The 144179-nt window shown below is 33.3% G+C and overlaps 7 protein-coding genes and 4 long non-coding RNA genes across 11 annotated transcripts in view; 3 read left to right on the top strand and 8 right to left on the bottom strand.

Moving 5' to 3' along the window:
- The window catches only part of LOC105325597 (heterochromatin protein 1-binding protein 3), a 12021-nt gene extending 1877 nt beyond the window's left edge, over positions 1-10144 (top strand). The window contains exons 2-11 of the mRNA XM_011425228.4: positions 1-192; positions 476-599; positions 790-954; positions 1239-1370; positions 1711-1800; positions 1999-2290; positions 6625-6811; positions 7340-7440; positions 8139-8316; positions 8698-10144. The exon at positions 1-192 is cut by the window's left edge and continues 106 nt beyond it. Of these exons, the coding sequence (XP_011423530.3) occupies positions 1-192; positions 476-599; positions 790-954; positions 1239-1370; positions 1711-1800; positions 1999-2290; positions 6625-6811; positions 7340-7440; positions 8139-8316; positions 8698-8914 (1678 nt within the window). The 3' untranslated portion in view covers positions 8915-10144. The remainder of the gene's footprint in view (positions 193-475; positions 600-789; positions 955-1238; positions 1371-1710; positions 1801-1998; positions 2291-6624; positions 6812-7339; positions 7441-8138; positions 8317-8697) is intronic.
- A 5040-nt stretch (positions 10145-15184) lies between these two features.
- Positions 15185-26300, bottom strand: LOC105325595 (leucine-rich melanocyte differentiation-associated protein). The gene is made up of 7 exons (XM_034455318.2): positions 26142-26300; positions 24777-24877; positions 23243-23369; positions 22706-22845; positions 21004-21130; positions 15596-15683; positions 15185-15504 (listed from the first exon to the last, which is right to left on the bottom strand). Exons 1-7 carry the CDS (start codon positions 26217-26219, stop codon positions 15425-15427), a joined length of 741 nt encoding a protein of 246 aa, XP_034311209.1. The 5' UTR covers positions 26220-26300; the 3' UTR covers positions 15185-15424.
- Positions 26301-28565: 2265 nt separating this feature from the next.
- Positions 28566-37013, bottom strand: Testican-1 (proteoglycan Cow). The gene is made up of 9 exons (XM_066066849.1): positions 36690-37013; positions 33830-33890; positions 32677-32773; positions 31708-31930; positions 31182-31232; positions 30527-30569; positions 29980-30111; positions 29271-29672; positions 28566-28753 (listed from the first exon to the last, which is right to left on the bottom strand). The coding sequence occupies exons 1-9, from the start codon at positions 36771-36773 to the stop codon at positions 28704-28706; spliced, it is 1143 nt and encodes a 380-aa protein (XP_065922921.1). The 5' UTR covers positions 36774-37013; the 3' UTR covers positions 28566-28703.
- A 37-nt stretch (positions 37014-37050) lies between these two features.
- LOC105333144 (histone acetyltransferase KAT8) lies at positions 37051-44517 on the top strand. Its single transcript, XM_011435975.4, has 10 exons — positions 37051-37303; positions 38927-39004; positions 39244-39425; positions 40184-40237; positions 41688-41852; positions 42256-42345; positions 42466-42606; positions 42928-43021; positions 43689-43839; positions 44076-44517. The coding sequence occupies exons 1-10, from the start codon at positions 37108-37110 to the stop codon at positions 44290-44292; spliced, it is 1368 nt and encodes a 455-aa protein (XP_011434277.3). The 5' UTR covers positions 37051-37107; the 3' UTR covers positions 44293-44517.
- Positions 44518-44555: 38 nt separating this feature from the next.
- Positions 44556-47022, bottom strand: LOC105335631 (ankyrin repeat domain-containing protein 40). Its single transcript, XM_011439608.4, has 4 exons — positions 46856-47022; positions 46617-46765; positions 45874-46032; positions 44556-45081 (listed from the first exon to the last, which is right to left on the bottom strand). The coding sequence occupies exons 1-4, from the start codon at positions 46975-46977 to the stop codon at positions 44780-44782; spliced, it is 732 nt and encodes a 243-aa protein (XP_011437910.2). The 5' UTR covers positions 46978-47022; the 3' UTR covers positions 44556-44779.
- A 22335-nt stretch (positions 47023-69357) lies between these two features.
- LOC105325592 (uncharacterized) lies at positions 69358-71084 on the bottom strand. Its single transcript, XR_899738.4, has 4 exons — positions 70944-71084; positions 69977-70052; positions 69727-69764; positions 69358-69489 (listed from the first exon to the last, which is right to left on the bottom strand). It is a non-coding gene; the product is annotated as an uncharacterized lncRNA (long non-coding RNA).
- Positions 71085-75290: 4206 nt separating this feature from the next.
- LOC105325590 (uncharacterized) lies at positions 75291-77950 on the bottom strand. The gene is made up of 4 exons (XR_004598042.2): positions 77797-77950; positions 76823-76884; positions 75650-75708; positions 75291-75448 (listed from the first exon to the last, which is right to left on the bottom strand). It is a non-coding gene; the product is annotated as an uncharacterized lncRNA (long non-coding RNA).
- An 8119-nt stretch (positions 77951-86069) lies between these two features.
- On the top strand, positions 86070-86836 carry LOC136269811 (uncharacterized). Its single transcript, XR_010707338.1, has 2 exons — positions 86070-86560; positions 86707-86836. It is a non-coding gene; the product is annotated as an uncharacterized lncRNA (long non-coding RNA).
- A 6048-nt stretch (positions 86837-92884) lies between these two features.
- On the bottom strand, positions 92885-94801 carry LOC105325589 (uncharacterized). The gene is made up of 4 exons (XR_899735.4): positions 94646-94801; positions 94414-94467; positions 93175-93230; positions 92885-93023 (listed from the first exon to the last, which is right to left on the bottom strand). It is a non-coding gene; the product is annotated as an uncharacterized lncRNA (long non-coding RNA).
- A 17970-nt stretch (positions 94802-112771) lies between these two features.
- On the bottom strand, positions 112772-124107 carry LOC117688286 (uncharacterized). Its single transcript, XM_066066276.1, has 4 exons — positions 124000-124107; positions 114762-115196; positions 114412-114627; positions 112772-114236 (listed from the first exon to the last, which is right to left on the bottom strand). Exons 2-4 carry the CDS (start codon positions 114906-114908, stop codon positions 114048-114050), a joined length of 552 nt encoding a protein of 183 aa, XP_065922348.1. The 5' UTR covers positions 114909-115196; positions 124000-124107; the 3' UTR covers positions 112772-114047.
- Positions 124108-129075: 4968 nt separating this feature from the next.
- Positions 129076-132561, bottom strand: LOC105325588 (ras-related protein Rap-1b). The gene is made up of 2 exons (XM_066066601.1): positions 132319-132561; positions 129076-129831 (listed from the first exon to the last, which is right to left on the bottom strand). The coding sequence occupies exons 1-2, from the start codon at positions 132544-132546 to the stop codon at positions 129136-129138; spliced, it is 924 nt and encodes a 307-aa protein (XP_065922673.1). The 5' UTR covers positions 132547-132561; the 3' UTR covers positions 129076-129135.
- Between the last annotated feature and the right edge of the window lie 11618 nt (positions 132562-144179).

Raw genomic sequence — 144179 nt, 5'->3', positions numbered from 1 at the left:
AGAGAAGGAAGCTAAAGAAGCTGCTGCCCCCACACAGACAACAGTGACCACCAGTACACCAACCCCACCACCAAAGAAGAAGAAGGAAGCCCGCCTCCCTCAGACACCCCCTGCATATCTGAATGAAAATGACATTCTGTTTGAGAAGCGCAAAAGGACGATTCCAGTTGTGGAGCAGAAGTGCCAGGACTGGTAACTGCTGGATAACTTACAGTTTTATTACACAGATTTAGTCCTTACATGAGATCAATTTTCGAATGTAACTACGGTATTAAACATTGAATGTGTTATTTTGTCTTGAACTTGATACATTACTGGACTGATGAATCAAAGGAATATATATACACAATGTTTTAAGAGATTAACCACATTTGTTTATGTTTCATCTTATCTTAATTTCTTGTAAAATGTGAAAAAAAATAGTATTAAACGTGAATACCTAGTACATGTATATATATACATCTTAATTTTGCAGGATTATGGACAATTTTGAAAAAAAAGAAGATGTTTATGTAAATATAAACAAGATGTATGAATATTACACAGAATCCATTCTAGAGAACTCTGGAAATGTTGCGGATTTAAGTCTGTTCCACAGGGTAGGACTTATAGTATCCTTCTCACCTTGTATCTTAAAATGATTTTATTTTAATTAAATTATTATTATTAGAAGAATGTGTGAGACCTGCGATCATTTCTGTTTCTCATTATTTTATGTTAAATTGGTTTCCTATTTGTGTTATAGTTGCAACTCCAGGACTTAGTTAATTCATTTTTTCATTTTTCCAGATCATTCGTGATAAACTTGGGAAATTTTATGGAGTAAAGGAAATGTCTCCACTCAATGGATTAGTTAAAGAGTTGAAACCCAAAGAGAAGAAGGTCCAGGGAGAGACACTCAGTCTCAAGTTAAAGGACATACTGAATGAGGTCATCACTGGTGTTGGCAATCCCGTATCCTTTGACCTAACTATCAATAAAAAAAATCTAGCAATAGCGAAATCTAGCTCAACAACTGAAGAATAAACATGAAACTGTATTCAATATTCTTTATTTCTTTCCTCTTTGCAGTGTGAAATGTTTTTTCTGTTATATAGTAATAATATTATACAAAACACTTTTTGCGAAGGGAATACATATACTTTTTAATAAGCAGTGTAATGGCAGGTAACATATGTACTTATTAACTAATACATTAAATCCTAACCCTAATCTTATGTTTTCCTGAATGTAGAAAGAATAAAGGTGTCAGATTTTTCAACCTAAAACAGTTAGTTGGATCCAAATATCCAGCACTGCAGCTGGAAACCCATCCTAACAAGTTACTGAATGCCCTGGAGAGAGGAATCAGATTCGGAAACATCATTCTGGTAAGAACAGTTACTTGTGCGTGTAGTGACTTGAAATTAACTATTTCCTTGTGTTTGAAACTTTTGGAGTATACACATGTATAATTGTACATATTTACATAGGAAGGATTTATTAGATGATAAAATATATGACTCCAGGACTTGAGTTCACTGTATTATGAGTCTGTATGATGAAAAGATTATTAAATTAAAAAATGATTATTGTTGACGAAGAGTTACATGTGTATTTCATTATTTGTTCTGTTTATCTACCAGTACAATCAGAGTGTGTTGAAAACATTTGTCTATGGGGAGAATCACCTTTGTTTATCATGTGTGTTATTTGTTTGTTTCTTTATAGGTGAAAGGAACAGGGAGATGTGGATTTTATAGAGTTCCAGGAGAGAGCACAGCGGAAGAAGATAAACCAAAACCGAAAATAAAGAAAAATGTAAAGCAGAAATTTACTCCTAGTTTAAATATTTCTCAAATAATGTTTAGCTGATAACATTTAAAACAATGTTAAGAACATAATACCGGGTATACATGTATCATATATCTTCATGAAGAAGGACAAAAGTCATATGTTTAATAGCATGTATTCCCTGAAACATACAAAATTTTGAATGTGCGTTTATGTGCTTTTAAGAAAGGTGAAGTGGAAGAAGATGGAAAAGAAAATGAAAATGGTGAAGCATCAGAAAGTGCTAAGGTCATAGAAGAAAATATAGAAAAACCAAAAGGGAAGAGCAGGAAAAAGTCTGGAAAAACCAGTGAGAAGTCTGCTGATGATGAGGAAATGACCCCAGAGGGAGGAGACAAAGAAGAGCCCAAAAAGAGGGGGAGGAAAAGGAAGTCGGGGGAGATGGAGGAGAGTAAAGGAGAGGAACAGAATTCAGAGGAATCACAGGAAGGCAAAAAGAAAAGACAGAAAAAGAGTGGTAACAGGCTTAATCTATATTAGCAATAAGAATACGATCTCATTGCGAGTAACAAGTAGGTCTTTCGTGCGATTTATTTAAAAAGGATACAATAAAATATATCGATACAAATAAAGAATTAACACCCCCTCCCCACACACACAGTTTCAGATAATGAATAAAAATCTCTAATTACGTCAGAAATGGATGTGACTATGATTTTTTCAAAGATATATTGTTACAATCAACAACTATGCTTCTATAATGCAGTACAAAATCTTTATTGTTTTCAAGTTCTTTGTAATATACTTTACAAGCTGACCCTCTGAAAATCGTTAAATTGTTAATATCTCAAGACTGGAAGTAATGTCATTATTACAAAAAATTTGCAATAAGGTTCAGATCAATGTCTAACAGGTCTGAAAATTTTATGTAAATCGGTTAAGTAGTTCTTGAGAAATCGCATACACTAAATATGTAAGGAAAAAAATAAAGAAACTGAAAGAAAACGATTAGGTCTTCCATTGGAAACCTTTTAATCATATATTAATTCTTTATTTAAGTATGAACAAACTAAAACTAAAACTAAAACGAGGTGATGAGCAATTAGGGATGAACATGTATAGACTTTTCTGGAACAATGATGTTCATGTTTCCCCAAAAAGGCTATTTTCAGTTCGTGCTACTGTTACCTTATTATACCCCCGCAAACGAAGTTTAGGGGGGTATATTGGTTTCACCCTGTCCGTCTGTCCGTCTGTCTGTCCGTCCGTCTGTCCGTCTGTCCGTCTGTCCGTCTGTCTGTAGACGCAACTTTGTCCCCCCTATAGAATTTTTTATTACTGCATGGAACAGTTTGAAAATTTGTACATATGTTGAACACCATCTGAAGATGTGCACCTGCAATTTTTTTTAAGATCAGACAAGATTTAATGATTTTATGACAGTTTTCATTTTCCTTATTCTATATATTGTACACTAATGTTGAAAAGTAAGGGAGGTAATCCTTACAGATTTTATTAATTAATTAATAGAAAACACTCTAAAATATATTTATATAAATACATCCAGATGGAGTTTTTTGTCTTTATGTCTTAATTTATAAAAAAAAAATTATTTTTTATAAGTATTCTATCAACTGACAATGCAAAGTTTTTGTTTGTCAATGATAAATTCTTAGGAGCTAATGAGAACATCAAAGACAAGTGTGGCTGAATTCATTTGTCCCAAGGGAGCCATTATCTGAGCCATGGTTCAGATGGAGCATGTGTTTAGGGGAAATTGATAATCTGTAAAATGGGTGATGGTTTTGGGGCTATTTTAAAACTGTTTCATGTAAACCAAAAGGTCTATCATTATATGGAAATAAATAATATAATTATTAATAAAGAAGTTAAACTATTTTTAGAGGTTGTTTAAATTTATTTGTCAAGTAATTTGATGAAGTGACCCTATTGGGCATTAATTTAAATGAAATTCAAAATTACTGATATGATTGTAGTGTTTTGGCAATTTTAAAATTGTTTGTAATATTAAATTTTCTTTTTTACATATTTTTACATAGTATGGTAATTATGGTAATGTTTTGGGAGTTTATTAAATTTAACAAGCTCATCAAAGAAAATCATAGTCCTATGGGATCAATTTTCTGATATGGAGTTCAATTGTGCCATAGGAGAAAGTGAGGAAAATTTGAAACAACTAATTGCATCTGTCAAGACTCTTATTAGAAAGATATTGAAAGTTTTATCAACAGAAGAGCATTGCTTGGCTACCGTTATTTCTATTCACTGCAAAGGGAGGGGTTATTGTCATTTTGTTGGTTTTTCTTTAAATCAATTAAATTAAAAAAATATATCATCAAATACATACATTTGTAAATGTATTACTGTTATAGATATGTATTTACAGTGAAATTCTGACAATTTTGATTTTAATTTTTCTTTGTTAACTATTTTTTTTTTTTTTACAATTCTAGAATTTTTTTTTGGTATGTGTTCCAAACCTTAATTATTATTCAATTCAATTATTTGTCCCATTTGAAATTAGCCTAGCGGGGGTATTAGTCCCATTAGGACAGTTCTAGTTTTAAATAGACAAGAGTAAGGATATCATACATGAAAAATGCATCACATTTATAATACATGATTGTAATTCTTAACAGCAAAACAATCGGTGTCTTTATCGTATGTATAGCTTTAGAATTTGCTGAATGGCCTTTTTGCAAAATATTCCCCCAATTTAGATCCTCCTAGAAATTTGAAACTCCGGTATGATTTTTAAAGCCAAGTATTATTAGTTTAAAAAGCTCTTATGCACTTTTCTCCAGGAAGTTGAAGAAAAAACCTCTAATTGGTCATATCTCTTGAAGCTGTATCTTTAAAGCTTTGATCAGACCCAAAATTAGTAGTGTTTTGTTTCTCAGACACTGATGCAATAGGTCAAAGTCTACCACATTAATTACCGGTCACTGTAATTTTATTGCCAACTTGAAAAGGGAAATATTTTACTTGTTCCTTTTCACAAATTTTTAGCTCACCTGAGCTGAAAGCTCAAGTGAGCTTTTCTGATCACATTTTGCCTGTCATCCGTCTGTCTGTCCGTCCGTAAACTTTTCACATTTTCAACATCTTCTCAAGAACTACTGGGCCGATTTCAACAAAACTTGGCACAAATCATCCTTAGGCAAAGGGGGTTCAAAGTTGTGAAAATTAAGGGCCACACCCTTTTTCAAAGGGAGATAATTAGAAATTTTCAAAAATATTCTTCTCAAGAACCATTAAGCCAGGAAAGCTGAAACTTGTGTGGAAGCATCCTCAGGTAGTGTAGATTCAAAGTTGTAAAAATCATGGCCCCCGGGGGTAGGGTGGGGCCCCAATGGGGGGTCAAATTTTAACATAGGCAGATATAGAGTAAATATTTAAAAATCTTCTTCTCAGAAACTAATCAGCCAGATGATTCTTTATAATTGTGAAGACTTTGGGCCCAGGACAATTCTTCGGCCTCACAAGAAGGTTCAGAGTTTGATGTAGGTTTATATCCCAATAATCCCATATATAAACAATTGTTAAGGATCTTTTTGAGAACTGCAATACTCAACATGTGATAGTGCTGAAACGAATACCATAAATCAGTATTCGAATATCGTGAGTGCTATTCGTATTCGAATATTCGTAGACGTCATAGACAATGTATTAAGCATATATAATAGTTTGTATTACTAAGTGGGTGTATGTGTAGACTGCTTAAACATGTCAGTTCGAAGTTGACACTTAATGCATGAGTATCCATTGAATTGGGTGCACATTTAATTTTTAAGCAAATAATAATAAACTGATTTTTTAAAAATCTCCATCAACTACAATCAAAAGATTTATTACTTCTTTAATAATATACTGCAGTCCTGACTCTTGGATGATAGAGATACGTTACTTCGTAAGTCAGTCCAAATATTTCCGCCATGTTTGATATAGTATTAAACAGAAAACTGATAACGCTTATAACTCCGGAAATCTTCTGTTTATTTAAAAAAACAAAACAAATTATATCGAGGTATCTTTTAAAAAAAACTTTCGATGTACCTTTCGATATTAATTCTCCGTAGCTCACACTCGTTCAAACAGTTAAGCAACTTTTTTCATCAGCGTCTGACATGAATTGAAAAATCCAGAATGTTTGTCTTCGTTCGATGTAAACCCTGCTTTTACTTTCAAGGTAAACAAGCATGGCGGAAGAGTCTATTAGTGGGTTAAGTAATAGACTCAACCAAGTATGGCAGTCATAGATGGCTTTATATTTACTTTCGTTCCGAGTAAAATGAAATAACACGATGCTGCATAGTTTACAGTGCTTGATATGGGTGTTTAACATGTGATCGAATATTCGAATGCTAAATATACATTCGAATATTAGAAATTTACTATTCATTCGCGAATATTCGAACATTCGTTTCAGCACTAACATGTGATATGACTATAAAATCATCCTGTTAGAAAGGGGACTAATGATTATAAACATAAGAATATCCAGGGGGAAAAATGGATTTTATTTATACAGGATCTACATGTATTATTGTACATTTTCCAGATAGTTTGTATTATGACCTCATTAAGCTGATTTTATCATACCTATTGTTCCTCAGGTGAGCGATATGGCCCATGGGCCTCTTGTTAAATAGATACCCTCATGACTTGGTGATAAAGAAGAACATAAGCATTAAATTCTGCTGCATTAAATTTTGAAGTTGTTAGCCTGAGAAACTAATTTAATGTACATTGTATTATGGTCTTATGTTGTTGCTGTTTATGTTGGAATCTTTATTGAGTTTGTAACTTTGTCATTATCTTGATAAACAGGAAGACCTAAACGAAAGTTTGTGTTGAGCAAGTTTTCATCAGAGGCGGAAAAACATGGGAATCCATCCCGCATAGAGGATGTCTTCCCCATGGCTCTCACCTACATGAGTGATCCCAAAGAGGCGTCCATCAGAAAGATCAGCAAATACATGGAAAAATATTACCCAGAAGTGGACACAGATGCCACGTATGTGTAGAAATACATGTAAATTGTGTTGTTCATATTGAAATACACATGATTGTATTAATATACATGTATGAAGGAAGTAAGATATTAGGGAGTGAGGAATTTAAAGATTGCTTTAACAAAGTATAACTTGCCATAAGCATTTACACTCATATTAACTCTACTTAAGTTACATGTATGTAATTTGTACAATCTTGCTGAGTGGGGACATGTTGAAAGGATGTATTAAGAGAATCAGTTTCCATTTTAATTACCCGAAAATAGGAAGAGCTTTTTGAATCATTTGTACCATTGATGATTAGTTGGGTCGTAAAATCTTGGCAGAATCTCTTATTGGCAAGAACATAAGTTATTCATTGGAATGGTATGAAAAGTAGCACAGAAGTTTGAAGAAACAATTTGCTTTTGTGTTTTTTTTAAGTCACCATTGTAGATGATTCATATAAGATTTATCAGAATCCTTCATGAAGTCGAGTTAGTTAATTTTAATATATGAAAGATGTTTTGCAGTTTAATAATAATTTTCAGACTAAAGAAGGCGCTAGAGAAAGGTGAATCAGATGACATGTGGCAGGCTGTTGGCGGGCAGACATACCGCCTTTTACTGGAGGAGTTTAATCCAGGATACTGTAAGACTGGTGTTGTCATAGCTCAGCTTCAAACTCATGAGTCAGCTACTAACATACAACTCAACCACAAACTCACAATTCAAAAACAAACTCACAAGTAAGCTACCAACCCACAACTCAACCACAATCTCACAATTCAACAACAAACTCGGAGGTCAGCTTTAAACCAACAAGGCAACAACATTCTAACAATTCAGATACAAACTCACAAATTAGCAGGATTTTTATTATTAACAATCAGCTAAAAACTCACAACTTAACAAAATCTCAGATTTCAGCCACAAACTAAGTCTTGTAAAACCACAAAATCAGTTAAAAACCCACAACTCAACCACAAACACACATTTTAGCTTCAAACTCACAAGTCATCTACAACTTTGAAGTCAGCTACAAACTTACAACTCGGCCACAAACTTTAATTTTCATCTACAAACTTGTAAGTTGCCATCAACCCCAAGTCAAAAACAAACTAATCACCTACATACTTACAAGTCACTGATATTGTTATTTCCTCTAATGTATTAAGGAAGAATCTATAATCCTTCTGAAAAAATTTGCTGTTTTTCAGAATCTGATCTCTCAGTGGATTTGAAGTTTGACTTGATTGCTTGTTTAGATAAAACCATTTCATGCTAGAACTACTGAGTCCTAAAGGGAGTGGCTTGCAGATTTTTATCATGTTGGTTTTTTGTTTGCAGCCAGCGATATTGAAGACATGATAAGTCAAGCCATCATGGCGACCCATGAACCTAAAACAGCCTCAGGAAAGATGATTAAAAAGTATATTCTACAATACCATGAGAATTTTATGATAGATAAAAGGCCACATTTATTCAAAAAAGCCTTAGAGAAAGCGTGCTCCAAAAACATTATCAGGTCAGTACAGACACAGAGAGGTTAAATAATATATTTATGTCTGTTCTTTGATTTAAACATATTTTTATTGTATTAATTTACAATTGGGATTGGGCACAGGTTCTGAAACTTAGATCGCCTGGTTTAATGTGAAATTTATTTGTTCAGTTTGACAGGATATTTTATGTACTACACAAGTTAAAAGAAAATAACAGTCTGCTTTGAATAAGTGTAAGAAACTACCATGTCATTCTCTGAAGATCTTAGATTCAAAATGTTTGATTAAAAAAGTACATCATAATATTTAAAGTTTTGAAGGTTTAAAATAATTCTTTGTTTTAGTTATGAATGGAATATTGAATAAACTGCAATAAAGTCAGCAGTATCTACTTACATTTACAGGCAGGTGTCGGGGCTAGGAAGTGGCGGATCATTTCAACTCGTGAAACCCTTTGTGCCCTCCCCAGCCATTCTGGCAGGTGAGGTAGAGGATAAAGCTGATCGAGTGGACTTTGAGATTGTGAATGATGAGTACGATGAGATCTATGTTGTTCGCAAAACCAAATCTGGTCGAGGGGGTGGTATGAAGGAGCGGAAAGCCCCTGTCTCCAGAAAGTAGCCATTTTGGATCCTGATATTTTTACTTCTGTTAGCAACATACAACAGAGCTTTATACCGTACTGTAAAATTGTCTCTTTCTAGAGACAGGATGTGGGGAATCTTTATCAACAACAGATGTTGTTGACAGTTCAAACAATTTCATTGTTAAAGAAAACTTATTTTATTTGTTATGTTGCTTTTGTTGTGAATTTTATAAAAGGCCACAGGGTGGCTTGGACTTTAATAACTTTGTGAGTACATGCATTTTATGAGACATGTACTTATTTGTGTTGCATAAGAATTTTTCTTCGAAAGAAAGCCAAAAAAGTAAAAATTATAATGCTGAATAACTTCACTACGCTTCCATATCAATTATAATGAGTTGGAGAGTATTTTACCAGGTACATGCTTCAGGTGCAAGTATACTGGTTATGTGTTTGTTAAAAAAAACCTCATGGTATTTTAGATGATTTTTCCAAAACTTCCTATCCAACCCAAATTGTGCTTGAGTAGTAGTTGATGTTGAAAACCAGAGATAGAATAACTGATTTTTCACTGGAGCCAGTAAATTGTTTGTCATTGGTGCATTTGTTAAAAACTCCAATGACAGTTATCCCTATATAAGCTGTGGGTTTTGTTAATTAACATATTTCATTAGATTAATTGTACATATAGATATTTTGTTGTGAGAATATGTGGAACATATTGTTTTGATAAGTTTTACTTGAATGCTTTAAATCATCAGTTGTCTATGGTAACTGTGCAATATGATTTAGGGCTAAGTTTTGATTACTTTTTGCTTTGATATACATGTACATGTATGCATACCTTATTGAGCCTGGTACATGGGAAATCACCATGTGCAGATCTATACCTGTATTGTTCTTAATTCATTATTCTACATTTACAGAGAAACACTGTATATAAAAGGCAGCTTAAACATCAAGGATAAAAGTATTTTTACAATTTGTAGTTCTCATGTCTGCTCATGTACTTGTTGCTTTTCTATAATTCGTATGTAAACAGCTGCGGAACATTGTTCACAATATTGTCAGTGAATCAATGGATCTCTGACCTTGACACTGGTTACCATGAAATAATGCTATACATTTAATAATGCATCAGGTTTGTTGTTACATTACAGTGTTTGTGTGCTTATGAATGTTGTATTTCTTCATGTTAAGTTCATAACATTTGTTCATAGATATGCCTTGTAGAAAAAATACAGATATAAACATAGAAACCCTCAGTTGATTTTTGTTTTCTATGTATATTTTTTATAGCCTTATCATCTACATGTAAGTCTCTATTTGCTGGTATAGAGATGTACAGTGCCAAATTCCTTTTGATTTACATCTACATACTGTATACAGGGAAATATTTGCCCCATTTTATTTTTTGTCCCTTTTACCTAAGTTGTCAGCAGGCAAATTTTAAATTGGGGGAACTCTAGTGTCTCGAATATTATCTCTTAAACACAACTTTGTTTGGACAAATTAAGACTGGCGAAATCATTTGTGAGTGAAAATGGTTGAAAAAAAAGGTATATACAGAAGTCTTCATTAAAATGTATGTTATCTGTATGAAAACTTACAGTGCAGTAACACTTTTTGTGGTGATATCTACCTGTATTAAGTGTAACGGGATAGGAAAAAAATGACGGACCAAACCAGGATTCAAACCTGGGCCCCCTGAATCTCTAGACAGGTGCTCTACCAACTGAGCTATCTGGCGCCGGTATTCGAACTGGTCTGACTGTCACAATATTATTTATAATTTTTATACATGTATAAGGATATCACCTGAATGGACACGTACAATGCCATACTGCTTCTAAATGGCCATTGACAGGGATATACATGACTAATCTGTGTAAAAACATGCAATGCTACGTTCTTTCAAGAAACAGTTTGTATGTACCTGGTATTAAGTCATACAGTAGAATACTACTTCCATAACAAGTCTTACCAAGATAGACTGTATGTGATACTCTTCCAAGTCTATTTACACACACATATAAACTAAATGAAAACACAATACCTATGTCCTTCTGTGCTCTAGTCACATGTATGTAATCTGTATGAAAACATACTGTACCATGTTCTAAGTCACTATTTACTTGTGTTATATAACCTTTAATCAAACGGCTGGATGGTCTTGGCTATTTTTAAATTACATTTATCTCCCATTATACAATGACCTAAAGTATTTGGATTTTTCTTTGCCAACAATAGTTAATATCTATATAATTTCTTGTTTGTCAGACATTGTCCATTGAAAAAAGAAAGAGCGAGCGAGCGATTAAATAATAAAATTATTATTTCTTGTAGCCAAAATTTTTAGTTGGTACATAAATTTGTGCAGACAGTTATATTGTTTTCTAATTGTTTCTGATTTATAAATTAAAGCTATTTAAAATGTGAAAAAGGGCGGAAATAGAACAGAAAACAGTGCAGAATTTCCTGGATGCAGGAAATTGATAATAATATTATTAGGTCACCCGAGTCACTCATTTTACATTTTTATCTTCTTGAACTACAAGGCTAATTGTTACCATTTTTGGTGTGAAGCATCTCTAAGGTAAGAGGAATCTAAATTGTGAAATTCATGGCTCTACCTCCCCTGGTGGGCCACAGGTGGTGCAAAATATGCACCCCCCCCCCCCCCCCCAATTTTCAAAAATCTTCTTCTCTACACCCACACATGTGAGGAAAAAACTGAATGCATGGTTATGATGTCCATGAAGCCCTCTACCAAAATTGTGAAATTCATGGCCCCTGGGTCAGGGGTTCGGGTTATAGGGTGGGGCCACTTTGGCCATATAGTCAAAATGTATTAAATCTTAAAAAATCTTCTTCTTTACTCCCACACCTGTGGGGAAAAAACTGAATTTATGGTTATGATGTCCACAAACTCCTTGATCTTAATTGTGAAATTCATGGGCCCTGGGTCAGGGGTCAGGTCTTGGGGGGGGGGGATTTGGCCATATACTTAGTAGTGTTTATGCACATAATATTTAAAAATCTTCTTCTCTACAGACACAGAACACGGAATAAAACTAACTGCATATTAAGAAAAAATAATTCTGTCATCTTTAATAATATTTCTCATCACCTGCATGTAAGGCAAGGGTTATATGAACGATAGCTCTTGTGCTAAACTATAGTTTAAGAGTCCTTTCCAAAAGATTTCAGGCAGGGAGGAAACTCAGTTAAATGCATTTATGAGACTCCTCCACAATTTTGTGTATGGGCTATGGTACTCAGGTGACCGTTAAGGCTTATTGGCCTCTTGTTTGTATAGTTTTATATAAATACGAGCATGTGGTGTCCAATGAAGTAAGGAGTTTTATTGGTGTGGCCTTATGGCTAAAAATTATTCATATATTTAAAATTTTAAGACTGATCTAATAGGCAATTTAATGACCGATTTGATCAATCAGATGACATGGCCTATCATGTGATTGTCTAGATCAATAAGATGACATGGTCTATCATGTGATTGTCTATATCAATCAAAGATGACATGATCTATCATGTGACTGTATACTTCAATAAAAGATAACATGACCTATCATATGACTGTCTAGATCAATCAGATGACATGACCTATCATGTGACTGTCTAGATCTATCAAAGATGACATGACCTATCATGTGACTGTATACTTCAATCAGACGACATGGCCTATCGTGTGACTGTCTAGATCAATGATATAACATGATCTAAAATGTGACTGTCTAGATCAATGATATGACATGATTTAACATGTGACTGTCTAGATCAATCAAGGATGACATGGACTACCATGTGACTGTCTAGATCAATCAAGGATGACACGGCCTATCATGTGAGTGTCTAGATCAATCAGATGACATGGCCTATCATGTGACTGTCTAGATCAATCAAAGATGACATGACCTATCATGTGACTATATACTTCAATCTGATGACATGGCCTATCCTGTGACTGTCTAGATCAATGATATGACATGATCTAAAATGTGACTGTCTAGATCAATGATATGACATGATTTAACATGTGACTGTCTAAATCAATCAAATGACATGATCTAACATGTGACTGTCTAGATCAATCAAGGATGACATGGACTACCATGTGACTGTCTAGATCAATCAAGGATGACACGGCCTATCATGTGAGTGTCTAGATCAATCAGATGACATGGCCTATCATGTGACTGACTAGTTCAATCAGAGATGACATGGCCCATCACGAGACTGGCTCAATTAATCAAAGATGACAGTACCTATCGTGTAACTGTCTAGATCAATTAGAGATGACATGGCTTATCATGTGACTGTCTAGATCAATCTGATAACATTGCCTATAATGTGATCGTCTAGATCAATCAGAGATGACACGGCCTATCATGTGTCTGTCTAGATCAATCAGATGACATGATATAACATGTGACTGTCTAGATCAATCATGTGACTGTCTTATTTAATCAGATGACCTGTTTTAGAAATCCTTTAAAATAACAAAGAGAAACATACTCCATCTGAGTCTTTATTTCATTTGACATATAGACAACTTGTAACACATCAATACGAGGGTCAATCAAAAAATACGAAGACTTTTGTCATAGCTATGTTACTTAACGTCATATCATTACTAAATTTGGTAGACATAATTTAACAACAGTTTCAAACAATTTGCAAGAAAAAAAGTTAATAAATTCCTTTATTTCTAAGAATTATTTAGAATCTAATCCTGCAAAAATGAGGTCACGGCGCACGGTCAAAATTTGTGTTATGTCAACAATAAACCATATAATGTTGAAAGTAATATCTCTATTAATCTGGCTTAAAATCAAATAATATTGAAACCTTAAATTAAGTTTTGTCTTGGTATTCTATGTTCCAAATAAAGACGGGATATATTGTTTTGTCGAACAGATATTAGTAACTAATGACAGATAGTCCTCTTTAGAATTGACTAAAAACATCGACGTCGCCGGACGTCACGGTGCAACGAGAGGTACAAACAAAATGGATTTAATCCAGGAACAAGCCGACACAAGCTGTGAAAATGCTCAATGGTGCAAAAAATAAGTCAACAATTATTTGCAAGTTTGTGTTTAACTGTAAAAAAAATTTGTGGGAGTTGTGGTAATTGTATTTTGAATATAAAACAGTCCGAAAGAGAGTAGAATATCTGTAAATATTTGTTAAAAAAAAAGTAACGTCAACCGACGTTCAGGGTTATCGTTACAGTAAACCAAGAGATAGACGGTTAGAAAATGAAAACTTTGAAGAACTAACTTATTATTCTCGAACAAATGTGTGCAAATAAGATGTTAAGTGGTTCAGTGCAATTTTAGATTGTAAGAAGAGAGGCACAAGAGACTAAGCGTGATATAAAGATGGGGTTTATCTATAAACTGTGTGTGTTTAATATTGACGTCATGTTTTGAACGTTACCGTGCGCTGTGGTGACAAAACATGTTGTTTTTAAAAAGGGGTAACAAAAATACCGTTTCATCAAATAGACTTAAACTTCGCACATCAATAAGATAAGTGTTGGTGCACAGATTAATCTGATAGTGTTGACTTTAATGAAAAATATATGATAGACAGCCACATTGTCTTCGTATTTTTTGATTGACCCTCGTATATTTACATGTATTTTTTTTTAAATTTAATACTGAACAACCAGTTGTACAAATCATAAGTGCGGATCAACCACTACTCATTCTAGAATGTAAAACATCTGAGTGTTACACAGTAACTGTATTTACACAATTCTTTAGTTTACATAAAGTAGTTTACATGAAGTAGATTGCCTTCACTGTGGTGTTAACCAAGACAGAGAGTCCTACTCACTATTTATGTTTTATACGAGAAATTGTTAAACAATAGAAATTGAATGTACAGATATTGGTGCATTTGATAATCACATATACTGTTACTTAAAAGGCTCTCTATTCATTCATTATTTACACTCATAAAGACCAAATACATATGAATATTATTCTTACTTAGTGATCTTTAAATCTTTGTACAATTTATAGATACATGTACTACAAACATGTGGTAAGTTGAAGACCAAAAACTAAACAGGAGCCTTGGGAATTCTCCACCTTCCCATAAAAAAAACCAATACAGTAACTAAATTTGTAGTAGTAATCAAGTACATGTATAATCAAGAGTAACGGTATATGCAAATAATATGAACAATTTCATATTCAACACAAATTCCATTATGCATTGGGAAAATTTAGAATCTTTAAAAAAATTGTTTGTTTTTTTAATCATCTTACATATTCCTTGATGTATGAGTAATTGGATGGAACATATTTTGCCGTTTTCTGTGGTATTTACTGGTAAGTAAATGTAATGACAAATTATCAAGTCTTTCTTATTTCGTTCTTGTTTTGATTTTTCAAGATGCTCTCTGAATCACATTGGATGATGTGAAAATACCGTCAACCAAGGGTCTCCTGTCTGTGATTATTTTTAAAAATGTAATATTGGAATTGTCCTTGTCTTTGATAAAGGTCATTTCACAAGTCTTTGTTTCTGATGAATCTATTCCCTTCTGAGTGCTTTCCATAATAGATATATTTACTCTTGCCAAATGAGGCTATGGAAAATAAACAAAATATGGTGGTTAAACATGATGTACATGTGAGCATAAGAGAGAGAAAGAGAGAGAGAGAGAGAGAGAGACCCACCAACTGGTTTCTCCAGACTTTTGGTGGAATTTGGAAGAGGTGTGAATGCTGATGGTTCTGTATCGTTTCCTTCTTCTTTATGTTCTATCTGTAAAGATAATTGTTAATCTGTCATTAATTCCAGATGAAAATTAATACTTTATTAATAGAACTGCTTTTGAATCATTTGATTGCTGCCTGTAAATAAGGTAATTCAATAAACAGGAACAATCTACAGGTGAAACATACATTTACAAAATGTCCACTACATTCTAGAAGTGTACATATTAGCATTTATTTCTTTTAAAATAAGAAATCATAAGAGATCTTTGTGAAACACTTATGCCCCCCTCCCTTGGAAACATCCACAAAGAAAATGAACGTAAACTGCAAATATTTAGAATTTTTCTAAGTCCAAGGGGCATAACTCTGTCAAAAATTGCTCTATCATACCCAAAATCAAATTGACCTCGATATTATTAAGATAAACCTGAATACTAAATTTCATATCAATATGTGCACCCTCTGCGAAGAAAATGAGTAGAAACTGCAAATAACTGGAATTTTTCTACGTCCAAAAGCCATAACCCTGTTAAATTGCTCGATCATACCCAATATTGAGCTTGACCTAGATAATATTATGATAAACCTGGATACCAAATTTCATTTCAATATGTTCATCTCCTGTGAAGAAAATGAGTGGAAACTGCAAATAACTGGAATTTTTCAACGTCCAATGGCCATAACTCTGTCGAAAAAGGCTTGATCGTACCCAATATCGAACTTGACCTAGATATTATCATGATAAATCTGTTTACCAAATTTCATTTCAATATGTGCACCCTCTGCGAAGAAAATGAGTGAAAATTGCAAATAACTGGAATTTTTCTACATCCAAGAGCCATAACTCTGTCGAAAATAGCTTGATCGTACCCAATATGGAACTTGACCTAGATAATATCATGATAAACCTGTATACCATATTTCATTTCAATATGTTCATCCTCTGCGGAGAAAATAAGTGGAAACTGTTGGTGGACCGTCCGACAGACTGACAGACAGCAGCAAAGCAATATGCCCTCCCTTCTTCGAAGGGGGGCATAAAAATATGAGTTATCAGTCAGAACCTCTTACCTCTTTCTCCTTTACACCCGTTCTAAGTTATGACTTATAACATCCTCCTCCTTATCATCAGTTCTTAAACAGGATCCCTTACCTCTTCTATGAAATCAGATCTAAGACAGGATATATCTTACCTCTTCCTCCCTGACATCAGTTCTAAGATAGGACCTCTTACCTCTTCCTCCTTATCATTAGTTCTTAAATAGGACCTCTTTCCTCTTCCTCTTTTACATTGGTTCTAAAATAGGACCTCTTTTCTCATCCTTTTTACATGATGGTCATCACCTCCAAAATAGGACCTCTTTCCTCTTCCTCTTTAACATCACTTCCAAAATAGGACCTCTTTCCTCATCCTCTTTTACATCACTACTTGGATAGAACCTCTTTCCTCATCCTCTTTTACATAACTTTTAAGATAGGACCTCTCACCTTTTCTATTTTCACATCTGTTCTAAGACAGAACCTCTTGTCTCTTCCTCTTTCATATCAGTTCTAAGATAGGAACTCTTTTCTCATCTTCTTTTTACATCAGTTCTAAGGATGGACCTCTTTCCTCTTCCTCTTATACATCAGTTCTAAGATAGGAACTCTTTCCTCTTCCTCCCTCTTATACATCGGTTCTAAGACAGGATCTCTTACCTTTTCCTCTTATACATCAGTTCTAAAACAGGATCTCTTACCTCTTCCTCTTATACATCAGTTCTAAGATAGGAACTCTTTCCTCTTCCTCCCTCTTATACATTAGTTCTAAGACAGGATCTCTTACCTCTTCCTCTTATACATCAGTTCTAAGACAGGATCTCTAACCTCTTCCTCTTATACATCAGTTCTAAGACAGGATCTCTTACCTCTTCCTCTTATACATCAGTTGTAAGATAGGAACTCTTACCTCTTCCTCTTATACATCAGTTCTAAGACAGGATCTCTAACCTCTTCCTCTTATACATCAGTTCTAAGACATGATCTCTTACCTCTTCCTCTTATACATCAGTTCTAAGACAGGATCTCTTTCCTCTTATACATCAGTTTAAAAACAGGATCTCTTACCTCTTCCTCTTACACATAAGTTCTAAGACAGGATCTCTTACCTCTTCCTCTTATACATCAGTTCTAAAACAGGATCTCTTACCTCTTCCTCTTATACATCAGTTCAAAAACAAGATCTCTTACCTCTTCCTCTTATACATCAGTTCTAAGACAGGATCTCTTTCCTCTTACACATAAGTTCTAAGACAGGATCTCTTACCTCTTCCTCTTATACATCAGTTCTAAAACAGGATCTCTTACCTCTTCCTCTTATACATCAGTTCTAAGACATTATCTCTTACCTCTTCCTCTTATACATCAGTTCTAAGACAGGATCTCTTTCCTCTTATACATCAGTTCTAAGACATTATCTCTTACCTCTTCCTCTTATACATCAGTTCTAAGACATTATCTCTTACCTCATCCTCTTATACATCAGTTCTAAGACAGGATATCTTACCTCTCCCTCTTACACATCAGTTCTAAGAAAGGATTTCTTACCTCTTCCTCTTATACATCAGTTCAAAAACAGGATCTCTTACCTCTTCCTCTTATACATCAGTTCAAAAACAGGATCTCTTACCTCTTCCTCTTATACATCAGTTCTAAAACAGGATCTTTTACCTCTTCCTCCCTCTTATACATCAGTTCTAAGACAGGATCTCTTTCCTCTTACACATCAGTTCTAAGACAGGATTTCTTACCACTTCCTCTTATACATCAGTTCTAAGACAGGATCTCTTTCCTCTTATACATCAGTTCTAAGACAGGATTTCCTACCTCTTCCTCTTATACATCAGTTCTAAGACATGATTTCTTACCTCTTCCTCTTACACATCACTTCCAAAATAGGACCTCTTTCCTCATCCTCTTTTACATCACTACTTGGATAGAACCTCTTTCCTCATCCTCTTTTACATAACTTTTAAGATAGGACCTCTAACTTTTTTCTATTTTCACATCTGTTCTAAGACAGAACCTCTTGTCTCTTCCTCTTTCATATCAGTTCTAAGATAGGAACTCTTTTCTCATCTTCTTTTTACATCAGTTCTAAGGATGGACCTCTTTCCTCTTCCTCTTATACATCAGTTCTAAGATAGGAACTCTTTCCTCTTCCTCCCTCTTATACATCGGTTCTAAGACAGGATCTCTTACCTTTTCCTCTTATACATCAGTTCTAAAACAGGATCTCTTACCTCTTCCTCTTATACATCAGTTCTAAGATAGGAACTCTTTCCTCTTCCTCCCTCTTATACATTAGTTCTAAGACAGGATCTCTTACCTCTTCCTCTTATACATCAGTTCTAAGACAGGATCTCTAACCTCTTCCTCTTATACATCAGTTCTAAGACAGGATCTCTTACCTCTTCCTCTTATACATCAGTTGTAAGATAGGAACTCTTACCTCTTCCTCTTATACATCAGTTCTAAGACAGGATCTCTAACCTCTTCCTCTTATACATCAGTTCTAAGACATGATCTCTTACCTCTTCCTCTTATACATCAGTTCTAAGACAGGATCTCTTTCCTCTTACACATCAGTTCTAAGACAGGATTTCTTACCTCTTCCTCTTATACATCAGTTTAAAAACAGGATCTCTTACCTCTTCCTCTTATACATCAGTTCTAAAACAGGATCTCTTACCTCTTCCTCTTATACATCAGTTCAAAAACAAGATCTCTTACCTCTTCCTCTTATACATCAGTTCTAAGACAGGATCTCTTTCCTCTTACACATAAGTTCTAAGACAGGATCTCTTACCTCTTCCTCTTATACATCAGTTCTAAAACAGGATCTCTTACCTCTTCCTCTTATACATCAGTTCTAAGACATGATCTCTTACCTCTTCCTCTTATACATCAGTTCTAAGACAGGATCTCTTTCCTCTTATACATCAGTTCTAAGACATTATCTCTTACCTCTTCCTCTTATACATCAGTTCTAAGACATTATCTCTTACCTCATCCTCTTATACATCAGTTCTAAGACAGGATATCTTACCTCTCCCTCTTACACATCAGTTCTAAGAAAGGATTTCTTACCTCTTCCTCTTATACATCAGTTCAAAAACAGGATCTCTTACCTCTTCCTCTTATACATCAGTTCTAAAACAGGATCTTTTACCTCTTCCTCCCTCTTATACATCAGTTCTAAGACAGGATCTCTTTCCTCTTACACATCAGTTCTAAGACAGGATTTCTTACCACTTCCTCTTATACATCAGTTCTAAGACAGGATCTCTTTCCTCTTATACATCAGTTCTAAGACAGGATTTCTTACCTCTTCCTCTTATACATCAGTTCTAAGACAGGATTTCTTACCTCTTCCTCTTACACATCAGTTCTAAGACAGGATTTCTTACCTCTTCCTCTTATACATCAGTTCTAAAACAGGATCTCTTACCTCTTCCTCTTATACATCAGTTCTAAAACAGGATCTCTTACCTCTTCCTCTTATACATCAGTTCTAAGACAGGATTTCTTACCTCTTCCTCTTATACATCAGTTCTAAAACAGGGTCTCTTACCTCTTCCTCTTATACATCAGTTCTAAGACAGGATTTCTTACCTCTTCCTCTTATACATCAGTTCTAAAACAGGATCTCTTACCTCTTCCTCTTATACATCAGTTCTAAGACAGGATTTCTTACCACTTCCTCTTATACATCAGTTCTAAGACAGGATCTCTTTCCTCTTACACATCAGTTCTAAGACAGGATTTCTTACCTCTTCCTCTTATACATCAGTTCTAAAACAGGATCTCTTACCTCTTCCTCTTATACATCAGTTCTAAGACAGGATTTCTTACCTCTTCCTCTTATACATCAGTTCTAAAACAGGATCTCTTACCTCTTCCTCTTATACATCAGTTCTAAGACAGGATTTCTTACCTCTTCCTCTTACACATCAGTTCTAAGACAGGATTTCTTACCTCTTCCTCTTATATACATCAGTTCTAAAACAGGATCTCTTACCTCTTCCTCTTATACATCAGTTCTAAGACAGGATCTCTTTCCTCTTACACATCAGTTCTAAGACAGGATTTCTTACCTCTTCCAATTTGAAGAAATATCTTAACCATTCCTTTTTCACATCAGATCTAAGATAGGACCTTTAACCTCCTCTTTTTTTATCATTTTTAGATTTGACCTCAAACCTTTCATTTTTACATCATATCTTAAACAGGACCTATAACCTAGCTCTATCTCACTGATTTTAGTTATATGATAGGACCTTTTACCTCTTCCTGTTTTATATCAATTCTTAGACAGGACCTCTTACCTCTTCCTCCCTGACCTTGATGACCTGCATAAATGGTCCAACTCTTCTTGCCTCTGCTAGTTCCTCATCTTTTACACTTGTGGAATCCAGGAACTTTAGTCCAGGCAATTGGAACAAAACGTAATACCTGCCATAAACACACAAACAAGCTTTTACATTATAGCATTAAGATATTATATATTCACAGTTCACACTTCCAGAGTACAGTTTAAACAACACATGTATGAGCTGCAATATTTGTGAGAAAAGTTGTTGTGATTTATAACTTCAAAGATAGAAAAAAAATTGAGGTTTTATAAATGTTATATAAAGGACCATATGCTGTACATTTATTATTTCACATAAATGATATTTGGAGCAAATGTTTCTCTTCTGTTTTTAATAAAGTAAAAATTAAGTGCATGTTTGCTTTAATACCTACCAATATTTACCAATACTACTAAGTATAAGTCAAATAATATGAATAGTTACACACAAATATAGTACTTGAGTAGCCTTGCTCAATATCCTTCCAAAGACCTTATAAGAGATGGGAAAAAAGACTATTTAAAAAAAAAAATCTATTTTTAAAATTGCAGGAAATGATCCCTTTTACTGATGTCTTAGATGAACAATTAATTCATACTGAGCAGTGGTAATTATTATCCAGATTGTTGTAATAGCCAGTACATAGAGGTATAGTGTTTATATATCTTATCAAGATATGTAAGGGCAGATACATGTTAATTATGGTTTTATCAAATACATGTAATAATAGTCCTTTGTGTGGAAAAACCTATTTATGGGCTCTGATTCATGTAAAATTAAATCATAGTTATCTTGTACATAATTATGTAATATTTGATATTCCAAACATGTCATGAAATGCAATATGTTCATGCAGTTTCAGTCTTATTTAAGGTTAAATTCATGTGTAGAATTATAACAACCATGCATGTATACAGTGCTCAGCTCATATATTGCTTTATCAAATAATTACATTATTGTTTCTTTGTTAACTTTCAATGGCCAACTTCCTTTGTTTAAGTACAAAGCCAAGCTGTTTCCTCTCAATTTTACTAAAGAACTATCACCAATCAACAATTATACAGTACAATGAACTTACTCGTTTGAGCTAGCTTATATAAGTGTACATGTGGAAAATGTAGTAAAATGGTAGAAAAAATGGTAAACATGTGTAAGCAGCACCTTAGTTTTAGCATTCCTAAAACTAATAAAGACTAAAGACACTACATGTATCACTCGGGTAATAACAAATGCACTACCTGTATCTCAGGTAAGACCAAACACAATACCTGTATCTTGGGTAATAACAAACACACTACCTGTATCTTGGGTAATAACAAACACACTACCTGTTTCTCAGATATGAACAAACATGCTACCTGTATCTCAGGTAAGAACAAACACTACCTGTATCTCATGTAGGAACAAACACCCTATCTGTATCTCAGGTAAGAACAAACACGCTACCTGTATCTCATGTAAAAACAATCACACTTCCCGTAATTTAGATATGACTAACAGGTTACCTGTATCTCAGTTAAGAAAAAACATGCCACAAGTATCTCGGGTAAGAACAAATGCACCTTATGTATCTCAGGTAAGAACAAATGCAATACCTGTATCTTGGGTAAGAATATACACACTACCTATATCTTTTAAGATTAATTTATCTATATGTGTGGAAAGACCACTTTACCTATATCTCTGGTAATCCTCTTCGTCTTTATCCAGACTTGACAGCTGATTGGGACATGCTTCATTGCTTAGCATGCTTAAATATGTCAAACTTGGAAGATTTTTAGAGATGTTATTCAGAAGCTGATCAAGATTTGTTATCTGAGCAGTGTTTAAGGAAGAAGTATGAGAAATGTCAACATTACAAGGAGGATCAAGTTCAAAATCACATCACCCAGTGAAACTCAATTTTAAACATTGTGTACTTGTAAGTGCACATTTACAAGCAGTGTTCAAAATCACATCATCAAAGGATGCATTTTTGCAATACTTACTAACAAAATATTGATCAATGATGATGTCGAAATAAGAGAGAGAGAGAGAGAGAGAGAGAGAGAGAGAGAGAGAGTTGGCTTTGGCTTTATATGTTTGTACACATCTTAATCATTGTGTATAGTATTAATTAGAATTGTTATCCAAAAATCAAATGAAAGTCTATAAAGATCATAATTATAAAATTTTTAGCAATTTAGTTTGTTCAAATCAACAAAAAGGATACTCTATTTTTATTTAAAGTAACAGTGTGAAGGTTTTTGAGCATTGGAAACTTTATGTCATCATCTAGGGCATTGTTGTCTAGGACAAGTTCTTCTAGCTGTGAAAACTTCTCAAGTCCATCCAAAGATCTACAAAACAATGTATTTATAAACCATCAACATAATTAGTCCAACCTCCAGAAAATGGTCAGTTTTCTTTAATTAATGCTAACATTACAACAAAATATATAATATATAAAATGCATCATCTTCCATACAGTTAAGAAAAAAAATAGCTTGTACCTGTCATAAATGTTATTATCAAAGAGACATTTTGTGTTACGAAAATACTTTAAATAAATACAAGATTTAAATAAACATCGTGGACTTAGCCTATAGGACCTATATATTTAAACTAATCAAAGATGTACATGCGTTGAAGATCGAGAAAAAGCTGCACAAACAAGTTTTGCTCATTTTATCTTGAACAATCAATTCAACAAATTGAACTTGCAGTATATATTAACAGCATAGCATATTTATGCTGTAAACCAACTATTATTTGCTTGCAAGAAAAATTCATAAAAATTGTTGTCACAAAATTCCTTGCCACAAACATGATGCTTAATGTCCCTCTTTTCTGTTTAATAATACCAGTATCAACATAAGGCTTTGTCTTGAAAAATTAATTACCGTAGCTGCAGACAAGTTTAAAATTGATTAAACACAAAATAAAATCATCACAAAGAAAAGTTGGTTTACCAATATATTGCATACAGTAAGTCCCAAGGTACAAATTAAAGAAAAATTTAATGCTGCCATTTTTTAAAATTATATATCATCAGTTATATCTCTGTAAAATACTGTAAGTGTACATCATTCTATTTAGGCTGAGCGTTATTGGCATAAATAACATTTCTACTAAATTTATTACAACACTAATGTCATTCACCATTACTAATGACATAAGAATAGTGCTAATTTAGCACTTTTCTTAGGTTATACATTGTATTTAAAAGTGAATAAAACGTTCTTAATTATCATAAACAACATTTTAAATTGGCAGAAATTGGCTTTCTTACAAATTACTGTAGATTCCTAATTAAACGCGAGGAATTAATTTCCACGTAAAATTGTAAGAAGTAACCTTCGCGGATTTTAAAGTCTCGCTTTTATTTTTCAGACAGTTTTTAACTATAGGAAATTAATATAACAAAAAATTGGTGAACGCGATTTTATATTCTCACGATTTAATACAAAACAGCGGAATTAAGTACTTGCGTAAGAGGATTTAACAGTAACTGTTTGGAATGTTATACATGTATTCAATTTGTAATCTTTTTTTTTTTAGAAAGTCAATTTCTGCCAAATATTATTTAATTACACTAAAAATAGAATACGAATAGCAATTACATTTTAAATTTCAATCAGATTTTGTCATAATGTTGAATCTGAGAAAAAACTACATGTACATGTATACCGGTATTCTTAATTTGTGACAACTTATTTACCTGAGGACTGATGAAGAGAATTCTTATTGTATTCAATTGTACTTACCTTAAACAATTAAAACTCAGATCTAATCTTTTTGTTTTCTCAGCAAATTCATTGACAGCTTCCACAGGGATTTTCGTAAGATCCTGTCCAGCCAGTGAAAGCTGTTCATACAAAGACCAAAATGTAAATTCAAGTTGGCTGCATGTATTCTATACTTAGTATTTGAACATAATTTAGAGGCATATTACAGATGTAAAACATTTTTGAATTGCAACAAGCAAAAGAATTTTTATAACTCATAAACATATATATAAACTAATTCCATGTTCAAAGATTGAGATTAAAAAGAAGAGTGCATAGCATTCAGTACAGCTCGTTTGTAATTTGTATGTCAAATTATGGTAAATATGTACAGTGTGTACAGGATGTATATACTAATATCAATATACTGTAGCTGTCATAAGTTTCTGCTTCCACCAGTTTTTGTGTAATATCTTGATAACCATAACTACCTTTGCACCCAAACTACAAACATTCATAAATTAGAATGAAAAAAGACCAGGTTATCTGTTTTGAAACGCCCCCTCTACCGCTTCAGGTTTAATTACACAGTCCAAAATAAAAAGTCTAGTGGGATTTTGTATTGCAAAAGACATGAAAGTATCCAAGATGATAACAATGAAAAATTGTGTGATGTGTCTAGAATACTTGAAGAAATGAAGAAAAGATGTAAAAATTTCCCATTTAGAATCTCCGTATGATGTGTGTTTTTGTTCCTGTAAAATTCTCCTGGTAAAAACAGATGATACATCAACAAAGAAATCTTGAATTTTTTCACTTTTATCAATCTGAATTGTACTCCAATGACAGGTATTTGTTTATCTTAATTAAAAATCATCAAAAAGTGATGAAAACAATAACTTGGGACATACTATAGTATATACGACCTGGTGTGTCAAAGTTCTAATAAATGACATTTAGTGAATTAATATACTAGTAAATTAAGCTGTGATTTTATTTATTCTCTTTTGAGAAGTGGACAGGCATAGCCTACATCCACATGGATGTAGACTATGCCTGTCCATGGATGAAGACTATGCCTGTCCAATTCTCAAAAGAGAATAACATTACATGTATTGTTAAAACTATGGCATAAAGCAAAATAACATTAGAACTGTTAAAAGATGTTGTAAAATGTGAATTACAGTGAACCAGGCTGATGAGAATGATGTCTGCTATGACGCTAGCCTTTCTAGAATTATCGAAATCATACATCTTTACAGTCTGTAGATTCTAAAGACAAAATGTGTGAAAATGGGTCTACTATTCAGACTATGATTGCATCTTGCATCAAACAACTGGTTTCAGTACACACGATCAAAAATCAAATTAGTCCAACACAGAAGCAAAATAAACAAATCTTACCATTCCATCGTCAAAAACAGGCCTAGGGACATCATCTTCTTCGATTTCTTGATTCTCTTCGTGTTGATCGTCAGCCATATTTACATCACGTGATATTGCACTCAAAACACTTGTCACGTGAGTGAGTCGAAACTGAAACTAGAAACGTGCTTAGATTGACAGTTCTGATAAGTTATATTTTAACGTAATTTTCTTTACACTCTCTTGTTTCAGCAAAGCCTTGCCTATATGAGAATTAATATTTTCTGAAGATACCTTTAATCAGCTGTTAATTTGAGTTTTGAACATATTTTGAACTATATGGGGTTCAACATTTTCAAGGACGTGTGGTATAACTTTTATTAACTTACCAAAATTTCAGTCTTTCACTTTTAAGCCAACTGGCATTGTTATTATAATGGATGACTTTAATCTCCTTTATTTTGGTTGTAAGATATTGCCAATAAGAACTTAAACCGGGGGATGAGTGACATGCATGAATAAGTGTATAAAGCAATTAGCTATGACTTAAAATAGGGCCTTGGGGAAAAATCACACTCCTTTGCATTGTCATAAAACATGCCTTTATGTTTATACAACTTTACATAACTTGCACAACCTAAAATAACACGCCATCGCTGCAACACAACTTTATAACATACTGTCACACGATCCGATTAAAATCAGCTGTTCTGATACGCTACCGCTCTCGAGTATCAAAACAGATTGGCTATCACACTACTACAAAACGCTAACCCAACTACCAACAGTACTTCACAAAACTTACCATGAAGGTCTCGCACAACTCACCACCATCCAACAAAGCTTCACGAAAATGCCACAAAGAATAGCATGTTTGAGACGTGTAATGTTTTCAAGAACAACTAGTTAGGTGAAGTTGTGCTAATGCTAAGGCACATAGTTTGAAGTTGTGTTGGCTGGATTGCATGTGGGAGATGGCGAGTTTCATGAAGCTTTGTTAGCACAACAGCTCTTGATGTGTAGCAAGATAATCCAATGGCATGTTGTGTGAAGTTGTTACAGGTATTCTGAAGGCATAGTGTGTGAGGACATGACTTTATGGTGGTTTTTCACAAACTAAATACTGTGGAATCATTAAAATTTGTGGTGGCTCAATTTTCGTGGTATTCGTTGGTAACCCTTCCCCAAGAATTTACATCCTCGATGAAAACAAATTTTGAAAGAGTAAGTTACCTTACTGACACTAAAAACTGACACATCCACGAAATTACATCCCCATGAATAAACAAAAATCCCCCAATCCACGAAAAATGGACATCCACGAATTTAAATGAATCCACAGTATTTCAAGATAACTAAGGAACATTTCTACAAATAGTATGTATAAATTATTTATAATAGTCACTGTATGTGGGCCAAGCACAACAAAAATTCCATAAGCTAAGAAAAGATGCTCAACTTCTTCCGATACAATATGGTGCAAAAGGCAGAAATTATTAAACCATATGCAAGACAATTCATTCCATTGGAACTTGTACAGCATTAATTTGAAACAAGTATGTACAGGGTACAGACAGGTTGATGCCATCCTTTTAATATCATAAGTGTTCAGTTTAGATACTAAGCATAGAAGACCAACTAAAACACAGCCTGGAATGCTATATTTAATCAATAGAAGGCAAACAGTTTTAAATACAAGCAAACTTTGAGCAAAAGTGAAACACTGTTTTTTTCGTTGTTTTGTTTGTGTTTAAATCAAAATAAAGTTTTACTTTAAAAAAGGTCACATAAAAGATGGTTTTATAATGTACAAATATTTGACAAGAATGTCATTTCTTGAATGTTCAGCTTCCACATTCAGTTTGATGAAAGATTCATACAAATAATGCTCTTATCAACATTGTTACTGTCTTGAGATAAATTACTATCTCATGAGATAAAAAAGTATCAATGTTCAGATTTTTAAAAAAAGTTCACAAAAATTGTATATGGGAGTATAAATCTAAAACAATAAAAATTTCACAACCAATCAAGAATGTCCAACACATAAACAACCATTGGTGGAGTGTATACACAAAAGACTGACACATACATGTACATAGAATCTTGCATATGTAAATGAAAAGTAGTAATAACTACAGGTGTACATCTATTGACTTAACACTATTAAAGGCAAGTACAAGCTGGGTCAAATGTGACATATCAAATGCTAAGAGACGTTACAAAGGCAATACGGTGGGCCAAGTTCAAAAGAGCAGCAAAATGGCTCTCAAAAAGTTTTCTTATAATGCTTTCCAAACCTAGATATATAGATAGATATACGGTAGTTTCTGGTAATATCAAATACAAATAAAATCAAAACATCATAATAAATGTTTGTACATATATATAGATACAAAGGAGATAAAATTGGAATCAATATAATAAAAATACATTTGTATATATTTCTTTGATCATAAAATCTTTGAACGCCATTCAAATATTGTTGCATAGAAATTCTTTTCAACTACTTTTAAGCCAAAAATAGAACAGCATTGTTTTAAATAATATACTAATATATTGTAGACAATTTCAGCAATGAATTGTTTAGGAGCGGCAGAATCAGTTCATCTTCATTGTAGTCTTGGCACGTCCAAGGGCATCAAACTTCCCTATAAATAAAATAGGTCATAGACATAAATGTACATCAACCATGTAGATAATACTGTAATTGAAAATAGAAAAATTTACATTAAGTAAAACAAAAATGTACACTTAGATATAAATGCTGTTCAGTTGAAAGAATAGCTGTACTCTTGTAGTTAATCATCAAGTGTATTTAAATGTTAAAAGGTTATTTATATTTTCTACAATTGATCGCATTAACATTCTTAACTTTGTTTCAGTGATGTTAATCATGAATTTAAAATTGAATTGCGAACAATTTCATCACATTTTATCATTGATCAACATGTCATAATGGTATAGGTATGATGCTCATATTGAAATATACTGGTATATCTTTCTTATCATAGATTATTATTATTATACTGTTCAATCACTAACATAATATCAGTATCGGTACATTTACAAACAGCTGATCACCGGTCCAGCCCTGACCTACCACAGTTAGGCTATCAGTATCAGTACATTTACAAACAGCTGATCACCGGTCCAGCCCTGACCTACCACAGTTAGGCTCCCCCTTCTTCATGGACATCCGTGTCCCTCTGATCTCGTTTCCATTGAAGTCCGCACACCAGCAGAATCCTGTGCTAGAATTACACTGCATCCTCTTGAAGTAGCCTTCCACAGTGCACCTTGGCATTGTGGCGCCCAGGAGTTTCCCTTCCCTGGCCTCTTTCTGGGCGAGGTCACACGGGGCCTCAGCCTGGAAGCAGCAGCACCACTCCTGTTTACTGAGATGTGAGTCGGCGTCCGTGTCACATGAGTTGAGGAATGGCCTCATACAAGCTTCCTTCTGGTTGTTCTCCATCACTGCCATCTCGTGTTTGTCCAGGTGATGGTCTTGGTTCTTGTCCAGCTGATGGAACTGCCACATCACTGACTTGACACAGTGACACTTTCCATCTACAAATTCAAGAAGAGCACTTGTTATCAAAACATGTTCTTTTCAATGCAGAGGAAACAAAATATTACAAATTTAAATGTGTCTCTCATTTTGACTAATAATGATAATTTCCTTGAGAAAGGTATGCTGATCATTTTAGCCACATCAGTTTATTACAGCCAAAACAACATTAGAGGTTTTACAATTTATGCCACTTTAATTCAATTATTTGATGATTTATCATTCAAACAAACATTTGGAAATGACAGTTAATTCCCCAAACAACAAGGTACATCAACTCCTCACTTTACTGAGTTTTGTACCCACCTTTTTGAGGTTCGCTCACACTTCTCTTTGAGATATGGCCGTGGACCTTCTCCTCATGGTGCTTCTCATGAAGTGTTACAAACCAGCCCTGGAGGCGAACAGCCATCTTTTCTAGGTCCTTCTTGTCACAAACTAAATAAATCAACAACATTCGTAATCCACTTACAATCTTTACAATAAAAATATACAGAAAAAACCCATGAAGAAGCCATCACATGTACAATGTACATATATGATTAAATGCAGGTTTTATCACTTAAATTAATGAAATTAATGTTTTACCTACAGAGTGTATGCTTTATGATATAAATCTTAGTGAAATAATTTTCAAAATGCCATTAATTTGCACCGTTTTGATACAACATCAAGAACATATAGATGTGACTGCATGTGAGATATATTTAAACATTATTAATCATATGTCCTACAAAATAGATACATGTAATTATGTTAAGGCAATCAAAAGTGGGCCAGCCAGAATAGAATATTATAAGATATTAATGTCAAAGTGTTGAGGGATGGACAAAATAATTGGAATCCATTTTACCTGATTCAGAGGCTGGTTTAGGAGCCATGTGTTTCATTAATTCCTGAAACGATAAAATCCATTGCTAATTATGTTATACATATACCTTCAGATACAATTTATGTAAATGCAATCTTTCACAAAATTTAAATGTATCTAAATACATCAACTAAACATGAATGTAATTTACATACTTCTAATGCATTAATAAATTAATGCATTTTCACAATACAATCTTTAGAGCCCCACCCTATTGCCAGAACCCCTGACCCAAGTGCCATGAACATCACAATGTTGGTAGATAGCTCAATGCTTATTACAATCATGCCATCAGATGACTGTTTGATGTCAAGGAGGAAAGAGTAAATTTTTGTTAAGATTGCATTAATTTTTATGGTTTGATGGTCTTGGCCCCACCTCTCAGGCCCTTGGAGGGCAGGAGCAATGAATTTCAAATTTTTACTCCCCTTCACCCAAAGATGCTATATGCAAAAGTTGAAATTGGTTCAGTGGTTCCAGAGAAGAGGCTTAAAACGTTCAAAAGTTTACGACTGACGAACGATGACGGACAAAAACAAATAGCAATAGGTCACCTGAGTGACTCAGGTAACCTTAAAAGCTTTATCAAATACAAGCAAGATCACTAACTCCTATAACTCTAAAGTACCCCACCCACCTTGGCATCCTCCATCTTTTCTAACAGGATCCTGTCTTTGGAGACCTTTTCCTGTTAAAAAAAATAAAAGTCATTTCTCATCTGAAACTTCTAATACCTAAATAAAATCTACTATACATTCATCAGATAAATCATACATGTATGCAGCTTCCAGATATTCAGTGCAATAAGCTTTCCTTAATTCAAAATGGAAATGCCATTACTAGGAGCAATTAATTCTAAAAACATACAAGTCAGGAACCATTGGAAATAAAAAGCATTTTAGTTTTCTTCCTAAATTTTTTATTTTTAATCTTTAAAAGCCATATATAGAAGTTAGTTCAAATTTTCTTTTGTTTAAAAAATCATCAAAAACTCCCTACTTTTGGAAAATCAATTGTCTTTTAGTCAAATTTTTACAGATACTGTTTATGTCTTTTACCATTACTGACTCGTCACTTTTTTACAGTCCAAATTAAATTCAATATATTACCTTTACAAATCAAAATGGCACTATAATTAAAACATAAAATATACATCAACATACTGGATTCCTTCGTTTGTGAACCATGCCATGCTTGTTCTTCAAAATATTTATTTTATCTTGATATTTTGAGAACTCCAGTGCTTTCTTTTCATAATAATCCAGTCCATGCTTTTGGTGCTTGCTAAGCCTCTCCTGGAAATGATGTCTCTTATTGAATCTGGCATGTTTGCCATGCTGGAAGTTTCTTCTACCTAAGCGGCGGCTCTTGCGCAATAGTCTTCGACTGCAATAGCAAAAGTATTGACAAATAAATAAATCAGTTTTACTACCTACAAATAAATCTGCATCATTAAGTACATGTAAACCCTAGAATCTTAAACTATTTTATGACAATTGTGAAAGGTTGTGGTTTTTTTTTTTAAGTTTCCAATCCAATATCAAGTGAAGTCAACCACGCCATTATACATGTACCATCAGCAAGCCTGCTAGGTAAACAATGTTCTAAATGCCATAATAATAGAAGTGCATTCTGAAGTTGTATGTGGTTCATGAATAAACTTCATTTTCTTCTCACTTTGTTTAGTTAAGAAGGAAGATAATATCAGCATGTTATTTCTTTTACATTAACGTGACTTAAACTGGGTTAACGTCAGGTAGGGTTTCTAGTAAAATGTAGCCCCAGGTGAGAGACGAGAGACGAGCTTCTAACTGACACAGATCAAGTTACACCACATTCAGGAGAGAGAGACATGATTACATGGAACCTTCTCAGTTAGCTTTAACATCTGTACATCAAGTCCATTCCTTGTAAGGTGCTACCCTATCTAGTTACATCTTATCCAATAATGTTACAGAATGACACACATTAATTCAAAATTATACACCATGTACAACAAACTTAATGACATTAGATATATTGGCCAGGAAATACAGGAATAAAGTGATTCTAATGCATACAGTGTACCTCTTATTGATGTACCTGTTCAGGTGTACTTGTACCTCACACCGTGACAGGGGACCAAGACTCACCTGTCTCTTACTATGTGTCTAGCCAAACACACTGATTTATCAGTTCCTTTTTCTTTCACACAAACTTCATTTTTCTTACATTCTTCCAAACATGTTCCTGTAAATTGGGGAAAATCTATTAACATCATCTGAATTTGTTTTAAAAACTACTATTAAAGGCATTTACTGGAACATTTATTACAAATGGTTTTTATGCTATAATAGATACTCAGTTAGCATTGCCTTTACAGCCAGTGTAAAAAATGCAAGGTGGTTAATGGAAAACATCTTTGATAAGTTATGTATCCCTCTCAATTTTCAATTGATAAATAACCAGGCCACATTTGTATAGATTTGGCAGGTGTTGTGTTTTTTTTAGTATTTTTTCAATTTGTTGAGTCTCTGGGTTACTTCTCCACAAAATCATATGAGAAATACACATTTTGAAAACATGGACACAAACCAGATGACTTTAGAGACCAATAAATGTTTTTAACAGATATGAGTTTAATGCATCTCAAATGCTTATAGGTGTTGTTGTATGGTTTCCAATTTTGAAATTGTTTAAAACATTTTTAGATCTAAATAAGCAAATTTCATTTTTCGTTGCAATGAAATATTTTGTTTTTAACAGACAAAATATTAATACTTTAAGGACAAAATATTAATACTTTAAGGATTTGCATCAATTGACATTGATATGGTTCAATAAAACTTGACAGTTTCCATGTGTGTGAACACACTAATCCTCGAGTAGTGTAAAGGATGGGCTTCTTAATTTAAGCAGCAAAAATATTAATTTTCCCAACAGTAAAATACTACTACTAGACTGCTCCAACAAACCCAATCATTATTAACTTGTCAATTAAATCATACATTCATTATGAATTGGACCTCGTCATTTCAATCATTAAAAAATAATAATTTTGTTTACAGTGTATGTATGATTAATATTTACTTATTTGTTATCTTAAGAAAATTGTTATTTTGAAATTTGTGTTCAATAACAGTTATTCAATATGAATTAGCTTTCCAGTCAAAAAACAATTGAGTAACTAAATATCCCATTATCTTTAACATCATTGAATAGGATTCTGGTAATTTCTGAATAAGAAATCTTTACACCTTTGATGATATACATACTATTATAGTGTATAAAAATTGTGACACTCACCTCTTGTAAACCATTTGAATTTCAGGGATTTATCTGTATGGAACTCTTTTTTCCACATTTTCTGTTTTAAAAAAGATTATTAATTAGATGTTAAACTTTGCCATCACCAGAATTAAATTTTACTAAACTGTCTTTCATGGGAATCTAGTAGGCATAGTTGGTAATCCATACTGCATGTTCTGAACATATTGCATATTGTAATGTATGTAAAATAAGTGAACAAACTACAGAGGTTCAAACACAAGTTTTGACAACTTACAAAGTTCTCATCATAGATATACATACTGTATGCAGGAAAATACCCCCATTTAATTTTCGCTCCTTTCGCACTTGCTGTCAGTAGGAATTTAAGACTAGACGAATTTCAAATTTTTAATTATATATCTCTCTTTAAACACAATGTTTGGAGGAATTCAAGACAAGGAAAAAATGTTTGCAAGTGAAAAAGAATGAAAATAACCATAGTAGAAAATTGATAACTCTTCTTTAATTGATAACTCTTCTTTCATTTGATATTACTATAAATAAATGAAGTTATTAAAACATATATAGGAGAGTATTTAAAGTTAAAAAGGAGGTAATTAAAAAATGAATAACAACTATTATCAATAAAGATATTTACAGTAATGAGTATAATGGGAACTTTACTTGAATAAACATATATTGTTCATTGTATTTAACAAAATTTTAACAAATTTTAGGCAAACAAGGTATAGGACGAGAAATAACTATGGTTCAGACCAAATACCCCAAAACTGAATCAAAAATACATATATTTTAGCAGTATCAATATGGTATGCATAATCACAGCAGAAATAAACTAAAGTGAGAGGGGTCTCAGTACTGTGATCAGATGTAGAACAAAACTATTTCACAGGATTTGTACTGTACATTTTTAATATAAATAATTAATTTTTATAAAATTTCCTATTAACTCATAATTAAAAGGTCCTTTAGAGTAATGTGCGAGTACCCATTATTGCCGATTGTTATGAAAACAAGATTTCCGTTAACTATTCGTTGTTTTTAGCTACAAACCAAAATAAATACATTTATTACACAATTAGACACTATAAGAGTTGGGAACGAAGAAAATTTACTTCAAACATCTTGGAACTCACCGTAACAAAGGTAAGCCTATGAAAACGTATCTCATTTGTATCCATGCGATGACATATGCCACTGAATAATATTTACCTCTGTGTTATGATATTTGACCAAAATAAGCAAGATGCCATTTCTACTACACAATATTTAACAGAGAAAACCGAGCGTCTGCTTGCTTGTAAGACGCCATTTTGTCTGCAACCTGAGGCGGATCAAAGATTTATCCCCACGCACCTGCGGTGTAACTTAGAGGCATTGCTATTTAAATTCACACACATTATTTCTTTTACTGGACTCATTTAAATTTATTCTAAAAAAGCTTTTAATAAATAAACAATGCATTTCTTTAATTTTTAATCATTTGTCCCGAGACATGTGAAGCAAAACAAATGTTCCTCCTATTGTGTGCATGTGGTAGCTGCAGGACTGTAGCTCCCGGTCTGAAAAAAAATCGGATGGACAACCTGGGAGCTACAGTGCCTACCATAGGAAAAATCTGCAATTTACGGCGTACAACAAAGTGCGCTAGTTTTGGACTTATGAACCTTATTTTCACATAAATTCTGTAAAAATAATTGGTACCATTAAATTCCTCGGTCAATTTGCTATTGATATCCTCACTTAACTTGCCTCAGACTTTCTCTTAAACATGATAACCGACCTCGGAAAATGAAGTATGTTAATTTACGTCGAGATCGAGAGTCGCCATTTCTAAATGTAAACAAACTTGCACCACTTTTAATTACAGGGCTTATGATGGTGTTTAAAAGAATATCAGAGGCAAGTAAAGTGACGATATCTGTAGTAAAATATCCGAGGAATTTTTTGGAATCAAATATTTGTACAGAATGTGATCGTAAATGAGATTAATCAGTCCAAAACTAGCGCATTTATTTGTGCACAGTAAATTGCAGTTTTTTACTATGGGAGGCACTGTAGCTCCCAGGTCGTCCATCTGAATTTTTTCAGACCAGGAGCTACAGTCCTGCAGCTATACATGTGGCTGCAGGGATTTCGAAAAACAATATTGCTTATTATATGGTTGAATTGCGTTTATGATATAATTTTTTATGTTATATTCTTACATTTTATTTATTTTTTGCTAGATTGTTTTAAAATTTTGACCTTTTTACCGATTAATTACTGAAAAATGACGATAAGATATGAGCGGAAATAATGGGTACTCAAATTCCTGCAAATCGAAGATCAAGGACGGGGTTTATTTTCAGCCAGAAGTAAGTCTATATTGATGAAAATAAAATAAAAATAATCACTCAAATTAAATAAATGAACAGTGCAGAGATCTGCATTGAAATTTTTACATGACAGCTTACGTGATGAGAGTAATATAGAAAAACTTGTGTATTCTTCGGCAATAATGGGTACTTGCACGTTACTCGTACAGCATCCAAAATTACAAATACAGCTTTTTAACAATTTTGAGCAAAAGATACATATATCCACATTCTAAAATTACACTGCTGAAGACTGTTATAATACAGTTTGTTATTGTTTAAAGAATGGTTCAAAGCTATATAATTGTACAATTATAAATAGTTTGAGCTGGACATGTTAAGCCTAGCAAAATAGGCTCAGTAATAACGAATGCCTTGTTGGTTTGAAATCTGGGGATCATATATGAAACAATGCCTATTAACATAACACTTTCACAACACAGCTGCAACAAACATTACTTATCAAAGTTTTACATACTTTATTATGTGCGGTGGTTTTTAAAGAAAGATAATTTCACCTTTTTGAAATCTTTTCCATGAAGATTAGCCTCTAAGACTGCAACCCAGATAACCAACAAGCACAGCACAACTTTCCCGTCCATGTTGACGTTCCTATACCAATGTTGGGATTGGTCACCGAAAACTTTACCAACTTTGTGTGACGTCACATGAGGTCATGGTAGTGAAAATATACGTTTTAAAACCTTTTTAAACCATCATAATGAAATTTACTACACTAATTTCATTTAAAAGGATCAAAATATTGAAACCTGATAATAAAATATTGTTATTATATAATAAAAAAGATTTTATTCATTTAACAATTCGGAATAGGCTTAATTCAGTTTTGATTTTTATATTTGTGTTGTCGTCGGACAAGCGTTTGTGTATGGGTGAAAATGAGGTTGAATTGTTAAGCACTTCAAGATAAAGAAAATGGCAGAAGTTGCTAAAAATTCAATGGAAAATACAGAAAATGAATCAAAATACGCCAACCAAAGTGACAAAGGAGGAGATGGCAATACATTATCTGACAACCAGAAAGAAAAAGACAAGAAGGATTCAAAATCCTCCGGCTCTATGCCCGTGATCGGAGAGCATTACCTTGTGAGACGTCCAGACGGAACATGGCGTAAGTCAACAGACGCTATCGGATTTTTGGAGTTTCACTTCGTGTAACCAAGTCTAATTTGCTAATGAAATGTCTTAGATTGATATATGTACTACTATGATACTATTTATTATGTGTCCGGTGCTACTCTTTGGGCAGGTGCAGTAAAAATATATAGCATAGCATTTTCATTGAAAACCATTATACCATACAACATTTCAAAAGCTAGAGAATTTGCCATTATGGTAATTGGCATCAGACAGGGACATATATACTAAGTACACAATGTATATACGTCCCTGCATCAGAGTACAGACTGTACTCTGATGCAGGGACTTACTTTTTCAATTTATTGGAAACAGCTCTATATTTCCCGAGCACGTCATAATCTTTTTCCATTTTGAGGGGCTTCATCGTCTTTAAATATGAACTGTACTGTACAGTTCATATTTAAAGACGAGAAAGCTCTAGTGCTAAAAAAAACAAGGCTCTTAAAATAAAGAGTAATTTATAGAAATAAACATAAATAAATAAACATAGAAAACAAACTATACCTTCTGGTATGTGACCAGTTCTTGCCAGTGCATTGTTACGTCATTTTCCATAATAATTTTATGTGTTGATAAAATGATGTAACAATGCACTGGTAAGAAATGTTACTTGATGAGAACTGGTCGCACGCCAGTATAGTCTGTCTCTTATTTTGATTTTTAACTAAAAATGTAAAACACAGACACCATAGTATCTGGGAAGTAGAATTTCAATCAATATGTTAATATTTTCTTGTGTCTTTGTCTGTAAAAAAAACCAACAACCTTGAATTGATTTTGTAGTGTATAGTCCAATACATTTCATCAATGATGATCTAAAATCAGAGGATTCCCTTGTTTTTTATGATATATTATATCTCATTGTTTTGTTGACACAATTTTAATAAAAAAATGAAGAAGAGTATAAAAGAGTTCTATGATTTTTCAGTTAAATACTTGGAAGATACCATGTCCAAAGCCATTTTTGATAGAGGACAATTAAAATAGCTTAATAAGAATTATGTGATGCTATCAGTTTTATATCTCACCTGAGACTGAAGGCTCAAGTAATCATTTCTGAGGTTGTCTTTGGCATTGTTTTCGTACACTTTTCATCTTCATCTCCAAAACTACTGGGCAATTTCAACAAAATTTCGCACAAATCATCCCTAGGGAAAGGGCTTTCAAGTTAATCCAGGTCCCTTTTAAAGGGGAGGTAATTAAGAATTGTGTAGATATTTTGTATTTGATACTATAAAGATGGTCAAATCTTTTCTGATTAGTGATGGCTTTTGTTACTCAGATGAGCAATGTGGCCCCAGGGCCTCTTGTTTTTATATAGAAGACCTGGTATGTAAAGCCTCAGTTTGGAATTTCCCCAAGTTTAGATTTATAAACATTTAATGCTGTGCTCACTATTACCAATTATTTGGTCTATAGTCAAAACAAATTTCTTGTTTGTTTTGGAAGAGATTCAAAATTCATCATTTTGAATGTTAATGATACTTTGATTTTGCACTTAAAGTGAATGTCAAATAACTCTAAATTCTTTGGAGTTTGAATTTCTGCTCTTGGTATGATATTTTAAAAATTAAGTTTGATATTCTGTTCTCAGATGCAGCAGAGATCATACAGAGCAGAGGTAGCGATCATGGTAGTGGAAAGCACGAGTACTATGTACACTACGAGGGATGTAAGTATGAGAGACTGTTAACAAAATCATAAATATTCACTTATTTCACTATTGTGCATGCAGTTGATTATACCGGTAGTCTTTTTATGAAATTCAATCTGCATTTGCTAATTTTCATGTAAGCAATGTTACATTGATTCTAAAGTTTAAAATCCTTTCATCCTGCAGAATCATTTTTTGATATATAAACTTGCACATAGCCTTGCAGTAATGGATTAAAAGAATTATTCTGTTGACAGTTAACCGCCGTTTGGATGAGTGGGTGGAGATTGAAAGGTTGGATTTGAGCAACAAGTTGGAGGACCCTCACTGCAAAATCAAAGACATGTCAATCATGATGACAGACTTGAGTGATGGAACAGATCGCAAAATCACACGCAATCAAAAACGTAAACATGATGAGATTAACCATGTACAGAAGGTTTGTAGTTGTACAGTTATTTTTAAAGATGCATCATACCTTTATCAAATTGGATTTACTGAATCCTTTAAAATCTGTATATTGGTCAGAATTGATTGATAAAATACACACATATGTGTATTTTTATTGACCCTGAGGTCTTTTCTTTTTTGTTGTGATATTAAACAGATATATGTTAAAGGGGCATGGTCACAATTTTTGGTAAAAAATTATTTTTCTGATTTCAATGTTTACAATGCTTCAGTAAGGCGTTTGTAAGAGGCAACCAAAAGAGTTTCAGTCGTCATGTTATAAGTGAGATAAAGAGCTCACAATTCTTTGTCATGTAAACGAAGCTTTGTTGAAGTGAAAATTTAAGTTTTAGACCCAAAATGAATGTGATAAATGCTAGGAATTATTTGTTTATGCTTAAAACGAATTAGGACAGAGAGATATCAGTTTGAAAAATAACTTTTACTGGTATATCTAACCAATGTACTGTAAACAAAAACAGGGCGCTAGTCTTAATTACACGACAAAGAATTGTGAGCTCTGTATCTTGCTTATAATTGTATGACTGACACTCATATTTCGATTCATCATTAGATATGTATTTCTAAAGCATTATAAACATTAAAAATAGAAAAATGAACTTTCACAAAAATCCTGACCAAACTTTTCATTTTTTGTGGGTCCTTTCTTGAGGAATGGGAATTACCCTACTCCTGTTTCTTAAAGCAGTGTGCTAACTTTAAAGAAAACACATTTCTTTCTTACAGACTTATGCAGAAATGGATCCAACAACAGCTGCCCTGGAAAAAGAGCATGAAGCGGTATTATTCATTTTCTTCTCAATCAATCAAATCAGTAATGATTGTAATTCTTTTATTAGCTCACCTGAGCCAAAGGCTCAAGTGAGCTTTTCTGATCACAATTTGTCCGTTGTCTGTCGTCGTTGTAAACTTTTCACATTTTCATCTTCTTCTCAAGAACCACTGGGCAGATTTCAACCAAATTTGGCACAAAGCACCACTAGGTGAAGGGGATTCAAGTTTGTTCAAATGAAGGGCCGCGCCCTTTTTTAAGGGGAGATAATTGAGAATTATTGAAATTTTTTTGGTATTTTTCAAAAATCTTCTTCTCAAAAACTATTAGGCCAGAAAAGCTTAAACTTGTGTGGAGGCATCATCAGGTAGTGTAGATTCAAGTTTGTTCAAATCATGGTCCCTGGGGGTAGGGTGGGGCCACAATTGGGGGATCAAGTTTTACATAGGAATATATAGAGAAAATCTTTAAAAATCTTATTCTCAAAAACTATTAGGCCAGGAAAGCTCAACTTTGAGTGGAGGCATCATCAGGTAGTGTAGATTCAAGTTTGTTCAAATCATGGTCCCCGGGGGTAGGGTGGGGCCACAATTGGGGGATCAAGTTTTACATAGGAATATATAGAGAAAATCTTTAAAAAAATTATTCTCAAAAACTATTAGGCCAGGAAAGCTCAACTTTGAGTGGAGGCATCATCAGGTAGTGTAGATTCAAGTTTGTTTAAATCATGGTCCCTGGGGGTAGGGTGGGGCCACAATTGGGGGATCAAGTTTTACATAGGAATATATAGAGAAAATCTTTATAAATTTTCTTCTCAAAAACTATTAAACCAGAAAAACTCAAATTAAAATGGAAGCATCCTCAGGAAGTGTTGATTCAAGTTTGTTCAAATCATGGTTCCCGGGGGTAGGGTGAGGCCACAATTGGGGGATCAAGTTTTACAATCTTTAAAAATATTCTGGGAAAGTTTTCGGTCCAAAACTCAGTACTTAGTGTGAAAGCACAGGTTATGAGATTAAAGGTAGATTTAAGTTTGATGACACCATGATTCCCTAGAGAATAGTGGGGCCACGAAATGGGGAGGGGGGGGGGGTTTATAGGAATAGAGAAAAATCTTCTTACAGGTACAACAACAAAAGGGGCTTGGTATTTACCAAAAAATAAGAGGTGGATAGCAAGATCTACTGTACTCAGTTGTCAAGATATTTTGATACTGTAATGCTAATTTGATCAGAATTAAGGCAATTGTTGCTCAGGTGAGCGATGTGGCCCCTGGGCCTCTTGTTTCAAAAATATTTCATTCAATATGCATGGATATTGAATGGGATTAGACAGCAGGCACAGCCTATTTTAGCCTTCTCCTTACATGAAGGTCAAAATGAATATTAAATTATGATTGTAAACATGCACCTGATAATTTACATTTTCAAGATTTTGTGCACCAAATAACCTTTCCAGATCACAAAAGTCAAGTACATTGATAAGATACAGATCGGGAGGTATGAGATTGATGCCTGGTATTTCTCCCCCTACCCAGAGGATTATGGTAAACAGTCCAAACTGTGGATCTGTGAATTTTGTCTGAAATACATGAGATTGGAACGCTCTTACCGCTATCATCAGGTATGTCTGTATTCAATATGGCCTACTGGATTTTATATTACCTAATCTGATATATATGTAGCATTTAGTGACATGTTCTTTACCTTTCTGGCTTAAACTTTACATTCTAAATGTATTTTTACCCCATTTTGGAAACATTATTCCGTTTTGCCGCAATTTTCCACAAAGAGCTTATATTTATTATAAAACTCTATATGGTTGGCAATATGATTTACTTAACACATCTTTCTTTACCTTTGCACTTGTAATTCATTAGAAGCAATTATACACATGTATACCAGCCATTTTTCACACTTTCTCATTTAAAAAAAGGTTATCTTTTTACTACTTAATGAAAAAATGACATCGAGAAATTATTGGATGAGATCTGTAATTAGCATTGGTCATTTTTAACCTCGTACAGAGCCAGTGCATTTATCGCCACCCACCTGGAAAAGAAATCTACAGGAAAGGAACTATTTCTTTGTTTGAGGTTGATGGAAAAGATGCCAAGGTGATGAGCAACAACTGCTAATTATCGTTTCTTGATTTCTTATTATGTAGCTACATAAATTCAACTTAAACAATTATTAAGCAAAATCATTGACTGAAGTTCTGTATTTTATTGATTCAGATCTACTGTCAGAATCTGTGTTTACTGGCAAAGTTGTTTTTGGATCACAAGACTCTATACTTTGATGTGGAACCCTTCATGTTTTATATACTAACAGAAGTAGACAGGCAGGGCTGCCATCTTGTGGGCTACTTCTCCAAGGTAACATTGGGAAACAGTATAAACTACTTAATGTACTGCAGAAATAGTGATAGTTATTTCTTCTGAAGCTTATAGGAGAGATATTAGTTTGATGTAGCTCTGACATTTACAGGAATTCTGACAAACTGTAAGGTTAAAGGGGGTGAAAAGAGATAATCCAAAACAATTGGGGGTGAAAAGAGATAATTCTAAACAATTAGCTTGTGTAAAATTGAGTATGTAAGATAGAATAATAATATTGTGAACAAAAAATTGTTCCATTAATAAAGTAAATTTTAAAATAATGCACATAATTTTAAAGAAATGTTATTCTTGTTTTAGGAGAAAGAATCTCCAGATGGAAATAACGTTGCCTGTATTATGACACTGCCACCATTCCAAAGGAAAGGATATGGAAAGTTTTTAATTGCTTTCAGTAAGTAAAAATTGTAGTTGAAATAAAAAAAGAACAAGTGAAAAGCTGTCAATGTGACAGCAAACCGGGTTTTCTTTTATGTAAACTGTATCCATAATCCATGTCAACCCTTATCCAGTGAAATGGAGTACCCTACATGTATATGCAACATTTTGCCAAAAAATGACTAAGTTCAAAAGCTAGTATTTTTTTCATAAATTATCGGAAATCAAAATCCTAGCAATATGCACACCTCTGATATATGTACAATTGATCTGCAAAAGAACAACTTCCTATCTTGAGAACTGTAGGAGGAGTTATCCGTACAATGAGGGTACCCTATATGCAATATATTGCCAAAAAATGACTAAGTTTAAAAGCTGGTATTTTTTCGATAAATTATCGGAAATCAAAATCCTAGCAATATGCACACCTCTGATATATGTACAATTGATCTGCAAAAGAACAACTTCCTATCTTGAGAACTGTAGGAGGAGTTATCCGTACAATGAGCAGCCGCCCGCCCGCCCGCCATCCACCCACCCGCCCGCCATTTTCACCATTTTAATAACCGGATTTTTCTGTTGGAAAACCCGGTTAAAAATATAACAAATTCTGGGTGTTGTTTTTTTTTTTTTAAATTTAAAAACAAACTGAAATTAAAGATAAACCATTTTTGTTGTTCTAGGTTATGAGTTGTCCAAACTGGAGGGCACTGTAGGCTCACCAGAGAAACCTCTATCAGATTTGGGCAAGCTCAGCTACAGGAGTTACTGGTCCTGGGTTCTATTAGAAATCCTCCGAGATTTTAGAGGAACATTATCCATCAGAGATCTGAGGTTTGTCATTGATGAAAAGTGAATTAAAATTTTGCATGTAAATGCATCTTTCTTTTGATTAGCAAGACTTGCTGGGGATAAATGTTTTATAGTACATGTAATATATATTGAAATGAACAAAAAATATGTGGCAGTTAGTTTTGAAAGAGTTGGTTATCTTTACTATGTCTGATGTTTTTGTTCTAATTTTTTTTTGTATGTTCGTTGACTTTTTTAATTGTGATCAAATTTAACAGTGAGATGACCAGCATTACCCAGAACGACATAATCAGTACTCTACAATCTCTCAACATGATCAAGTATTGGAAGGGCCAGCACGTCATCTGTGTCACGCCGAAGCTTGTAGAAGAACATATAAAGAGTGCACAGTACAAACGTCCAGTATTGACTGTCGACTCTTCCTGCCTTCGCTGGGAACCACCGCGCAAGAGCCAGAAACTCCTCAAGAAGTGACAAAGGAAATAACATCAAAAAAGACATTCTTTGGAAGATTAAGTTCTGGTTTCCTTTCAACCATTGATATCTAATGCCAGTGATATTGATCCAAGGCAGTGCATTACTACAGAAATGGCTCATTGAGAAGAAGAAAAAATTCAGTTGACAATTATATACATGTAACTTGTTTTAAGATTTTGTGCAATACTTTTTTGTCATATTAGTAAATGAAAAAACCCATACAAGTTTTAGTTGTGTATACTAAAGGTTGACCAGTCACCAAAGTTTTAAGGATTTATTCAAGTATTATAGGCTTTATGGACAATGAACAACGAATATTGCTGTGAATAGCTCTGCAGTAGAGTTAAAGTGCTCAATCACTGGTACATATACATGTATGTAAGGTCAATATGACTTGAATGAAAGCCAAATGCTAGGAAAAAACGAAAAGAAACTGACAATGAAGAAGAAACTGGATTTTCAGGAATTAAAATATATAAACTTATTAATACAGAATTTTATTTAATTGAGCCATAGACATTCCATACTGGCCCTGTCTAGAAGTTTCTGAATTATTTTTTAACACAATTTCCACTTCCTGAAAGTCCACCAGTCTCCTGACATCCTTGTCCTTGCGTATAATTGTATTGGGTAGTTTTCTAACTTTAAAGACCTGTCCTTTCTGTAATCCAAGCTCTTGACAACAAACTGTTAAAAGTTTTTCAAAAGACAAACATTCTTTGTCAATCTCCACTTCTATGAAGTCTCTTTCCTCACTGTTCGCCACTCGTACTTTGATCACAAGCTCTGACAAAAAAACCCATAAAATACTTATTTATACAATGTAATGATATTGTCAACATAATTGAAATAAGGAAAATATTGAGATTGCTATATTGGATTTGTGATATTAATTAAAATAACACTTTAATTTTGTGGCAAATCCTCGGAATATAAAATTGTGAGCACTAAATTTTGGTCGTGAATGCTGAAATTTTTTCATAGTTACATGTAGTTTACATATTTCCAAAAATTAAAAGCAAGATTTTAAAATTTGCGAGACGGGCTTCTCTCGATTTTACCCGGATATTAATTCCTCGCATTTAATTAGGAATTTACAGTATTTTACCTGGGTATTTAATTCTTTGTGTTTAGAAATCTACAGTAACGATTGTTAGCAGTACACATGTTATTACAAAGCAACAGCTGATGCAACAAAGAACACTTGTTTCCCTTTGTTTGTGTTTTACAATCATCAAATGGTGAAGGTTCGTGGAAAAAAAAGACACCGGGTAAAGTCTCTCATCGAGTTTATATTAGCTAAATGATGGTGCTCTTGACAATTAATCAATGAAAAATGGACCCCCCCCCCAACCACTAACACAAACATTGGCAGTGACAATCTGGGATTTTAATAATAGTTGTCTTCTCTTTTATGCCTCTCAAGACATTGAAAACCAGTACTGTACACAAAACGGTGCAATTTCTTTTAAAAAAGCTATCACCTAATATTTACAATAAACCAAATTCAGCAAATACCAAATAAATCACTAAATTGTAGAATTGTAGAAAAAAGAAACTGATCAGCTGTTAAAATACCTTCATTACTGGAACACTGATGTTCTTGGTAGCTGGTGGGAGGTTCCCTGCTGGACTCCATGGATTTCTGGACAACGGGCTGTGTATAAGGAAAAGTAGGATTTGCTAAGTAGTTAGGTTTTATTGGGAGTTCTGTCTGCTTTGTCTCAGTATTTGCACCTGAAAAAGATGCATGTCCATGTTGTAAACTTAAGATAATATACTAGATCTATACTCTGTGCCGAGTTTTTGCTTCCACCACTTTTTGCTTGATATTTCGATAATCATAAATACCTTTGTGCTCAAACTACGTTCATCCACTAATATGAAAAATGTCCAGATTATCTGTTTTAAAACGCCCCCTCTAACGCTTCAGGTTTCAATACACATTCAAAAATAGAAAGTCTACGGAGATTTTGCATTGCATCAGCCATAAATAAGCCCAGATGATAACGTTGAAAAATTGTGCGAGGTATCCTGAGTATTTTCAAATGGAGAAAAGATGTAAACATTTCCCATTATAAATCTCCGCAGGAAATTTGTTTTCGTTCCTGTGAACTTTTATCAGTGAAAAATGATCATTGTTCAATGAAGATATCTTCAATATATTCCCTTTTATCAATTTCAACTGTATTTCTTTCACAGGTATGTGTATTTTTATAAAAAATCTTGAAAAAAAATATGGAAGCAATAACTTGGGACAGACAATAGTAGATAACAGCGGAAGCCATAATACAATGAGCAAGGTTTTTAAAGTCTCTGACCTCCCAGCATGTTCTTGATATCGGTGTAAGAGGTCAGCTGACTTGCTGTTTCTCCTGTGTTGGTTTTGATGCACTTATCAGCTCCATGTAGAAGTAGATATGAGACTACACTGCTGTGATTTCTCTTGGCTGCCCAATGCAAAGCTGTCCTGTAAAGGAAACCAAGAATACAGAGAACTTACAAAAGCTGACAGGAAAAAATCGACATCTATAGTTGTATAACCTACAAGCTCTCTTACCACCCATTGACTTTATTTTGACTGTTAACATTAACAGCTATTGATTCAATCAAAGTTTTTATGGATTCTATATCGCCTATACATGCTGCTTCTCTGAGTCTTTCTTCGTTGTCTTCCTCCATTTTCCTGTAGGAAACACTCCAAGCTCGATAATTTAAAGAACCAGAACGCGTTTTCAATTAGAAGTTCTCCGGTTTAATCGGCGAAAACCCCCAACAAACAACGGAAACAGGCATGTAGCAGCGTTTATGAAAGACAGACTCATCCAAAAAATAACTGACAAAAGGGGGGGGGGGGTTGCAAACCATGAAATCCTAATCGGGGTGGGGAGGGGAGGGAGGGATTATGTTAAGTTAAAAAAAAATTAGAGAGAAAACAAAAAAAACCCCCAAAATATTACCACATAGTAAAATGAAAATAAATAAAATCAATCATCAATGTATCGGGGTCTAGCGCCCCCCCCCCCCCTTTTGCAAACATGGACAACACTATAACAGGCACGTATCATCAGGGGGTTAGAGCACCGGCTAGCTGCAGGTCTAGCTCCCGGTCTGAAAATAAGAGCTTGAGACCTGAGACGTCCTCCCGATTTTTTTTTTCAGACCGGTAGCAAAGCACCGGCCAGACCTTAGATAGTCTTATACAGAGGTAGGCTTTTTATAGGTTGTGGATTCGATATCTCCAACACTTGAGGTAATATTTTTTTTCTTATCGTTTGTAAAAATACTCAGAACTACATGTAACTATAGTTAGAAATTGTGCTTTTGCAAACTTCTATTATAAAATTACCAAATTGATTAAAAAAAAAACCCCCAAACAAACAAACATTTTTAAAAATTGTATTAAAAAATACGATTAGACCAATAGGCATTTGCGCTATCATCATATCCCCCGATCTTGTTTCACCAGTAAGTGCTTTTTCCCCCGGAAAAATAAATTTAAAATGCATCGCGATACCCCTCCCTCCACGTATTAGGATTTAAAGGATTGACAAAAATGGGATAAATGGGTTCAATGTCTTTTTTTTCTCTTGTCAATAAATTTTGGATGAGCATAGCCCCCCCCCCCCCCCCACCCCTCCCCAACCTTTAATTTGCTTCTGAGTAAGAATTTCCTTCTTCGGTGGTGTTATGGTTACCATCTTGTCTACTGCATTTATAGTGATTTCACCGAAAACGCTTGGCTAGCGAGGATGGTTGGTTCTCTCTCTCTCTCTCTCTCTCTCTCTCTCTCTCTCTCTCTCTCTCTCTCTCTCTCTCTCTCTCTCTCTCTCTCTTGTTTCAGTACATGTACACTATGTACACACTATTTACATACTTTACGTACTTACTTACGTACTTTACTTTTCTAAGAAGTTTTTATGTAAATAAGGGAATGTATACTTTTACATTCACTTACATAGTTATACAATTCTAACATATTGAAAAGAATTCACACGATAGGAAATGACTGTTATGAGCGTGGCCAACCGAGTATCTAAAGATAACTCAGCGCTAAGAACGTTTTGTGAAACAGATATGAAAAATCTTAGGAACTCCCTCAGTTATAATTTAGGTATATCTTAAGTTCTATCTTGGGAAATCTAACCCTAACCCTAACCCCCTTAGGAAATGTTGGTAAAACGGGCTCCTGGCCTCGATAAAGTACATTCGATTTTATCTTGCTACTTCCTCATCACGTTCTGTTTTTGGAGAATCGACTCTCCTTAACCATTATATCTACACAGAAAATGCCCCGATTACTTATTTTTCTTAATAATTTTTCAGCTATAAACTGTTTATTTTGGTTTAATTTTGAACGATGGTGAAAAAACATGTTTTTGTTTCCTATAGATCTAAAAGTCTCTTCTATTCTTAAATTACAATGGTTAGTTCAATTTCGTAACACAGATAAAGAATTTTAATTTATTTTTTTAAGCTAGGAAAGTAATGCATTATCATGAATATTGATGAATTTTGTACACGATTTTGTATATGCTAAACAATTGTTGATTTTAAGTATATTCATGTATTATGATTGTAATACTTTTGTCATTCACGATACCCGTACCTTTGAATGAATAGGATTCTACTCATACAAACTAAAAATAGACCTCAGGCCTAGGGAAAACAAGTCTATACACATGCTCACTTGATTGTGTTTTCTGATGTCTGTACTCCTATAAAGGACCATTTCATGCTTTACTTTAAATTATATCCTTTCCATTATGAAACTATAACAATTATGAAGGTGTACACACCCCCCACCCATTTCTGTATAGTAGTTTTAAATTAGCGGCCGATATCACGAGATCGATTGATATTTAACATTAAGGTACTACTTTCCTAGCAAGAAAATAAATATTTATCATTGTTTCAAATTTATATCTTTGTTACGTGATCGAATTGAGCATTGTTATTTACAGTCTAAAGGTGACATTTACATGTAATCAAACACATTTATTTTCCCCTTCAATCAAAACTGACGCAAATAGCGTGTACATGTAGTTTATCTTTTTTCCCTACTGTTTCATCCGTCTGTAGCCGAAAGAACCATATCAACAAGAGCTTGGACTTTGGGTAGTTGTCAAACAGCAATGTGACGTAGGCCTGTCTTTTTCATTGCCGACCACTCAGTCATGGCTCTTTGAAATCAACACGATTTGCCTGGTTTTTGAGCGAAAACTACGCAATCGGTGCATATTTCGCTTGAAACTGCATCATTTTTAACTTATTTTGACGCAAGAAATAGATAGCTACGTCCTACTGAAAGTCCAAGGTCTTGTTAAAAATGGTTCTATTTTACAAATCATATATATTCTGACGACTCGATTACCGTGAATTTGAGATCTGCCAAATAGTTTCGAGGTGTTTGAAACTACTAGACGCTTAGATATGGTGTTCCGATGGGGCCACTTCGACATTCTCACTTTCGCCTTTAGGTCGAAGATGCGAGAGTGCGACGGCGAAGGAGCGAAAGTGCGAAGATGCGACAGCGAAGCGCAAAGATGCGATGGCGAAAGTGCGAAGATGCGAAAGCGAAGGAGCGATACTACTATCGCTCCTTCGCCTTCGCAACTTCGCCTTATTTGATAGCATTCAGAAAGTATCGGTCGATTACATAGAATTTGATGCAGGCACCGCACTCGCAAAGGTTTTCCGACTAATCCATTTTATTATTGGTACGCATGCGCTAGGCCATTGTGCTTACTATAATTGTTTATAAATATTTTAATGTGTATGTGTGACATATATGTTTACCAGTGCTGGCTATTCCTAATCATTATATACTCCACATAAAATGTATTGTCCGCCATAATGTATACATATGCACTTCCAGACTCCTGTCACTTACCAGCTGTCTGTTTACCTTGGATCAAACACAATAAACATTCTAATTTCATTATATGCGACACTCCTTGCTCATGTATGGATCTACAGGGGAGAGGGGGTCCGCCCCCCCCCCCCCCGGAAAATTCAATATTAATAACTTCACACATGCAGTAAAGGGGGAGAGAGGGCCCGGATCCCATCTCCCCGGAAAATTTAATTTTATTAATTTTTAACAATAAAATCTCAATAATATGTCTCGGAACCCCCCCCCCCCGACAAATATAATTATTCATCGACCCCCCCCCCCCCCCTTAGAAAAAGTTATGGATTTGCGCAGGCTGTTGAAAAGAAATTCAAAAAAGTTCATCGTCTGCCTCAGATGTCTTTTTATACAGCTAAAATTGTCTTTAAACGACAGAGAGCTCCCCAATTACAAACAGGGGAAGGCGAAAGCGCGAATATGCGAATTCGAGAGTGCGAAGTTGTGATGGCGAAGGAGCGATAGTATTATTGCTTCTTCGCATTCGCACTTCTCACTTTCGCCTTCGCATCTTCGCGCTTCGCCGTCGCATCTTCGCACTTTTGCTCCTTCGCCGTCGCACCTTCGCACTTTCGCTTTCGCAACTTCGCACTCTCGCACCTCGACCTAAAGGCAAAAGTGCGAAGGTCGAAGTGGCCCCATCGGAACACCATACTTAGAGCATTCGGATTATTTATCAACACAAAGTTTGACTATAGCTGTCTTGCATGCGATACATATATTTTTTAAATATTTGTTGTAAAAACTCCTTCATAATCTACCTTACTTTTGGCGACCCCCCGTGTTAGGTATACGGTGACGTCAGGTTGCAGCTTTCCAACCTGCAGTAATTACATGTAGATCTAAACACGGGTGATTTGCGAATTTAGGTCTGGATTTTTTTATCGAATGACGAGGACTTTTATCTCAGGCCTACAAAGAAATGAAAATGAACTATTGTTCTGGAGAAATTAAACTTGAGGATCATTAATTGAATTTCGAATGATTTAAACATGAGCCTCGACTCGGAATGGCGGGGTTCCTGGTGGCATGAGCGTAGACATGGTAACAACAATCGAACAAAAAGATTCAAAACTCCGAGGAGCAAGGATTTGGCTTTGAAGTTGAAGAAGATGAAATTTTAAGCTTTGATAGAGAGTAAACAAATCGAAAAAAATACCTGTTGCTCATATAACATTTGAATGAAACTTGGCGGCGTGAACGCGAAGCGTCATAACTTCATACCAGAAATCGAAACCATGCACGCTTTTACTTATGACGCTTAAAATCATTATGAGAGTAAAAAGACGATATAAAATATCATGCAGAAATACCTTTTTAAATTAGCTGTTGCATTTTTGGGAGTTGATTTTAATCAACTTTCATATGCAGTTACTCTGGCAAACCGAAAGTGAAACAGAGTTGCACAAATCATCACCGCTGACAAGACTTAGTTCTTGAAAATAATAGAAAAATTCGATGTAATGTATGCTGAAGCATTGTTTTTCAAGGAAACTTATCTATAAACACTTTGAAAATAGTAAGATTTTATATAATACGAACAATTTAGATATTTGTGTAGTCTCATGTGTTCCTACGCCAGAGTTTAATAAAGTCTCGTTCAACCAGACGCTCGACTGTCTCCGTAAATCTCCGACAAGCAGAGAGGCTCTCTTGCTTGTCGGAGATTAACAGAGACAGTCGAGCGTCTGGTTGAACAAGACTAGAGTTCGATATCAATAGTGCTTAGATCCATACGATTTTTAGAATTGTTTCGATTTCTAATACATAGTTTGAATTATATCATTAAATATTACACAACATGATTCATATGGGGTTTCTCGAAATTCTTGTCGGAAAAGTGTAAGAATTCATATAATAAAAAAGTGCGTAATTCAAATACAGACTAGAAACTAATTGCCATGCAAGAGAAGTTAATTTTAAAATAAATGATAATCGATAAAATCAACTCCCGTCAGTACTTCAGTACTTTAAGATATTTACGTGATCATGAAATACAACACCACGTATAACACAACATGCGGGGTGTATGCTATATTGTACACGGGGTGTAGGCTTCCGAAGCGAGAAAACGGCGTCGAAGGTACGATATTTGTCCAATTTATTAACTAAAGGACTTATTTTGCCAAAAAGAGTATGCTTACGAAAGAAAGCATGAATTAAGGAATATATAGACACGTTTTGTTCCATTTTACATGTTCTAGTTTTCTCAAACACCTCAACACAATTCCGACAGTCAGGGTGAGTTTGACCCTGACGTACGTTAATGATCAAATATCTGCACAAAAGTTCCGTTTATCATCACTGTTTTGTTATTAACAATTACATACCATCAGTGTTTGATTATTATAATACATAAATTTTCTGTGAATAAAATCAATCGCAAATAGAAATATTTGCGAAAAAGTGATGTTGTACACGGGGTGTATACAACGTGTTGTACAAGGGGTGTATACAATCGCTTTTTCTTGCAGAGATTAGTGCATAATATCAATGGAAAATGTTTAATGCTCATTTATTTGGAGTTGATTTTAATCAACTCTCCTATGCAGTTACTCAGGCAAACCGAAAATGAAACAGTGTTTGGACCTAAGCACAAATCAACACCGCTGACAATATTTAGTTCTAATCAATAAATTCGATGTAATGAGTTCTTCAGCATTGTTCTAAAAAAGTCAAGGAAACTCATTTATAGATACCTTGTAAATAGTCATATTTTAAATGGTACAAACAATTTAGATATTTTTTGAAGTCGTACATTTTATGTATTCCTACGCCAGAGTTCAATATAGTCTCGTTCAACCAGACGCTCGACTGTCTCCGTAAATCCCCGACAAGCATAAAGTCTCTCTTGCTTGTCGGAGATGAACGGATACAGTTGAACGAGAGTAGAGTTCAATTTTGTTTGGATCCATACAATTTCTCATAAGTATTTCGATTACTAATATGTAGTTTGATGGAATAATTCTTTGAATATTACACAACATGATTGATATTGGATTTTCACGAAATTCCTATAGGATTCATATTATAAAATTATGCGTAATTCAAATACTTATAGGAATTTACCTGCCATGCAAAATAACATATCATTGATTTTAAAATGAATAACAATCGATAAAATCAACTCCCGTCAGTACTTCAGTACTTTGATTTTGATAATGTAGCTCTTTGTATTGTCTTGGATTCTAGATTATCATGTATAGGCAGTGGCGTAGCTACCATGTATGCTTATATGCCTGAGCATGCACATCATTTGGAAAAAAAGGAAGAAACTCAGTTAAAATAATAAAGGAAATTTAAAAAAAAAAAAAGAATTCAAGTATTAAGGTCCATACTTGGTTATTCCATCAACCCGTCAACCGGTCATCGACAAATTTATCAATGCTTAACAAAGACGTCCTAAGTACCAATTAAATATAGACACGCAATGTGGTGTCTTAGGGTACCATATTAAAGAAACAGTACAGAATGCGTTTACCTAATAAAGCAAAGATTTATTTTGCATTTGAACTTAGTTTTACACATCATTTTAAATTTCCCCAATAGAATATCACAGGTTTATTGAGATATTGATTTAATTTACCATAAACTAGGTGAAAATGAACTTAGGAATAAAAGCTTTAAGTGGGTCAAAAACAAACGTCAAAAGTTTTTTCTTCTTTTAGCGTTTAATAAGTTTTGTGATTTTATTTTATGCCTAAATTATACCCCAAACAATTTGAACTGCTTAAAAATATGCTTAAATAGTGAGTATTCCTTTCAATTTCTGCGATGGTTTTTAGTGTTAAAAATCGTCAGAATCCATGAGCTTTCGAGGCCTTCGACCCCTGGCCCCCACAAGGGTTCGCCCTGGACCCACGGGGGGCCTCCTGGCGGCCCCCAGACCCCCTGCCATTTTAAGCATGCACTTCGTTTCTGGTCTAGCTACGCCACTGATAGAGCTTGGTTAGCACAACACACGGTAGGTACAGACTTTCAACAGTGTATATTGATAAATCTTTTGATCAAATGTTTTTAATTAGTCCAAAACTGCTTTGTACATGGAGACAGATTTAAATTGATCATACAGAGAAAGTTCATAAAGAAAAATCCTTTACAGGCGAATTTTGCTCAAAGTCATTAAAACACAGATCGTCTTTGTATAGACACCTGAATGATCACAAAAATGAACTGTTTAAATGTAAATCAATGCCCAAAATACTAAGTATTTGCCACGCGACATTATTTGAATCTTCATATTAGAAATGTCCATACAGAGCCAAGAAACCTCCTCTGTCCCCATTGTGGTCGAGCATTCCACACTTCATGTGCATTGTCAAACCATATAAGGTTTAAGCATAAGGGTGGGGGTAATGAATGTAGCATATGTGAACGTAAATTCAAAGACAATTACGGTTTAAAACGGCATTTGTCTTCTCATGAAGAAAAGGCACAGCACTGCTCCATTTGCAATAAAAACTTTAAAAACTTATAAGAACATTCGAAACATTGCACAAAGGAGAAATCAGATCAGACGTATTCGTGCCATCATTGCGACAAAAAATATGTATTGAGAAGATGCCTGAAAGTGCACATTAAAAAACAACCCCATGAAACCACTTTTGAAGGAGTGCACTGATGCTTTTTACTAGAAGGTGTGTATTGCAGTGCAAGTTACATGAATCAGTAAGTAATGCATATTTGTTTTTAGTTGCCTTGAAAGATATGCGATTTGGTTTATTAAGCCAGAGTCTTCTCTTTTTTCGAGACATTTGTATACATGTTTTCTGAAACATAAATATTAAAAAGTAAACTTACAAGGTGTAAAATATAACGTTTTAAATTTTATTAATACCCATATATTTCTTGTTTATAAATAGTGATACATAATATCGTCCTCTTCTATTTTTAATTGATCAATCGTATCAATGATGGAAGTGATAGACATAATAAATATGATAAAACCAACATATGTTATCTGTTAAAGATTATGAACTGCTTTTTAGACGTTGGCTTTAAATAGCCACGGTCTATTGCTACGGTCCTGACCGGAAGAGTATTTCTCACGGGGACCCTAGCGGATAACGAACGATAACTCTGTTAGGTACATGTATGCGGTGTTATATACAGAAAATGTTTTATCTACGTGTCGATTTCAGTATGAGAACTAATTTTAATCTTATCAGATATTTTAAGCATTAAAGCTGCTAATTATTTTGTACATACATTTAAATAATGTATGAAATTGTGTTTTCCGTTACCCCGTCTGTTAACGCGGTATTAATAATTTAAGCACCAACTGCCATTTTTGACGTTTAACTCTGTATCAGGATTGCATAAACTATATCACTACGATAATTGGTCACAATTAGTCACAATAATTGCTTCTTGTTTTTTTTATGATATAGATAATTGTCAGAAATACACTATTTAAACTGGTTTGCCATTTCATATTTCAGCAATTATGCTTCATCGATAAATTCAGCCATTTTCAACGCATTAGTTTTAGTTGAGCAGTATATTTTTTTGTTGTAGCTTATTCCAAAGAATTCACAACAGATACTGACAATGAATATTACATAAATTACATTTTATTGAACTTCAACCAATCAACAGTTTCTTCTACAAGTGTGCACGTGTTTTCAAACACACAAAAAACTTTAAATTTACGATACATAAATGTGTTTAATTTTCGACTGACCTGTCATTTACAATGTACCTTATTTTGTACCTCACTCAGTCTGTAGAAACATTAATTTTATACACGCACCTCGATATTCATCAGACAATATTTACTGCAGATGTTGACGCTTTACTTGCTGCTGACTTTCTCTCAAACACGCTAATCGACGTCGGATTGTAAAATTCACGTGCAAATCGAGTCGCCATTTTAAATGTATATAAACTACATTTTACGATGTTTCAAAGATTTTTAGTTCAGATTTTTTTTTTACATATACGTCTTTTGGATTTCACGGCGTGTCAGCCCGTGTATCTGTAATTTGCAGCAAACGCTAGCTTTTTTGTGAGAAAAAAACATGCGATATTCCATATACATTTATGGTACATTGTGAACGGTAATGTAAGATATAATAATTTTGTTAACGAAACAGTTTCTGCCGAATATTTTCACAATGAACTGAATAACGCAATTCGATGAGCGAAGTACAAATAGTTACTTCAATTCATATGCGCCCGTCCCTGCTAAATGTATTAGAGAATATTTTCTTTGGTTTGGGGGCATTTTTTACTAACAGATAACATTATTTACATTTGTACGTAAACATCGCCCCGTTTGTTCTCAAATAATTTTTAACTCGCGAGTACAAGTCTATTATGAACTTTCTTCGACATTTGTATCCAAGTGTTAGCATCATTTTGTCAACATGCATTAACAAATAGGCGGGCCTATATAAATGCGCCAGTTTGTAGCGACTCGCAATTGAAATACATACCGGTTAGAAAGTGTCATCACTTAACGCAATGCTACATCGGCCGTAGCGTATATATACATCCATGCTATATTTGCGATAGAAAATGAAACACGAAGGCAAAAAATGTGCTTCATAGATGACTGTAGAATTCTGCTGAGCTACATAAAATATAGCTTCCCGAAAATATTGCCGGGATTTGCGAACCCTAGATCTATTGTCTAGTACATGCAAAGAATAAAATTAAAGAGAATGAGTGAATAAGGCGTGTAAAATGCCCATATGAGGAATGATTAGATACGGCAAAATCAAAATATCATTAAATCTGATACTTTAAAAAAAAAAAAAATTAAAAACAATGTATATTTAACGTAACATCGGGTCGACGTCGGATTGTAAAATTCACGTGCAAATCGAGTCGCCATTTTAAATGTATATAAACTACATTTTACGATGTTTCAAAGATTTTTAGTTCAGATTTTTTTTTTACATATACGTCTTTTGGATTTCACGGCGTGTCAGCCCGTGTATCTGTAATTTGCAGCAAACGCTAGCTTTTTTGTGAGAAAAAAACATGCGATATTCCATATACATTTATGGTACATTGTGAACGGTAATGTAAGACATAATAATTTTGTTAACGAAACAGTTTCTGCCGAATATTTTCACAATGAACTGAATAACGCAATTCGATGAGCGAAGTACAAATAGTTACTTCAATTCATATGCGCCCGTCCCTGCTAAATGTATTAGAGAATATTTTCTTTGGTTTGGGGGCATTTTTTCACTAACAGATAACATTATTTACATTTGTACGTAAACATCGCCCCGTTTGTTCTCAAATAATTTTTAACTCGCGAGTACAAGTCTATTATGAACTTTCTTCGACATTTGTATCCAAGTGTTAGCATCATTTTGTCAACATGCATTAACAAATAGGCGGGCCTATATAAATGCGCCAGTTTGTAGCGACTCGCAATTGAAATACATACCGGTTAGAAAGTGTCATCACTTAACGCAATGCTACATCGGCCGTAGCGTATATATACATCCATGCTATATTTGCGATAGAAAATGAAACACGAAGGCAAAAAATGTGCTTCATAGATGACTGTAGAATTCTGCTTAGCTACATAAAATATAGCTTCCCGAAAATATTGCCGGGATTTGCGAACCCTAGATCTATTGTCTAGTACATGCAAAAAATAAAATTAAAGAGAATGAGTGAATAAGGCGTGTAAAATGCCCATATGAGGAATGATTAGATACGGCAAAATCAAAATATCATTAAATCTGATACTTTAAAAAAAAAAAATTAAAAACAATGTATATTTAACGTAACATCGGGTTGTAATCTTTAAATATTTTAAATACTTGCAATATATTGATTTAAACTGGCGTATGAATGTCAAAACCTCCTAATAGTGTAATATTTATAACTTCAATGCATTTTCTTTCATAGAGTGGGTCTGAGCTCAATATTTTTTTTTACAGTCTAAATGTGGTTTAATGGATTTTAAACCGATTTTACTAAAAAAAAATGTGGAGAGATGACCCACTACAGTTCAAAAATGTCATTTTGTAGCTCAATAATTGAACGTTTTAGAAATATAATACAAGTCCGTAAATTTGTGGTCATAGTCTCATATAGCATTTAAACAACACACTTTGTCGTGAATGAAATGGCTCAGTGGTTAGAGCACCAGCCATAAGGAAACTTTATAGAACTTGGGTTTTTAGGTTGTGGGTTTTATACCACCAAAACTTAAAGATTTATTATTTTTTTCTTATCTTTTTGAAATATTTCAAACTGAATATAGTTAGAAATTACCATTTTGTAAACTTGTATAATAACAAATCAAATATATTTAATTGAAAAAATGCTAAATTTGAAATTGTATTTTACGACTAAACCAAATGGGCAGTTGCACCATCTTATTCCCCCATCTTCTTTATATACACAGCTGTACGGTCAGAAAAACGTGCGTTCAACTTGAATTTTGTTTGTTTGGTGTTTTAAAAAAAATTATTTTGTATAATTAATCAATATTTGTTGTAAGTTTACTAGAAAAGTTTAATGTAGCAAGTAATTTATGCGGGTTAAAGTGTACTGAGAAGCGATAAAATATAGCATGTGACTTTCCCGAATTCATTCAAATGATTTGAATAAATCTATTGCTAAATGCAATAGAACAAATGTTTACAACGTTGATTAATGAAACTGCCGCGACTGAATGTTGCATGATATTTTTAAAATTTTCATTCACTTTCGTTGTGAGCAAATGGAAATAATCCACTAAAGTCGAAGATAAAATATTGATTTACTCTTCTGTTTCATGATGACGTGCATTCCAAAAGCAATACCAATGTTATCAAACAGGTTCTTGTAAACCCATTCCGTTTTCTTTACACCTAAATGTATTAACTGACTATGAGGAAAAAATCAAATGTGATGGTCCACAAGACTGCAACTTTTTCCCCGTGAAGGGAATTGAGGTAAAATGCTGTCGAGAGGGACAATTAACATACTGTATGTATGCCCAAATAGTTAGTAAAAATAAGTATTTTATCATGCCAAAGCTTTATTTGTTCTCGTTACTTGAGAAATCTACAATATATTTAAAGCACAATAGTCGAATCCACACTTTTCAAAAGTTGTTCCCCTTTGCGGGGTCAACCCAAAGGTCAAAAGGGAAAAAACCAAAATTCCCCTTCTTCGAACAATCAAATATTTGGGCGAACTGTGATAAAATCTCTTTGGATTTGATTTATTCATTCAATATGCGGTGGCAACCCACAAATTTAATGAGTTATTCAAACGAGGTTTTAATGTCAACTGATATAGATGCAAACATATTGATACAAAATATAGATACAAACTTCTATACGACAAAGACTACTGTGATAAATCTTTGGGTTTTCCCCCAAAAGATGACGACCAAGAGACAGCATTTGTAAAGTGTAAATTGAGATCACAGCTACGATTTCCACAGAATTATCAATGTAGGAAACTCACGACCAGTTGTGCGAGTAAACGTTAAGTATTAGTGCATGTATGCGATACTGGCCGCGGTTTTCGACAAAAATAATTATCATACATCACTCATTGTTACATGTAATATGCCACTTTCAAACGACGCCACCGTCTAACAGTACTTTCAGTACTTTGATTAAGATTTGTCAAGACTCTAGAATGTCGTTTATTTGTTATAAAAACCGAATGTATACACCCCTTGTACAACACGTTGTATACACCCCGTGTACAACATCACTTTTTCGCAAATATTTCTGTATTCGATTGATTTTATTCACAAAAAATTTATGAATAATCAAACACTGATGGTAAGTAATTGTTAATAACAAAACAGTGATGATAAACGGAACTTTTGTGCAGATATTTGATCATTAACATACGTCAGGGTCAAACTCACCCTGACTGTCGGAATTGTGTTGAGGTGTTTGAGAAAACTAGAACATGTTCAATGGAATAAAACGCGTCTATATATTCTTTAATTCATGCTTTCTTCCGTAAGCATACTCTTTTTGACTAGTGCATAATATCAATGGAAAATGTTTAATGCTTATTTATTTTGATAATGTAGCTCTTTATATTGTCTTGGATCATTCTAGATTATCATGTATAGAGCTTGGTTATCACTGGCGTCGGAAGCAAATTGAAAGTGGGGGGGGGGGGGGGCTATACTAATCCTCAGAAATATTGAGGAAAAAAAACTAATTCCCAAAATCATGGAAATCCTAATCCGTGGGGGGTGGGGGGGGGGGGGTGGGGGGCTAGGTATGCCTATGACCCCAACTTCTCAATCTTTCAAGGTAAATTTAGGAACTATTAACTTTGTTGCGAGAAAAAGTGGGGGGGGGGGGCTGAACCCTCTATGATGCTATGTCCCTGATGGTTACGTCTAACTTGGCAAAAAAAAGTGCCCCCCCCCTCCCCGGTTCCGACGCCTATGGTTAGCACAACACACGGTACAGACTTTCAACAGTGTATATTGATAAATTAAATCTTTTGATCAAATGTTTTAAATTAGTCCAAAACTACTTTGTAGATGGAGATAGAAATCGATCATACAGAGAAGGTTCATGATGAAGAAGAATCCTTTATATATGCGAATTTTGCTCAGTCATTTAAACACATATCGTCCTTAAATTGTATAGACACCTGAATGATCACAAAAATGAACTGTTTAAATGCAATCAATGCCCCAAAATATTTGCCACGCGACATTACTTGAATCTTCATATTAGAAATGTCCATACAGAGCCAAGAAACCTCCTCTGTCCCCATTGTGGTCGAGCATACCACACTTCATGTGCATTGTCAAACCATATAAGATTTAAGCATAAGGGGTGGGGTAAATGAATGTAGCATATGTGAACGTAAATTCAAAGAAAATAACGGTTTAAAACGGCATTTGTCTTCTCATGAAGAAAAGGCACAGCACTGCTCCATTTGTATGGTGGCATATCTCTGCCCCTTGTGTGCAAGTTATTTTTCTATCAAATATGTCGACATGCAAGATAAATATGTTGACATGCAATATAATTATGTCAACATGCAACATAACTATGTTGACATGAAAGAAAATTGCAATCAAATAAGAATGATACAAAATCTCAAAAAATCTCAAATATCGCCTACCTGTGACATCCAAGATGCTAGATGCTACCTTTTTATGTCAACGTGCAACTTATTTATGTTAACATGCAAGATAAATATGCTGACATGCAACTTATTCATGTCAACATGCAACTTATTTATGTTAACATGCAACTTACGTATGTTGACATGCGAGATGAATATGTTGACATGCAACTTAGTTATGTTTACATGCGAGATAAATATGTTGACATGCAACTTATAAGTTGTATGTCAACATAAATAAGTTGCATGTCGACATAAATATGTTGCATGTCAACATATTTATCTTGCATGTTAACATAACTAAGTTGCATGTCGACATAAATAAGTTGCATGTCGACATAAAGAAGTTGCATGTTAACATAAATAAGTTGCATGTCAGCATATTTATCTTGCATGTTACCATAACTAAGTTGCATGTTGACATAAATAAGTTGCATGTCGACTTAAAGAAGTTGCATGTTAACATAAATAAGTTGCATGTTGACATCAATAGGTAGCGTATCTAGCATCTTGGATGTCACATATTGGCGATATTTGAGATTTTTTATAACTCTTATTTGATTGCAGTTTTCTTGCATGTCAACATAGTTATGTTGCATGTTGACATAACTATCTTGCATGTCAACATCTTTATCTTGCATGTCGACATAATTAAAAGAAAAATAACTTGCACACAAGGGGCAGAGATATGCCACCATACATTTGCAATAAAAACTTTAAAAACTTAAAGGAATAATCGAAACATTGCACAAAGGAGAAATCAGAACAGAGGTATTCGTGCCATCATTGCGACAAAAATATGTATTGAGAAGATATCTGAAAGTGCACATTAAAAAAAAACAACAACATGAAACCACTTTTGAAGGAGTGCACTGATGCTTTTTACTAGAAGGTGTGTATTGCAGTGCAAGTTACGTGAATCAGTAAGTAATGCATATTTGTTTTTAGTTGCCTTGAAAGATATGCGCTTTGGTTTATTAAGCCAGAGTCTTCTCTTTTTTCGAGACATTTGTATACATGTTTTCTGAAACATAAATATTAAAAAGTAAACTTACAAGGTGTAAAATATAACGTTTTAATCTTTATTCACACCCATATATTGCTTTTTTATAAATAGTGATATATAATATCGTCTTCTTCTTTTTTTAATTGATCAATCGTATCAATGATGGAAGTGATAGACATTATAAATATGATAAAAGCAACATATGTTATCTGTTAAAGAATATGAACTGCTTTTTAAGATTTGTCAAGACTCTAGAATGTCGTTAATTCGTTATAAAAACCGAATGTATACACCCCTTGTACAACACGTTGTATACACCCCGTGTACAACATCACTTTTTCGCAAATATTTCCATTTGCGATTGATTTTACTCACAAAAAAATTATGAATAATCAAACACTGATGGTATGTAATTGTTAGTAACAAAACAGTGATGATAAACGGAACCTTTGTGCAGATATTTGATCATTAACGTACGTCAGGGTCAAACTCACTCTGACTGTCGGAATTGTGTTGAGGTGCTTGAGAAAACTAGAACATGTTCAATGGAATAAAACGTGTCTATGTATTCCGTAATTCATGCTTTCTTCCGTAAGCATACTCTTTTTGGCAAAATAAGTCCTTTAGTTAATTAATTGGACAAATATCGTACCTTCGACACCGTTTTCTCGCTTCGGAAGCCTACACCCCGTGTACAACATAGCATACACCCCGCATGTTGTGTTATACGTCGTGTTATTGATATATTTTTTTAATCCCTTACATACCTTGAAAAAGATTCAACCTCCTCCATGGCCAGTTCTGTGCTTCTTTTCGTGGAAATTCAATTTTTTCTGTCTAGAAGTTGTTTCAGTTCCATTTGTGAGAATTTTTTTTTTTAATTTGGAAAGATTTGAGCAGATTTTTTTTATAAATTTAGAAAAATGTATTTACATTTTATTTTTTACTTTATATTATGCAAATGAAAAGAGATAAACTTAGTCATATTCTATTTATTCACTCTGGTATACACAGGCATGCATGTGTACATGTAAAAAAAAAAAAAAAGTAGTTCCGGATAGATGTTTTCAAGGGGGTATGTCCCCATACCAAGGTATGTTATACTATATAAATAGTGCCTGTTTTGGAGGGTAACAGTTGAAATTGACAGGGGTGTCAATTTCAACTGTTATCCTCCAAAACAGGCACTATTTATTTTATTATACTGAATGTCTTAATTTTAGAGAATATTTTTACTGCTTTTATATAGAAATGACGTGAATTCTACGGCGAACCGTACGCGCATAATTTACGAGCATGTAACAATTCGTTGTGTTACCCGTTGCTAAGTGTGTTGCTAACGCTGAGGGTAATAGAACGGATTATCAACTGCGTCTAAACCAATCAGATTTCAGTATTTAACATGAAAGTATAATAAAATATAATACATGTCCCTCAATCTGTATCAGCCAATCAAATGAGGCGTTGCAATCAAAATTAAATTATGTTTAAATAAAGATATAGATATAAATGTTTAAATGAAATGATATTTTTTGATTAATTTACGCGGCTATGAACATAGCCGCTGACCATGCTGACGCTTTCTTGTATTTTCTTTTCGGAGATCAATATAGTCTAAGTATGGCCACGATAACCAAACCGTCCATGTCATGTATACATGCTATTATCTCTTGGTTTCGCCGAATAATGCATAAACAAACCCGTATAATTTGATGAAAAAGTAACCGTTTCTTGTTACGGCTATAAATTGAAAAGTCAGTTGAGCCAAAAACTGAAGGACAAGGATAAAAATCTGTCTCCACAGAAGAGTTCTGTATCGACATTTTAAAACAAAAAAATCGGTTGACCTGACATATCGCTGACAGAATCTGATCAAGTGTCAGCAGTGGTTGATATTTATTCTAGTAGATGGCAATGAATGGTCGGGTCCTACAGGATTATAAGCAAATGGATACTTTAATGTCAAATCAGATAAATTATTTTTAAGTGCAAGTAACAATGTAATGGCTTGCATGTCATTTTACGGTATATCATATTTCCCCTTTACGATTATCCTTAAACTACTGTTTATTTATGACGTAAAAATCTTATGAAGCAAAACGAAGGATATCTCATCAATCGGAAGATGGATAAAAACCGCGTATTGCTGGGAATTTTATCTTTGTTGTTGTGATAATGCGATAAATCATTTGAACGAATCCCATAGGGCCTGACAGCTTGCTTGTACTTGCCTATAGTTTTGTAATATCCACTTAATATAGAATCACATTTGAATTACCTAAGAAGCTTTCCAAGTTAAAGTTTATACATAAAAAATTAGCTGTTCCATCTATGCAACATGTTGATAGGCAATAACAAAGATCTTTATTCACTTATATGGACAATTTAGAAAATGTTCATTGTCCATGTGGGTATAAATTTCGCGAAAAATGCAACCAAACAAAAAGTCTCCAAAAATTGTCCATCGCGTCAATGGGTTATGCGGTTTATTTGTGTACACTTTGTATGGAAGAATCGAACATTGCAGAAAAATAAAAACCAAACTACCCGTGTATAGTTTAAATACGGGCTACAATTAGGCCTCATTTTTTTGCCTGGATGAAAATTCATATCTGCAGGCATTTTCACGAAACTTCCCCAAGATATGACCTTAGTGTGTTCCTAAGATATGACTTAGGAAAAAAGTTATGAACATCCAAGATCAACTTAGGACACGTCTTAAGATGTAGCTTGACGATAACTCAGGAACTCTTAAGTTAGGATATCCTAACCTACTTAAAACATTCTTATTTTTAACTTTTTTTGGGAGTTGATTTTAATAAACTCTCCTATGCAGTTACTCAAACAAACCGAAACTGAAACAGTGTTTGGACCTCAGCACATATCATTGCTGCTGACAAGACTTAGTTCTTGAAAATAATTGATAAATTCGATGTAATTTATGCTAAAGCATTGTTTTTCAAGGAAACTTATTTATAAATATCTTGAAAATAGTCAGATTTTAAATGGTACGAACAATTTAAATTTCAATATAGTCTCGTTCAACTCGACGCTCGGCTGTTTCCGTAAATTCTTGTCGGAGATTTATGAGTCGGCCGAGCGTTTGGTTGAACGAGACTAGAGTTCAATATTGCTTGGATCCATACAATTTTCGAGAAATATTTCTATTACTGATACATAGTTTGATTGAATTAATTTTATCTTTGAATATTATTTAACATGATTCATATGGGGGTTTCACGACATTCTTGTCGAAAAAGTCCAAAAATTCATATTATAAAAATGTGCATAATTCAAATTAGAAACTACATGTCCTTGTCATGCAAAATAACATATCATTGATTTTAGAATAAATAAACATCGACAAAATCAACTCCCGTCAGTTCTTCAGTACTTTGATTTATAAATACAAATCGAATTAAAGAGACATGTGCAGGGACAAATGATTAAACATTTTGCAAGAGAAAAAAGTACGTGTCGGTAGTTAACATGATACCGCCGGTATGCCAAAAACCAGTAATTTTAATGTATATATTTGTAAAAATATACAATTTCTTAAATACACATGTATATATAATTATGTGATCAATAAAATTTTTACTTTAAAAACAAAATCAAACATAAAAAAACCAGAAATCTAAATAACTGCAACTAGTATTTTTTGTACAAAAATATATCTTAGGAAAGAATTGGCTTACAATTTAAACAAATAATTACTAGTACAACACGTGTGCATACGCAGTTCGCAATTCAAAATTTAGAATTCATATTCGGGGCCCGAAATTTTCAGGGGCATCTACTAGTGGTTTTTCATTTCCACTGTGAAAATATGGTGATGCAGTTATCTATAGTTTTTGAGAATCGGACTTATATGCAATTGAATAGTGAACTGCGTTCTAGAACGCAGTTCGCAATTCAAAATTTAGATTCATATTCGGGGCCCGAAATTTTCATGGGCATCTACTAGTGGTATTTCACTACCACTGTGAAAATATGGTGATGCAGTTATCTATAGTTTTTGAGAATCGGGCTTATTTGCTTTTGAATAGTGAACTGCGTTCTAGAATGCAGTTCGCAATTCAAAATTAAGAATTCATATCTCGGGCCTAAAATTTTCAGGGGCATATACTGGTGGTTTACCATTGCCACCGTGAAAATTTGGTGAAGTGGTCTTCTCTAGTTTTTGAGATTTTGGCTTTTTCACAATTGAATAGAACGCAGTTCGCAATTCAAAATTTAGAAATCATATTTCGGGCCTGAAATTTTCAGGGGCATATACTGGTGGTTTACCACTGCCACCGTGAAAATTTGATGAAGTGGTCTTCTCTAATATTTGAGATTTTTGCTTTTTCGCAATTGAATAGTGAACTGCATTCTAGAACGCAGTTCGCAATTCAAAATTTAGGATTCATATTTCGGGCCTGAAATTTTCAGGGGCATCTACTAGTGATATTTCACTACCACTGTGAAAATATGGTGATGCAATTATCTATAGTTTCTGAGAATCGGGCTTATATGCAATTGAATAGTGAACTGCGCTCTAGAACGTTTCTGAAAATTTCGGGCACCAAATAAGAATTCTAAATTTTGAATTTCGAACTGCGTTCTAGAACGCAGTTCACGTTTCAATTGCGAAAAAGCCAAAATCTCAAAAACAAGAGAAAACCACTACACCAAATTTTCACAGTGGCAGTGGTGTACGACCAGTAGATGCCCCTGAAAATTTCGAGCCCAAAATATGAATTTTAAATTTTGAATTGCGAACTGCGTTCTAGAACGCAGTTCACTATTCTATTACATATAAGCCCGATTCTCAGAAACTATAGATAACAGCATCACCATATTTTCACAGTGGTAGTGAAAAACCACTAGTAGATGCCCCTGAAAATTTCAGGCCCGAAATATGAATTCTTAATTTTGAATTGCGAACTGCGTTCTAGAACGCAGTTCACTATTCAATTGCGAAAAAGCCAATATCTCAAAAACTAGAGAAGACCACTTCACCAAATTTTCACGGTGGCAGTGGTAAACCACCAGTAGATGCCCCTGAAAATTTCAGGCCCCAAATATGAATTCTAAGTTTTGAAATGCGAACTGCGTTCTAGAACGCAGTTCACTATTCAATTGCATATAAGCCCGATTCTCAAAAACTATAGATATATGCATCACTATATTTTCACAGTGGTAATGAAATACCACTAGTAGATGACCCTAAAAATTTCGGGCCCCATATATGAATTCTAAATTTTGAATTGCGAACTGCATTCTAGAAAGCAGTTCACTATTCAATTGCATATAAGCCCGATTCTCAAAAACTATAGATATATGCATCACTTTATTTTCACAGTGGTAATGAAATACCACTAGTAGATGACCCTAAAAATTTCGGGCCCCATATATGAATTCTAAATTTTGAATTGCGAACTGCATTCTAGAAAGTAGTTCACTATTCAATTGCATATAAGCCCGATTCTCAGAAACTATATATAACTGCATCACCATATTTTCACAGTGGTAGTGAAATAGCACTGGTAGATGCCCCTGAAAATTTCGAGCCCAAAATATGAATTCTAAATTTTGAATTGCGAACTGCGTTCTAGAACGCAGTTCACTATTCAATTGCGAAAAAGCCAATATCTCAAAAACTAGAGAAGACCACTTCACCAAATTTTCACGGTGGCAGTGGTAAACCACCAGTATATGCCCCTGAAAATTTCAGGCCCCAAATATGAATTTTAAATTTTGAATTGCGAGCTGAGTTCTAGAACGCAGTTTACTATTCAATTGCGAACTGCGAACTGCGTTCCAAAAACCGATTGCCTGCATTCTTTGAGTGTAAATTAACATTTGATAATCTTTTCATTGAAATACATGCATATAAATATAAAAAATAAACACGGCATTTTCATAGAATTTAACATTACATGTACAACACTTACACAACCAATTCACCTTTAATCTGCAATATGTAGAATACACGTACAGATTAAATAAGAAATAAATTCATAACTTGAAAATACATTAAAACAGTTTACTCAACATTACGAATTCTTTAAAAATTATTTTTTACAATGAAGTGATTGAAATTAAGAATGAACATGCGTGGCTTATATAAAACGATTTAGATTTGATTATTATTTAGCCATTAATTATTTGGTCCAAAACTTGTTAACAAAATAATGAATGTAATGAATTCATTTTGTGTACATATTAAAAATAAGTGAGTAATTTTCTCTCGTCAAAGAGAGACTGTATTTGCGAAAAAAGAAATTCTCAACTTGTCAGTTTCCAGACAGGCATGTAGCAACGAATAAAAAAAAGGGGGGGGCAGTTCGGGTCCCTCTCCACATATTTAAGTTAAAATGAACGTACATGATAGAATAAATGACTATGTCCCCTCCCAGATTAGAAATATGAGGTTTGTCGGAAATGCATCACTGTAGAAAAGATTGCTTTATTCAATTATATCTTAAGAAAAAGCTGCACAACAGTCTCACTAGACCAAAAACGTAAAATTAAAACCTAAGAATAGTCCTAGGACATGCTTGGGGATGTCGGAAATGCGTCACTGTGGAAGTCACTGTAGAAAAGATTGCTTTTTTATAGACCTTAAGAAAAAGCTTCACAACTGTCCCAATACCCCCAGAAACCGCCATAACTTTATACTAACTTTAAGACATCACTTACTTTGTCCTCAGACAAATTTAAGGTTGTTAAATCACGTTTTGGTGGATATTGGGACTATTCTTAGGCCAGAAGAATGACGCAATACTTTCTACAGTTCCAGCATTTCCGACAAACCCCAAAATCCTAATCCGGGAAGGTTGTCATTTGTTCTATCATGTATGTTTATTTTAACAAACCGGTAATTATGTAGAAAGTATCCCGAGCAGCAAAATTATATTTAGTATCACATCAGCTGATTGTCGATGCTGCCATTTTGCTGTTATTTTTTGTGAAAACTTAGATTTTTTTTTCATACAGCTTGCGCATATTCCCCGTTATCGATTTTGTCGCGCCGCAGTCTCTGTTTTTAGTCTCTGTTGAAAAATAATTCCAAAAATATACGTAAAGAAACAAGCTTTATTCAATATACATCATCAATTTGTAATTCAAACTGACAGTCTCAGCGGAAATGACGTAGAAGAAGAACAGCAACGGCCAGGAACACTGTCCACAATCCAGATAAAGAATTGGTGCCCTGAAAAAGGAACACAAATATTTAATTAAGTGCTCTCTCTCTCTCTCTCTCTCTCTCTCGCTCAAATCTATGAATGTTTAATATAAATATATCACAAGGACATCGAATACGGAAGACAAGTTTCTCAGATCGATAAAAATAATTCATCCTAAAGTATCAGTTTTATCTACATTAACACACCATACATTTTAATTCCGGTTGAGGTACGACAGGAATTGATTGTTATGCCATACTTACGTTATCAGGCGCGGCAGTGGTATCATTCTGCCCCATCACTGGAATCAAATATACAAAACTCTAGTGAAAAACCCCCACAGACACAGAAAAGTGATCTTAACTTAGTTGAATATATGCGCTTTATTACGCCGGTTACTAAATCTGATTGATTATGTTGTTTATTTTAAACAAGATTAATGCAATCTTAAATGATCAAGGATTTTCACTCCATTGGATATTTTGTTCTGCATTTTAAATTGACTCAACTTACCAAACGATAAAATGGCAAGCAAAAACAGGAAAATTGCCTCTCTAACCATGTTCTTTGATTGATTGTGTAGACAACCCTGTCAGATAAATGAAATGAGAATGAAAATTAGTTAAGGTGATATATATTTTTATGAACAAATTAATATTATGTCTTTATTGCCTGACGTCATAATGTGTCTATGAAGATATCTTGGATATATTCCCTAACAACTATTTCAATATTGTACTTCTTTCTCATGTATATGTATTTTGATTTTAAAAATCGTCCAAAAGTGACAGTACAATACCTGTGGAGAGACTAATCGTCTAAATGTAACAGTACAATACCTGTGGACAGACTAATCGTCTAAATGTGACAGTACAATAACTGTGACAGTACAATAACAGTGGACAGACTTATAGTCTAAATGTGACAGTACAATAACTGTGACAGTACAATAACAGTGGACAGACTTATAGTCTAAATGTGACAGTACAATAACTGTGACAGTACAATAACAGTGGACACACTTATAGTCTAAATGTGACAGTACAACTGTGGACAGACTAAAGCTGTTCCTTTCCCGTAATGAGAAAATGACAGAAATGTCTTTGATTTTGCCATCTATTACAAATACAAATTAAAACTTGACTGTTTTCTTTTCCACTTCCAAGCTTAAAATTATGTGATGCTTTCCTGAATTAACTGAAAATAATTTTAATTGTCAATAATACTTATGCACTAATGTGAAAAAAAGACACAACGTCCTGAATATGCGCATTCCGTTTTAAACGAAAATCAAAATCTTTTCATAAGGTAATTAATACATGCTTCCAAGTGAATAATTAGTTTAGGCAGACAAGATTTTTGGAAATCTTTTACTTGTTTTTACAACAACCTTTGGCCGTTTTAATACTTAAATTTTGGATTTTTTTTTTTACTTCAGACACAACATCCGTTCGATATATAAATCAAGTACAATACGAACCTTGTTGTTACTCCCCTGTCACAAAGTAGAAAACAATAGTTCGTTGTATTCTCTGCTCCCTTCTCTCAGTCCAATTGAATTTAATCCCAGGTAGGCTTATATATAGCAGTAAAACAGTACAGGAAGTAAATTACGACTGGTGTGTTACTATGCTAACACAAAGCAACCGTTTATGCTTGTTTAAAAAATGCTTCTAAATGCTCGCTCAAACAGATCAGAATATGATTTGTGAAAAACTTATTGCATGATACAGATTCATATGTCGACGAAGTCCTTCACCTTAATTATAATATTCATGGTGCATGGGACAGGGGTTCAGGCCTTAGGGCGGGGCCAATATGGCCATATAGAAGAAATATTTTAAATCTTAAAAATCTTCTTTACAATATATTTGAGAGAAACTAAATCCATGTCCATGAAGTTCTTTACCTAAATTGTAAAATGTATGGTCCCAGGGTCAGGGATTCAGGTCCAAGGGTGGGGCAGATATGGCCACATATTGAAAATGTATTGTTATAATATTTTTTCTGCTCAAAACGCTTTCGTAATCGTGGGAGATAAAGTCATGCACTGTTATGTTCATTTTGTCCTGATGTTAAATTATGAAATTCACTGCCTATGCCATAGGACAGAAGTTGAGGCTTTTAAATTTTTTTGGGTATGCGAGGGAGGGGTTGTTTTACGTTTATTGAACGAATGAGGTAGAGAAGGCGGAGCTAATTATTATTCACAAATTTTACGTATGCCAAAATTAACAAATCACCATTGTATGCGAAATATCAGTTAAGAAATATCAAAGAAAAACACAATTGGACAAAGAAGAATTTTTGAGTCAAGTATACTGTATTTTCAGTAAGGCCACTAACTGCAACGATGCAGCCATCTCTGGGTTTTTTAAATCTGTTGTTTACTGGAGAGGGCTACGATTCCATATGATTTATGTAATGGTGCACAATTATTCTTTTAAATGTGGCTGACCTCGGTCTGAAAAGATCGTTTTTATGTTAGACTTCCTTTTGATAAAATGATTGTTAAACATAGGTTGAACAAACTAAACGTATGTAAATCAATACCAGATTAAACACACTGGTTAGCATGTTTACCAGTCGTCTTCTTCAGCAGCCATGACAGTTCTCATGTGATTTTATGAGATTTACGCTTAAAGTTTTGATGAGCTTGGTAACGTGAATGTCCGTGTAAATAAGCGATATTTACCCGTTGTTTATGTTTAAAACGGGGGAATTCCTATAATCAGTTCAATCCGCTAAATTCTCACTGATTGTCCCAAATAAAACCGATCAAGGTCAGTAAAAATAGCGGCAAAATTCGTTGCATGCGTTTTTGTTGGTCGCATCAAGTCTCCTCAAAATATTAGACATGCACAGTATTCAGACGCGAATGAATGCGATCTAAATTACTGCAATGTAAGTTACAACGTTTTCATTACTCGCACAATTTTTAAAGATCGTTAGATACGGTAAATTGCAGCTGTTTATGAGTGTGTTGTGCGACCATGAGAATGTTGCTCAACGTGTTTCATTTAATCTTACAACGTTTTACTATTATTGCAAGATTTATCGGTTTGAGTTTCCATGATTTGCTTCTATTGGATACAGGGTTATTTTCGCCCCTGGATAAAATCAACTTAATAGTTTCTGTGATATTGTCAAAAATGGAAACTTTAAGTTACTGAAAACCCCCCAAAATTTTAAATAAACAGAGTATTTTTTGATACAATGGCAAAGAATTGAGATCATTTAAAACTTTAAATACCCTCTCACCATCTGGTTCATTTATCGTGAAAAAAATGGATGCAACTGAAAGAGGTACTAAAGTTATGTATGGAATTTTGAAAAAGGGTTTTGAAAAATGATTGCATCTTTCTCTAGACGATCACATTTTTTGATAAGAACATAGTTTCTACATCGTTATGTGGCTGTGAAGTATGCGAGTATGGTGATGTTGATTAGATAGAAGTAATACATGTTAAATTTGGAAACTGTTCATCTTAAGTCTCCTACTCCTAGTTATATGATATACATATATCTCAATTTAGGGAGAGTGCCATTAATAGTACATATTAAAACGAAAATCATTGCATATTGCTTAAGAATTTTACTAGTATATAACTTCAATTTCAATTCTAATTTCCTTATTTTCATATCCATTTTTTACATCCTCCAAAAAAAGGGGGGGGGGGCAACTCCGTGATAATTCAATTTTTTAAATATAAATTTTAAAAAATTAGTTGCTGCGAGAAAAAGTGATGCTATGTGCCTGAATACGTAATGTTCATGTTCTTTACACACAGTGTTGCATAAAAATAGCGCTAATGTATCTATATTTGGATATGTACATTAATACTTTATATTATATTATATACTATTATGAAAGTTTACTTTTCCTCTAATAGAGCAAATTCAATTTCTTGCATATATTTGTTATAATCTCTGTGTTGTAAACTACAACTAAAGATATAAACTAGACTCTTGTTGCTATAGCAACAAAAAGGTCTTCCGTTCCTCATGTATAAATCTTTACAAAAGATCCATTTCTCTTGTAAACCGAAAATGGATATACTTTATACCGTAAAGGAATTCCCAAGACATAAACAAAACAAAAGGACAAAACGTCATTTTTGAGTACTTTCTGTGACGACCGAAAGTAACGCCGGATCATACAAAACATAATAAACATATCTTCATACATTGCCTTGTCTTTCCTCAAAGTTTGGATGTTCAAGTTTTTGTTAGTTATAATATCTCGTTGAGAAAAGGTTTTTGTCTCGGGACCGGAAACAAACGAACGGAAGTGATTGAAAATACGTATTTTAGTACATTTACCTATGATACGTTATTGTTCATCATATTGAGTAAAATGTTAAAAAAAATTCTAATGTTAAAAAAAACCTTTTATTGCTTGAACACTTCGAATGAAAATCGGAAGTGACGTACGACCAAATGGAACCCGTTAAACACATGTTCATTCAAATGTCTATTATCCATACAAGTTTTGTGTATTGATCTCTCACAGTTTCTGAGATCTTGGGGGTAGTTTGTTTTTTTAAAAGAAGGCTACCTGAGATATTTGAGATGTCTCACCGGAAGTAGAACTTTTTTTGGTTTTTTTACCAAGTGTGGATGACCTCTTGTATTTTTATAACTAAATTGTTACTTCCTTTCTAAATAACCAACATATTTATAAAAAATCAGAATTTGGTGTACTTCCTGTGACGACCGGAAGTTACGCCGGATAAAACAAAATAGTGTTAACACGTGTCCATACACAGGTCTATAATCACACAAAGTTTGGTGGTTGACGTTGTTACCGTTTTTGAGATCTCGTCGATATAAGGTTTTTTGTCTCGGGACAGGAAACGGACAAACGGAAGTGCTTAATGAAATTGAAATTTTTTATATCTTGTTTACTTTCCTATTTTACATTATTATTTATCGAAGTAGCCTAAAATCTATCAAATAAAAACAGCTTAACGGATAAACAGTTTGATTTGTTTGAGCTCTTCCGCTGTGGACCGGAAGTGACGGAAGACAAAATGAAACTGTTTAAACACATCTTCAATCAAATGTCTATGTTTAGTAAAAGTTTCGTGTCTTGATCACGTACAGTACCTGAGAACTTGCGGGTACAAAATATGTTTTAAAATAGCTTCCTGAGATAATCGAGATATCTTACCGGAAGTAGAATTTTTTTGTTTATTCAACATTGTATAGATGGCATATAAAAGGATCTATACTAATATCTTTATTCTATGGAAAATAAATTAAATACGTAAAAACAAAAAAAATTGAAGAGCTTCCGGTGACGACCGGAAGTTACGCCGAACAAAACAAAAATGTTTAAACACATCTACAACTATAGGTCTATCATCCCACAAAGTTTGGGTGTTCAAATCTTTATCGTTTCTGAGATCTCGATGTGACAAGCTTTTTGTCGCGGGACAGGAAACGGACGACAGGAAATGAATTTTCAAAAAATGAAAAAAACGCCTAGAGATATGATCATTTTCTATCAATCTTGAAAATTTCAAGTAAATCTATCCAGCCATCTCTGAGATATCTTGTGGACAAAAACTGGGAAAAAAATAATAATAATAATAATAATAAAAAACATTACAATCACTAGAAGGTCTTCCGTTGTAACGGAAGACCTTAATTATACTGTTCAACTGTACTTAGAGAAGACTTTATCCTATCGGAGTTTGTCACGTACTGACCAAAGTCTAAGCTATTGCTAAAACGGTTCTATCCTTTTCTTTGTCACAAAACAAATGTGTAACAATGATGTTACAAGACAGTAAGCTGCTGTTTAAAAAAAAGAGTTCAAAGATATGTTTTAATTTAGTTTATTCAATTAAGATTTTAAAATCTAATCTGTCAGAATATTCCATCTCGGGGTGGAAATAATGTTCATCTGAGGAGACGTAGGAAGGGAACAGCCAAAGTCAGGAATAAGACCCCCAATCCTGACCGCAAAAAGCTGGTACCCTGAAAAAAGGAAGCAACAAAGAAATTTTAAAAAAGGGAAACAAAAATTTAATAGTGATGCAGAATAATTCAGAAGGAAGTAGCAATCCAACAGCGATGAGGAAAAATTCTACATTGTCTACATTGAAAAGATCTACATTGTTCTCAGACTAATACAAATATCTATGCCAAATACAGTCATCAGGAACAAACTGGACTCACGCTGTCAGCTGGCATAGTAACACCACCGGTTGTTAAATCAGAAGTACTTTGTCCAATTACTGGAAAATAATATGAAGAAATGTCTGTGTTAATGTTTAATATGTAAATAAAATCACGGGACATTTTCATTTAACATGGGAATGGTAACACTTGATTTTGGAAAATATCCTTAAAATATTTGGAGCGAACAAGACAGACGAAATGCTTATATCAGAGACAGATATAACATTATTATAATAGAGACAGATATAACATAATTATACCAGAGACAGATATAACATTATTATATCAAAGACTTATCTATACCATTATTATATCAGAGACGATTATTAGTAGAAAAGACACGTGACTCTTAAATACGATCAGTACTTGGACTATATTGATTCGAACCGGTGTGAGTAGGCCCATATCTCCTACCTTTGACAGTGTAAAATATATATATTCTTTTAAATTGAAAACAAATCCACAGGAAAAAGAATCTTCTGATTATGAATATCTTTTTCGATGTTATAATATTTTAGAAGTATGTTATCTACCTACCGTCAACGAAACATACGGTGATTTAAATAATCTTATTATAAATTCTTCTAGATTGAAACCATTTCCTTAGGAAGAGGAGTCTTGAAGTTGTGAAAATTTTCATTTAAATTACATAATTTATATCTCTTCCAATGTGACATACTAATAATTTCAATAATACGTTTATGCATCTAGCGTCGGCAAAGTGACAAACATAAATAATCTAATTATAAAATTTTATACATTGAAAACATTTCCTTAGCAAGAGGAATATAAACATTTTGTGGTCGTTTTTAAAGCACGGCCACACTCTAAGGCTCTGTGAAAAATATGTAAAATATAGTCAAATCTCAATTTTAATGGATCGTTGGGACTCGTATTGCACAGAAATATTCATACCTGGTATTATACAGCACAAATGCAAGAACTATCAATATGCAATGTATATACATAGCTACGATTTTCTCAAATTGACATTTAAATGATCAAAAACTGTGTAATGTGACAACAAGATTTCAAGTTGTCATCGAATTCAAAGCAACAAATGGTCGAGTGCTTAGCGTTGGATGCGCCCTATTAGGCGAGTATGTTTCCCGGGTTTAGAGTTCAAATCCAGACCGGATGAATCTCCAAAAATATTGTAAACCAACTTACCCACTGACATCATGGAGAGCAAGAGCAGGAAAATGGCCTTTCTGATCATGTCTTGTATCCTCCTGTCAAATAAATATAAACCTACATATATATTCTTCACAGCGTCAAAGAGAGCTCTTAGAATCTGAGTGAGGAAATAACTAATACTGCACTTAGATTTTGGATTGCATTAAATTCGCTTATCTTTTACGTAATAAGTCAACAGCATTCCAATTTACATCCACAACGGCTCTCGTACGATGCCCAATTACCAAAAGTGCTCCAAATAATTTACAAACGATTTGAGTGCTTCATTAATTACGACAATATTTCCCTATGCGATTTTTATAATACTTTTAAAATATTCCATGTTATATCCTTATGAGGTACTCTTGAAATACCCCCCCCCCCCGCCACACAGACACACATAAAACAACAAGGAAACACACAAATTGACATAGTCAAAGAGATAAAGGTCGGTTTGATCGTGGATGAAGTGAAGAAGGTTGAAAATCTTAAGATGGACGATAACTACCGTACACTCAATCCACACGGGGTCCTTACTAACTTTTAAAACAACCCTCACGCTAAACCCAAAGCGTGAACTATTCTACCCAGCACATCAACATCGTCGTTCAGTTGCTATAGTTCAAACATGCTATTAACAAATGCCATATAGTTTTACCGATTTATGATTATATGACCGATATGCAGAATGCAACTTGAAAGTACGGAACGAATTGCTTGAAATGCTGAATTCGTTTAATTTCGACTTAGAGAAAAAAAGAATACTTGTATTATCTAAGCTAAGCAAAATGCTATCTTTAATTTATCCGAATCATCTGAAAGAAAATTGCATGCTGCATGTATGATAGGACTGCTATCAAAATATTAATTTTAGAAGCCAGTTAGATATATTGTTTTAACGGATTGAACTTCAAACAGATAACTCACAAAGATCAATTATTTGCAAAATATGTAGATCCAGGTTTTACCTTATATCAGGTCCAATGTTTCAGATGAAAAATGTTGGTAAGCGGTTCACACGCCCCTATTCAAAATACAAATACCTTCCAAATGCAAAAATATTATCAACGCACGCGCCTATATCAGACCAACACTCCAGGCAATGATGATAAGACCAACTGTGAAACAGGAATACTTAGCCCCATGAGACCCACTTCCGCCCGATAGTGTAGGATTGATATACAAAATTATATGTATGTATTTCATTAGGCACACCATTTATAGTCAAAACTTCCTTGTGTTTTAAACATATAATAAAGTGGGATGTAAAAGCTCACCACATGTGCAAGGACAATATATAGATTGAATCAAAATGTGTATTTTTGAGCAAAGTGTTTGGTTTTAACCTGAGAATACCATTGTACTCAATTACAGGACCGCATGGTCTGCATATATTATTATTACCCTTTATCTTAAATATGCACAGACATCAACAAATTAAATTAGTTACCAGCTATTTATGAGAGAGAGAGAGAGAGAGAGAGAGAGAGAGAGAGAGAGAGAGAGAGAGAGAGAGAGCTTATGCTTTGCTTTAATTCTTTGCTGAAACAAAAATTGTTTCACTGTGATTTTTGTTACGTAATCATAGAATAAGTTTACGTTGATTGTCGAAAACTTATAGTGTTCCGTTGGGCCCACTTATTTTAACGCTGAATTTAGTGTATATAAAAAGCGCGAAACTTTACAACATAGTTGAGGTCAGCAGACATTCGTGATTTTATGTAGGTCTAATCTATTCTTACAAAAATGACAAGCAAATATATATTTGCCGACTAGCCCAGAATGCAAACGGGGAAGCTGGAAGTTTATTTTAAGCTGAACAATACAAAAATGTATCATGTACATATAATGTAATATAAAAAATCACTGCCTCGCCCTTTTTTAACAAATATTTGAACCTTTCATCGACGACATGACCGGCCAGAAAAAACCAGAAATAAAAAACTATTAAATAGAAAAATCTCTGGAAACCTGTGTCCGAAACACTGTCAAAGTCGCAAATGCGCGCCGTCTCCAGGGTAGTGCAGGGACTTTGCAACAAAAATATGAAAATTCTAAGCTTCTAAATTCTAAATTCATAGTATAAAAATTTTTTTTATTGATGAAAATTTGATGCGTCTTTGTCCGAAGACGGGCTAGAACTGAAATCTCGTGCTAATCGAACACCAATCATACACTCGTCACCACGTGACTCGTAACTATGAATTTCATTGGATACAATTTTCTACTCGAATCAACAAGACAATTATTTTCCGCTAATCTCCGTACCGCGGAAAATATTAATAAGCCAAGGACGGGCATTCATTTCAAAGCCTCTGTTTACTGTCAGCCTAACCGTGTACAAACTTGTGGAAAAGACGAAAGACGCATTATACATTTAGAAAAACTCTAGTGAAAATAAGAAGCTTGTACAACATTAGACTAGTAATTAAAGGAAGAATGTATGAACATTTCAAGGTCTTTTCCTTTAGTAAGAGAGAGCTATTACCTGTGTAACCCATGTTGGACCCAAGAACATTTACGGAATGAATTACGGTAGACGTTTGTCAAATGTGCTCACTGTGAAACACTGATACGTTTTAAATCGCCTCCATCGGCTTTGTATGGTCAGGAATGTTTGTTTTATCTCTATGCTAATATGCGACATCAAAAATTTAATCGATTTTTTTTTTCAAGACATAAAATAACGCATAAAGTATAAATCAGCAAATGGGTTATAATAATTGATCCACCAACATGATGATTTCGTTTTCAATGTCTCCTCCCTCTGATTTAAATACATGTGGACACAATATTCAAAAAAGTTCGGTACGATTTGTCCGGATTTAGATTATCTATAAGCATTAAAAATTCTCAATTGTTTAAAATGTATACGTGCATTTTAATCAGAAGTATCAATCAATGCTCAAATACTTTGGAAAAAAGCAATTTGTTGAAACGGCACTGAAAAAGGGCCCATTCTCAATAGCTTAGGTGCACTCGCTCTTTTTACACTTTTTAAATGTTCAGAACAGCTGCATGGGTCCATTTCAATTAAACTTTGCACAATGCATAATTAAGCTTAAAGTAACTTTTAAGTTTGTTCAATTAAAATATCATAATCCCCTTAATAGGGAAGCAATTAGTAAATAATTGAAAACATTAACATGTGTTTTAAAAGTTCTGTTCATAAACAAACGTGGTATGGCTAAAATGGTTCAAACTGCGACCAAGGTCTGGAAGGGGCGCCACTCAGATCTGAGAGTTTATTTTAGGAATGAACAGAAAAAAGTCTTAATCTTGAGGAGACCATAAGGTTCGATGTAAACGGCTTTAAGGCAGGGAGTCTGATGGCTGTCTAAAACTGGTGTGTTATGGCGAATATTTGTGTTCCTACTGTAGATTCATTCAAGTTTACCATTAGCAAAGTATATGACGAGCCATATTTCAAAGATGAAGTAAAATTAACCAATCTCTCTATCTCTCTCTCTTTCTCTCATTGGTTGGTGGCGTCGGAAGCAAATTGAAAGTCGGGGGGGGGGGGGCTAGACTAATTAACAGAAATCATGAAGCAAATAAAAAAAGGCTAATTCCTGAAATCATGAAGTTTCTAATACGGAGGGGGGGGGGGGGGTAGTTGCTATGTGTCTGATGGTTTGGTCTAATTTTGCAAAAAAAAAAGGGGGGGGGGCTGCCTATCTATTAATATCATATGTATCATAAAAATTATAGGACTTTTAAAATCCTTTTTAAATATACATTTAACCACTTTAAGGTGTTATGATCGCCCCGCACCGATTTTTTAACATAAGTTTTTTTGCCATATTGTAGATTTTCACAAACATTGACATGCGTAGCTGCAGATCTGTAGCTCTCTGGTTGAAAAAATTCGGATAGACAAACCAGAGAGCTACAGTTCCAAGCGTTGTAAAAACCTCCGATTTACGCCGCCGTTTTTGTGTCGCTCGCTTCGGGAATTATATCCGACTTTAAAAGCATTCAACCGCCTAAAAAATTGGATTTATTAATTAAACATATAGTTTACCCTAACTCTGCTAACTTTGTTTTCCTTTCAATGGTTCACAACGGCCATCCTTCGCCTTTGAATGTCATCGTTTTAAAAAACTCGCCTTATGACAACCATGTTTACCAGGTCTAGGCAACCTCCGTTTTTGGAGGATAGATTTTATCCTCCAAAATTGGAGGATAGATGTTTGCGCCCCCTGGTGGATCTTTTCAGATGAAGGGCAATTAACTCTGTTTTTACAAAGGGAGTTAACTATGAATAAAATATAATTATTAGACAATAAAAATATAACCTTATTTAGCTATTAATAATTATATTTATTGATAATATTTATTAATATTTAAGTTTAAATAATTGCAGGGCTGATTGTAAAGAAAATATTTTATGTGAAGACTCTCACATTTTTTTTCAATATTTAGGATAATTGATATTTATAAATGGTATCATTTTGATTAATAGAATTTAACAATGTCTTTTTGTGTGAAGGGGATTAAATTTAAATGATACTTAATAACCTGTGAATTAATTAGAATAAGAGCTACAAAGTTCCTAAGGTACAATGTATATGCAAACATTTACTTTGTACATGTACAATATAGCAGATCAAGATATCTATTATGTGTCTCTAAACGTGAATGAAGTCATTAATGTTTTAATGAGGATTAAACATCACTATTTTGTGATTTTGATTAAATGAAACAGATGTAAATAGTCTATGTCATTTGTAAAACTGAACACAGGAAGTACACACTTTCAAAGCATATTGTGAAAATACTATACATAGAATTTTAAATCGCCGCATACAATCATTAGTTTATTTCCTTAACTTTATTTCCCATACGGTCTGGTGCATGCATTTTTTCATTAAAGATATGCACGAAGCCTTTGAAATATACCCATGCTATCCTCCAAAAATGGAGGATAATTTCACCCACAATGCAAAGTGACTTTCCATATATGGTAAAAATCAGCAGCCATCTTGAAATTGAGCTATCCTCCAAAAACGGAGGTTGCCTAGACCTGTTTACCAAGTAGCGAGATCTCGGGTGCGTCGATTTACCCAAATGGACCCAAATGAACCCAAATGGACCCAAATTCAAGCAGAAAACAATTATAATAAAATCCTCATAATTTAGGGAAATTTGGAAAAATAAAAGCCGAAGGTCCATAACAATAATTAAAATTATTTTAAAAAGTTGTTTTATTTTTATATAATATATATATTTATATTATTTGAATATAATTACATACATTATATACTTTTACAAATCGAGATAAAATGCTCATCTTTATTTTTCAAAAACAATTTTTAAAGATATACTGAAATAATTTTAATTATTGTTTTGGACCTTCGGCTTTTATTTTTCCAAATTTCCCTAAATTATGAGGATTTTATTATAATTGTTTTCCGCTTGAATCGCCATTTGGGTTGCCATTTGGGTCTTTATTTTTCTTAATAACGGCCAACAACCCCATGAAATTACTAAAACAAGTAATAATATTAGTACTTAGGATTTTATTATAATTGTTTTCCACTTTAATCGCCATTTGGGTTCATTTGGGTCCATTTGGGTAAATCGACGCACCCGAGATCTCGCTACTAGGTAAACATGGTTGTCATAAGGCGAGTTTTTTAAAACGATGACATTCCAAGGCGAAGGATGGCCGTTGTGAACAATTGAAAGGAAAACAAAGTTAGCAGAGTTAGGGTAAACTATATGTTTAATTAATAAATCCAATTTTTTAGGCGGTTGAATGCTTTTAAAGTCGGATATAATTCCCGAAGCGAGCGACACAAAAAACGGCGGCGTAAATCGGAGGTTTTTACAACGCTTGGAACTGTAGCTCTCTGGTTTGTCTATCCGAATTTTTTCAACCAGAGAGCTACAGATCTGCAGCTATGACATGCGATGCATTAACCATTGCTCAAAGCTCTTTCCTAGTCAAACGAATTTTATGTCCACCTTTTATAAAAGGCTATACTTGCATACAAAACATCTAAAATTCAATTTGTTGAATAGGCTGCGCCAATCAGTACTTGACTATAGAACATTGAGAGCATAAAGCATTGAGAAATCAGGGTGAGTTCTGAAAGGAAAACTAATGGTGATTTTTTTTGTTAGTTTTTTAAAAGCTTCCTGAATCTCTGTGATCGAATCAAATGCTAGAAGTACATAAATGTTTTTATTGCTAACAAAAACCCTTTTAAGCCAGCGAGGATATGATGATTTTATAACATCTTTAATAACTGCATAAACTAAAAATAAGTTCACACTTCACTTACCACAATTGACACATGGTATGAGTGTTATTTTCTGATGACCAGTTTGCATAATATCGAAAGCCGATTAGTAATTAATCATTATGTTACTGAGAACTTAAATAAAAGATGTTATAACGCAAAAAGGTGTTATTTAGAAAGACGTCATAATGCCTTTCATGTATAACACCTTTTTAAAAGAAGTTTTTAACCTTTTTTGATGTATTATTTTTCATTTTTAGAAATGATAATGAAAGGTTTCCGAACATTTGAATTAAAGAAATTAAAGAAAACGTGGTCATTCTTCAAAATCTCTCGGAGATATGCGTACTCTCACATTCATTTGATATACAGAATTACCCACGAAATGAAATAATAGAATATTTTTTATGCTCAGTATGCTTCTTTTTATATTTCTTTACTTTTTTGTTAAAGGTTATCAAAACCATTATAGAGTAAAAATATGTAAAATTGTCCAGATCTAAGCAGATAAATGGTATAGATAAAATTTCTCATTTTGGCATTGATATTCCTTGATTATGTTTCATTAGATTTTTCTCACTTATATTTTGTTGTTACATTGTACCATCACTGTTAGTCAAATCGACTGTTTAACAAAAGGGCCCCAACAGGCAGATTGCCTGCTGCCCAATCCTTATTATGTAATATTTTACATAATAACATATTGTTTTAATGAAATAAAACTCATAAAATAATTTCCATCTTTCATCTTCCTCAGTCTTGGGAGATGGTGACACCTGTGCGGTGGGGTCACGTCTCTCCTTTATGATGCCGACATAGACGCCGTAACCATCAAATCCCTACAATCTTCTATACTGCATTGTTCTTAACCATGACCAATGCTTTATTCTGTGGTTCATGACAGTATAAAGGTAGCGAACATCACCATATATCTGTAAAATTTTATTTTCATTTTTGCAATGATTGCTATATTCAACGCCCGCATGGACAACCAAAGAATTAATTTTAACACCTCTTTCTCATTCATAGTTTTTAGTCATGTGACCAATCAATTTTCTATTTCAGTTTTAAACGTGGTATGTTTTCTTAAGTTTAGACCTAATATGTACTAAAAGCGAACACATACTCAAGAAGAATGTACCAAGTCTACCCAAAAATGTTTTAAGCAAGTCCATAAATTATCTGTAAACCCCAAGTTATCTTTTTTGTCGACCTTACATTACTAGGAACAAGATGACTTATTCCTTCAATGATGCGATTTGAATAGTTTCAATATGGCAAATGTGCCTTAAATAGTCAGTATGTTAAACTGTTATTTCAACCATAATTCTATTTTGTCGTAAAATCAAACGACACAAAAACAAAACGGACGGACAAGGCTACTAGTACGAATGAATTAGTGATTGTGTCTCAAAGATTACGAGGAAAGAATGATGGTATTTCGGTTGAAGATTCAGTGCAATTTTGCCAAATCAAACAATGCGTTTACATACAGAAGTTCCGTTTTATTTTAAATTATTTCCGTTTATTTGAAAATATTTGCCTGCCTGGCAGTATGTAAATTACTGCAGCAGCCCATTCAGTTTAATTTGGTTCACTTACTGTTTAGCATTAGTGAACCAGTATTTAAAACACGCTAAATTCAAATACAATTGTATTTAAAAGAAGAGCGCGAGAAATAAATTTATATTTACAAGTGACAAGCAGTTTGTAAAGTATGTTTGATATTCTTTTTTTAAAATGATTTTATCAAATATTATACAAACTGAAACTTGTCTAGGATGATATCATAAAACGCAAGAAATCTTTAAAAAGTATTAAAAAATCAAACTATGTTGTATGTTAATTAATTTCTTCATCTAAATAATCGTTGTAACTCATCTTTCCTTTTGATCTGACAGGGAACATTGCCTTTTTAGAGAACATGGTTAGAAAGGAATTTTTTTTTATATTATTTTCCATTTTGTCAGTAGCTAAGTAAAGACAATTTGGCATGTTAACTTATTTTTATTTCAAAATAATAGCTATATTAGTTCAATTCTTTTGTCTCCCCATAATTATCTCCCTTGTGAATTTATAAATCCCTTCCCAATTTTCTCAGAAACCGACCCCTTATATAGTAAATTAAATAAAATAATTCGTTTTCCAGTGCCTGACTGAAGGCTGCGTTTCTTTATCTATACTTGCGAGATGTAAAAAAAAACCCAACTATATAACCAAACAACTATCTTTATTTTTTTTTATATGTGTTCATTATAGAAAGTCAATCCAATACAATCTGCAACATCAAATATTTTTTCTAAAAGATCTGTTGCATTCAATTTGACAAGCACCTTATCATATTTTTTTAAAGCCTACCACTAATTGACTCGATACGCAGCTTATCAATTAACTGCAAAAATAAACTCTCTTATGCAAAGCTTGAACGCCAGAGCGAATACTATTCTAACTTAACTACTCTTAATACTCTCAAGCTTCGCACCTTAGATATAAATTGGTGATTCCACAAACATAGAAGTATTCTAATTTACCCAGTTCAACAAAAATCAATGAAAGGATGTGGTCCCATATTGCATGCCCATGACCAATTCTTTATACAATGAATTATACAGAATCTACAATGATGATGATAATGATATTTAAGAGTTAATAAAATTGACACTTTCTGATAGTGAAATACATGTAGGTGCATGTATTTTGGATTGTTTTTCATTGTAATAATTGACGCATAACTGATTTTTATAGACCCATGTACAGAGCGATTGTTTTGTGTGTGTAAATCTCTCTTTTTTTTAGTTAATAAAAATAAACTGAATAGCTGAATCTTAGTACAAAGGTCAATATACACATAAATATTAATATAGCGGGCAGGATATGGCATTTTCTAAAAAAAAAAATCACCAATTGAAGTAAAATTAGTGATAAGAGATAACGGTAATAAAGATACGACTTACAAAAAAGTATTCGTATATATGACCGGCAAGACCGTCAAATCGAACATGCTTACTGGATGTACATGTATATTACGTGATACACGCGATAGAGACGAGTCTTTCATAAAAGGTTAACTAAAACTCGTTCACACCGGGTAAAAAAGGGTCCGTTTATAGTGCAAAAGGACTATTTATTTGTGCATCTTTAAAAAGTTTAATATGAACACATAATTTTCTCTCTCGCATAAATATATTGACCAGCTTAAGGAAAAAATATTTCAGAAGTTTTTAATGTAGGGTAGAGCTTGAAGTCTACGGCGACTGTATGTGAGCTGTGTACTCTTGGGTTCCTAAAATGGGACACGTATCGTAGATTAAGTACCTGCAATATGAAACAGAAAATCCGACAATTATTTTTTGGGCATATCATTTGACTTGGTCCGTATTTCTCATTAACCTTCAAGCCTTTTTTCTGACCTCTTATTTTGATTTTTTTAGTGATGGGCCAAGAGACACAACCGCCTTCTGATTCTACTACACAAGCTGACAGTGTGAGTTTAGTTCCTTACTGATAAAAATTTTTGGCGTAGATTTTTTTTTTGCCATTCAAATTGTATCAGTCTAAATATAGGTACTTGTAATCCTTTTTACACAACCTTATTCTGATTGTTACAGTAACAATTTCTTTTTATTTCAGGCCGCCAGTTCTCTGTCAGGATTTTGGGCCTTGTTCCTGACAATGGAGATTGATCTTCCACTGAGTTTCGTCATTCTGAATCAGTGTACAAATTGATGTTGGACAATTAATAAACCTAATGTTTTCGGATTTTTGTTGGAATTGTGTTTGACTTACTTCTCAAACAATAACCTTACATCAATAGATTTTATATAATATAATATCAGTTAGTTAGTAAACTTCAGAGATAATATAAGAATAAAAGAACTAATTTTTAAAGAGTTCTATATAATGTTAGTGATGACAGTTCAAAGGACTTAAAAATATAATCGTCTATTTTCCCTCAAATGAATTATAGGTTAAACCAAGAATCAAAGTACTGAAGCCGGGCTCTTTTGGTGTGTCTTTAAGCACATTGTGTAGTAATGACTGAAAATCTCTCTCTCTCTCTCTCTCTCTCTCTCTCTCTCTCTCTCTCTCTCTCTCTCTCTCTCTCTCTCTCTCTCTCATGCTTTTAATGTCGGCAAAGCGTCGGAGAGCGACCAAATTTTGTAAGCGGATAGAAACAAAAACATGTCTGTCTAGCAGAAAAAAGTTCAACAGTTGCTGCCTTGAATTTTGCTACAAGCGTTATATATTTAATCCCCATTTCTTCAACACGCAGCAAAGTAGTTCATAGAAATTCATGCGCATTGTACATGTCCAAAATGCAAAGTCTTGTTTTTAAAACACGTTATTAATAATAAAACTAAAAAAGATAGACATTTCTCTTGAAATTAAAAAAAAAGAAACAAAATGCCAACACTTGACAAAACGTGGGTCTTTGTGCGACTATTTGGTATAGCGGAAGCTTTTACTTTGACGCTGTTTGGTTTTTTGTTTACTTTTGAAGTTGTGTTATTTATAGTAACATTGGCGATTTGCCTGCCTACAGCCAGGACTCTGCTTTCAGCAGAGCCCGGCTAAAAATATTCCGATAAAACGAATTTAATTTATTTGTAATCGAGTTTAAAACCAAAGGATTTATATACACAATTAGTGCAAAGTTGGTACATTTTCGACAAATGTAACGTTAACGTTACGTATAAAGTTATTTTGTGAAGATTTGGAATACTTTTTCGTTGAGAGATATAGCGGAGATGAAGGATCTGAAACGTCAACGTCAAATTTTGCTGTTGTTGGGGAGGGGTGGGTGGGTTAGGGGTAGGATGATTACATAGCTTTATTTAGACTTTTGATGATCAATCTCAAATTTATCGATGGGAAGAGAGGTTTGGAAATCAAATCCGGTATTTCATTTAATCCTTTTATTTAATGTTTTCCACGTATTTTGTTAAACTTCAATCTTTTCTGTAAACATTATAATTGTGAGCCGAAAACACATTAACTACAAGATGTCAACCTTACGCAAAGAAGAAATGTCTTTGAGGATTAAGGAAGAAGTATTTAATTTTCTAACATATTTTTATAAATTTATGAACAAAATAAAACAGCATTAAATGCTTCACATTTATAACTCTACAATTTTCAACTTAATTTTTTCTTAATATTTCATTCTACGTCAATTATGCGCCTGAAGCTCCGTAATGTTTAATTTTTACGTCACGTAGCGTAACGACGTACACAATGGAATATCAAAAATTTATCCCATGAGTGATATTTACCGCATATTGCAACAACTTCCTCAGATGATTATTTTTTATTTTTTTTAATCTCTCTATCAAAGCTTCAAAATATTAAAAACTAATCATCTGAGGAAGGTATAGCAGTTTATACTGAAACAAGTTGTAGACTCAGTAAACAGCCCTGAAGGGCCCGTGAGAGCGAAGCTTTCCCTGTAGAAACAATTGTATAAATGCCTTAATATGAAAATTACACTCTTTACCAATGAAGTTAAATAAAACTTTTCAAAATACTTAAAGATTGAGAAAAGAAAGAATCACTTCACGTGCAGAGACATCACCGGCATCCATGTTGAATTTGAATCTCGTACTAATTTCACGTTTGGTGCTAATTTGTCAGTATTGTTTAATGACTAATAATTACATTCAAACATACCTTGTGTGTTCTTGAAAAATGAATTCCTAATTAACAGAAGAAATTATCGTTCCCTACAACTCTCAACTGTTGCATTAAATCCGATCGAATGAATTTCAAGACATTAAAGCAGTGAAGCATTATATTTCAATTTTTCTTAAAATAAAATTATGCAGTTTAATTAGATTGGCTTTCTTTTTACTTTTTGAAAACACCAAAGACGTTTTTCTCCTACTTTCAAGTTTGTTTTTAGGTTTCATCTCAAATAGCAGTCTGACAAAAAATAAGTCAAGTTACGACCAATAACTAATTCAATAAAACAAAAGATATTTAAAACTTAATTTTGTAGACATTGTATACATTGTATTTTGATAAACACATTGTAAAACATTTCCTCATTCTAATTCACCCCTCCGACAACCATGTGTGAAGCATTTCTGAATGATTAATAAATGAAATAAATAATGTTCTAATAACCCCCAATCTGCCATGAAATTAAAAGCAAATAGGGAGAACATTTGCAACAATATGCATAATAATTACACAAAAATTAATAGTAAATGCATATAAGTAAGAACAGATCTACATTCACAATCATAAATATGCATTACACTCAGATTTAATTATATAATTATGTACAATATACACGAAGGACACAATTTACACCTTATGATGTGAATTAGCTAGGGTATCAATTCTCTAGTTTTATTGCAAAAAACTGAATGTCTGATAATTGTTTGAATGACAAATTTTAAGTGAATTTAAGGACCAAAAATAATTTAAATTTCTGTCAATACAAGTAAAATATTTTCTGGATAAATTGATTTTCTAATCTTGAAAAAATATACATTACTCTTTATTTAAAAGCAATGCATACATTTAAAATAGGAAGTAATTAGTTAAAATACTTCATGCTGAAAAATTATACAGAGATCTGCGATGTAGATAGCAAGATACTACATATAGCTGGTATTATCTAATAGATGTATAACTTACTTCAGATCAGACTACAGACAATAAGACATCAAAATAAATACATATTGTTAGATTCAAGATGATTAGAAATGCATTTCTAATGATCAAATAAAATTTGAGAGGCATTCTTAGAGTTATAAGCAAGGTACGGTGCTCACAATTCTCTGTCATGTAAACAAGGCGCGTGCCCTGTTTTTGTTTACATAGGTTCAATATACCAGTAAAAAACCTTTTCCCAGCTTATCTGTCTATCTTTTTATTTATTTTAAGCATAGATAAGCAGTTTCTAACGTTTAACACATTCGTTTAAGGTTTAAAACTGGAATTTTTACTTCAACGTTCAGAATGTAAACAAACGCTTTGTTTACATTGCGAAGAATTTCAAGCTCTGTAACTCGCTTATAATTCAACAATTCAAATTTCGGTTGTCTATTAAAAATGCCTTTCTGAAGCATTGTAAAAAATAAAATCGGAAAAATAATTTTTGACCAAAATCGTGACCATGCCCCTTTAAATAGATTTTTTGCTTTATTATTAGTTATTCATAAATACTCCTACCGTCGCTAGCAAAGGAGGGACGCGGACCAGAAACCCTATATCTCACAGTTCAAACAATATTTTAAGAATTACGTACTAGTATGAATATTTGTTTACATGTTTTTGTATTTTAATCCCCCCCCCCCCGATTCTCTCCCAGTCAAGTTCGTTTGGCTAGAGAATTTTAAGCGGCTGCTAAATAAAAATCAATGAGATTCGTATTGCAGATGAAATAAATATGGTCTGGGTGATAGCATTTGAAAATTGTATGAGGTACCTGTTCAAAGAGACTTTCGAATAGAAAATAAATCTAAGAAATCTGTTTTTCGTTCCTGTGACAATTTCTGAGTAAAAATTTTAAAAGAGATGAAGTTTTAATGAATGATTTTAATTGTATTTTCAGCTGTTTATTTTTCTATAAAAATCTTCCAAAATGTGACCCGAGACGGACTATAGTCTAGTATATCAGGGCTTGAACAAATTTAGCAAGTACCATGGCCGATTCTCTTGGGCAGCAATAAGATTAGAGTCCAAACAAAACAAACAAAATATGAGATGACAAAAGTTGTTGAAATGGCATCTACTGATGTAGCCTTATTTATACTGGCTTCGCCCTCCAAACAGTTACACCGTAGAACATATTAGATATTTGATCCACCCCTAAATTCATTGCGGGAAATATAGTGCGAGATCACTACAACGTCAAACGATAAAATCTATAATCATTCGTTTACGTATCTCGACTCAATACAAAATGAATGGAGGCGTGTAAAAAAAATTCCCGTCAGAGCTTGTGCGATACAATGAAGCGTATTGAAGTAATAACAGTTTTCGTTTGAATGGAATGTCCTAAACTTTGTATCGAACGTCAATTTTTACATAAGACACGCCCATTTCTTCTATGACGAGGAAAACAGCATTCGTAACAATGCTTTCGGAACTGCTCATCTTCTAAACAACACAAGCAGGGATGTGGACCCTCCAAATGTGGACACAAGCTGAATCCCGATTTTTTCTCCGTATATGATTTCTATGCCCCGCGCATATCCCAGTCCCCTCAACAAGCTGCGAACACAGAACAAATGCAGAAGATCTAAGAAGACGAAGAACGTAGCTTACCCCTCTAATTCTAATTTATTTGATATACTTTTAAACTGCGTTTCTGCGGGATAGTTTTTTGTTTACATAATTAATATTATGCTTATTTTTATGAATTAAAAGTAAATTTGCATGAAAAAATGTGCTTTATGCCTTTTAAAAAATATTCAGATTTTTTTTGCTCGTAAATGTAAATTAGGTCATAGACTGTCGTGTTAAGTGCGTTTTTATCGAGACTGTAATCAATAATTCGGGAAATCTGAGTTTTTCATTCTTTTCAAAACAATGTATCGGGATCGGTACACGGGACATAAAGACCTGAATGACATGAAATTTTGTATAAATAATATTACTTCATAATATGGCAATGATTATACAATTACCGTTAGAAATGCTTACAGTAACGAACTCGATTCTTAATAATAGTAGTAAAATGTTAAACTTCAAAACATGTTGCTGAAAATATATTAAAATTTACCATAAAAATTAGTACAACCAACTCGTTATTTTCTTCTTTGTGATGTGTTTTTTATGTAAACAACCAATGATGATTCATACAACAATTATATTTTAGTGGCCCATTTAACGCTTGCGTCAATATAAATTTTTGTGGGATGCTGCCAAAAAAATTCTGCAAGAGTCTGTAGGTTTAGCTCGTTCTTTTTGCGCGCTCTGGTTTTTAAAGCTCGCTATTAATGAAAGGACCACTGTAACTGCCTCAAGTGTGTACTTTGATTTTTGCTTGTGACTTTGCAGTTTACAGCGTACAACATCTGTGACGTAATAATAGAATTCATTTTCACCTCTGAGTAGCCTGTGTGTGTTACAGGTTATAACTGCCGTATCTTTCAACATACTTTAAAAGCAAAAAAATATGTGGAATGTAAATACATGTATACCGAAATAAATATAAAATAAAAAACCAAATTCAAACCAATACTTCTTGATATCATATACGTTAATTTTGGACAGTGTACAATCTCTTCCTTGATAAACAAGAAGTGATCTTGTGCATAGCAAACACTTTAAAATGATACATGCGTTAATTTTGCTAATATATTGTAAAACAAGCATAAATGTCATCGTAATTAATGTTTATTTCGTTTTAAATTGAAACTCTAAGGATAAAATAGAAATTGTAAGGTATAAATCACATTTGCAGACAAGGCAAGAAGTTAAAAAATGTAAATATAAGTACTAAGCTGACGCGCGTTAATCAATTTGTATGCACACATCGCTTCAGTTATGAGACTTTATCTTTCAAAAAATAATAATTCAATGCTTAAATATTTACGATTTTTTTTTTCAAATTTCTCTTTGTTTTAAAAAACCGGTGCTACATCATTTGGATGTTATGATAATTTCGTGATACGCAGTTTATGAACTGGATAGTCAAGTGGATGTTTTTTTGTATCAGCATATGTAACAATTGTAATATTAGAATTGTAATATGATTTGTAAATCTTTTGTTGGATACATGTTACGGTACTCTATAAAAATTAAAAGATTTGTTATCTTTTGAGAATAGAGTCAAACAAAATTAAAACAAAAATCCGAAAAATTTGGTTTATTGATTGTATAACATCAATTTGTACACTGATTCAGAATGCTGCAACTCAGCGGAAATGACGCACAAGAACAATCGCCATTGTTAGGGACAAAGCCCACAATCCTGACAGAGAACTGGCGGCCTGAAATAAAGACATTGTTACTGTATCAATCAGAAAAAGGGTGTACAAAAAGGATTCCAAGTATCTATAGTTTCTTTTTAAAGACTGATACAATTTGAATGTAAAACAAAATCTACGCCAGAAACTTTTATCAGTAAGGAACTAAACGTACACTGTCAGGTTGTGAAGTAGTAGGCTCATTATCATCTATCTCTCCTTCGCCCATCACTAAAAAATGGAAATAAGAGGTCAGAAAAAAGGCTTGAAGGTTAATGAGAAATACGGACCAACTCATATGGCCAAAAATAAATGTCAAAATTTCTGTTTTATATTGCGGGTACTTAATTTACGATACGTGTCCCCTTTTAGAAACCCTCTTTGTCAAGAATACACGACTCACATACACAGTCGCTGTAGACTTCAAGCTCTGTCCTACATTTGAAAACTTCTTAAGATGGCCAATATATTTATGCGAAAGAGAAAATTATGTGCTTATATAAAACTTTTCAAAGATGCAAAAGTAAATAATCTTTTTGCACTATAAACGGACTTTTTTTTTACCCTAATGTAAACTTGTTTTAGTTAACCTTTCATAAAAGACTCGTATCTTTCGCGTGCGTCCCGTAATATACATGTGCATCCGGTAAGCGTATTCGATATGACTATGCCTTTGACGTTTATATATACAAATAATTTATATGTAAGTTATTTGTAAGTCGAATTTTTATTAGCGTTATCTCCGATCACTATCTTTTACTTCTACAGGCGAGATCGTTTTAAGATAATACTATGTTCTGTCCGAGATACTGACCTTTGTGCTAAGATTCAGCTACTCAGTTTATTTTTAATAATTCAAAACAGAGATTTACTAACCAAAAATCGCTCTGTAAATGTGTTTTTTTGGGTAATGCTATGTTTAGACGAATATTGACCTATGTTCTATAATATTCAGCTATTTAGCTCTTTTTTGTTAAGATTTATGTTATTTATTTTATTGTTATGTTATTCTTTTTATAAGAATCAGTTATGCGTCAATATTACAATGAAAAACAATCTAAAATATCAGACTATTAAATAGTGTCAATTTAATGAACTCTTAACTATTATTATCCTCATCATGGTAGATTTTTATATTTCACTAAATAAAAAAAAAGCCATTGGCATGCATTATGGGATCACACGCTTTCATTGATTTTTGTTGAACTAGGTAAATTAGAATACTTTTTTTGTTTGTGAAATTACCAATGTAGGTATAAAGGGCGAAGCTTGAGAGTTTTTAGAGTAGTTGGGTATGAATAGTTTCGTTCTGGCGTTCAATCTTTTCACGAGAGCGTTTCAATTTGCGAATCGAGTGAAATAATGGTAGGCCCTAAATCGAAAAAAGTTAACTCGCCAAATTGTCCTTACTTACCCATCGACAAAATAGAAAATAATATCAGAAAGATTGCCTCTCTAACCATATTCTCTGAAAATGACAGAAAGTTTACTATCAGATCTCTGAAGAAATTTATAAATATACAATATAAATTTGATTTTAAAATACTTTTAAAAGATTTCTTGCTTTTTTTATAGCATACCTGACAAGTTTCAGTCTGTGAAATATTGATGATAAAATCATTTAAAAAAAAGAATACCAAACATACCTTACAAACTGCTCGTCACTGGTGAATAAAAATTTATTTCTCGCGCTCTTCTCTCAAATACTAATTTATTTTAAGCTAGCGGGGTTTATATACTGTTTTACTAAAGCTAAACAGGAAGTGAACCAAATTGAATGGGCTGCTGCAGTAATTTACATACTTCAGCGCCAGGCAACAATGTTGATCTTTTCAAATACACGGAAACAAGTTGCTGTCCTTTAAAAAAGGACTGCAATACGTGGACCATTTGCATGTGTTTCCAACGAAAACGTGAAAGCCTTAAAATTATCACAGATTCCACCGACTCTAGCCCCTGCATTTAACCACTAAATTTGTACGTTGTCTTACGTATATATATATATATATATATATATATATATATATATATATATATATATATATATATATATATATATATATATAGTTGACTTTTAATCCCAGAATTTAAAGGGTTTATACTTCTAAAATAATTATGATCTATATTAATGACGATTGCATGTATAGTATCAGGCATTCGGCGAATTCTGCTATTTGAGCGCACATTACGATTCACTCTACTTTGTTAACTACGTTATGCAGTTACAGCTATACTATAAATATGTAAATCAATTTCATATTTCGATGCATTTTTCTTGAGATTTAAACTTTTATACAGTGACATAATTATTCAATCATCTATTATATGCAGTCACATTATTATTCAGTCATACTTAAATGCTTTAAAAAATTTTAATCGGGAAGTACTCTAGTCTCGCCTTCTATAAAAGTAAAGTTACTAATAAGCTACATGTGTATTCGGAAAACAACAAAACATTGCAAATTATGCTATTTGATGCATGTTGTAGTTTCGGCATACCATTACCTTATTTCATTATACTGACAATTTATATCACATGCCGACCATTTTTTTTAAAAGGAATACTTTGTTTATGGTATGTTTACCGCCAACTTTACAATTACAGCGCCTTTAAACTCATATCTTATATGTGCATATGGCATGGAATTCCGATCCCGATTCAGATTAACCTGTGGTAGCCTGGTTCCTTGATCTATCATTACGCACAGGAACCAGGCTAGCTCATGCGCAGACTGAATTTTCCCCATTGCATCCGGTTTAACCTCGCTTATATATTTTCTGCGTGGACCTCAGGGTCAACGCAATAATTTAAAATAAAATGAATCTTTTGAAATGCACTGTTTGATTTGGCAAAAATAAATTGCTACGAAACCATCCATATCTTTCCTAAAATCTTAAGAACGCAATCACTATAAATTCATATATACCAGTAGCCTTGCCTGTCCTTTTTTGATTTTTATATAATTCACTTTTACGATAAAAGAAAATTGATCATTTCACATGGTTGAAATTATAGTTTAAAATACTAGCTATTTGAGGCACCTTTGCCATTTTGAAACAATTCAAATCGCATCATTGTAGGAATAAGTCACCTTGTTTCTAGTAATGTAAGGTCGACAAGAATGATAACTTGGGGATTACAAATAATTTATGAACTTGTTTAAAACATTTTTGGGTAGACTTGGTACATTGTTCTTGAGTTTGTGTTCGCTTTTATGTACATATTAGGTCTAAACTTTAGAAAAAATACCAAGTTTAAAACTGAAATAGAAAATTGATTGGTCACACGACCAAAACATATGAATATCAAAGAGGTGTTTAAATTATTTCTTTTGTTCCCCATGCGGGCGTTGAATGTAACACTTATTGCAGAAAAAAATGAAATTTTATGGATACATGGTGATGTTTGCTACCTTCATACTGTCATGGACTATAGAGGAAAACATTGGTCAAGGTTAAAATAAAAATCCAGTATAGAAGATTGTTGTGATTTGAGGGTTACGGCGTCTATGGCAGCATCATGAAGGGGAGAAATGACCCCACCGCACATGTGTCACCATCTCCCAAGACCGAGGAAGATGAAAGATAGAAGTTATTTTAATGTAGTTTGATTTAGTTTTAAAAGTATTTAATTTTTGAATATTTTTTTTAAATATTACATAATAAGGATTGGGCAGCAGGCAATATTCTTATTTGATCGAGAGCCCTCTCCTTAAAGTCAATTTCATTTATACCATTTATCTGCTTAGAGATGTTTTGACTCTATACTGGCACTGTACCAGTTATCGGCTAAAATTTAACGTTTTCTTTTCGTAGTTCCTTATTTCTTGATATTTTTGGATAAAACTTGACATACTTTAAAAAGTGAACTCCTTATTTATCAATCTGTTAGTTTATATCATTATTTAGAACCAAAAACATCTTGTTTTGTGCTTTTAAGCCCGCCCCGAATTTGCCGAGATTTTACGATTTACTGTACCAGTTATCGGCTTCGTGATAATCACATAGTAAAAATCCGTGTTCATGTTGATTTTATACTCTGCTAAATGTAGTTTGAATTACGCCCCTTTGCTAGGTCAGACTAAAGTAATCGGGGTCATGATACATTATAAACAAAACTCATAAAATAATATTCGTTTATTATCATACGGTAATACACCAAATCGTATACTATTCAATACATAATTGTGCAATCAGGCGTTCAATTGCGCTACGAATTTCTCGGAAATTCGTAAATTCCTTTTGTTTATACATGTTAAATGTATTGATTTTATATGTCAAATCAAAGAAGGGATATAATAACGTATCACAAAGAGGTAATATTCTATTTTTAACTTATTACGTCACTTCCCCCACTGCTGAAAGTGCAAAGATGTAAAATCAGCGGTAAACAATGATCGTTTAAGCTCACGTAAAAAACATATTCAAGAAAGTTTTCAAGCAAATTTACTTTTCTTTATTCGAAAAAGACGACTGAATTAAAAAAATCTTGGATTGTCGCATGCTATAAACCCGAACTCTCAGTTTAGCCGATAACTGGTCTTAGCCGATAACTGGTACAGTACCAGTAATGCATGGTTTTTTTTTTACTCTATAATGGTTTTAATAACCTAAACAATCTTATAATGCACGCAATAATTGTGAAAATATAGAACTTAATTTCACGAAGGAAATCTTATCAAAAGTATGCAAATCATTACCAGTGATTGAATAAGACACCCCCCCCCCCCCCCAAAGAAAAAACCGTGAAAAGAAGCGTATCAAACAAAAGAGAATGTAAATCTTCGAGCAATCTTGAAGAATGGTCAGAGTGGCCACCTTTCCTTTAATTTCTTTAATTCAAACGTACTGAAACCTTTTATTCACATTCTTAGAAATGAAACAATAATAATTAAAAAAAGGTTATCTCAGTTCCTTTTTATACGTGTAACGCGAAAAAAGGCATCATGACGTCTATCTTAATAACACCTTTTCCCCGCTATAATACCTTTATGTAATTTCTCTGTAACATAAATTATATTAACCGGCTTTCGATAATATGCAAACTTATCATCAGAAAATAACAATGCAAAATAATTATATTGTTATAATGAGCGCGGTGTTTTCTACAAAATGTACCACCTCACGATTCGGTGTTATGGTATAAGGACGGACAACTGCTCATAAAAATCAAAATGCATTTGATGGAAGGCTATTTTCTACAACGAAGAACTGGCCGGAATCCAGTCTTAGATTGTCTTGGATACTGTTTAACTATGTCGTACTAACTATATATGTCTATATAGTATTATATTTTATAAATATTTTCACCATTATAAATCATTAAATCATAAATTTGGCAGTTCTGTGATAACTTTAATGTTTTTCTCTAGATTCTTCGCAAGGATTATTTTTACCCAAATGGACAAAAATAACTCTTGTATATTCTTGATAAGATAATTCTGAAAAAGAAAGTGTATTGTTATTATAAGTTTTCACTCATTGTCAGTAGTGGTATAAGTATATAAAACAAGTATGCCTGTTGAGTTCTCTAGAGATTAAGTAAACAACATTGAAGTGATAAGAAGTGGAACACTTCTTCACTGTTGATGATGTATGCACGCAATTTTTCTACAAACTTAAGTCTTGTACAAAGTCGTATGTACATTAAGCTAACTAATAAATTTCTTGGATAAATGACATTTAATTCTGATTAACGATTCATTTATCTTACAGATGATGCTTAGTCAGGGTAACAAAAAGTATAAATGAAATGAATTATCATTGACATAACACTCGATATTTTTACCATATTATGAAATTAGGCTCAAGCAAAAATTGACTGAGCAAAAAAAGAAATGTCGGAATAAATTTTTTTCAGATGCTTTGTATCTATTTAGTGCCACTACCATTCATAAACTATGTTTCATTTTTTAAAGAGTTTGAATTATTTTTTTTTATATTTCTAAAAATTAGAAAGTCTTTATCGTGGTGTAAAATTTTATGATTTTTTTTTTAATTTTTCACACAAAAAAAAATCAGTGGCTATTAACTAAAAAAGTATTAAACATTTCTTTTGACAGTGAAAATTAACTTAAAATTAAAGGTCTAAAACATATAAAATATGATTTTTATTATCATCAGTGGATTTTTTTTTTAATCTGAGTAAAACGTCATATTTAAGATATTTCAAAATCAAGTTTCTTATTTTTTGCTTCAATGTGGAAGTGATGTGTATTTGATTTTTTAAAACTTTTTTTAAATCAAAAACAAGTATTGACTGAATTTTAAAACTGGTAAAAAATTTCATTTCAGGATGGATGTGGGGAAAGACGATAAAAATAATGAGGAGAGGTGGATGATTGGTTGCCACTTGCAGGAAAAGTTCTTCATTTTCAGCACAACCCGATTAAAAATTGTCCAATATAGAGCGAGAGCCCCCCCCCCCCCCCCCCCCCGGTAGCTCAGCTTTTTAACTGTTACTCAGTTTGCTATTATAAATATTTTCTTTAAACCAAAACAAAATGGAACTCCAATTGAAGCCACATCTTGTTTCCTTGGGCTCGTGTTTTCATTCATTAACATGGATTAGAATTAAGGAATGAATTAAATATATATTAGTTTTATTTCATAAAAAATGGGTTGGGGAAGTTTTGTCTTTCAAAACAGGACATGTATAGGTCACTTGAGTAACCCATATACTTGATGTTAATAAATAAATCTGGAAGTTGATAGGAAGAAATTCAACATCGTTTGATTAAAGATTGTTGTACGGCAGAATAAAACAAAATATTTCCCTGAAAATAGGCAAGGAAGATGCATGCTGGATGATATCAAATGTAGAAATTGTGTCGTTTTAACTGACTTGAAGTTTTTCAAAATGGCGTTCTCCTTTTGGCATCACGCAATCAGATTTTGTGATTTTCAAATGGAGCAGCCATACGTTCTGCTACATTTTTATTTTCGGAGTGTAGAGCAATCTAAATTTTCTTTAAACAATTAGCGAAAACTTCTTTGTACTACGTCAATTCCAAAAGCAAAACTAGCAAGGAGGAAGTAAACGGGTGTGATAGTCAACACATGTCTTTGTGCGTTCGCATTGCACTCAGCTCGGCTCTACATGTACTTGATACAAGGACCATGCATGGAATGTTATCTTATTTTAAGAAAGTGATAAAATGGGATGTCGGTAACAACAAACCGCAATTTCATCATGTTTCTACCATCATTCCATGATGTTCGAAAAGTTAATTTGGCTTAGTTTGGTTTGGAAGGACAAGGCATGCGTCAGATAAATAACGTTTGATTCAAATGTCGTTATGCATAATTTAACTTTATTTACATAAGCAATCATCTGAAGTATCCAACAGTATCAATTATCTAGTTAAAAAAAGAATTACTGCGATATAATATGGGTGATAATAGCTGTTGTACATAAACAGCACAGTGAAAGTAAAACATGACCTCATGTGAAACAAAATTCCTTTTCATGGATGTTAGAAATTGTATTTTAAAATCTCAATCCCAAAGGACTTCTTGTTAACGAGCGGGTGATTTTGGACCAGAATACTTCAAAAAGGTGCAATTAAGAGATATTTTAGAAAAGTTGTGAAGTCAATTAATTAAAAAAAAATACATGAATAATTAATAGGTTTAAAACTTATAGTCCACTAATAGCGTGTTATTATCATCTGACTGTTGGAAGCCTCATTTCAATGGAGAAGTTTTCAGTCACCTTCACCCATGAAAAAAATGTTCGGGGTTGTGGGTGATTTCGTAACTGGGGGTTGAAAAACAGGAACAGTTGTCTTTCTTTTGTTGACATAGAAAAGATAAGACAAACATTTATAACAGGATACATGAATAAAAAGAAAATATCTTAATATCATAAAACCGGTATTTGGTCCATTAAAATAATATTTGTCATATTGCATAAGCATCGGAATCGGGGTGGGGATGGGGGGAGGGGGCTTAGCCTCTCTCCCCATTTTTTTGAAAATGTTAACAAAACCATAACCAGTAATTTTTTTGGCTTGTCAAGACTTCTGATAAGACTAGCCACCTCCTCCCCCCTTTAAATTTCCTTCTGACGCCACTATATTAAATGTTGTTTTAGAAGACAAGGACAATGACTATGAACTTTATTCTCATAACCAAAGAAACAGTGTAGAGAAAACATTTACATCTACGTACAATATGTACAAACTATAAAATATATGAGAATTATTGATACAAGCATGGACAAGGGATAATAAGTTAACCAATAGAGCTAACTCTCTCAAAAATAGTATCCAATAATTTACAAATGTTAATAAGTTGATTGTTTTTTGTGACATTTAACAGTGTTACAAATCTTTAAAAAAACAGTTGGATTTGATATGAAATATTTTAGTAAATAAACCCTTGAATTTGAAATGCTTACATTAGTACATTAGAAAGATAATAAAATTCATCTCTAATTTTATTACAAGCACATAATTTACTTATTCTGTTCTCGTTATGAATCTACCATTGGATACACCATCTACTATTGGATAAACCATCTACCATTGGATAAACCATCTACTATTGGATAAACCATCTACCGGTCTCAGAATGCAGGTTAGCATTACCCGTTTGATATCTCTTATAGAGTTTTGTACGCAAATTCAATGAATATCTCTCAAAATCTCCTGATTTTTCGGAAATCCTTTAATTTAAACCTTCTGGAGAAAATCGTACCTCGCTATACTATGATTGCTTGTACTGGTCAAATAAACTATATTATACCTTAGATTAGTTAATATTAGAATATTTAAAACTAGTAAGATTTATCTTTTAAAATAGTTTGATTGGCTATGATTAACAAAAGAACGACAACAACAACAACAACGACAACCACCCTCCAAACTTTTCATTTAATCAAGTTCCTTAAAAGGATAATTCTTAGTTTTCCTTATAATTGCTTTCAGAAAAGAGATAAATATCAATAGACCTTGACAAGTGGAGAACTTCTCTCTCTGTCCGTTGTGTTCAGATATTGAGCAGAAACAGACGCAAAGAATTTTACATTCCCTCTAAAATGAATTACGAAACCTTAGCAAATCTTATTTGTTGGCAAAGGAAATAAATTTTGTTTGTAAACTTTTGACCCCCTCCCCTAAAGATATACCTCCAGCTGAATATGCTTATCGACATTTGGACCTGACTCGGAAAGTTGTGGAACAACCTGCATGCAAATGTTCTCTCCCTGACTCCCCAAATAGCAATATATTTGTGATCCACATCCCACCCCCCATTGGATTAAGTTTAATCGCATTATAAAAGATTCAAAGAAATATGTTGTATATTGTGATTATTATTTATCACGAAGAAAAAGTATCTTGTTAAGATGATTTCCGGGGTTTTTCTTTCTCTGATAATTAACAAAAGATAGTAAAATCAGGCAATTTAATCTGACCATTAGCTTAAATATTAGTTACTGCGGGGCATGAAAATAAGGCCACTCCTCCACGGACATTTCTGCCAAAACTATATATCAAATAATAAAATTTTCCAGATTTTTCCATTACCTCAATTATTCATACTGAAAGAAGTAAGTAGAGTTTTATTAATGTCTACCTTAGATACGTCATCGAATGCTGTCGTTGTGAAAGTCACGTGTGAGATTGCGTTGAATCTGACGTCTATCGATTCGTCTTCTACGAGTCTGCCTGACAGAAACATGCATTAAATTGCCATAGGTCCTCTGAAATACATCAAGAAAAATGACTTTAACTAATATCGGCATTTTACCACTCTACATCGGCGTCTATTACACGCATTCAATGATGTTTCACCCATCGGATAATAGACAGAAATCATCTCAAATGACGTATATAATGGCTTCTTGACTTTCAAGATTTGCAGAAAAGTACGGTTGACATTTATTGCATTCTACAATAGATAGGAATTCGCTTTACAAAGTTTTCACCTTTAAATGTCGTGATTTTCTTTAATTGTTTTCTTATGATTGTGGTTCATATTGACTTGAAAATGTGTCCGTTTCATTGATTTAAGAAAAAAAATAATAACAAACTCTTACAAAATTCCCTCTTTACATGACTGCACGGTACATATCAGAACATTCAAACAATAGAAAGGCAGGAATTCCAGATTTTTAAACCTTCAAAATAAGTCTGTAGCTGCGCAGTTGGACAACTGTTCTGATTAATTAAAAAGGCACTGTCTTGTTATTGTATGCATACTTTTCAAACAAAATGACATGTAGGACTTCATATTTATTGCTTTTATATCCTTTGGCAACATTTTTTGCTAGTTTCGGATAGAAACAAGCCAGTTCAAGAAATGTTTACATTCTTATTCTCAAATGTACATTATGGCCGCACATCCCCTTTAAAGGATGATAAAAAATAATAGTAGATCTTTGCAGTTATGTAGACATCTGTATAAGATATGAAGATTCTATTCTTCAATGAAATGATAGAATATCAGAATGTCTAACAGCTTATGCTACTAAATTGGAATAAATATTTAAACTAGAATTTATATACAAATGTACATGTATCTTGCTTAGCCCGCATTTCCTCTAATTTTCTAAAATTTTGAAGATATTTTGATTTTTTTATGATGCTTTAAATTATAAAATATTTCTGAATTTTACCTATTATGAAAACTTTATATATAGATACAAATTGACAGAAAAGCCAATATATTGACTATTTAATGAAAGAGAAAAACTGATTTTAGGGATTGTTCTCACAAATCAATGTATAAAATAGGCGCTTTAAAAAGCTTAGAAAAGTGTAATTTGATAGGCAAATCATATTTCAAAAATATATTCTGAAACTCAAGTATCATATCATTAGTTCTCATTAGTTAAAAAATCCAACATTATTGTTCTTCTATTTAAAATGCTAAAACAGACTCATAAATATACAGCAATATTCCGCCAAAAATATCGTCCTTGTTAAATTCTAAACATTGATTACTATTCAATGCCAAGTTGTATGATAGTAAGAAAGAAAGAAAAATATACTATTTTGATTTCCTTTCATCTTGATTTAATGAACAATTAATCAAATTTACGTTGGAAAAGTCGAAAACCAGAAAAGACTCCTTCCTTCAGGGGCATGGTCACGATTTTGGTCAAATTCTATTTTTCTGCTTTCATTATTTACATATACACTTAAGGAATTCATTTCTAATGATCAAATATAATTTGAGAGTGATTCGGAGAGTCATAAGCAAGATAGAGAGCTCACAATTCTATGTCGTGTTTGCTCGTGTCCTGCTTTTGTTAACATATGTTCAATATTCCAGTAAAAATCTTTTTCAAGCTGATTTGTCTATCTTTTTATTAATTTTAAGCATAAATAATTAGTATTAACGTTTAACACATTCATTTTCTCTCTAAAACTGGAATTTTTACTTCAACATTCAAAATGTAAACAAACGCTTTGTTTACAAAGCAAAGAACTTCAAGCTCTGTAACTCACTTATAACCCAATGAATGACACTCAAATTATGATTGTCTATTGAAAATGCCTGACAGAAGCATTGTAAACATTAAAATCGAAAAAAGAAATTGACCAAAATCTTGACTATACCATTTAAAAGGGGCACGGTCACGATTTTGGTCAAAAATTATTTGTCTGATTTTAATGTTTACAATGCTTCAGTAAGGCATTTTAATAGGCAACAAAAATTTGAGTATCATCCAATAACTGTTTATTTATGCTTAAAATTAATGAAAAGACAGACAAATCAGCTTCAAAAAGATTTTTAATGGTATATTGAACCTCCGTAAACAAAAACAGGGCACGAGCCTTGTTTACATGGCAAAGATTTGTGAGCCCTGTATCTGTCTTATAACTCTAGATCTTCGTCTGATTCTCAAATTTCACATGATTATTAAAAATACATTCCTAAAGCATTGTAAATAATAATAAAAAAAGTAAAATTGAATTTGACCAAAAAAGTGACCATGCCCATTTAAAGAGCTAGATAACCATGGCCATTTTTATGCTATTTCAATCTTGAAAAGAAGAAATCTGCATAAAATATAGATAAATATTTAAAACTTATAGAAAATATGGATTTTTTTTTACTATGTTTTCATTAGGTTGTCGGTTTAAAATCATATCAAATGTTTTAAAGATATATCTGATGGGTAATATGTTGACCGTCGGCCGTCCTGAATTAGCAGTACTTTTCTGTGTTTTACTCTTTTTATTGTTTTCTCTATAAGAAAAGTTTAATTCTAATTTTTCGTACGATCGTGATATTTTTGATGATCAGAACCAGCTGCAAAATATTTTAAAACGAATAAAGAGATAGGAGACATAGATAGATGACACGTTTCCTTCAATGACCTTGACATCAATACTTGAAGGTTCAAGGAACTGGATTTTTTAAATATTGGATTCATTATAAAACTCTTTTCAAGAAATAACTGATGACATTACCCGAAGCACATGCGGTTAACCAAAAGTAGGTATACAGTGTTTGACGACACGCGGCGAGTGATCTATTAGATAAGCTGTTAAACTTCCAGACGTTCTGTAATGGGAACTGTTTCTCAAAATAGTTCAACCGTTAGTGCTTGGCGGTCTGAGGATAATAGATTAATTTTAAAGCAAATGATTTTCTTGCTTCTATCAGTTGAATGGCTAAAATTAAAGTAAAACAAAGAATATTAAAATGCAGTCACAAAATATAATAATGCAAAAGGGTTCAATTGGATTTGACGGTCGTAAACATTTTTTCCATCCCTGCAACAATACCTGAGCATTAATAATCCATGTAATGAATTAGTTCATAAAACAAGAACTACAGACTTAGAAATTCTTTGGAATGAACCCGGAATCTGTTCATTACCGCTTCATTGATACACCAAATACAATACGTTTTATCTTATTCTCAGATTTTCAAGCTGGTTTGTCTATCTTTTTATTAATTTTAAGCATAAATAATTAGTATTAACGTTTAACACATTCATTTTCTCTCTAAAACTGGAATTTTTACTTCAACATTCAAAATGTAAACAAACGCTTTGTTTACAAAGCAAAGAACTTCAAGCTCTGTAACTCACTTATAACCCAATGAATGACACTCAAATTATGATTGTCTATTGAAAATGCCTGACAGAAGCATTGTAAACATTAAAATCGAAAAAAGAAATTGACCAAAATCTTGACTATACCATTTAAAAGGGGCACGGTCACGATTTTGGTCAAAAATTATTTGTCTGATTTTAATGTTTACAATGCTTCAGTAAGGCATTTTAATAGGCAACAAAAATTTGAGTATCATCCAATAACTGTTTATTTATGCTTAAAATTAATGAAAAGACAGACAAATCAGCTTCAAAAAGATTTTTAATGGTATATTGAACCTCCGTAAACAAAAACAGGGCACGAGCCTTGTTTACATGGCAAAGATTTGTGAGCCCTGTATCTGTCTTATAACTCTAGATCTTCGTCTGATTCTCAAATTTCACATGATTATTAAAAATACATTCCTAAAGCATTGTAAATAATAATAAAAAAAAAGTAAAATTGAATTTGACCAAAAAAGTGACCATGCCCATTTAAAGAGCTAGATAACCATGGCCATTTTTATGCTATTTCAATCTTGAAAAGAAGAAATCTGCATAAAATATAAATAAATATTTAAAACTTATAGAAAATATGGATTTTTTTTTACTATGTTTTCATTAGGTTGTCGGTTTAAAATCATATCAAATGTTTTAAAGATATATCTGATGGGTAATATGTTGACCGTCGGCCGTCCTGAATTAGCAGTACTTTTCTGTGTTTTACTCTTTTTATTGTTTTCTCTATAAGAAAAGTTTAATTCTAATTTTTCGTACGATCGTGATATTTTTGATGATCAGAACCAGCTGCAAAATATTTTAAAACGAATAAAGAGATAGGAGACATAGATAGATGACACGTTTCCTTCAATGACCTTGACATCAATACTTGAAGGTTCAAGGAACTGGATTTTTTAAATATTGGATTCATTATAAAACTCTTTTCAAGAAATAACTGATGACATTACCCGAAGCACATGCGGTTAACCAAAAGTAGGTATACAGTGTTTGACGACACGCGGCGAGTGATCTATTAGATAAGCTGTTAAACTTCCAGACGTTCTGTAATGGGAACTGTTTCTCAAAATAGTTCAACCGTTAGTGCTTGGCGGTCTGAGGATAATAGATTAATTTTAAAGCAAATGATTTTCTTGCTTCTATCAGTTGAATGGCTAAAATTAAAGTAAAACAAAGAATATTAAAATGCAGTCACAAAATATAATAATGCAAAAGGGTTCAATTGGATTTGACGGTCGTAAACATTTTTTCCATCCCTGCAACAATACCTGAGCATTAATAATCCATGTAATGAATTAGTTCATAAAACAAGAACTACAGACTTAGAAATTCTTTGGAATGAACCCGGAATCTGTTCATTACCGCTTCATTGATACACCAAATACAATACGTTTTATCTTATTCTCAGATTTTCAAGCTGGTTTGTCTATCTTTTTATTAATTTTAAGCATAAATAATTAGTATTAACGTTTAACACATTCATTTTCTCTCTAAAACTGGAATTTTTACTTCAACATTCAAAATGTAAACAAACGCTTTGTTTACAAAGCAAAGAACTTCAAGCTCTGTAACTCACTTATAACCCAATGAATGACACTCAAATTATGATTGTCTATTGAAAATGCCTGACAGAAGCATTGTAAACATTAAAATCGAAAAAAGAAATTGACCAAAATCTTGACTATACCATTTAAAAGGGGCACGGTCACGATTTTGGTCAAAAATTATTTGTCTGATTTTAATGTTTACAATGCTTCAGTAAGGCATTTTAATAGGCAACAAAAATTTGAGTATCATCCAATAACTTTTTATTTATGCTTAAAATTAATGAAAAGACAGACAAATCAGCTTCAAAAAGATTTTTAATGGTATATTGAACCTCCGTAAACAAAAACAGGGCACGAGCCTTGTTTACATGGCAAAGATTTGTGAGCCCTGTATCTGTCTTATAACTCTAGATCTTCGTCTGATTCTCAAATTTCACATGATTATTAAAAATACATTCCTAAAGCATTGTAAATAATAATAAAAAAAAAGTAAAATTGAATTTGACCAAAAAAGTGACCATGCCCATTTTAAGAGCTAGATAACCATGGCCATTTTTATGCTATTTCAATCTTGAAAAGAAGAAATCTGCATAAAATATAGATAAATATTTAAAACTTATAGAAAATATGGATTTTTTTTTTACTATTTTTTCATTAGGTTGTCAGTTTAAAATCACATCAAATGTTTTAAAGATATATCTGATGGGTAATATGTTGACCGTCGGCCGTCCTGAATTAGCAGTACTTTTCTGTGTTTTACTCTTTTTATTGTTTTCTCTATAAGAAAAGTTTAATTCTAATTTTTCGTACGATCGTGATATTTTTGATGATCAGAACCAGCTGCAAAATATTTTAAAACGAATAAAGAGATAGGAGACATAGATAGATGACACGTTTCCTTCAATGACCTTGACATCAATACTTGAAGGTTCAAGGAACTGGATTTTTTAAATATTGGATTCATTATAAAACTCTTTTCAAGAAATAACTGATGACATTACCCGAAGCACATGCGGTTAACCAAAAGTAGGTATACAGTGTTTGACGACACGCGGCGAGTGATCTATTAGATAAGCTGTTAAACTTCCAGACGTTCTGTAATGGGAACTGTTTCTCAAAATAGTTCAACCGTTAGTGCTTGGCGGTCTGAGGATAATAGATTAATTTTAAAGCAAATGATTTTCTTGCTTCTATCAGTTGAATGGCTAAAATTAAAGTAAAACAAAGAATATTAAAATGCAGTCACAAAATATAATAATGCAAAAGGGTTCAATTGGATTTGACGGTCGTAAACATTTTTTCCATCCCTGCAACAATACCTGAGCATTAATAATCCATGTAATGAATTAGTTCATAAAACAAGAACTACAGACTTAGAAATTCTTTGGAATGAACCCGGAATCTGTTCATTACCGCTTCATTGATACACCAAATACAATACGTTTTATCTTATTCTCAGATTTTCAAGCTGGTTTGTCTATCTTTTTATTAATTTTAAGCATAAATAATTAGTATTAACGTTTAACACATTCATTTTCTCTCTAAAACTGGAATTTTTACTTCAACATTCAAAATGTAAACAAACGCTTTGTTTACAAAGCAAAGAACTTCAAGCTCTGTAACTCACTTATAACCCAATGAATGACACTCAAATTATGATTGTCTATTGAAAATGCCTGACAGAAGCATTGTAAACATTAAAATCGAAAAAAGAAATTGACCAAAATCTTGACTATACCATTTAAAAGGGGCACGGTCACGATTTTGGTCAAAAATTATTTGTCTGATTTTAATGTTTACAATGCTTCAGTAAGGCATTTTAATAGGCAACAAAAATTTGAGTATCATCCAATAACTTTTTATTTATGCTTAAAATTAATGAAAAGACAGACAAATCAGCTTCAAAAAGATTTTTAATGGTATATTGAACCTCCGTAAACAAAAACAGGGCACGAGCCTTGTTTACATGGCAAAGATTTGTGAGCCCTGTATCTGTCTTATAACTCTAGATCTTCGTCTGATTCTCAAATTTCACATGATTATTAAAAATACATTCCTAAAGCATTGTAAATAATAATAAAAAAAAAGTAAAATTGAATTTGACCAAAAAAGTGACCATGCCCATTTTAAGAGCTAGATAACCATGGCCATTTTTATGCTATTTCAATCTTGAAAAGAAGAAATCTGCATAAAATATAGATAAATATTTAAAACTTATAGAAAATATGGATTTTTTTTTTACTATTTTTTCATTAGGTTGTCAGTTTAAAATCACATCAAATGTTTTAAAGATATATCTGATGGGTAATATGTTGACCGTCGGCCGTCCTGAATTAGCAGTACTTTTCTGTGTTTTACTCTTTTTATTGTTTTCTCTATAAGAAAAGTTTAATTCTAATTTTTCGTACGATCGTGATATTTTTGATGATCAGAACCAGCTGCAAAATATTTTAAAACGAATAAAGAGATAGGAGACATAGATAGATGACACGTTTCCTTCAATGACCTTGACATCAATACTTGAAGGTTCAAGGAACTGGATTTTTTAAATATTGGATTCATTATAAAACTCTTTTCAAGAAATAACTGATGACATTACCCGAAGCACATGCGGTTAACCAAAAGTAGGTATACAGTGTTTGACGACACGCGGCGAGTGATCTATTAGATAAGCTGTTAAACTTCCAGACGTTCTGTAATGGGAACTGTTTCTCAAAATAGTTCAACCGTTAGTGCTTGGCGGTCTGAGGATAATAGATTAATTTTAAAGCAAATGATTTTCTTGCTTCTATCAGTTGAATGGCTAAAATTAAAGTAAAACAAAGAATATTAAAATGCAGTCACAAAATATAATAATGCAAAAGGGTTCAATTGGATTTGACGGTCGTAAACATTTTTTCCATCCCTGCAACAATACCTGAGCATTAATAATCCATGTAATGAATTAGTTCATAAAACAAGAACTACAGACTTAGAAATTCTTTGGAATGAACCCGGAATCTGTTCATTACCGCTTCATTGATACACCAAATACAATACGTTTTATCTTATTCTCAGATTTTCGGAAAATTTTACATGTAGTTGGAAAAAAAATCTTTTTGATGCAGATCATAAACATATAGACTTTCAAATGAACAGGGTGTTTTTCTTGTTGCTGTTCACAATGTTTTGACGAATTGTAATTTTAGTGGTAGATTTCTTGAGGGTAATAGTTTAGAAAACAAATAAAATTTGATGTTTCGATTTTAAGAATGGAAACCAAAGCAGGCATAAAAGTATTAGAACAAACAATTGATAATGCTCATTCCAAGTCTATAACTCAAGGAAATGAGATCCTGGTACATTATTTGATTTGTAGCAAATGGGTTGAAAATATACAGATTTTCGCCGAAAAAAAATGGAGAATCCCAACATTTTAGAACGAGTGTCTTGCTGTTGTTTTTAATCTGCCAATATTTGTTAAGAACATAAATCGTTTTGTGGTTTTGACAACGCAGAAAAGAAATGATGTGTTTTTATTGTAATTAATTCACACAACTCTCACACCGAGCCATCTTTTCAGACCGCCCGGTGGTGTACCACATAAAACACAGCTGAGCGCTTTAAGAAGTTGTTAAAGATCGATGGCATCCAGGACAATTTCCGTTCTATCCGAGAACCACTAATTACCTGTTGACAGAGAACTATTTACCTGACCAAGTTTCCAAGATCCAGGTATTAATGTCAAGATCGGTTTATCATCGGTTTATTTATTCTTTATGCCTTTGCTGTGTGTGGAAAAGGTTAGACTTACTTTCACCAAAACAAAAAGTAAATAATTTGAATTTTGCTGCATACGAGGCATATGTTATAAGCTTGAAGAATGGAATTGCTGAATTCCTATCAAGACATTAATTTTACATTGTATGTTAAATTTAACTAATTGCGATTCCTGTTATTTGACATCAATTTGTGGTGCACAATACAACCTTATTTGAATGTGTGATAAGAAACACAAAAAAAAAAAAAGAGATTGATTTTTTTGTAGCAAGAAACAATTGTTTTTTTTTGAAAAATGAAAATACAATTGCTTTTTCGAAAAGTTATCAATATGAGATGAAATATACCACTCGTGGTTTGCATGGTCTCAATTATTTTAATTATTAATTCTTAAAATATGATTAAAGTAATTGCAGGATTGTTTTTTTACAAACATTTTAGAAAAATCTAGCGGTACTGGTCCTCGCTTCATGACTATCGGGTTATCTTAGGGATAGTTGACAGGGGCACCTGAAAGGAGCTGCTCCCCCTTATGTCTCCCGTGAGACTCGATACCGTAACCGATTACCCATGTCTTACCGCAAAGAAAGCATGCTTTTTTCCTACCTACCGCTGCGGTTACCAAGCAAATCAGACTACACTTATAAGACAACATTGATGAATACAGTAAGCAACACATCGATAAGTTAGGCGACAGAACATCTCATGGAAAGATGGGGCCTTTGCATTCAACGTTGTCGTTTAGTGCCCTCGCATTACATTCGGTAGTTATCTATTTGAATAAATCATGTCATAACATTACATGGTGCTAAGTGATACTCTATGGTTTTGAATTTGTAAACCAATTTAATAGCGATCACTTGAAACTACTGGTAATCCGATTTGATGACGTTCGAATGTTCATCATGATAACACCATTTAAGTCACAGCATAAAAATTCGTTTTAATATGAATCAGCGTTTAATAAAGAAATAACCACAACATAAAATACAAAAGCAAAATCTCAAAAAGAGAATTATCACTTCTTATCATGCAACACCGCCTTTTAATAACAACAGAACAACAAAATGCAAAGGCGCCTTATAGAAATGAAAGCTACAAACGTGTATTGCAAAAACAGCTTTTTACAACGATTAAACACACATAATGGTAAAGCACCTTCTTCATACATGGCAGATCTTTCGTTTCATAAATAAAAGCCTCAAAATACAATACAAAATTATCCTGTAGTAAGGGAAATAGAGAGCGGCATTTAAAAGAGCCCTTAGTCAACTTACCATTTAAAATCAAAGTACTGAAAGTACTGAAAGACGGTGGCGTGAAAAGTTGAGTTGGTTTATCAAGATGCTACTGTTGTCTGATTTCTTTAGGTATGGTAAAACAACAAAATGAAATCAGGAGGCAAATGTTTATTGAACACATAGCTAGGTTTGATAAAAGATGAAGAACTTTTAAATAACAATACAGAATCTTGTATATTTGAGAGTATATCAGTTTGGAAAATAGAGATAAACAAAATAATGGAAGTTTATGTATTATGAGATATATATAAAGAATAGTTAACAATATAATGATTTACACAAAGGTTTTTTATTTTGGTTATGTTATTAGAGTGGATTGGGAGAATTAGTTTTTCTAAGATGAACTGAATGTCAACTGGTATATTGACAATGGCAATGAAAATTTGGCACAAATTATTTGGCAGTATGTTCTTTTCATATTTAGAACATGTACACATTTCAAAGAAAGAAATGGATGAATTGTAAAATGGCATGCAGAGATTATAGTCTGTAGCGTATTTCGTGATCAAGTTGCAATACATTTCACTTATCTTTCAGCAAGATAATTATTGCTTAGATTTTGTGCTGTGTATGTAAACTATAACTAAACTACTAGAATATGCATCAAGTAAGGGTAGTATCAGAAACAAAAAAAGTAAAGTATAAACAAACATGTTCTATATATAAACACACTATATATCTATGTCAAAGAAATAACCATATGTGAATGTCTCTTATAGACTGAACAATTGAGATATATGGTTATGAAGATGAAAACAACAAAAATACAACTAAAACTAACAATATGCATCAAGTAAGAGTATTACTAAAATGGGAAAAGTAAAGTAAAAACCAACATAATTAACAGAAATCAATCTGTATATCCCAAATGAAGATTGGATGAAAGGGTCATATGGTTTTTAGACACAAAAACAATAAAAGTAGACTAACTATCAAAGTTAACAAAATTAATTACATTTTGTAACTTGTATAACGACTGTGTGCATGCAAAGTTAGAAAAGCATGTACCGGTATTTCTGTAAACAGTTGCTGTTTGCATTTGCTCATTAAATATTTACAACCAGAAATTAAACTAGATCTATATACAGTTATGGTGTTACAGAAAAGGTAAAAATAAGGTAAGTGAAATATTACAAATTTAATAAACCTGTTTGCAAATGTCAATTTGAAGAGATGTCATGATAGCTAATCAATAATCATACTGACTTTTTTTTATAGTAATTTAACAGTTCTTACAAAAAGTATTTATTTTGATATGGTTCGAATGTAGGAATGTTGGCAAGTGTTTATAACAATTCAAAGGAAATGACTGTTGTGCCGTTGATGACAAGCTTCACAGGGAATAGAAGTTTGTCAGCAATCATATTTTTTAGCTGTTGTAAGTTGAATGTTCCGGCTTCTTCCACATATCTTTGAACTTGGGCACGAACCATGTCCAGATCCACAATAAAGTCTTTATATATATGTCATCTTCCTTGACACACATTTCACAGTGGGTGTCCGTCATTGACAGAGCTTCGACATTTCCGGTTACAACCATATCTTTAGGTTGTACAGCCTGAAACAATGAAGTATTCATTCGTTATTATACATAATATGCATAGCTGATATTTTTTGGCATGATTAAAGTACATTATTTTTTTTCCAATCTTGTGTAAATTTACAATAAACTAGTACTATGCTTGGATTTTGAATACATGTAAATGCAGTTGAATGTATCAAGCTATTGTTACCTTGATGGCGGTGTTTCTTGTGGAGTTGAGACTCTTCTTTCTGAGCCATTCAGATACAAGACAATGAGTAACTTCAATGTATTGCCCTATCTTCAAGTCTTGTTCACTCAGTTCTCTCCAAAGAGTTAGTTCCATTGTCTGTCCATTCTCTTCTAAGGTCAATGCTCTAATCTTAGTGTCCTTCTGGGCAACTTTCACTGTTTTGATTGCTTCATCCTGCAAAGAAAATCAATTGAAAAGTAAACTATAGGGGTATAATTCAATACAAGTACAATTGTTTTTAATTTCATTTGATTATGAATTATAATTTTAGATGATTTTTAACTTTAATATCAAGTTGAGATACGTACACGAATAATTTGCCATTGAACAGTCAGGATTTCTCTAACAGGCGATGACATTGCATCCTTCAAGGTTTTTGTAGGTGATGGTGGCATGATTATGGTAACTGCTTTTTCCTTTAAAGATTCTGGCACTTGTACAGCTGGCCTTGCCATAATTTTTTATTGTTTGGACAGTACAAGTCGACTTCCTTACACAATGAAATTTCTTATTTGTAGGGTCCTTCCGTCTTTGATAGTTGGCATTTTTGCTTCATCACTAAGAGTGACAAGCATGGCCTCAGTTCCATCAGCAACACTAAAGTTCAAGATAAAACCTTTTCTCCATTTGCATTGGTAAAGGTGGCCAGGTTTGATGGCTGTTGCTTTAACCAAAGCATTGGGATATGGAAGGGAATTTCCTGACTTCATTTTTTGCAACACTGCCAAAGTTTTGTGCAGCATCTGAAATACAGAAATAAATTAAGAGTCTTGAAGAATGTCTATAGATCCTTAATATAATGGTCTTGTACGATGGTAATAGATTTACAATGTTGAGTATTTTAATATTGCAGACAATTGATTATTATTGTTTTATATTTTGAACTCATTATGCATATTTGTAAGAGGTGATATTGTTTTAATTATTATGTGTTTTTTTTTAGCTGAAATGCAGTAACGCGTAATATAATAAGTTTTTAAAATGGCAAATACACAACAATGGGTTTATGGTCTGAATAATATGATTCCAGAGTAGCACATGAAATTTCAGCAGAACTATTTAAGTTGGTATATACATGATCTAAACAACTTCCATAGTCAGTTGTAGAACTATGCATTATTTGTCTGATATTTAAATGTTTCAAGTTTGAAGAGAGATCTCTTTGGGTAAAATAATCTATGTTTGTATCACCCATAATAAGAAAAGGTTGACTAGTATCTAATAAGTTCAAGACTGAAACCAGAAAACAACAAATATTGGTGATGGTGGCAAACTTTGGGGGACAATATATGAAAATAATTTGAACAAGGTCACTGTTTTTCATAAGTGTTGCCTTTACTGTTTGAATGCCATTTAAAACTGCTTTTGACACAATGATCAGTGGATATTTGGAGTAAATAACTGAACCATAAAATGGCCGCATTGTATGAGAGGATTCTTCTTCATCAAAACGATAAATATGAAAACCTGGTAACAAATAATTTTCACTGTAGTCACTTGCTTTTAATCTGCTTTCTGTAACAGCTACAATATCGCCTGACAGAATGTTTTTTTCCGACAATAAGTCACTTATGTGCAAATGCAACGACCTGCTGTTGTGATATATAATTTTCAAATCTGAGGTTATGTTTTCAAGAATAAGCAGGCAGGTCCACAATGCTGCATGATTTCTCATACGTTCCATTTCACAAACAACATTTCCTGAAACTCCTATTTTTTCTTCATTTAGAGACAAAATGTGCAAATCTTGCAGTTTTCGAACTCTACTTAGACCGACATAATGAATGTGATCTAATTTCCTTTTTCCTAAATCTAGCACAACATTATTTAATGTAGAACCCTGTGCTTTATGTATTGTTTTTGCACATGCTAGTCGCAGTGGAAACTGTCTTCTTGTGACATGACAGGATTTGTGTCTCCCGACTGTGAACTTTTTAGTCACTTCAAGAATGGGTGTCCAATCTTTAGAGATATCTTCAGAATACAGATTACAGTATTTTTGTCGTGCAGAAAATCCTATTACTGGGTCATCAAATAATACCCATACAATACTGCACCTGTTTGAACCTATTACTCTGTAATCTAATTTCTTCACTATGCATGGACTTCCATTTGTTAACCCATCTTGGACATTGATATTGATGCAAACCTCAGCAGGTAAATCGGTCACCAATTGCAATTTTTTACATAGTCTCATGGTTTTAGATGGATCATCAGATACTTGAAGGAGTATTGCATTTTTTATTTCAGAGGACACATCTCCAGTAACAGCATCAAGTGCCGTCACAATACATTTGTCATTTGAATCTGCTTTATCATATGCTTGACTATTATGAAAATTCACCTTGACATTGGTTGTAAACAAGTGTGGAATTGAATTTAAATTTTGGATTTCTTCTGTGCAGATTCTCGTTCTCAGCACGTTTATATCATTGTCATTGTGCTTTCCTTCTCTTAGTCTATTTAGTAATTCAGCAAAGTTTTTATCTTCTTTTTGCCTCATAATTTCTGTTAATTCAAAGACTCGAAACAAATCAGTCCATAAATTTGTTGCTAATGGTCCATAACCTTCAGTGAGATTTTCAAATATCCAGCCATCAAATACAGGTTTAAGCTGGAATAAATCACCAATAGCTATGATGCTAATACCTCCAAATGGAACACCTTTTGCAAAAATCTCTTGCAGCCTTAAATTAATGTAATTGAACATTTTATTTCCTACCATCGAATCTTCATCAATAAAGACAATTTTCAAGCTGCGAAACTTTACTCTCATATTGTCAAGTTGCTGTACATCAAGAGGTTTGTACTTCAAATTTTGGTTTGCTGGAATGCAGAAAAGAGAATGTATAGTTTGCCCTCCTATGTTGTATGCAGCTTTACCTGTTGGTGCACATAACACCGCCTTAACCTCATCACATTTCTCTGCTACACGTTTGGCATAATAACGAACAATTGCCTGAAATAGGCAGGTTGTTAACAAACTTTTTCCCACACCAGCACCACCTGTTAAGAAGCAATGAATTGGTAGATCATTTGTTTTAATCTTATGAAGTATGTGGTAAAAAAATATTTTCTGATTTTGATTTAAACTTCTTGCAAGGAGTTTATATTCCTTATCACTCAGCATGTTTACTGATATATCATCAGTCTCCACTTGTTTTCTGGCTATGCCTAAATCAAAACCTAAGTCATACTCCATCTGTGCAAATTTTGGGTTAAAACAACCATGATCTAAGCACAAGTTTTCATCTTCTTGAAAGTCAATGTACTTCTGCAGCAACAATATGATCAACATTACTCAATAAATCATTCATATTGTTTTCAACAACGTCAACTATACCCCTGTCTGCTTCATAAGGCAATTTGTTTTTCTTTATTTTTTCCTGTTGCTGATTAAAATGTGATTCAAAAGAGGTATGATTTCCAATTAGATCATTTTCTTCATTTCTCCATGGATAAAACAACATGAGTTGTTCTCGGAAATAGTTTTCTGAATCTTGTTCCTTGTTGTATCGAACATATCTGATAACTTTTTGAGTTTTCCTTAGTTTCAAATAGAACCATCTTTCATATGGTATTCTTTTTGACTGTTTGAATTGTCTTCATCACTAATTGACACATCACTATTGTCTTCATTCATTTCCTCATATTCATCCTCTGGTAACAACTCTTCAATATTGTTCTGTTTTTTTGTCTTTAGGAGGTGGCACAACATCAAATTTTGACACAAAATCAGCTAAGCAATAGTTCTGCAGAACACCTGGCCTTCTTTTATAACGTTTTATCCAGTTGTCTGACTCAATATTTGTTGAATTTTCTGGCATATCTTGAAGAACTTCAAGAGACTTCAATAAAAATGTGCGATTTTCTGGATCACATGTATTTATAAACACAACATTTCTACTACTTGATCGTAATGGCATTTGCAAAAGCAAATATGCTGCCTCTTGAGCACATATTTCTACATGTGTGAGGAATTTGTTTCCAATTTGTCTTATTTGCTGCTTTAAAGATAAATTTCCCTTCCTTGCCTCTTCACAAGCATCATGAAGTAAATTAGACATTCCTCTCTGGGACTTCGAAATATACGACACAATATATGCTGCACAAGCATATGCATCAAGAATGAACTGCACATCTATGTTAGCTTCCCATGACCTCAACAATATCTGATTGTATGGGTTTATTCTTATTTCTGCAATGCTGCGACGCAAAAATACCTTCGGAGACTTTAAAGAAGACCGTATTGCCAAAATGTAATCTTCCTTTGTCAAATTTATCATTGTCAAAAATTCATCAAAACTCATTGCATTGCACAATTTAGAATCATTGAGCAGTTCACATATTTTCTTGTAATTTTGCTGTACATCTGCATGCTGTTCAAATTTGTCCTCCTCCAATGGTTCTAAAATGATGGTTTCTGGCATTGGAGGCAAAGGAAAATTAAAACGACAAATATTCTTTCCTGCTTTCTTGCATGTTCTAGCATGCCTGTGTGTTTGATAATTGACAAGTTCCGCAATATTTTCATTTTTGAAACAAGTGGAATGCTCATCAATAAAGTTTTGAATCTCTTCATTAGTTGACTTTCCATACACAGGTGCATTTTCTATCCAAAGAAGCAAATGGATGTGTGGAGATCCCCTTTGCTGAAACTCAATACGAAAGAAATGGTCAACAATTTTTCCTAAAGGACTGCAATCACCTTTCAAAATTTTGGACATAAATATCTGAAACCTATGGCTAAAATATCTCGAACAAGTTACTGGATCTCTTTTAATGAGTTCACATTTCTCGATCCAAGTCAATTCATCAACATCTGACTCAGTTAGTTCTGCATTGTTCAAACTTTTGCTCATTATCTGAATCAAATTTTTCCATTTTGTTTCTGCAGCTGAGAAAGAACAAAACCATGTTGGAATACCAAGCTGTCTTATCATTGCAAAAACATCTCTTTTTGCACTTTCCCAATATGCTGGTGATCCTCTTAATGTTCTCAAGACTCTATACCCTTCATTTAATTTAACAATGTTATCAAACGAAGTAGGATTCAAAACATGACCAGCTGTTATTTTTTTGCCTTCGCTTTTGCACTTTCGCATTGCAAGTGTCACTTTGTCCTGAATTTGCTTTATCTGTAATTTTTTTAACTTGAAAAAAAGGTTTGGCATTGAACATGCTGCTCGGCGATCTTGGGATCTTAACTCCCATTTGCAAATTGAACTGTAAGTAACTGGCACCGTACGATTTTTGTTAGACATTCTTCTCTGACCACAGTATATAGTTGGAAATGCTAAATATTCTGCATCTGGATCTTGATACAACCCAAGAGGTGTTTGGTTTTCACCTGGTGCAAATGACATTGTCTTATTTAATGATCTTACATCTGCAGGATGCAGCAACGTGTCTGTATTTCCAGTAAGTCTACTTTCAAAATTTGGATCTTCTGTCCATTCATCAACATCATCTTCATCTTGCAAAGAACTGGTCTCATTTTCCAATTCATTTGTATAAGATGTGTTCTCACAACTCGTAGCATTTTCACCTGATTTTTGCTCAGTAGCATAAAACTCTCTCTGTTCTTGTAAAATGTCCCAGTTTTCTCTTATTGATATCCCTTCATTTCGAAACAATTCACTGTTTTCTAAAAGCCACTTGAGTGCATTCATACATTTGTTTGGTCGTATAGCCTCATACAAAACATGGTGCTTATAACTCAACTTTCTTTTTAATTTCACTTGAATTGTTTCAGTTTCAGCTAATGTCCGTGGTAAAGATTTGACAGTAGTGTTGACATCTGAAGGAACATTAACAACATTCCCACGTAAACTCTTTTGTCCTCCTCTTGGTTTTTCCATCAACTGCATAAATGGAATTCTTGGACTAATGAGACGCTCTTCCATTTCAGTAATATTTAATTCCGGAGGTTTCGGGGGAAATTCTAATCCATTCACAACTGCTAAAGCTGGTATTTTACCAAGTTTTAAGTACTTCTTACAAGTATGACAAATCCATTCTGTATCTTTTGCACTTTTGATACCTTGCAAACATTTGTGTGCTATATCTAATGTATACAGAAACTGAGCCTTAGAAACACCATCCCTAAACCAAGTTTGTGTACAGCAAGAGCAAACAAATAATGGACCTTCCTTTACTAATTGTTTAAAATTCATTACTGCAATTTCCTCAGTTTGTTCAAGTCCTTCCCTTAAAGGGGTCACATTAGAACAACTTGAAACATCATTTTCAATCTGGCAATCTGAATTGCTACTTATTTCCCCAACTTCTGGTAAATTTAAACTATCAACATAGTTTTCAATAACAACATTTTGGGTTCCTCTCTTATTCCAAACGTCATTATCCATTTTTTCAGTTTTCCCTTTTTTTCTTAATGAATGATCTTGACATTTAGGATTTCTATTCTCATTATGTTCTGACCAACATCGTTTCCTCGACTGTGTTCTATTTTCTCCTAATGACAAGTCACTTTCACTGCAAATGCGTGTTACAGGTTTTCTTGGTTTGTTGGAAAGAGTCTTAAAACAGAAGGCATTGATTTCATACTGCACATTATCCAAACTAATGCAAGACAAAGACATACACAGATGTCGTAGAAAATTGCAAAGAGCTTGAAAACAGTTGTGTATTGTCATAGTACACTTTCCATCAGGGTTGCAAAGCCCATCATTTCCTCTATTATGAGCATCAAACACAAAAAATCTGTCACCTCTTTGTTTCAAAGCTATTGCTGCTGAATGAAAAATCAGAATACAAGCATCATATTTTGCAAATGACATATTCAAACTGTTTTCTAATGAAAAACCAACCTCTTCTCCCACAGTTTGTGCCATGTTGCCAAAATAAGTCTGTCTGACAAATGATGAAATATATTTATTTCTAAATTCAATGTGATTTGGTAGTTCAGAAGCTAATAAAAATGAGTTTGATTTAATGATTAAATGATACAAAACATCTCCAGTCTCCAAAACTGAATGTAGATCATGTTTTGTGAAAGATGCGTTTTCGTAAAAATGACAAAATAATAGAAACATAAAACTGTTTGTCACACATTGTTTTCCCCTTGAACTGATTGGGAAGATTTCCGCACATTGAGAATGATCTGCTTGTACAGTTAGTTGTTGTCTTTTCACACTTAAATTTTGTTGTTCGGCCATATTTTAAGAACTGAAATATCAAGTTATCTAAATACTCTGGCTTGAAACTATAATTAATTAACCATATTTTTTTGGACACTCATTGTAGCTCATAATATATGTATTTCTACTTTGAAATTCTAAATCAACTAAACTTTTGAAGTCTACGAGTATCAATTAAAACAGCTTCTTTCAGTTAGTATTTTACGTTCAATACAATGAAAGTGCATACATGTATTAATAAATTTGATTGTCAAATTGTCGCACTAGAGATGTGTTATGCATGAAATACATAAAGTAGTGTCTCTTCTACTTGGATTCTCAATCTAACTCTCACACAACTTTATCAAATCCAAATGCTATTGTATATGTACTGTCTGTACACAAAAATCTTGTTTTTGTTCAAATGATAACCTTCTGAAGATCTAATTTCAATCAATATATGTATTCAGTTCTTTAAATGCTCATAAATCTTCATTCATATTCGTTCCAATTCACATTTTGCTTGAAGTAAGTTGCTCATATTGTTCTCAAATTATGATAATGTCAGCAAGTTTCTCATTCTGTACCTATATTCTGAAGTTAGTGCCAGTTTGTGCTCAAAGGAAGTCTCAAAATGATCTAATTTTTCTCTATGAAGTTTCTCATTTTGTTCTCAAATTCTCAAGTTTGTCTCAATGAAAGTTTCTCATTTTGTTTTCAAATTGATAAGTTGATGTCAATTTTCTCAATAAGTTCTCATATTGTTCTCAAAATCTCAAGTTTACCAACATATATATATATTGAACAATTGTTCAAAAAGTTCTGATTTTCTTCTCAAGAATCAAGATAGTCTTAATTTTAATAATCAATTACAAAACATTTTAGCACCAATAATTTTTTTCAATAAATTTTTATGATTTAGTTATTTGAAATTAATGATATACACGTCAAATGAAAAGTTAATGAAGTTTCCAAAACAAATTACAGATTATACTATGGCGAACGAACCCGATACCAATATGGTCGACAGATAGCGTGGGTAAGCTTGTACGCCCTAGATGATGATCAACTAATGACTATCAACAACAACGAAAATATAAAATCATGAATAAACAAATCGAATCTTTTATAATAGCTGGTCTGTCCACACGTCGATCTCTTTACATATACTAGGCTTTATCAAAATAGACAAGAAATCTATTCAGAGAAAAAAATCCAATATGGCCGATTGGTAGACGGACATCTCGGCCCAACGACACCTCGGCCCAGGGCGGTTGACACCTCGGCCCAGACGGGTCGGCCCAAAACTATTGACACCTCGGCCCATGTACAAGACACCTCGGCCCACTGAAATTTTTATTTAAAAATATGTACAAGACACCTCGGCCCAAAGAAACAATGATTCTTAAAATATTTGATAGACAGTCGAACGTATGTTCTTGTACTCATAAAGACACAATTAATTCAATACAATTTTTTGATGATAAAAGTTTCATCCAGTATCTTACAATACGTATTTTTCTAATACACTAACATACTTGCTTTGTTCCTTAATTGACAATGTATTATATTACTATTACGTGTCCCAAAATTTAATTAAAAGTTCATTAAAAATAATGAATTTAATAGACTCTTAAAAGTGGATATATACTAGAAGCATTTCTAATGTTTCTGGTGTAAATTATTGCAATATTTTTTTTTAGATTATGACTGTTGTCAATTATTTTTTTTTTGAAAATGAAAAGCAGAATTTATAAACAGTAAACACAATCCTTTTTTCTTAACCTTGGATCATTTTTGTTAAGTTTATCACATTCTTAAACAAAGTAAAAAACTGAATAATTCATGATTTAAGTTTAATAAACAGGGTGAGAATATTGCTGCTTTGTTTGTCTAGACATGGTTTTATTCATTTGCGTATAAGACCGTGGAACATTAACTGGCAAGATTGGAAATATACAGCTTACTAACACAGAATATACAAGATCTATTCAACATGTGTGTCGTGTGCCCATGTGCGCGGGGGGAAGATTGGAAATATACAGCTAACACAAATATTTTTTTAATTACAAATTATATATATCATATAATTTATATTCAATAAAATATAAATAAAACAATAAAACATGAAAATCATTGATATTTTATTTTAATTCTGCTTGAGCCGAGATGTCTTTTGCTTGGGCCGGGGTGTCTCAAAATTTGGGCCGACCCGTCTTGGCCGAGGAGTCCTGGGGCCGAGGTGTCCTGGGGCCGAGGTGTCGTTGGGCCGAGGTGTCTGACATTCGGCCGATTGATAGTAAAAAAAACATCAGTAGTCTGAATCCTACTCTACATGACTATCAGACGAGGATAATAAAAAATACATACCTATATATATATATTCAAAAGAAAACAAATTATTCACCTCTGATTCGCTTCTCTTTCTCCACGTGGCTTTGTTTATGTTGTTGTTTTCTGACCTCTGGGCTGTCTTCTTCTTTGTGAAAATGTCGAATGTCAGGATATATTCTTACGCATTATTTTCATTTTATAGGAAATGTAAGATGCAAAGATATTTTACACCTGATTATCAATATTTATAGCAATAACTGTTTGAGATATCTGAAAACAAATATAGACATGTAAATTCAACAAAAACACTACGATGTACTTTGAACTACTTTTCTACGCGCAATATTTATAAGGATGTAATACAGCTCTGGTTGAATACCTAACCCGACTCGCTTAGCATCGTTAACTTCATGAATATTCATAAGCATTTACTTTCAAGTCTTTTTGTGCAAACCTTTACCATTTATCAAATAACCTAAAAATTTTGTTTACTTTCAGGTTATGAAAGTTGTATAGTATTATATCTCTACCATTCTGATATATCAACTTCTGCGTAAACTTGATTATCACCTCCGCACATTTCTGCCGCTAGGGGTGCCATCATGCATACAAATGAGCTACTCGAGCGACGATATTATACGGTGGCATATATGCCACCGTCTAAAAATATACCCGTTGTTGGACGTAAACCACAATAGGAATTGTTCATTATTCTAATGGGATTAATAGCAAATCCTTTTAACAGAAACTGTTCCGAATATTCAACTATTGTTAGATGAATGCAACCAATTTTTAAAACAATTAAAATATTAATTTTTGACTCATGCAAATTTAGTGTCTGTAGTAGTTACCCCATATAATATTGTTGGTTATGTGCAGATACCCGATGGGCGTGGTCATAATGACACGAGGGAGCGTAGCTCCCGATGTCGTTATGACCACGCCCCATCGGGTATCTGCACATAATCAACAATATTATATGGGGTAAGTTACTTGTACCATAGTTTACGATTATTCATTATATCTTATTATCATAGCAATATCGGGATTTTCCGGCTTATAGTATCGATATTTGCTTCAAAGAATTAAACGTATTAACACAATCTTATATTTACGAACCCTAAATTGTGCAATGCTTCAGTTTAAACAATTGAAATTTAATTTAAATTGATGAAGGTAATTAGTTTTTTAAAAATCTTATTTGATACTCTGTATCAATGTATGTTTTTTAAAAGTGGCTGAAAAAACATGTACATATATATTTTGAACAAAATCAACTAATAAGCAATAAAAAAAATATTATTTGAGAAATGCATGTCGCGAAACCGTGAATGGAAAATGTCAAATTCGATTGGCTTTCGCTATTCACTCTGTCCACAAAACAAGTCTTCTATTCAAACGCTTTCCTATCACGTGACTGACTTTCTATGAAACCTTTAAACAGGATACCCCTATTTCATTTAACACACGTTTCTCTACTTGTCCACATACATGGAGAGGAATATTAAAATAGAGTCTTTCTGACAAAGCCATTGCCGATATTGTTTTGACTCGAGCTAAAAATGAGATTTATACGACGAACTAAGTTAGTCGAGTCATCTATCCGTGTTGAGTTTTGGCAATTTTGATCTGGAGGAAGCTCTTACTGTGGAGTATTATGGACGCGCTAAAAACAACTTTGTTGATGTTGTTTTTAATCGAGATAGTGGGCGGAGTTAAAAAAAAAGTGTGGGGTATGTACAAATAACCCACACTTTTAACAATAGAAAACTCACCAAGCTATGGTACAATGTAATATAACCACATTTATTCTGTGGTTTTGTTTGTTTGGTTCCAATTTGCATTGTCTTCTTTTATACTGTATCAATAATTAATTTTTATAAAAATCGTTTATGTATACGTACGTGCATGCTTATTCTGAGGTTTTTAAATACTTCTTGAATTATCAACCTGAAATCCGTTTTATCAAACTAACACTACAAAATGCAACGTCATAATTATGTTTTACCAACAATCAAGATAGCAAATTAATACGTATAGAAAGTACCAAGAGTATCGTTTCATATTCACTTGTTCGTCCATTACTTGGAATCTCCCGTAAACTCCCATCAACAGCTTCTTTATGAAGCAGTATGTTATAGGCTTTTGTTTGGCGATGCGCTCATGTAAAACCCTGCTCCCATCTCGTCATTGTTCTGATCCTTCCGCGGCTATGGAAGCATTCCGACCATCTGAGCCCATACCCACTAACAATGTGTAGAATGCAAACGATGGCTTCTCGAAATTACAAATTATAAGGTTCATATAAAGTTGAAGTTTTATCTTCTTCTGTCCTATTCACTTCTTGATTTGAAGGATTTTTATGTTTTGCTTGATAGAAAAGACACAGAAATATATTGTTGTTTGTAAGTTTGGAATTGCCGAACGATTATGTATTGTCTTTAATAGTAAGTCTTAATTCTGGGTTCTAAGATTGAAGCATCAATTTAGTTACTAGTAATACTACGGACTAATCTGGTTGTTATTTGATTATACAGATAATTTGAAATGATACTTTGAACTATAAGTAAGCAGCTTGTTGCTTTAATGCATTTGTTAGTACGGGACAATAACTTTTCTCACGCATTGTTTTTTAATACAACATTAACTTGCACATTACTTTAATATGTTTGAAATTGTGCATCCAATTTATTTGGTTAACTACGAAAAAAGCCCTTTTAAAGATGTTTTTTATAATTTGGCATTTTTGTTTGTTTGTTGGGTTTTTTTCGTTTACAAATAAAAATAAGTTGTTGTATTACAACAGTACATGTATTACTTTCGATGTCATTTTGGTTTCCTTCGATACCTTGGCTAACATTCCACACCAAACGCAGAAATTAAACATGATAAATATATAAAATATTAGTGATAATTTAAGTGGTAGAAATTCAGACACATGGAAGAAATATAAAAACAATTCTCGTTTAGAAAAAAATTGTTGTAATTCAAAATTGTTGATGTAAAAAAGATAAAACAAAAGCAAAGAGACCCATGGGTCTCAATGATCGCCCGAACAATGATATCTAAAAGGTCATGATAAATCAAAGCCTTCATTTTTTTTATATACTAATACTTAAATTAGAGTCTGTTTAAGGGCGTCGACTTGAAAATCATGCAAACAGGTTTGAGTGGATTGCTTCTCAGTAATTGATATATGAATACTTATACCGAACCCATTTACATTTTTTTAAACACTGGGTTACTATTACTGTAAGTCGTTTTAATTTCACGGTGATTTCTAATTAAGCACCAATCGCGATGATTTTAATTTAACGCTGCTAGAAAATCAATTGATCAGAATATAAGCGGTAAAACGTTTTGCGAAACTAATGGTAGTTTTCACGATGGGTTAAATTTTGCGGGAAAATGATGAATCGCGAACATAGTGAAATTAAAACCATCGTAATTATTTGTCAATCTACAGTAATTCCATCCATCACGTGTATTCACCTTATGAACAATGGATCTCGGCCTTAACATCAGGAACTATGGCCCAGGGGCCTCGAATTTCATAGTTTGGAGGAGGCTTCCTAAGTTGTCAGTTTATCTGCTAGATGCCCAATCTAGGAAACGTCTACAAACCCTACCAAAAAACCCTGCATGAGCCTAGGCCAGTAGCAGGATTTTTGTAAAGGCTTTCTTTCTTATCATAACCAAGTATACAGCCTATCTGTTAGAAGACTATTAATATCAAACTTTTATTTTGTAATTGGGCAAGGAATCAGATTTCATATCCTACCCCCAAGGTAGGAAGAAAGGAAGCTTTAAACGATCGAAGGTTGACGACCAACAGACGACAAAGACGGATATAAAGATGTCATCCAAGTAATTCTAGTGACCTAAAGAACTTTGGATTACACAAAGGGAAAGATGATTCCAGTTTATACGTGAAGTACTGTGGTGTGAGACAGAAGTCTCGATGGACGTCAGTACTGCTAGCGCTGTCGTTAGAAAACTTTCAATCTCTCGCCTACTTCTGCGGTACCGGGTACCTTGATTTACTCCAATCGATTATCCAAAGCCGTCTCAGCTGTGATGGAGAGGACAGTTGCTTGAAGCGCTTCTTCTTAACCCAGTATTCTTCAGACAATTAGGTTACAAAGTAAGGAACTCTACATGAGAATGTTTACAGTGAACCAACATTTTGTTTCCAGTCGCCATAAGCGCTTAGCGCATGTTTCAATGTTTCACAGCATTAATGAGACCCTGGGTAAGACGGTATTTGTTTGAGTTATGGTAATGCCTAAGAATGCAATGCGTTGATGAAATACAAAGTGATACTACAAAGCAAGATCTCGAATTTTGTCATTGTGATAAAAATCTTTAATTGATCTCGTGCAAATTAACTATATAGTTCCTCAGGAAACACCTCTTATACACTATAATATAGTTTCATTGGTATAATTCTTATTTTAATACGGCTTGATGGTTGTGGGCGTTTTTAGACCGTATTGGTCTCTTTTAGAGGAAGAGAGCACTATATAAAAATATTGAACAATACCCAACTATAAAATGGAAAATTTTATGGATTTTTTCGTCACTAAATAATAGTTTACAAGTAAACAAGCATATAATAGTTTGCAGGTACACAATCATATGATAGTTTACAGTTTCCTTTCATGCGTTTTTTTTTTAAATAAATATACTGTAGAAATAAAATAATTTATTGTGAAATAAAATAAAACCATCATATAATAGCCTTGCTGATACATGTAGCCGATTCAGGAGTTGGACGCTGCCCGAATATTATTGATGATAATACAATGTATGCTTTCTTTTACCACAAAAATATTTACATGGTTAAAACTAATAATTATAATAAATGTACTCAATTCTTATGTAATGGTGTTTGAAAGTTTAAAAAAACTTATATACACCCCCCCCCCCCGTAAAAACCTCAAAACCCAAAACAACAAACAAACAAATGGATACCATTATGATTTTAAAAAGTTACTGCATTATTTTGCTGTTATTCAAGCTTTTAGAATTACATTCTGTATGTTATTTGATTAAAGGTATATGTAGTATGGAAGTGAAAAACAACGGAAAGCGATATTTCGTTGAGTCAGTTGATTCAAGGATTAAATATAAAAACAAGTTATTTATTTACATTAGATTTAATTACAAAATACAAAACTATTAACAATAAACCAACATTACATTCACTCTATGAAATGACACAGCTATTTCGTTTCCGTGACGGCGAATTGCAAGGAATTTCTGAGGAGCTCTCAGACGAAATAGAACCAAAACGCTTTCTTTTCGGTATTGGGGTAATACTCAACTCGACATGCGCTTGCCTGAGAATTTCTTTAAATATTCCGACAACGTTAATATTGTCTTTGGCGGAAGCCTCTACATAGCCATTTCCCCAGTCAAAACACACAATAGATTCCGCAGTTTCTTTCATTATCGCCCTTTTTTCCATAGAAATGTCCGATTTGTTTCCCACAACAACGATTGGCACACGTTTGTCCCCACGTTCTGCTAAAATAATGTCCCGTAAATCTTTTACCCCTTGAAATGAAGATTCGTCGTCTATTGAATAAACCAACACAAAAGCGTCACTTGTTGAGATAGCCAGTCTGCGCATGGCCGGAAATGAATGTGCACCCGCGGTGTCTAGAATGTCCAGAATGAGTTCGCGTCCGTCCACGGTGTACTCCCCGCGGTGGAATTCCTCCACGGTCTCCTTGTACTCACTGATGAAGCGGTCGTACAGGAACTGGGAGATGATGCAGCTCTTGCCTACACCGGCTGTGCCCATGATGGTCAGCCGGTAGTGTAGCTTGGCTTCCTCGCTACCATTCCAATTAGGTAGACTGTGTGATCGTCCTTTTTTATGGTAAGTGCACATCTTTACCTGTAATACGTAAAATTAAATAGTACAGAAACATGTCGGAATTACTCGAAGAAATAGACTATTTCCTTTTTCTGTAGAAGCTTTATTTCAGTTGTCAATATTCGTTCTAACTTTTTAAATCAGATGTTTTGTTGCCATAATGAATTAAGACCAACAATCATATCACATTATTAAAGAATATAGCATAATTTTGACACTTTTTAATTATGGCAATTTTAAAATTTCAAACTCAAGCTTAATTTATGCGACTTCTCGTTTGCCAATTTGATTTGTGACAAGCCAAAACTAGTTCAAGAATTGAAAATAACTTTCATTTGATCGGTAAAGTTTACGGTATTTTGATGATACCATGCAAACGGTTCTTAGAAACAGATTAGCACTTAATGAACTGACATTTTTTTCTCTTCTAGGAACAATGTATTGTGAAAGTCGTTAAAGTATCAAAATTAAATGCAGGCGCTTATCTACAATATCAGATAATGCAAATAAATTTCCAGTTTTAAAACTACCGAACCAAATACTTTTGAGATAAGTAAATAAAGACTGTTATCGCAAAATAAAATTGAAAAACTTAGTAACTAAAAATAAAACGCCATTTATCGAATAGTGCATTGATGTCAACGATTGATAGTTAAAACGGAGCTTCTAAAATATGAAATAAACTTGAAATAAAACAAATGAAAAGCAAACAAATCGTGTGGTTTAGAGGATCAGAAAGAGATGTACTTACACGAGTCTAGACCGGCTGTTTATCTCAAGAAACGAGAGGCGATCTGTATTTATACGACGTATAGCCGATAGGCAGGTATTGATTGGAGGAGAGAGGCTTGATTGGTCTGTGTTTATCCCTGTAGGCAGCAGGGCTGGGGCATGGAGGGTTCTAACCATCAACTCTATAGATTTAGAGCTTCCTTGTTCTACAAAAGCAATGGCTCAATGCATGAGTGCATGTTAAACCACACACGAATCAAGCACGACCTTCTTAACAATTAATTAAGGCTCGCTTTTTACACGACCAAACTGAGCAGATCGAAGGACAATTCTTTTGCAGCAGAGAGGTGACATATTTTGTTAAAGTTATAAAACGTGTTGCCACCACAGGCAGAAAGGATAACCATGAAAATACTTCTTCATCGAAATGCTTATTGTGATGCAGCACAATGGCGGGCGGACCAGATTATGTGACGGCGTTTATTATTTGTTTAATTAAAATTTGCCGCAAATAAAGAAGATAACGCCAATTTCATAGATTAACGATAAAAAAGAGAATAAGGTGAAGGTATCTTTCACTGCACAGATTTTGAAAACATCTATTTAAAGGTTTACCCCCAAAAACTACTTAATACACTTGATATATATTAAGACCTTTTTTAAGTTCAAATGTTTAGATTATTTTAGCAACTTATAAACTATCCTTACAATGATGCTCTTTATCATTAATATTCGCTAAATGTCGTCATCAAACGGTGCAATATTTGCACTGTAAAGTAATATAGTCTCCAGAATTAATCGAGAGGCTTCTACCTGTGTCGTCACTGAGACGTGTGCGACTCGTCAAGTCCAGTGAGCATGCGTCAACATGTCCCGCTCTGTCGACACGTCTACATCTAAGATTGATGGCAGTCTGTAACTCTGTATTGACCCCAGCCGCAATATATACGTCTTCTTCCTCGTTCTATTTCTTCAGGTCTGTTATTATTTCATCAGATGCAATTTCCTTGTAACTTCAGACGAGCTATGCACTCGTCTTATCGAATAGTGTCAGTAGTACCACGTTTCGCCACTATATCAAAATACTTGGTGATAAAACTAGGGTTCTAACATTTACTCGGTTTGCAGTAAATTTATATTTGAAATTATTTAATCCTATCTCACAATGAACTGACAGCAAGAAGTCGAAAGTATTTTAACGTTTGTTAATATCTGATCTTTTTTGACATTATCTGTGGTCAAACAATTATATTTACATTATACAGTTTATGGAAAAGATATTACCAAGTATTATAAAACGTCGATAAAGCAAATCCCTGTCCTTTCATTGTAATTCTCTGAACTTGTTAATTTATATTGGAGATACTTGAATTTTAAAAAATAAAAAAAACAAATTTGAAACAAACTCATTGTACATGCACTCGCAAGCAAGAAATGAATCGAAAGAATCAAATGTACTAATATTTATTTTATCATTAATAATCTTTTCTAATTAACATCCATCAAATACAGTAAGAGCGAACAAGTCACTGTGTGCATGTCTGCAAATTCCATTCCACCGCGCGGTTCATGATTTTACTAATGTGAGAGATAATAGACAACATGCCCATCAAATGTTATTAAAAACTAATCAGGTTAGTAATAGCTACATGGTAAATGTCGAGGTTAAAGAAAGAAACATGCTAGAATCACGTTTTTTAGTTGAAGATCCGGTTTATTTTGGAATTTACTACCAACATTTGCTATAATAAGTTGCATTATCCACGTTTTGTCTACCTCACGTGTTTCGCCATCTTGTGTTCTGTTGCTTTTTAGCTCCGCATACTTCTTGCCCGTGATATCGCCCGCTCTGTAAATGTTCCTGAAATGGGTCGAGGATTTTTGCGTTGGTTGGTTGTAGAACGTTCGTCTGAACTCTGTCGACAATACGTAGACATTTATATGTGTATAGTGCACGGTGTCACTGCCAGACTCACACGTCACAAGCAGACGACAACTGTCCATCACACATAGAAGTAAAGTATCAATGGCGAGTCACGTGCTATAGATTAAATAATGTCACCGGGTCATTCAATTCTACAATATAGGGCATTTTTCCCTTGATTTTTTGTACAATGCGGCAAAGTCATCCAAAGTGGATCAGTATATGTATTTGACCCATTGCGAGAGGCATTTCGTTTACAAAAATTGCCCCTCTTTAAATAAAACCATTATAAGACGTGTATTTTCTTTAAACTCATAGACGTCGGAACCAGGGGGGCTTTGGGGAGAGGGGGGGGGGGGGGCGCTTAGCCACTTTTTTTGCAAACTTATACCTATCCATTAGAAATATAGCATGATAGAGGGTACAGCCCCCCACTTTTTTCTCGCCGGAAAGATTATTGTTCCTAAATTTACCCTGAAAGATTGAGAAGTTGGATTCAGAAGCATATTAGCCCCCCCCCCCCCCCCCCACGGATTAGGAATTTGATGATTTTGGGGGAAAAAATTGGGTAAGTAAGTTTTTTTTGTTTTGGAAGAATAGGTATATACCCCCCCCCCCCCCCCCCCCCCCCGGATTAGGATTTTCATGATTCTGGGAATTACTTTTTTCTCAATATTTCTAAGGATTAGTCTAGCCCCCCACTTTCAATTTGCTTCCGAATCCATTGAAACTGTACCTCTTTTAAGTTTTGGTAATAGAATTAAGGCGACCTTATTCATAGACAATCTGGATCCAGCTAAAAACAAACGATTTCGCACATTTTGAGACGCGGAGTGTGTTTGATCGTTGCTTATCTTTGTAAAGAAGTCACAATATTTTTGACTTATTGCGATCTGGGATTCAATTTTTAATCAAATGTGCATTTTTTATTGCTTTATTCAACGATAAAAAATTCATAGAATAACAAGTCAAAAGTGCGGTTGTATATGTTATATAGATATATTTGTTTTAGTGAATAGAATCAAATAACTCCGTGGCAGTTGAGGTGAAATAAATACTGACCATTTATAGGCGATGCTTTGTATTCTTACGTAATGCAAAGTCGGGTTATAATCAATTTGAATACGTTAGTGGGATTTTTACTTACCACTGGAGCAAACCACTCTTCATCCAATTTAACGGTAAAACTGTTTGCCGCACAAGAAAACCGAGGAAAGGCGGTTCAAGCGTTATTCATACTAGAATACTTATTAAATCTTGGTCAATAAAACACTTGATAATGTGAGTTAAAACTTTGAAAATGAAAGCGAATTTCAAAACATAAAGAACTCTATGCGATTGTTTTCGAGTAATAACAAATACATACATGTAGAGCAATGATCTGATACCGGTTAGATATTGTATATTACATTTTCAAAAACATGCAGTATGTATCTCTCAAAACTTTGTGTTCTAACATGAGGTACAGATAAAAGTTGTAGGTAGTTCACGAAATATTTTTATTTTTATTTTATATTGTAAAATGAAGTAATTTTTGTAAATATCACTGTGATTTAAACAAACACAGCTAGACATTTTTATGATGATGACAACGTTGCACTTTGCTTATAACACAATTAAGTTCTCAATTATAAGGACCACTTTAAGATGGATCGTGACTGTTTCAAAGTTTAATATTTTTCGACAAATGTTTTCCCCATAAACCCCGAATCTGAGCTGTTAATGGGACGAGCCCTGACGAGGTGCTCCATTTGTATTACATCACGATAAAACGTTATGTAATGCACCGGAAAATCAATCGGACAGGCTCGCCGGGACAAAACAACTTCATTTACTCTCGCCGTCACGCAATCCGGTTACTACAAATATCACGATCTTTAGGAACAGAAAAAGGTCATTACTGCATCACACGGAGTGCATCAAGTGCTGCTAATGACCGACATCCATTTTAAAAACTTCAACTGTGTTTGTAAAAATGGAAAAGAAGGATATAAAGTGTTTATAGAGATAATTGAAGATTTTTGTTTTAAAAATCTGGTTAAATTTCCAAGGCTATTATCTTTCAAAAAAAAACCACTGGTCAATTGTCATCAACGTGTCATCAAAATCTTCACACATGCACACACACAGACACACACACAGTGATGACACCGAGTAAATAAAAAAGTGTGCATGTATAAAAATTAGCCTTAAAATAAGAAGTGTACATTTTGACAAATATAAAAAAAATGTATTAAAGTTCATTGGGATTGTGGAATTAGTTCAATAATTTTAGCGAAATGGATGAAATTTCACTTACTGGACCTGTAAATATTGGTGGATTAATGTTCCACCCTACTTATGGTAAGTTCATAGAGAAGTATAACCTATTCTTGTTGGCGTTTATTTGAGTATATTTACAATACCTATTCTTGTTGGCGTTTATTTGAGTATATTTACAATACCTATTCTTGTTGGCGTTTATTTGAGTATATTTACAATACCTATTCTTGTTGGCGTTTATTTGAGTATATTTACAATACCTATTCTTGTTGGCGTTTATTTGAGTATATTTACAATACCTATTCTTGTTAGGGTTTATATATTCATAATACGTCCACAGAGTTTATTTTTTCCTCTATTTTTCAAGAAAACACATTATTCATGGCGCTATAAAAAAAGACTGACAGGGCTGAAATCTACACGATCCAGCTCTTACCAGATTGTTGATCGATCGAAACCTTCAGCAACCTAAAAAGAATTACGGGCTGAACGAAATAATTATGATGTCATACTCATGATACGCAAATGCCAATAATTTGCTATTTTTTCTATCTAACGTTCTAATGTACATTAACAGTTCTCTGGTTACTTTTATTTACTTTTTACAATTAAGAGGACTGGATGGTCGTGGGCATTTTTAGACTAAATCAAACTCCTAAGAAGAAGAATCTGTATAAAGATATGGCAAACAGCGTTTAGATCTAGAATATTTGTGTTATTTTCCTTACTCAATGATGGTTTATAACTGAACAAATAGTATCTGACAATTTGAGGAAGATCTGATGGTTAACTTGTTGAACACCCAATTTTCTTAACTCATTAATATCTTAATAGAGAGGTGTAAATATAAACAATAAAATGTTATCTTTGATGATTCATAAGGGCTATGAAGATCATTGCTTAAAAATTACATAACCCACCTTTTGGCAATGCTCGCTACCTTCATATCCGCATGAACCACCAAAAAAAACATCTTATTATTTAAGTAAACTATAGGAAATCAAAACAACTCATTGTTTTTCTCTGTTTTCGACTGATCGACCTATGTGATCAATAACCACTTGTTGCTTGTTCAACTATCGTTTGTTGATCACTTGGATTGTATTGCTCACTGACGAGCTCCTTTGCTCTGTGTGTATATGCATGTTTATCGAGAAGATGTATACTTTTTTCTAGGAGGCATACACGATGGTAAAGATAAAAAAGATAATTTTTACTATGTACAGGCACGTAGCATTTTTTTTGAAAGAGAGGGAAGCAGAAATATCCAAATCAGGGAAAAGACAGTCTTCAAAGTCCTAATCCGTCGTAGGTTGGGATGGGGGGGGGGGGGGTGCGAAGTACCATTAACCTATAATTATTTTATTGTTTTAAAGTTAATTTCCCTATACTTTATTTTTTTTTTACATGTTACCAAAAGGGGCAACAGCTTCAAAATTCTCGTTTCTACATGTAAATTAAAGAAGGGGGGAGGGGCGCCCCACATATGATGCCACGTGCCTGATATATACAATTGCATTATAACACAAGAAAAAAAAACAGCTACTGTATTACTAATACGTCTACACGTGATTTCATTATTGGACATTTCAAACAGTATATGCAATTTTGTCGTTAAAGATATTAGTTTTTCACAATAACTGCAGACGGGTGCGTCATAGTTTCGTATAAATGATTTATTCCGCACGTTTCGATACACGAGACCAAAATAAAGCGAAAGCATGCCCCTGTGAATGGATGAAGATTCCTGGGTCGTCGCATGTTCCTTAAGTTCTGTATATACCAACATGATTCCCAACGCTGTAATCCTACATGTTAGGATTAATCACAGAGTGGATATATTTAAATAAAAAGATATTTCTTTTCCACAATTGAATTGTGGCTTCATAAATAATTTATTCAATGCAGCCCGTCAAAGGTAAAAAAAAAATATATAGCACTTCTTTATAACAAATTAACTAGATACTGGTTGATTTAAGCTAATTGGTGATAAATTTACATTTTTTCCATTGAAATCACGAAGTATTCTTCTAACATTATTAGATATATTTTTGAATTTCTCTACCCCTATTTAATTTAAACAATATTTTATTATACAATATATCACATAAACGGATGGGATAGCAGGCATTACCTATATAAATAATCTCCGACATACATCATATATACAAGATTTAGTGCCATACAATATTGACAATAATATTACAATAGATATTATATTGATAAATATATGCATATATGTATATTTGAATATATGACCAGGAATTACAATAGGTATAATACATGTGTAATATTTATTATTATAATATTATAATTTGTAGTAACCAGTAATGAAAAAAAAAAGAAAAAAAATACAAACAAAAGGTTTTACATACAGGTTCAGGTTCTGTGGTATAGGGCAATACGAAGGACTAAATGGGTTATTTAAATCTTTTTGTAGATTTAATAAATTCATGTACATATTTAAATATTGCAATATTTTGTTCATAAGGAAGACTAATGTCACCATTAAGAATGAGATGAACTCTACGCCCTATAAATTGTTAACGACAATGAATGGTATCTGTGTTTTAGTGGTAACACGGGAAATACATAGTCTTTAGATGAAGTATCATCAATGACTTTTCTTATCAAGATATTATCAAAATAAATTTAGATCTACCAACAAACTGAGTTGTTGATACGGGTACATCGATAAATTGTGATCTAATCCTCGGTTTTTGTATTATTTTTCAACACCTGTTGTCGTTTTCTTGAATCTTCGCCGCCTTGAGTTAATAACATTTGTCTTAAAGTCAACAAGGTCTGTTCATGATTATTTTTCAGAGCAATCGGGAAAAATCCGATTGCAGCAAGCTTATTATTGGAAATAACTTGAAACCTTTCATTCCCAGGGTTAAGCTTGGAGACTTTCAAGGACTCAAGGTCTAACTGTACGGTCAAGCGTCCGTAACAAATAGGGAATACTTGTTATTCAAAAGTTGTTATTTATAAATTAATCTAAACAAAACCATGTCGAATTATTAGAGGCTATACAGATAATATCATATGTTGATCTTTTACATGAACGATTAACAATCACATTTTAAATAATTTCAAAATACAAATGTTTATGCATAAAAATACTGCCTAGATTAAAAGTGAAAATCCAACAAAATTCCATGTTTGTTTCCAATTTGTTTCCCTGTTTTTCTAAAAAGACAAGATAGAAGAATAAAAATGAAAAAAAAAAATCCGGTAAATCGTATGGATGGATGATATTCTTTATACAAATATGTATACTGTAAAATTGGTGGTATGTATTAGTGAACTACCAACCAGTGAAATAATAGTACAAAACAATTTTTGAAGCAAGAATAAATCCATAAAAACGTGAACCTCTAGAAATCAATGATTCGTTCTGGCTCTGTTTATTGAAAATGTAAAATAACAGTGTGAACAAATTACCCTTATTAATTCATAAGACTCATTGCATTATAAAATTCGATATCATAATCCTTTTTGCTGGCTACTGAGACAACAGGCGTCTTAAACATCAGTAAAATAGTATTTTGTCAGTGATAAAAATTCTTCGGCCATTTTGGTAAGTTCAAGTTATCGCACTTTGAATTTGAAGCCATGAGTGCAATATGAGTAGTAAAACATAATATGGAAATATTTTGTTCACCATATACAAATAACTTTTTTAAAGGTTAAAGCTGTTTAGGAAAAGTATACCACATAAGGTATTGTATTTAAGAAATCGTATATTAAAATGATATTTAGTTCTAAAAGCAAAATGCCATATTAACCATATTGGGGACGTCTTTAATATTGGTGAAAAAATTGTCAAGAAATAGAACTGTACTTTAAAGGGGCATGGTCACGATTTTGGTCAATTTTTTGTTGTTGCGATTTTAATATTTACAATGCTTCAGTAAGGCATTTTCAATAGGCAACCGAAATTTGAGTGTTATTCGTTGAGTTATAAGCAAGTTACAGAGCTTGAAATTCTTTGCTATGTAAACAAAGCGTTCGTTTACATTTTAAAAGCTAGAGTGAAAATTCCAGTTTTAGACCTAAAATGAATGTTTTAAACGTTAGAAACTCTTTAATTATGCTTAAAATGAATAAAAAGATAGATAAATCAGGTTGAAAAAGATTTTTTACTGGTATATTGAACCTGTAAACAAAAACAGGACACGAGCCTTGTTTACATGACAAAGAATTGTCGGCTCTGTATCTTGCTTAACTCCACGAATAACTCTCAAATTTCATTTGATCATTGGAAATGCATTTCTAAAGCATTGTAAATGATAGAAACAGAAATATAGAATTTGACAAAAATCGTGACCATGCCCCTTTAAGGATTTTGACAGTGTGTTTAGTTTGGTTTGTAAGGTTATCAAATTATTCAGGAGTATTGATTGTCATAGAGCCCGGCCACCATAAACCGATATTCTTGTATCAGCATGTGTATTTCTGCTGACCCCTCTTGAGCATGCTTTATCACCAAGATGATAACAACATAAAAGAACCATTTACATGCACGCCAGCCTGGATTCCAGGCAGTTTCTGGACTATTGTTTTAATCGAGTCAACAGTTCACGGGCGTCCGAGTCTTCTAGACTTAATAAGTGACAAACAGAAAATATGTGGGCTTATTTAAGTGTAAGATTGCAATAGCAGTAAATTTACACTCTACAAGAATAATTGGGTGTCACTGTCACAAGGTAGAAATTGTCACTCAGTAAGGCTTGTCATTTTCATAGACTTTGAACCTTCGAACTATAAGAATGTTATTAAAGTAGTAAAATTACACTCTACACTTTGCAAGACTGTTTGACACATTAAATCAAAGTACTGAAGTACTGAAAGCTGGGCTCTTTTGATGTGTCTTTATGCATATTGTGCAGTAAAGACTGAAAATCAAAATCTCTCTCTCTTTCTCTCTCTCTCTCTCTCTCTCTCTCTCATGCTTTTAATGTCGGCAAAGCGTCAGAGAGCGACCAATTTTTGTAAGAGGCTATAAACAAAAATATGTCTGTCTTAAAGTAGGAAAAAATTCAACAGTTGCTGCCTTGAATTTTTCAACAAGCGTTATAAATTCAATCCCCATTTCTTCAATGCGCAGCAAAGCAGTTCGTTCATGGAAATTCATGCGCATTTTATGTGTCCAAAATGCTTAGACTTGTTTTCAAAACACGTAATTAATAAGGAAACTAAAAAAGATAGCGAATTCTCTTGAAATTAAACAAAAAACAAACAAAAAACCAACACTTTTGACAAAACATGGCTCTTTGTGTAATTATTTGGTATAGCGGAACCTTTTACTTTGACGCTGTTCGGTTTTTTGTTTACTTTTGAAATTGTGCTATTTATAGTAATACTGGCGATTTGCCTGTCTACAGCCAGGACTCTGCTTTCAGCAGAGCCCGGCTAAAAAGCAGAAGTGATTGATAAGATTTTTTAGTTTCCTTGACGGTGAACTTTCGAACTCTATTCTCTTATGTGACTCATATCATATCAACTGGAGGCTTACCTTTTCAAATGGTTTATATTTTTTTTTCGGAAATATACTTTACTAACCGATTGTTTTAATCGAGAGGTAGTCACATACTTAACTAAATTGGCGGGTTTAGTCGAGAGATAGTCGAATACATTACTAATTGGTGGCTTTTGACGAGAGATAGTTGAATACATTACGAGCGATAGTCGAATACATTACTTATTGGTGGTTTTAGTCGAGAGATAGTCAAATACATTACTAATTATGGATTTTAGACGAGAAATATTCTAGTCGCATTCGCAACTTCTCGGGCCTTTCCGGCAGGCTCGGAAAAACACCTCGAATGTATTAACATTACCGGATGTTAGAATTTTATACAAAATGGAGTCGCTTACCATTAAAAAAAAGTATCGGCTAGACAGCCTTATGAGTCGCTTCTGTGCTATATTTTATGGTATATCATTTACTTTAATGAAGTCTAACTGACATCTCAACAGATCGTAAAATGTGTTGTATTCATCTCAAGTTATTTAAAAAGGGGGGTTGTCATGGACGCCTAGGTAATACATTCGAGGTGTTTTTCCGAGCTTGCCGGAAAGGCCCGAGAAGTTGCGATTGGAGATAGTCGAATACATTACGAGAGATAGTCGAATACATTACTTATTGGTGGTGTTAGTCGAGAGATAGTCGAATACATTACTAATTAGGGGTTTAAGACGAGAGAAAGTCGAATATATCACGGGAGATAGTCGAATACATTACCAGAGATAGTCGAATACATTACTAATTAGTGGTTTTATTCGAGAGAAGTCGAATTCATTACTCATCGGTGGTTTATTTTAAATGTAGTACTTGGGGCTATATGGACCGTGGATATCGGCCTGCGTAGCTCAGTGGTATAGCTCCTGACTAGAGTTGCAGGGGTCCCGGGTTCGATTCCCGGTCCAACCATATGTTTTCATTGTATTTATATACTACTTCCTCCTTTCCTACTACAAATGGTGACGTGGTCTTCCTAGTTCAGGCATATAAATATAATATATAAGTCCTGACAAGCTGAACAAGGTGCATGTTGTGTCTTCGGGGTCGAGGACTATTTAAGGAGGGAGAAATATAGTAGTTTGGGCTATATCACCCCTGCGAATGTTATTGTCATTTAAATTTTAGACCACGTGGTTTTATTTGACCCTTTCAGTTTCGCAGTAAAAATCGTTCCTCGTGTTCATAGTCTTTTTCATAGAATCTAGGTACTTGTAGTCAAATATAATCTAGACGTTTATTGATTTTAAACTTTATCTTCATTAATCGGTGGATAAAATGTGCTCTAGAAATGAATGTGACAATACAAAAATGTTGCAACAATTAATATGCTTTTTTGATCCGCGCCTGACCTAGTAATATCATCAATAGTGAAACAGATTATACTATTTTATGCAGAATGTTCCTTGAAAATGGCTCGATATACTAAGTTTTTATACAAAACAGACACCCATTATTCTTTTAAAAAACATGGTTTTGCACACCACCTTTACACGTGGTTGAACACGAACGATAACTCTGTTCTGAATATCATCGTTTAATTTAAATAAACGCTAGAGGGTGAAATAAAACATACATCCAACACGATTTTCATGTTATAACATAAATCAAAGTAGAATATGATATGAAAACGACTATTACTTACTTATTTTGAGAATATTATCCGAACACTTATACTTCCGCTCGAAATTCACAGGAACTGAACAAATCTCGGTGAAGTCTCGTGAACTTTCATCTGAGCACCTTTGGATTTATTATGTACTTAGCAACGAAAAAGAAAACATTCCGGACACATTCGCTGGGGTGTATATGGACTGTCCAGCCATATGTTTTCATTGTATTTTTATACGCATTCCTCCTTTCCTACTACAGAAATATAGTCGAATACTTGTTGATTTACTTGAACAAAATCATGCTACCGATACATACAACGGATCTAAATAGTAGGCTTTATTAGTCGTGTTCAATGTCATTCATATAATATTTTAGATTTTATGGAATTTTATCACGTGACCAACCCGTAGTTTCAATATACATCTGAAATGATACGTATTTGCTATCTCTCAATTCCTTTAAGTGATGGAACCAGCTGTTAAGGAACTACATATCCACTTGTTCATGTTCTTGTACGACAGGCCTATATTTATTTTTTGTTCACCTATTGAACACATATCAATCGGCTACTTAATGTCGGAAACATAGGCCTTAGTACGCATAACTGATCGTGGACAAACTTGAGCAACTTTGCTCGTCTTCATGAATATTTGTTGTACTAAATTCACTAATGAGAAAATGAAAGTATATAGTTTTGAGGGAAGGCGTATGAGAACTGAGAGAATAAAAGTATTTGTTGTGTTTTTTTGTTGTTTTTTTTTTGGGGGGGGGGGGATAGGGGATGGGCATATGAAAACTCAGAATAAAGATAATGTTCATACCGTTGTTAAAAGATGTATGCGTAAGGAGTTATTCAACGTAATTGGCGAGATTGTGAAGAGGTAAATTTGAGTATGGCATATAAAAATAATGACGGAGAAGAATCCGGGAGTGTACCCACGGTCAGTAAGCGCACGCCTAGATGCAGGAGAGTATATGTTAAGGGTTTGGCAATTGCCCATGTTTCACTGTGGGGCTTTAGATATAAAAACTGAGTACCTGGTATTAATTATCATCTTTTTAGAACAAACTTGATTCTGTAATTGTGATTTTACAAACAATGGTTTTGAACAAAAGATAATTAATTATAATAAGTTTTATTATACAAACCTTGCATTGCCTTACTTATTCAACTGCGAACATGTTTTCTTTTAATTAATAGATCGTGTGTTCTTTAATACAAAAGTTGGACCACCAATGGGTTTAATGAATTTTTAACCCAACCATATCAAAAGTATGGTTTATTTTAAAAGTTATATTATGATTTTAAATGACAAGATGACATGTTTTTATGAAATATATATATATTGGCTAACGATGGACTATTAAATTTTTCTTCGTAAAAATTTGAAGAAATTTGTAACAAAAATTTACTTTTGTTCGTTACTCATTAACTTTTGAATTAGTTCGTTACTCATCTTTTGTATTTCAATTCATATAGTTACAAAGGTTGACAATTTTATTATCTTGAGTAAATGAGGATGCTTTGACACTTTGGAGGTAAAATTACACTGTGGAATCTATCTATAAGATCCCTCGTGTTTATATTGCAAAACATTTATCAAGGTTTTCTTCGTTTGATTTTCTTAATTGGTAGAAAATGCGCAAGCTCAGAATCAAGAAAATGGATCCTGAAAAAGAGATTATGAACCCGGGTCAAAATCCTTGTTGATCTTCTTCAGCTGCTATGTGTACTTTAACGAACTCCACCTCGTGTTAATTCAATTACCAATACTTTTGTCATTACGCTACAACTAAAATAAAATCTTTTAGAAAATATATTGCACTACAGTTTCGCAGTTCTCTTTTTTACTTCGGTTTTACACTTGAAAATTGAGAGAAAAAGTTATATTTCACTAACAACAACTCTTAGTATGGGTTTATGTTCTACATTTTGGAATGTAAGCCCCTATTCACCACCGGAGATATATCCTGGGTAAAACAGAAGTGTATGCTATATGGGGTGGTAAACGGGTTCAGAACCATGCACTCAGTCATTAACGAAACAGCAACGTAGAAAAATAATTTTAAAAATGCTTTCATTCATGAATTACAAAATAAGTAAATACATTATATGTTGAAAATGAAAAATTTATCGCGTAAAATAAAACATATCAAGCCTTTACCAACACAAATTACACAAGCAAATTTATTTTTTAGAATACTCTTCGTATTCCAACGTGCGTGCGTGCGAGACTTTAAATCTTTTCTGTATATGCTATATTTGCTCTCAAATCACAAAACCCTAAAATTACATTGAATGCCTAATGT

The sequence above is a fragment of the Magallana gigas genome, chromosome 7 (assembly GCF_963853765.1).
Source record: "Magallana gigas chromosome 7, xbMagGiga1.1, whole genome shotgun sequence".
NCBI lineage: Eukaryota > Metazoa > Mollusca > Bivalvia > Ostreida > Ostreidae > Magallana > Magallana gigas.
This window is presented reverse-complemented; position numbering and strand designations above follow the sequence as displayed.

What these genes read in the sequence shown, in the direction of transcription:
- LOC105325595 (XM_034455318.2), bottom strand. Translation starts at nt 26,219, where the DNA reads ATGGCTGACGATCAACACGAAGAGAATCAAGAAATCGAAGAAGATGAT. An exon ending in CTGAGTTTTAATTGTTTAAG is followed by an intron (nt 23,370 to 24,776) that starts GTAAGTACAATT and finishes ATTGTTTTGTAG; the next exon opens with ATCTTTGGATGGACTTGAGA. An exon ending in TCAAGGTCAGGGAGGAAGAG is followed by an intron (nt 15,684 to 21,003) that starts GTAAGAGGTCCT and finishes TTATCTTTACAG; the next exon opens with ATAGAACATAAAGAAGAAGG.
- Testican-1 (XM_066066849.1), bottom strand. Translation starts at nt 36,773, where the DNA reads ATGGACGGGAAAGTTGTGCTGTGCTTGTTGGTTATCTGGGTTGCAGTC. An exon ending in AAAAGATGGAGGATGCCAAG is followed by an intron (nt 30,570 to 31,181) that starts GTGGGTGGGGTA and finishes TTATCGTTTCAG; the next exon opens with GAATTAATGAAACACATGGC. An exon ending in TAAACCAGCCTCTGAATCAG is followed by an intron (nt 30,112 to 30,526) that starts GTAAAATGGATT and finishes TGATTTATTTAG; the next exon opens with TTTGTGACAAGAAGGACCTA.
- LOC105333144 (XM_011435975.4), top strand. Translation starts at nt 37,108, where the DNA reads ATGGCAGAAGTTGCTAAAAATTCAATGGAAAATACAGAAAATGAATCA. An exon ending in TTGATGGAAAAGATGCCAAG is followed by an intron (nt 42,346 to 42,465) that starts GTGATGAGCAAC and finishes TTATTGATTCAG; the next exon opens with ATCTACTGTCAGAATCTGTG. An exon ending in TTATCCATCAGAGATCTGAG is followed by an intron (nt 43,840 to 44,075) that starts GTTTGTCATTGA and finishes CAAATTTAACAG; the next exon opens with TGAGATGACCAGCATTACCC.
- LOC105335631 (XM_011439608.4), bottom strand. Translation starts at nt 46,977, where the DNA reads ATGGAGGAAGACAACGAAGAAAGACTCAGAGAAGCAGCATGTATAGGC. An exon ending in CAAAATAAAGTCAATGGGTG is followed by an intron (nt 46,766 to 46,855) that starts GTAAGAGAGCTT and finishes TTTCCTTTACAG; the next exon opens with GACAGCTTTGCATTGGGCAG. An exon ending in TATCAAGAACATGCTGGGAG is followed by an intron (nt 46,033 to 46,616) that starts GTCAGAGACTTT and finishes CATCTTTTTCAG; the next exon opens with GTGCAAATACTGAGACAAAG.
- LOC117688286 (XM_066066276.1), bottom strand. Translation starts at nt 114,908, where the DNA reads ATGGCAAGGCCAGCTGTACAAGTGCCAGAATCTTTAAAGGAAAAAGCA. An exon ending in TTCAATGGCAAATTATTCGT is followed by an intron (nt 114,628 to 114,761) that starts GTACGTATCTCA and finishes TTTTCTTTGCAG; the next exon opens with GATGAAGCAATCAAAACAGT. An exon ending in CAAGAAACACCGCCATCAAG is followed by an intron (nt 114,237 to 114,411) that starts GTAACAATAGCT and finishes TCATTGTTTCAG; the next exon opens with GCTGTACAACCTAAAGATAT.
- LOC105325588 (XM_066066601.1), bottom strand. Translation starts at nt 132,546, where the DNA reads ATGGACAGTTGTCGTCTGCTTGTGACGTGTGAGTCTGGCAGTGACACC. An exon ending in AAGATGGCGAAACACGTGAG is followed by an intron (nt 129,832 to 132,318) that starts GTAGACAAAACG and finishes TACGTATTACAG; the next exon opens with GTAAAGATGTGCACTTACCA.